This window comes from Citrus clementina, unplaced genomic scaffold (genome assembly GCF_000493195.1).
Source record: "Citrus clementina cultivar Clemenules unplaced genomic scaffold, Citrus_clementina_v1.0 scaffold_4, whole genome shotgun sequence".
NCBI lineage: Eukaryota > Viridiplantae > Streptophyta > Magnoliopsida > Sapindales > Rutaceae > Citrus > Citrus x clementina.
Genome location: NW_006262274.1, coordinates 16,494,306 through 16,631,298, shown reverse-complemented (window position 1 = coordinate 16,631,298; position 136,993 = coordinate 16,494,306). Strand labels below are relative to the sequence as shown.

Sequence of the window (136,993 nt, the reverse complement as noted above, 5' to 3'; positions counted from 1 at the left end):
TTTTAACTCTTCAGAGAAGAAACCCTCCCTAAATTCTCTATCTTCCATCACAAATCAATCTCCCGAAGTCTGTTGTTGATCGGCTTTATAAACTTAAAGTTTGTAATGCAAAAATCTTTTTTTCGTTCATTTGTTGCCCTCTCTTGCTCTTTCTAACCATTTTAACTAGCCATCAACTTGGTCAAATAATTCATATTTTTTATCAGTTTCATCAATTGCAAAGTAATAAAAAAAGATAATATTAATTTTTTTTAAAACCGCACGAAGTGCGGTTCTATTTCCTAGTTTATTATTAATGAGAGGGGCAGTGCTTTTTCCCCCCGTGTTTTATATAAAACCACCCATTGATTAACCCACCCCATAAAAAAAATAATAGGAATATATTTTATAAATCCATCCAATAAATACAAAAATGCCCCTGCTTATTTAATATTTATAATATCTTTTTTATTTCAATTTTTTCAGATTTTTTTGTTTTAATTTAAAAATAATTGTTTATTGAAAAATATCATAATCATCGAAACCTCCAATTTCGTGTTTTTCTTTTTCTATCTATTAGAGAGATGAATTTATTGAGAAATTACAATCATATTCCCAATATTTCATGATTTCAAAATAACATGGAATTTGCAGAATTTGAGACAACAACTTTAGGGCTAGTTTGGGATTGCGGAGGCTGATGAAATAAGTTGTTTGTGCTGTGCACATGAAATAAGCTGTTGATTAAAAAAGTAGCTTAGTGTTTGGTAAATTGTGTTGTTGCGGTTGCTGTGAGTTTGAAAAGTAGAGTACATGCATTTTGTAAATCTTATTACAAAAGTGTTGTTATATTATATAATGACCAAAATGGACATACATTTTTTTTTACTTTATGTTTAATAAATTGTTTAGACATACTTTTTTCTTAAATGTGTAAAATTAATTAAAAAAACTCAATTAAGAAAAATCTGAAGAACTTCATAATCTATTACATAAAATATGATAAAAATTTATACTTTTATATAATCTAAATAAAATAAAAAGTAATATGCACTACATTCACAATAATTTTTTACAATAAAATTGTGGCAGTAATATAATATCTAATGATTTATATATTAAGGTTTATGGGTAAGTATGATATAATTATCTTTTTATCAAAATACTAAGGTTATAATAGATATTTAAAAAGGCGTAGTAGCTTATTGAATAAGTTGCTTATAAAAAGCAACCCTCTACCTGCTTTTAAAAACTGTTGACGAAATAGAAAAAATTATGAAATAAGCTGTTTTTACAAAATTTACCAAACATTACTTTTATCAAAAATTATAAAATAAGTAGTTTATTGAGTTTCAACCTCAATTCCAAACGGGACCTTAATGTATCAACTTCTCTCAAAGCACAGCAACTGATATGGGCACATAATCTGTGACTAGAATTAAACCATGGAGCTTCTAAAACAATGTTCTGAATTGCATTGTCTTCATAGGATCTTAACGAGGGGTCCACGGAGTTGAGGGTTTTTCAGACTTGGGATTGAAGATCCGTTTTTGCTGGAAAATGGATTGCGGATCATTTTCTTTTTCTTCGCCTGGCATATCTTCTTCCTCAATCAATGCAGTATTTAGTACTTTTTTTTTCCCCATATTCTTCCCTTTGCATTTCTTCTTCCTCCATAATATTGGCTTTTTTTATGTGAACAGTTAGGAAATAGTTTAAGAACATAAAAGCTCCCCGGTTTATTCGGAATAATGAATTTAACTTCTAAATTATAATAAATAATAATTATTTAGTTACCTATTTTAGTCATTTCACGTATAGATAATATTTTAATTACAAAAAATCTAATAAGTGGAGTGGTTTTATATAAAAGATGGGGGAAATATCACCATCCTAATAAGAGCAGAATAAAACATACAGATTCGGTGCTGTGTATATCAATTTAAATTTAAATTAATTTACATTAAGAGTTCAATGGAGAGTAAAAATAATTTGTTTTATTAATTGACTTTCGGTTGCTCTACAGCTAACTTATATTTTGTCACTATTATTCCATTATTGGTTTTCCCATCATTTGCCAACAAATGATAAATTAGGAATAAAGACAAAAGTATACAGATGCATTTAACATCGCAAATATTAAATAAATAATATATATTTAAGTAAAGTACGAAATCATTATTTTGAGGGATAAAACTCATTTTCGTTCCAGTCATTATTTATTTATTTTACTTCAATATCAGGGCTCTTATAGAATGCAGTAAACGGTGCGTCTGCACACTATATGTCATTACAATTACTTTGGAATTTTAAGATTTAAAAAAAAAAAAAACTGGTGCTATTTTATCATTCACATTCTTTAGAATCACTTTTTCATTGAATGTTTTTTTATTCTAACTAAGAAGATGTGGGGAGTTGGCGCCCTTTTTTTCCCCAAAAAGTTTGAGTTCTTTTGCTGTTTTAACTGAGAGAAGTCAGAAGGAAAAGACAGATGATTTAATTAGCCAATAAAATATGGGCCCACAAGTTTAAAAAAAGCACGTGAATTTGGGCCCACAAGTTCGGCCTTTTTTGTTTTTTTTCCTTGGACAAGGGTTTTAACTTTTAACGTGAGGATCTAAAGTGACAGGCCGAACTCTATCTGCATCTGTCGGACTTTTTAGCTGCATTTCCAGCCAATGCATTTCCTTCTGTCTTCTCTCAGTTCAAATAGCTGCATTTCCAGCCCTGCATTTGGAAGAAGGGGGAAGTTAGATCTGTTCGATAGTTGAAAAAAAAGAGTGAAGCAAAACCAGTGGTAATAGATCTGCAAACAGAGGTAATTTGATAAAATTGTTATTGATTAATTAATAAGTTGGTCTCTCTTATTACATTCAAATAATGAAAACCGCATAGCACTCTCTTCAAATATAAGATGAGGTTGCTTTGATATCTTCTCTTCCTGATTTAGAGATAAGGTGGGGATTTCGTTTTCTTTTTTTATTAATATTTTAATATAATTGTGGGGCCAGCAAATGCGGAGAAAATGATAAGTGAACGAAACAACAGCGAGTGGCTGCAGTTTCTGTCTTCATTTTATCGTTCTGGTGTCCAACTATCATTTTTCAAAAAATTATGATACTTTAAGATAAAAAAAATTAAAATTAAAATTAAAAAAAAAATACAAAAAAAAGGAGACCTTAGTACATCATTGACTACACCAATTAAAAGGATCCTGTGACCAAAATTTTAGCCTATGCATCCACGTCATTATTTTCCTGTTATTATTATTTTCCTTTAAAATAAGTGATGCAGTTTTGTGATATAATAAAACAATAATTTCAAAATTAAAAAGGGACATAAATATTACATAATACCATAACTTAGGGTTTAAATGCACTTTGAAAAGCTTCCAAGTGCTGTTGCACCACCGTCCACGCCACCACTACGTGTCGTTTCTCTGTCAACGTAGCACCAGTGGCAAATCGTATGGCGTAGATTCCTCCCAAAACGGCATGTGTCATGTATGCTTTTCCAGATGCATTAATCGACTCCAGTAATTCTCGATTGAATTCGTTTATTTGTTCCTCCTCTGAGAGCAGACAATTTACGTATTTGGTTTTAAGTTTATCCATGAGTACTGGTGATGGCGAAACCCTAAAGCAGACCACGGCAAAATGACAGGGAAACACAATTTCAAACCTCTTATCACCGCTTACAAGCCTTTCAAAAAGCTTGGCCATGTTTACATGGCTGCGAAGGAAGTGCCTTAGATTTGCCACGCCATAGTTTCTTATCACAAACCATAGTTTCAGCGAACGAAATCTTCGACTCAGAGTTATTTGCCAATCTTTGTAATCCACCACTTGCATCGACTCGGTGGCTTTGTTCTTCAAGTACTCAGGATTTGTTGAGAGTGAGCTCACAAGAGCTCTTGGATCCTTCACCCAGAGGCAACAACAATCTAATGTTGCAAAGAACCATTTATGTGCATTGAGACTAAACGAATCCGCACCTTCAACTCCGTCAATAAAATGTCGAAACTCCGGGCAAATGCAGGCACTTCCAGCATATGCAGCATCAACGTGGACCCATATTCCGAATTGTTTTGCTACGTCGCAAAGTGGCTTTAAGGGATCAACAGCAGTTATTGCAGTCGTCCCGATTGTGGCACATAGAAATAATGGGATCAGTCCAACTTCTACATCCGAGTTGATTTGTGCCATCAGTGAGTCTGGCGACAGCCCATAGGATGAAGACTTTGTTGTCTTAATAGCTCGGAAATTCTTGACATCGATTCCGACAATCTGAGCAGCTTTCTGGAGGGCACAATGAGTTTGATCAGATCCATATACAATAAGCTTGGATATGTTTTCTCTTCCAATCTTGTTCAGAACTCGATCTCTCGCTGCCGTTAGTGTGCACAGAATGGCCTCACATGTAGTTCCTTGTATGACTCCACCACCATTGCCCGAGAAAAGGAAAGACTTGGGAAGCTTCAGCATTTGGCCAAGCCAATCCATAACTATATTCTCAAGCTCAGTTGCAGCCGGTGATGAGATCCAGTTGAATCCCACAATATTAAATCCAGAACTCAGCATTTCACCGAGAAATCCGGCGATGCTACCACTTGAGGGAAAGTAAGCGAAGTAGTTGGGACTTTGCCAGTGCGTTATACCTGGGACAATGTGTTGTTGTACGTCCTGGAGGATAGTCTCCATAGACTCAGGATTGTTAGGGGCGGATTCTGGCAACACTTTTTGGAGATAACCCGGTTCCACTTGGCTTCGAACCGGGTATTTCTCGACATTTTTGTAGTAATCAGCAATGAAGTCAATGATCATGTGGCCTTGCCTCCTGAATTCCTCTGAGTCCAGAGGGTTAGTAAATGAACCTGAATTGTATTTGAGTTCAGGATCGGATGTGAGGCTCCCCATTTGGACTGAAAAAAAAAATTAAAACTCAATTAAAAGAAAATGCGGGTATAGCTAAGAATCTTGGAACAGGACAGGGTTTGCTGAAGCTGGAGGCTCAAAACTGAGGGAGCTGATTGAATATTTGCGAGAGAGGTTTGTAAATGCTTTTCTTGGCTTGAGTTGAAATCAGAGACGAGCATCTCTATTTATACATTTAGGGCTACAGGGGAAAGTCTGTCGGTGAAAAGAGGTGAATTTAAAGTAGGTGTGAACGTCTAGAGAATTTACCCATGAGAGAGCTTATTTTACGGCTTTTTTTTTTTTTTAAACTAAGCTTTGGGCTTCATTGTTTAATTTGTGAGAGCTTGCACCTATTTAGACACTACTCCATGCACTTGGCAGACGCACGTAGACCACACAATGTACCTAACTCTCAGTTGGACCATACATTTTAACAACCTACTTATTCTCTACACATTTTAACACCCTAGTTATTCTCTTACTGCATATTAGAGCATCACCAAAATACTCTTCAAATAAGATTTTTTATCTTCAACTTATTTGAAAAGGCAATTTCAGTTTATCTAAATCATCCTTGCATAAAAGCATGTAAGGGATTTTTCTCCTTCTAAAATGCTCTCTTTCTCTCTGAAAGAGAACAACAGAATGGAGTAGGTTGGGGCTTTAATGGCTCAATTTGTTCACTCACGTATTTGAGTGGTTATAGTTCTGTTATTACCTAATTAAAGTCGAGAGTCTTAAATACAGGGTACTTAGGAGGGAAGCATTTACTGTGCCCACCATCAATGGACATAGAGGAGTTAATACGCAAGTGTAAAGCCATCTCTATCCAAGATGACAGCAAGCGTAAACTCTCTCTTAGAAGCAGAATGAAAGAAAAGGGAGGCCATATAGTGGGAAATTCGTTAGTGGGCAAGATTCTATTAGCTAGAAGTGCAAACACCGAAGGAATCCGGACAGCATTGGCGCAAGCATGGAGGACAAACAAGGAAGTGAAGATCGAAAACTTGGGAAACAATGTCTTTTTGTTCAAGTTCGATTCGGAAATTGACAAGAGAAAAGTGATGGCTGGAGGGCCATGGCATTTTGATAGGGCCTTGATTGTATTGATGGAACCCAGTGGAATCGGGAATATAAGAAGATAGAAGTTCACACACACAGCAATTTGGGTCTAATTTCATAATGTACCAATGGGGTGTATGGAACGAGAAAGCATTCAAAAGCTGGGAGAATTAATTGGAGAGGTCTTGGAAGTGGAAACCGACGATGAATGTGAATGTATAGGCTCATATGCGAGAGTCAGGATATCCATTGACATAACAAAATCGTTATAGAAAATGGTTTTCCTGGAGCTTGAGGATGAAGATGAGGTGGAGTTACCAGTGTTGTATGAACGACTCCCAGAATTTTGTTTTTGTTGTGGGCTTATCGGACACCAATTCAAGGAGTGTGAAGCATACAAGGGGCAATCAAAGGAAAAATTTCCCTATGGAACGTATATGAAGGCGTTGTCCAAAGCTGAAAAAACAAAGTTGAATCGGGGGAGGGAAATATGGAATAGGAGGTTTGAGCAGACCACCAATGGACACACAGATTCTGAAAATCATAGAAGAAATCGGGCAAGCCAAACGGGTAGGGACCAAGATGAAAATGGGTCAAGGCCAAATCAATCAAACCCGGGTGAGAATGAAGGGCAAACAACTAAGACTAGAGGACAATTAATGCTGATGACACTGGAACCAAGGGAGCAGCAAGTCTACAGTCAGAAGCAACCCAGTAGAAAAACAGCTGAAAACATAGATGGTAGAGCTAAGGTTCATGGAAATAATCAAGAAAAAGCGGGAACAGAAGAGTGGGAGGGAACAAATGGAAATTTGGCGCTCGATTTGGAGCTAAATCAAGTTTCAAACACAAGTCAAAGCCAAGACTAAGGCAACTCAAGCCCTGATGAAGTGATTGATGACGGGCTAAGAGAAAAAATGGTAAGGCCCAAGAGAAATAAATAGAAGACACAAGCTAGAAAGGCAAGCAATAAAGGGCCAATGAAAGATGGCCTAATTATAGGGAAAAGGCCAGGTGATAAAGTGTTAGGAGTAAGCCTAAATTATAAGAAGTCACGGGTTCAAAGTGCCTACAAAGTTGTTGCAGCAAAAACAACCTCTCACCAGCTATCTTCATGTAGCAAAGAACTAAACTGGGATGGCTCAAAGATAGAGGAACCAGCTAAAACTACTCAATTTACCACTCTATCGGCGGTGGTTGACAATCAGTCCCGCTGATAGCCATGATAATTTTAAGCTGGAACATCCGGGGGATGGGGAATGACCGGACGTTCAAAGCCCTGCAAAAGTTCCTCTATTTGTACAAGCCTCAACTGGTTTTTCTATGCGAAACCAAACTATCGACTGTGCAAATGAATAATGTTGGAAGGAAGCTAAATTTTGGAAATTGTTTTGCTGTTAACAGTAGGGGCAAGAGCGGAGGTATAACTATGTTATGGGCTCATGACATAAAGGTAGACATTACTTCCTATAGCAGCCACCACATTGATGCCGAGGTGGAAGTGGAGAACGGGAAACACATGAGATGTACGGGGGTGTATGGACACCAGGAAGTAAGTCAGAAAAGCACACATGGACTCTACTTCGCAAGCTTGCAGGTTTATCTCCATCTCCATGGCTTTACTTTGGTGATTTTAATAAAATACTGCATTTGGGAGAAAAAAATGGAGTGAATGATAGAGATGCCAACTGGATAAATGACTTTAGAGAGGCAATCAGGGACTGTAAGTTGAGGGATTTGGATTGTATAGGTTACCCTTTCACATGGTCGAACAGGAAATTTGGCCCGCAATTTATTAAAGAAAAGTTAGATATGTTTTTGTGTAGTGAAGATTGGACCCAAACCTTTCAAGACCGAGCTGCAAAGAACCTAATTCTGTGGTGTTCTGATCACAACCCAATGATGATGGAAATGGTAAGCAAAAATAAAGGAGCAGGCTACAGTAGAAGAACGCTGTCAAGATGTCACTGCGAGGATATGTGGAGTTCGTATGATGATTGTAAAGAGATTGTTAAGCATGAGTGGGTTGAAAAAAAGGAATGGTTAGGGAACAATCCAGTTCAAACTTTAAAGAAAACCCACAAAGCTACGTTAGCAGAGCTGAAATGTTGGAGCCAGGAAACTTTTAAGGGTAGAAAAGAAAAGTTGAATGAGCTGATGCAAAGAATTAAGGAGCTTCAAAAGCATAGTAGACAGTATAAATGTGGAGAGGAATTGAAAGATATCGAGAAACAGATTCATCATCTTCTGCTTGACGAAGAAATCTACTGGAAACAGAAGTCCATAGCATATTGGCTCAAAGAGGGTGATAAAAATACGAAATTCTTCCACATCAAAATCTCATCTAGGAAGAGAAAGAATATAATTTGGGGAATAGAGAATGCACAAGGAGAATGGACTGAGGAGCAGAAGACGTAGAGAAAGAATTTTGCGGGTATTTTGTGAAGCTGTTCACAACTTCCAGTCCCACCCAAGCTCAAATGGAGGAAGCTCTACGAGGAATGATGCCTAAAGTTTCACAAAAAATGAATGAGTTCCTGTGCCAACCATTCACAGAGGAGGATATCACAGAAGCGCTTGCTCAAATGTGCCCAACCAAAGCTCCAGGACCCGACGGATTGCCTGTTGCCTTCTATAAAAAACATTGGACAGCAGTCAAAGAATGAGTAATCACCACATGCCTCCACATACTCAACGAAGTAGGTACCATTACGCCCTTGAACCACACTTACATTGCTCTTATTCCTAAGTCAGCTAAGCCTAGGAAAGTCACGGAGTTTAGACCAATAAGTCTATGTAATGTCATCTATAGAATTGTTGCAAAAGCCTTGGCTAATAGACTGAAAACTATCCTTCAAACCATGATAGCCCCATCCTAAAGTGCTTTTATCCCCAATAGATTAATAACAGACAATATTATTGTTGGGTATGAATGTCTTCACAGAATTAGACATAGTAAGGGAAAACAAAATGGGTTGGTGGCGCTGAAGCTTGACATTAGCAAAGCTTACGATAGAGTGGAATGTGAATTCTTAAGGCTGACTATGAGCAAGCTAGGCTTTACGAAGAAATGGTTAAGGTTAATAATGGACTGCATTACTACCCCATCATTCTCAATTATCATCAACGAGACTCCCAAGGGCATGATCAGCCTTCAAAGGGGGCTGAGACAAGGATGCCCCTTGTCTCTATACCTGTTTATAATATATGCAGAAGCATTCTTTAATTTTTTGGTATAGGCTGAAAGGCAAAATCAAATACAGGGGCTGAGATTTAGACCACATATATCTATTTCATATCTCTTGTTTGCAGATGACAGTCTAATCTTTTCCAGAGCTTCACTCAAAGACTGTCAACACCTCAAGGACATATTTGATCGATATGCAGCGGCATCTGGACAAATCTTCAACTTTGACAAGTCTTGCATGTTTTTTAGTGGTAATGTCCAAGAGAATTGGATTTCAGTCATTAAGAGAATTTTCCAGCTTAATGTGGTCTCGAAGCATGAGAAGTATTTGGGGATGCCTTCTATGATCGGTAGAAAGAAGAAATATTTTTTCAATGAGGTGAAGCTCAAGGTTCAGAGTAAGATTTCTGGCTGGCAGCAGAAGTGTTTCTCTAGTGGAGGAAAAGAGATCTTAAATAAGGCAGTCGCGCAAGCCGTTCTAGCATATGCGATGAGTGTCTTTAAATAAAGTTTGTTGATTTTTTATGTTACATTTTATTAGATTTTTATGTTGAATTTTTATGTTAAATTATCTGTTATAATTTTATAGGATTTAGAAGAAGATGCACCATCATCTTATGAAGTGCCTAATGAATTCTCCACGTAGCAGAGCAACGTGGGCGTGGTAAGTTTGTGAATTTTTATGTTAAACTTTTCTTTTATTTTGAATATACATAACTAAAAATATTATTGAACATATATAGACATCATAGGAACAAAGTGTTGTTAATGTAAATCTCAACCAATACGGGGTTTTAGGCTACTATAATGTAAGAATGTAATTCGTGAAAAAAATTGAATTTTTAATTTTTAATGTCGATTTTACATATATAATTTTTTCATTTATGTAACTACCTATATACCCAACCCAAGGTAGTGTGCACAATATTTATCAATCATTTCCTTATAATTGGCACCAAGTAAGTTTTGATCTAAAAATCACAATTTGTTAGTGTATATTTATATTTTTTAATTTCTAAAATCTCATATCATGTTTTAAATTTTTATGTATTACAACAACCACTCCCACCGTATGCTTTGCAACCACATTATCATTCTCATTCGATGATGTACAAAGGATCTGGAAGTGGAAGTTTCCAACATTTGCTACATCAACAACGTAATAAAGACAACAATGCATGTGATTGATATTTGAATTTGACTAAATCGAACTAATTACAGTGATGAACATGTAATTGCACAATTGTTGTTTTTTTCTATAATTGTTATTGGTTTGGTAGCTTTTTTTATGGTATTTTTTTGACAATTTTCCATGACATAAATCAATACAATAACAACAATAAAAACACTTATAACAACAACTTGAATCTTATATTTAGAGGGACAGTACAATTATATATGCCTACAAATTTTTAATGAAATAATTGTACAAATTAAAACAACTTAAAAATAAAACTTTAATTATATTAAAAATATAACTAAATAATGTATTATTTAATTATACAATAATTAATTTATAAAATTGATCAATATTGAATAAATTAATATAAATAATAATAAGTATTTAAATAATATATAAAAATAAAAATATAACATAATATTACATTATTTAATTATATTACAGTAACTAATATATAAAAAATTGATTATTATTTAACAATTTAATATAACTAATAATAAATATTTATATATGAATAAATTTAAATAATATTAATTTAAAATTAATACCAATATTACAATTCATTTTATTAGTGTATATGTTACAAATATTATATCACTTTATTATTTAAATTAATAAAAAAATTAATACAGTAGAGTGTAGTATCAAACGTTGTACAATATTATTATAATATAGTGCTAATGCAATATAGTATAATACAAATATATTTGTATTGAAATAATGCAATATAAAATAATACAATACAGTGTGTCAAACACACCCTGAGGGAAATACGTGGTAATGTCTAAGAGAGAGAGAGAGAGAGAGAGAACACAGATGAGAGAGAACAAATGAAATTGAAAAAAAAAAGGTTTTTATCTTTTTTTCATAAGGGCAAATTTAAAATTAAGTGAAGTTAATTGAAAGTGAGGGCTGATGAGATAAATATCATTAGTTCAAAATCTTACGGGGCTCATTTTAATTATTTGTTTTAAATATATGGATTAAGGAAAAAAATTTCATAATTACTTATAGAAAAAGAATAGTATTACGTATTCCTGATTTTTTATCCCAAATAACTATTCGAAATAATGTGGCATTCATTAATTAGTAGTGAGATAATATAATTAATTTACTTAAATTTTATAAAAAATTATCAACCATTTAGCGAATGTCGCATCGAGCTACAAACTATAAGGTAGCAAATCAAGCCTGCAAAGGCCTAAAACACTCATTAATTATTTTGGGTGGAAGTTTGACTTCAGGAATTTTTTTTTTTAGCTTGCTAAAATTTCGCATTTGTATCACAATCTCTAAAATCTATTGAGATTCTATATAAATACGTTTGTTTAGTTCAAAAGTATGTTGAATATTAATTTAGAAATCTTTTTTTTTTTTATGAGTAATGAGAGACATCTCGATTTTTTTTCCCAAATAACTATCCTAAATGATGTGGCATTATTAATTGGTTGATAACTTTTTACAAAATTCAAAGTAAATTAATTGTATCATCTAATCAACCAATTGATAAATGTCGGATCATTTAAAATAGTTATTTGGGATAAAAAAATTTAGAATTTATAGCACTACTCTTTCATATATTAGTGCCGTTATCTTTCATTTCTTCAAATCTGGACCTAGAACAAAATTTTTGAAGGAATGAACCTATAACTCATGAATTTACTCTCTCAACATTACATTAATTAATTAAAAACTTTATGATTAAGTTCTTCTCAAACCGAATTTGTTTTTAAAGTCTGAGAATTTTGTAACCTCTACTAACAAAAATCCATCTAATAAACAACGCAACAATTATCCTTGAATCAGTAATTTTTGAAATCTTAAAGAATTTGATTTGGGTCAGGTTGGCTCAGAGTTATTGCTATTTGTGTGGAACCATGCAAAATTATAACAGTAAAAATAGGAGGAAGTTGGGTAAGACCAAAAATTAGAGGTACTATTGGTCATTGCTTCCTCTTTGTTTTGGGTTGTGAGGAAAGAAATATTTGAGATACCAAAACCATGTGGTGTTACTTAATACTGATCGATTTAATTAGTAGCTTAAATCAAAATTAGGTATAGTCAAAGTCAAAAAAATAATATTCTACCTTGCAATTACTTGGAAATTTTGGAGTTGCAAGTTGTAGTATTGGAAATTGAGATAAAACGTATCAGCAATTCAGCATTCACTAATCCTTTAAATTTGTTTACCAGAGGTCAAGAGTCACATGGCCTTAAATATTCACAAAGTTCAAAACTAAAAAAATATTCCCTCTAAATTAAAAATTAAAAACTTGCTAGCAATAGAGTATAACTTTGGGATCCACAAAGAAAAATGATAAAAGTACTTTTTTTTTTTTTTTTGGAAGAGTCAAATACAATAGATCCAAGACCATTTGGCCTTTATTAGGTGAGAAAGACCGAAAGAGTCAAATAAATCTCCCATATTGTATGAATTAATATATTAGCTTAAGACAAAACTAGATGCAGTAGAGAAACTCAACAAACATTTGTACTTGTTTAGAAAAGAAAAATATTTTTTTTAATCTCTCGTCAACTAGTCCGTATACATATTTCAAATATGACAAAAAAATTCCTATTGTATATCAGTTTCTGCTAAAATCTATTTAGTTTTATTATTTTCTAATTGTTACATGCCATATTTGTTTGAAAATTAAGTTGATAAAAATACTATTTACATGATTATTTTTAAGGTATTTTTTAAAATACAAGAACTAATAATAAGTAACTCAAATTAATGCAACTAAATAAGTATTTATTAAGGCTAAGGTCTAATTTCAATGATAAAGAACAATCTCCCTAATATTTAATTTTTGAACTCAAAACTCAGGTTTAAATTCGAATCTTACTAATGTGTGTGGGTTAATTACGTAAAGGGTAAATACATGTTTGGTATCTATATTTTAACTTAGTATCAATTTAATCATTATATTTAAAAAAAAATACTTCAAGATATTGCTACTATTAAATATGTTAAGCTCTTACCTTTACTTTTCTTTACTTTTACAATAATACCCTTACAATAATATTTTTAAAATTAATTATTTAATCTATAAAAAATTAATTAGCAAATTAACCAATAATCACCTTTTGACAAATTAAGATTAACCCAAAATTTTAAAATAAACATTTATATCAAAATATAAAAACTAAATAAGTATTAACCCAAGTTTTATCCACTTAAAAACTTACTAGTTGTCTTAAATTTAAGAGGTTGGAATCTTTTGGGTCAAAAAGCTCAGATAAAAAGCATTGTGTAATGCTAGTTTATATATTTATCAGTACACAAGAGTAGCTCCTCGCGCGGCCTTAATTAATTATTGATAGAGCCAGAGTGGACAATCTTTTTTCTTGAATATTGATATTGATAGAAGATTTCACAACTAAATTGATAGAAAGGACACACTTTTTATTTATTTATTTTTTTAGTTGACAGGGTTAATTATCTGGTTATTTTCAATCTCAAACTTCTTAGTCCACTTCAGGCGACTTATCACATGCATCAACTATCCTTTCGGCACCTCCAAAAGTTGAATAATTCTTTAATAATGTTATACTTAATTTAAGCACTTAATTAAGATATTCATTAATATGTTGTTAACCATTTCATATTTTGTATATAGTATTAATTGATTTTAATATTAATTATTAACCTATTATTTTTACATCACTTTCAGGGTGTGTTTACTTTCTGGAGTGGGAGTGAAGAGTATGGATTTCTCCCACTCCAGTGTTTACTTCACTTATTTAGTGAAGGAGTGAGAATCCCACTCCGTGGGCCCCACCCATTTTTGGAGTGGGGAGTGGGAGTGGGAATCCACTCCCACCTCTTCCTTTTTTATCCTTTTTTTATTTTATTTTAATTCAATTTAATATTTTATAATTAATAAAATAAAATAAATAATATTATATTTATTTGAATAATATTATTATATTTAACTAAATAATAATTTGAATTGATTCTAAGTTAAAATTATTTTAAAATAATATTATTATATTAATAGAGAATTAATAAATATAATATTATTGTATTTATTTTAAAAATAATAGTACTATATTTATTTAATATTAATAATAATAAATATTTTATTCTAAGAAAATATTAATTTTTTATTAAATAATATTATATTATTATTTTATATAATAATAAATTTAATATAATTATATTAAATAAAATAAAATAATGTTTCATTTTATATTAGAATTAAAATTAATAAAAAATGTGATGTTCATAATTAAGAATATTAATAATTATTATAAATTTACAAATATAATAAAATAAATATTTATTCATTAAATATATTTTTTATTAGCTTTGTAATTAAAAACTATAATTCTTTAAATAAGGATAAAATTGTAATTTGAAACTATTTACTCCCAATCCAAGACAAAGTAAACACATAAATTGGATTCTGATCTTCATTCCATACTTCCATTCCAGTGTAAGTAAACAACCTACTCTCACTCCCACTCCACACTCCCAATCCTAGGATTCCCACTCCTCAGGATTCCCACTTCAATCCAAAAAGTAAACGCTACCTCAATGGAGTATTATTCAAAATGAGTAATTATATCATTACTCATAATTCTTTAGTGAGGATATCATCACTTTAATAAATTGAAGATGTAACTAAAATTAAAAAAAAAATTTAACATATTAAAAATTGACTTTTTGTCTGCTAGTGTATTGATATATGTTTTTTTTAAAGGGAAATTATCACTGCACCACCTCTTTTTTACTTTATGTTCATCTAACCACCAAACAATTCTAACATGTTCTCTGCACCACTTTTTTTTTTTAAAATTTGTATCAACTAGACACTTTTTAACTAACATTGTTAAATAATTTAAATAAAATGATAATTTTACCCCTAAATAAATTAAAAGACCATTTTATTTTACAAAAATTTTGAAAAATAAGAAAATTATAATTATAAAAATACCCCTAAGTTTAATAAAAAATAAATCCTAAAATTAGAATTTTTATTTTTAATAAAAATTATAATTATAAAAATAATTACAAAATTTTGGGATTTAATAAAAATCCCCTAAATTATTAAAATAATTGAATTTATTTATTAAGGGTATCGGTTAATTTGGCTTCGATCTTATTTCCTTCTGGTATCAGAGCCAAGGAAAGGATAGTGTAATATAGTTCAGAGTTTTGTGTTTAAAGACTTGTGTTTTATTTTAATTTTGTTTGTGTGGTGAATTTCTTACTGGTAGTAAGTCCCGTTTTAGGATAAGAATTTCCGCTTAAGGCTGTAAAACCATACCTGTAGCCATTCCGACAAGACCATAGATAGACCATAAGTTCTTAATCCATGGATCCTCTGCTCTGTAGAGCATCGTCCTTTTCTAGCTCTTCTTCCGGGAAGATTAGTGATTCAAAGCATGTTGTGAGTTCAGAAGAATTCGTTATTGAGAACTTCGATAAAGCAATTGATTGTTGGGAACTTCCAAAAGTTTCTAAAGAAAAGATTTATAAAACAAAAAAGCTTGATTTTTTCAAAAATGATTATGTTATAAAGACTGAAGAACATGATATAACTCTTTCAAAGCCATTTGAAACAATTCAATTATTTTCAGAACATTCATTAAAGAAATTAAAAGAAAAGAATTTTAATTATGTTCATATAGGACTAATCCATGTAGGAATAAAACCCTTAACCAAAGAGAGCTTAGATACTTCCATCATCGCTGTCCTTAGAGATGGACGATTCATCTCTTTTGATGATTCTTTGCTAAGTAGCATTGAATCCAGTCAATGTAAAGGTCCAATTTCTTTTTATTGTTATCCAAACATAACAATTTCCCTTAAAGACAAAAATATTTTAAAAAGCATGATTTTGCAAATCAAGACCCACAATTATAATATGATTGAGGGATCTGTTCCAGTTGCACTAATCTTTAAGATTTCTTATAAAGCCATGATTTCTGCATTTAGCACGCAACATAAATTCCAGTAAAAAAGAGATGAGACTCTTCTCTTACAGACTGATTTGTCTAAAGCCAATACTGTTATTCCAAAACCAATCCAATGGAAAGATGTCAATCTTCCAGAAGAATGGGTTCTTGAAGGAGCCGCTCCACCAGCGATTCCAAAACAACTTGAGCCAAATACAGAGTTGTAAAATGTGACTCAGTATTCTGATGGTAGAGTCAAACTATCTTTCAAGAGGTCTAACTCAACCAGATTTTCTGATAAAGAGCCGTGCTCAAGCATCCCTTCATTAGAAAGGAAATTTACAAAAATCCCTTCTGTTATAAATCTCCCTTATCAGTCAGTAAAAAGTCAACCGAGATTTTCCACCTCAGATAAACCAAGTTCATCTATTAGCTCTGTTGACTATGGAACTAGAGTTCCTCACCCTATTTACATTAGCAGTCAACATGAGCAAAAGCAGGAAGAGAAGGATCCTTCTCCTCCAACTTCTCCTACATTTTCAGCAGTCACAGAAAACGTAATTAATGTCATTGAAAAAGAATTTGAATTGGATAAAAATCTTCTTCACAATGATTTTTACTCTGACATTAATAAAGACAAAAGACTTTGGTTTTTTAAGAATTTTTTAAACCAAAGAAAAGAAATCCAACAAATCTATTATGAATTTGTAAACCTACATCAAGTTCATATATTATTTTTTGATTGGTTCGAGATATATTCTTCTGAGAACAACATTTCTTATCCCTTCAAAAAATCAAACCCTATTACTGTTAGGAAGAAAATTCCTGAATGGAAACTTTCTGATAGTGATAGAACCATAGAATCTGAGCATCCACCTCTTCGAAGTTTAACCGTCGATCATGGTGAACCTCCTATCCAGATTAGAGCCTCACCTTACAAAATCCCAAAACCAAATGATTCCGATGCAAATTTAAGTAGTATTATTCAACAGAATAAGTTCTGTAATACTAACTTAAATACAATAGGAAAACAGTTGACTAGGATAGAAAACCAATTCCAAAAGTCAACCATTGCTATTTCTTCTATTTCTTCTGTTCCATCAAAATCGGATTCTGACAAAAAGCTTAAGGAACCTATTTTCAAACCCTTTCAGGTTTCGAAAACTAGTCAAAAGCTTGTTCAGGAGTCAAAATCAGATTTTGCTAAAGCCTTCATTAGATAGGATAGAAGCTGCTTCTTCCTCATCTAGCAAAATTCAAATAGCCCCTGATACTCCTCAATCTAGTAAGATTGGAGTATTAGAACAAGACCAAATGTCTACAACCTCTTCTGATCTAGTAAGATTGGGAACTAGCCATTCCCACTACCAAGTCTCCACCTGATTTGACCATAGACAACAGGCCTAGTGCATTAAATCAGTCTCGATACAATGCATCCTCTGTCTATGAGTGGAATATAGATAGAATGTCTGAGTATAACATCCTAGGATTGTTACAACAGATGACCATGGCAGCCAATGCCTATAAAACCCAATCAGAAACATCCGACAAAGCCATTGCAGAGATTCTTATTGCGGGTTTTACAGGTCAACTTAAAGGTTGGTGGGATCACCTTCTCACCAAACAGCAACAATTAGAAATCCTAAATGCTATCCAAATTGATGAGAATGGAGCCCCCATTCTTGACGAGTTTAATAACCCAATTCAGGATGCCGTAGCCACCCTGATCCTAACCATATCCCTCCATTTCATAGGTGACCCTTCTTACCTTAGAGATAAAAATGCTGAGTTACTACATAATTTGAGATGTAGGAAACTTAGTGAATTCTAAGATTACAAAACCACCTTCTTCACCAGACTCTTTCTCAGAGATGATGCAAATCATATAACCTGGAAATAGAAGTTCTTAGCAGGTTTACCTACTCTTCTAGGTGAAAAGGTTAGAAATTCCATTAAAGCCCTTTATGACAATCGTATTCCTTATGATGAGCTCACCTATGGTGAACTAGTCAGTTTCGTCAACAAAGAAGGTTTAAAGATCTGTCAAGATTTGAAATTACAGAAACGACTTAAATAGGAGCTTAGGAAATCTAAGCAAGAATTAGGCAGTTTCTATAAACAATTCAATTATGACCCCTTTAAAACTTCTACTTCCAAATATTGTAATGGTGAGTGTTCTTCCAGACCTCACAAGAGACATTACAAATCCAAAAGCTATAGAAAGTCATTCCAGAAATTTAGAGAATCTTCTTATAAGAAACCCCAGAGGCCTTACAAGAAGCCCAACTTCTCTAAGAAAAAAGAATTTAAACCCAAACACAAAGCCCCTTTCAACTACAAAGAAGCCATATGCCATAAGTGTGGTATAAAAGGTCATACGGCAAAGTATTGCAGAATGAATCGAAAGCTTCATGAACTTGGCCTTGATGAAGAAATCCTCTCTAAAGTTGCCCCCCTTCTTATAGAGTCTTCTGACTTTGAGTCTTCCATGTCGGGAGATAGTGACCCCCTCCAGGTCGATGAGCTTTTTGACTCAGATACCTCTGCATATAGCAGTAGTGATTTTGAAACAGATTCCTATTTAAAGAAAATCAATGTTTTGACTAAAGACCAAGAAACCTTTCTTGAGCTCGTAAAACATATTTCTGATCCAAATCTTCAAAAAGAATATCTTGATAAGCTTTTGAAAACCCTAGATTTTAATAAAGCAGAGACTTCCAAAGTTCCAATTGTTAAAAAGAGTTCTTATGATCTTATTGAGATTTTGGATAAGAAGAAAATAAAGAAAACTACCCGCAACATTCAAGACCTCCAAAAGGAGATCAAAGAAATCAAAACTGAGATTAGAGAATTAAAAGAAAAACAAAAAAGTGATTCTGAAACTATCCAACTTCTTTTACAAAAACAATTACAGGATAAATCGGATAATGAATCCAATTTTGATGATGGTGATAACAATGATCAAAGCTTAGAAAACATTGAATCTGTACCCAATGATTTTCTATTTGTTTTAAAACAAATCACCATGAGAAAATATTTGATTAAAATCACTTTAATTTTTTCTGATGATTTTGCAATTGACGCCATTGCCCTTTTTGACACTGGTGCCGATTTGAATTGCATAAGAGAGAACATTGTCCCCAAGAGATTTCATGAAAAAACAAAAGAAAGACTTTCTGCCGCCAACAATTCAAAACTAAATGTTAATTCTAAAGTTGAAGCTTCAATTCATAATGATGGTTTTGAATTTAAAACTTTTTTTGTTCTTACAAATGACATACACCATGCTGTCATTTTAGGAACTCCTTTTATAAATCTTATCACTCCTTATACTGTCAATTATGATAGTATATCTTTCAAAGCAAAAGATAAAAAGTTTGTTTTCCCGTTTATTGAAAAGCCAAAAACAAGAAATTTAAATATTGTTAAAGCATATTCTGTCCATCAGAATCAAATCAACAATCTTCTCAGATCAAGACAAAATGATTTAATGTTTTTACAAAAGGATTTAAGTTTAAAAAGAATTGAAAGCCAATTACAAAATGATTTCATCTAAAAGAAAATCTCTGATTTTAAAGATCTAATTGAGAAAGAAATTTGTGCCGATCTACCTTCAGCCTTTTGGAATAGGAAACAACATTTGGTAGAGTTGCCTTATGAGAATTCTTTTGATGAAAAACAGATACCTACTAAAGCGTGTCCAATCCAAATGAATATGGATTTGGAACAACATTGTAGAGCTGAAATAAAAGACTTGGAGTCTAAAGGACTCATTGTAAAATCTAAATCCTCATGGTCTTGTGCTGCTTTCTATGTAAACAAAAATTCTGAAATTGAAAGAGGAACACCAAGACTAGTCATAAATTATAAACCCCTTAATAAAGCATTGAAATGGATTAGGTACCCAATACCTAACAAAAAGGATTTGCTTCAAAAACTGCATTCTGCTTTCATATTTTCCAAATTTGACATGAAATCAGGTTTTTGGCAAATTCAAATTCATCCAAAAGACCGTTATAAAACCGCTTTTACTGTTCCTTTTGGACAGTATGAGCGGACTGTTATGCCATTTGGGTTGAAAAATGCACCTTCAGAATTTCAAAGAATTATGAATGATATTTATAACCCTTATTCTGAATTTTGGATTGTTTATATCGATGATGTTTTGATTTTTTCTCAAACCATCGACCAACATTTTAAACATCTAAAGACCTTTTACCTTGCTACTAGAAAAGCTGGTTTAGCAATCTCTAAGTCTAAAGTCTCTTTGTTTCAAACAAAGATCAGGTTCCTAGGTCACCATATTTCCAAAGGAACCATTACCCCTATTGAGCGTTCTCTTGTCTTTGCAGACAAGTTTCTTGATAAAATCCTTGATAAAACTCAATTGCAAAGATTTCTAGGAAGTCTAAATTATGTTCTTGATTTCTGTCCAAATATCAATAGGATGTCCAAACCTTTGCATGATAGGTTAAAGAAGAATCATGTTGCCTGGACCGATGAGCATACTAAAGTAGTTAGACTTATAAAGAATTCTGTAAAAAGCATCCCATGTTTATTTCTTGCAAATCATGCATTACCTAAAATTGTTGAAACTGATGCATCCGATTTAGGTTATGGAGGCATATTAAAGCAAAAAGATAATGATAAGGAACGGATAATTCAATATGTTTCTGCACATTGGAATGAATGCCAAAAGAATTATTCAACCATCAAAAAAGAAATTCTTTCCATTGTTTTATGCATTTCAAAATTCTAACATGATTTATTAAATCAAAAATTTTTACTTAGAATCGATTGCAAAGCTGCAAAACATGTTTTAGAAAAAAGATGTTCAAAACATTGCATCAAAACAAATTTTTACACGATGGCAAGCCATTTTAAGTGTTTTTGATTTTGATATTGAGTTTATTAAAGGTGATAAAAACTCTATCCCTGATTTTCTAACTAGGGAATTTCTTCAAAACAGATAAATGCCGCCCAAAAGACAAAATGACAAAGGGAAAGGGATCCTCAAAGACCCTGTGTCCCAGACACCTTCAAAAGCCTCCCAATCTTCCCCTCCTAAAGAAAAATTACTTTCATCAGCCATGCCGATAAAATCATGGATCGACATGATTGAAGATGATGAAGCCAAGTCTAAAGCCCTTTCTACTCATGAGCAAGTAAATGAATGGATGAAATCTATTTCTAAATCCACTGAGCTTATGCTCGCTTTACAAAGTTTTTCTCAAAGCAAAATTTCTCCAAAAGAAGAAATTGAAAAAGAAAAATCAGTCTCTAAAGAAATTACAAAACCTTCTTCTCAAATTGTTATTTTATCTGGTGAAAGTTCAACTTCTCAAATTGTTCTTTCTCAACCTACACTTTCAAAGAAAACTTCCGATTGGTATGATAAAACCTATTTCCAAAATATTTTAACTATGGAAGATGGTTTTTACCACACTGATCATTTTCAAGCACTTTCAAAGTTTTTCCCCAAAGGCTGGTTTTTCAAACCATGGGATTTGACAAAACCCCAGTCTTATTATCAAAACATTTTAGAAGCCACTGAGTCTGTAAAATTCAAACATTTTTTCCTCAGTGAAGCCCATACAGAGCCGGCCTATTCCACAGCCATTATCCTAAAAGTCATGAGCCCAAACCAATGGGGTGACCAACTCCACAAATTTAAATCTTTCCCTCCAAATTTTCAAATGCGTTTACCACACTGCTTGACCTTTTCCTATTGGGATTACCAGCAAGCTTGGTTTAACACATTCTTCATCCAAAATCCAAAGAAATCCCATTCATGGTTATTTTTCTTTAATTCAAAAATAACCGTCCAAAGCCTCCCAAATTGGTTTCAACATTGGTGGAACTATTTTGGTCCAATTCCACAAATCCTAACCCCAAATGCCTCCCATTGCTTGAGCCTCTTCAAAGCCCATTACATCCCATCTGAATCAGAAAAAAGATTTTCCCCTTTTCTCTGTTTCTGTACAAATTTCTTCCTTCCATGGGTATGCATGTGGAATCTCCGACTTCATGCCCAAGACACCCAACTCATTCTACAAAGGACATTTAAAGTAAAATGGTGGTCAAAATTTGATGAACAAGCCAAATTAACCGATACCCTTATAAGAAATTGGCTCAGTTCTAAAGGATTCTTACCCCAAACCATTAAAAGCTCTAAAGCCCAACAAACCTTTCTTACCCAAAAATCCAAAGCTCAATCTCTTTTGGCCAGCGCCAAAACTAAAGATGAGTATTTTAAAGTCATGGAACAGCTCCTCACTTCAAGATCAAAGTCTTCTGTTGCAAACTCCTCCGAAGACACGGATGATGATGAAGAGCCATTTATTTCTCTTGAAGACGAAAATGAAGACGACTGTTTTGGAATTTTCTCTCCGGTAAAGCATTGTAAATAATTATTTGATTATTTACTTAAAAATAATAATAATAATAATAATAAATATATATAAATAAATAAATTTGTATTTCGGGTGGTCCTCTGGACACAAGTGAGAGCGCACATGTCTCTTCACCATTATAGTATTTTCAACATTTGTACAAAGAACTTACTATTCAAAGATACGATCCAAAGGTTACTGTTTCCTCAAGCTCCGCTACAGTGAACAGTGTCGACTTCCAAAGATTACTGTATGCTACAGCTCCGCTACAGTCTACAGTTTAAAATTTTGAATTTGTATAAAAACCGAGAGGAAGACTAAGACTCCTCAGGTTTTTCATTTCTAAGTTTAGAGCTTCTCTCTCTCTTCTTTCTGCTCTTCTCTCTCTCTCTCTCTCTGGGAATCAGGAATCAGGAATCCGAAGGGTTCAAGGAAATTTTTCTGTTTACAGAATAGTTCCTTACCTTCACGATTAATTTCCCTTTCTTCTTTAGAAAGAAAAATCAATCAATGTAAGCATTTTATTTTCAGTTTATTTTAAAGCATTAAAGCATTTGTAATTTTATTTAAAGCCTTGCATGCATGTTTAAATTTCTGCACTTTAATTTCAGCAATTTACTTTAAAGCAATTTAACTTTATGCATCCTCTGCAGACTGATCTGTATCAGATCTGCTTTAAAACTGCTACGTTCCTCTGAGGCAACGAGACCAGATCTCAATCCTCAGTTGTAAATCTTCTTTTCTCCCTCCTTTCCCTCAGAGCACCATTTATGGGAACCAGATCTGGTACTGTGTATGCACCCAAGCCTTTTAGATGCATGATTGTTGCTAGGCTTGCTAAAGAATTTAATAAATAATTGGTAAAGAATCTTTAAAAATTGACCAACCTCGTTAAAAGAATCTAATAATTACTCGGTAAAGCAAAATTAAAGTGGTATATCGGCTGGAAAATCTGGACATGTGGATTATTGATCTGTTCTAAGTCAGATCTGGATCCTATAGGCTCGACTTTGATTCGAACATTGACCGGGGAACCGAACGCCACGTACCGTTTTAATTATTAAAATATTGACCAACCGCGATCCAAAGCAAATTTATTTAACTTAGATCTGGTAATATATTCTAAATTTTGATAAAGCCGACCCAATTCAAGCAATTGTTTATTTTGAGTTTTTAATAATCGAAATCCAACGACAGCACATTCATCCTTCGATCCTATTTCCTTCTGTGGTGATGTGGCATTAACGTGAAGGCGTTACCTGGTGATGGGCGGATTGCCTACTTAAGTATAAAGTAGCGCCATTCCTGACAGCTTAAGCTTTTGGGGCAATTGGTAAGCGCCTTAAGATGGTATCAGAGCCAGCCAGGGTTCGAGCCGCGGGGGAGGAATGAGCTTAATATATATCCCAGTCACTGTAACTGGGGCCCGCACCACCACGGTGGTGACTCTACCAACACCCATGTGGGTGATGTGGCATTAACGTGAAGGCGTTACCTGGTGATGGGCGGATTGCCTACTTAAGTATAAAGTAGCGCCATTCCTGACAGCTTAAGCTTTTGGGGCAATTGGTAAGCGCCTTAAGATGTATAAATAAATTCCAAAATTTTAATAAAATTTTGCAAAATTATAATTTTTAATAAATAAATTCAGTCATTTTTATTAAAATTTTGCAAAATTATAAATTTTTAATAAAAATAATTATTAAAATTTTACAAAATCTAAATTAAATAAAAATCAGCTGAGCACCTTTGTTTGAGATTTATTTTTTATTAGATTTAGGGGTATTTTTATAATTTTAATTTTCTTATTTTTCAAAGTTTTTGTAAAATAAAATAATCTTTTTAATTTATTTAGGGGTAAAATTATCATTTCATTTAAATTATTTAACGGTGTTAGTTAAAAAGTGGCTAGTTGATACAAATTTTAAAAAAAAAAGGTGGTGCAGAGAACATGTTAGAATTTTTTTGTGGTTGGATAAACATAAGGAAAAAAAGAGGTGGTGCAGTGATAATTTTCCTTTTTTTTAATGATAATCCTGCTTTGTTAAAATGATTTTGTCCTCATTAGAGAATTATTCTATATGTGAGACTTTAGTTTTTAACTGAAAATTTCGACATAAAATTTGAATCTTAACTTAATGCAATTCAAAGGTGAATGAATAAAAATTTCTAATATCCACCATTAAATTACTTGAAATCAGTTACTCAATTTATGTCAAATTTTAAACGAAAATATTTCTAATGTGAATTTGTCACTCTTTTAGAAGATTTTATTCAAACATTCATGTTTAAGCAATCCCTAAATTATATTTAGAGTAATTTAAAACTAGCAAAAACCCGACAAAAATGAGTAACAAACGAGTAGGTCAAATGGGGCTAAAATCCTATTTTTACTGGTTATAAATTACATTAAATGCATGGTGCTTTTATAAATATATATTAATTGTATACCATTGTAGAAAATAAACTACATTCAAACTCACTTTATTACTGTTAAATTTGTTGAACCCTATCATTAATTGAGAAAAATCTTAAATGTTCAAAAAAAACACTGTTCTTTTTTTCATTTATTACTTACCAGTATATGCTTCTAATTAATCATAATAGAGTGGGACTATTAGCACCCTATAACTTTCTTTTCAAACCCTTTTTCTATCAAAACCTACTTTAATTCCAAAAATATTTTTCCCATTTTTCAGCTTTTTTAATTAAAAAAATAATTCAGTTTCTTCCAAACAACACTAATTACAAATATTGTTTTTATAAAATTTTGAATTATTAAATCATACATATTTTACTAAAAAAAAATTAAATACATGTATGAATTAAGTAGAATTAAAGTGGACTCAAATAGCTATTATTTATTTTTTTAATTAAAAATAAGTTTAGAAGGTTTTGTAAATTAAAGTAGACTCAAATAACTATTATTATTTTTAAATTAAAAATAAGTTTTGTAAATTTCTCAAGAAAAAGTTGTTCGTGAGGTAATAAAAATTGGTGTAGTTGTATGGGTATAAAGGGTTAAAAAGAGAAATATAATGATAGACTATATTTATTTTATCCTTTAATGTAATTACAATAAAAAAAGAGTTTTACAAAAATTATAAAGGAGTGACAATAGTTCAACTTATTATAATAATGTTCATACGTACAGAACAAGCAATGAATTACGGAACAAAATGTTTTAAGGATACCCAGGAGCTTTCACCTTTGTCTCCATTAATCGAAGTAGCTCCCTCTAATTTATAATCAATTTCTGTGTCCTGACATTGATTAGTTATCACGTGGTAAGCAATTAAAACACATGAACATTGGGACCGGTTAGCTTTTCATGCATCCTCCACCACCAACCACGACAGCTGACTTTGAAAGAGAGAGAAAGAGACGTACTGCCAGCCTGCCATGTGCGACCATTCAACGTAATCTGAAAGGTAGTGAGCACATCTTGACAAATCACAAAACCCCAAATATATTACTAATTAATATCTTAGACAACACATTTAATTTTCCACATGTAGCTAGCGAGCAATGCGTCTGACATTTTTTTCCCCACATTTTTTCAGTTGTGTATATATATATATATATATAATATGCACAAGTCTCAATTAAGGGATACATTAATTTTCCATGCGTAGCTAGCGAGCAATGCGCGTGACAATTTTTTTCCCCATATTTTTTCAGTTGTATGAATATATATTATCATTTTACCATTAAACTGTTAAAATTAACATAATTTTTAACAGAAATTATAATAAAAATCTATTTTATTTTTAACTTGTGTAAGTTAATACTCTATATTAAAAAATATAAATTAATTATATACCTAAAATAATTAATTAATAAAATTAGAAATATTATGGGTTGTTAAATTTCTAAAATACTGATGCGATGAAATTCCTAAAATATCACTATGACATTAGCAATTTATTAATGGAGTTAAAATTTAGTTTTAAAATGATAAAAACTGAAATATTAAGTGGAAAAGAGCAATTGTCATAAAATTTGGTCGTAAAGTGTTATATCAAAAAATTATTAGATGGTAAAATGATAATATCGCTTTCAGTAATTAATTAATTCTACAAGATAAATGCAACTCAATTGAAATTTCAGATGAATCTTTTGAAATATCATTTGAGATATAATGCGTGTGTGTTGTGTGTGTCTCTCTCTATATGTCTGTGTGTGTGTAACCATTCTCAGGTTCGGGCATCCTCATTTTTTTAATGTGGATACTCTCTTAAGCCATGAGGCTTAATAGTATTGAAAGCTAACTCTCTTAAACTGTACGACTAAAAAGCATGACTGAATGAAAAAAAATGAGGGCGCTCGCTCTATAGAAGGATTATATATATTTATGTAGATGAAGTTAAAAGATAAATAAATACGAACTCTAGAACATTAAAGTCCGTATTTTTCTTATCTTTTAGCTCTGTTCACATTTTAATTTCATGCGGATGTTCGCATGCGAGCAGTACTACTGTGTACACACACACACACACGCACACCTCGTTCTAAAATTAATATCTAGCAATTTATAATATAATGATGTAAAAAATATTTGAAAACCATTTTAAAATCTCAAATCCACATTATTCAGCCATATGATTTAATAGAGTTAGGTGTGTATGTGTGTGTATATATACAAACACCAAAATTTTCTAACATATCAATTCATTATCAAGATATTCTAACAACTACATTTTACCACCCAAATCTTAACACTATTTCAAAATTGCTAAGGTCACAAGGTTATCTAAGGAATTTTAAAATGAAGTTATTTTCTTATTTTGGTAGTTATTTTTTAGATTTTTACCTTTTCTCTAGATATCTGATTTATAAGCTGTTTTTTTTTTTATCTCAAAAATCTTAATGGTGAATTGATATGTTAGAAAAAAATCTGGTGGGTATTTGATAATATCCCATAATTATAGTTCAGGTCCATATTTCACTAAATACACATATTTGAAACTTATACTCTTTATTTTATATGTGTTTACAATTTTACTCCTGTGCCTTTTATTCTTCTTCTTCTTTATTCAGTTTATTTTTTTGTAATCTGAATGAGTAAAAACTTCATTGCATTCCTTTATTTTCTTATTAAATGTAATGTCTGTGAAAACTATTCAAAGTCAATCTACAATTATCTACTAATTCTAGTTAGCATGTAATGTTCTAGTATAATATGTATTAATATGAATATACAATTGTGATTTATCTTCTTTTATGTTAACTCTTATTTAATAACCACCTATAATAATCTTAAAATTTACTGTGGGAAAACTTATGTCATGAAAGAATCATGATATAATAAAGGGATTTCAAGATAACAGAGGATATTTCCTTAGATAATAAGAACCATTCTGATTTCTGACTCTTAATTTCATGGAGCCTAGTTCCTAGACCAACAACATGGCTTATCTTAGCCCAGCTGTATGTCCTACTGCTTCACTTAAACCAGCTATAGGGATTATGACATGATAGAGGGGCTCCTTAAAATTAATAGTATAGAAGTTCTTTTTAAAAGATTAAAGTGGTCGACAATATAATTTAAAACCTAAAAGTGTCTATCACAATTGAAAAATACTGGATATCATTTTATATGTAGTTCCTATGTAATCCTTTTTGAATAAAAAAACAAATAGCATACGGACATTAATTCCTAACATCCGAGGATTCTTAGTTTTATTCTTTAATAAAATCCTAGAAATCAAATTAAAAAAATGAAACAAAATGCGAGTTTCCTAAAAAAGATAAAAAATAAAAATAAAACAAGTGGAAAACGATCTAACATACTCGAGGAATGAGAGGAGATTATAGAGCACCTCTATTATACTACATTTACTTAATACATGTATGACATATATGCATGAATTAAATATAACTACCAATTGCATGTCGATTATACATAATAAATGCACACATGTAGTCATCCATTATAAATGCGTGTTTAGATTGTATTTCAAATAGTGTTTTTGAGTTTGGTTTAGAAAACAAGGATTGTTAGCTTTTCTTAGTGAAAATAAAACATATTTTTTTACTTTGTCATGAAACTAATATTTGAAATGAAAAGAGTAAAATATAATTAATAGTTTGTTTGAAAAAATGAAAACAGTGAAAATGCATTTTACATAATTTTTATGAAAATTATTTTTCAATAGTTACATTATATGTACAACCTTTTAAAATTTGCATTTTAGATATTTTCAAAAAATTAAGTAAATAAATAAATAATCTAAGAATAAATACTATTACAAATCATTAATAGTTTTTTATATTTTTATATTTTATGTTATTAAAAATTTTATTAAATAAATAAAATATTGTAATTTATTATATATCTATAACTACTTGCAAATAAAATTGAATAATTATTTTATTTTAGTCATGCATTTTTTAAAAAAAATTAATGCATAAACGTAACGAAATTTATAGTCTATAATTTATATACAAAAAATATATATGTATGGAGATTCCGTTAAATTGAATCTAACATTTTTTTTTCCTCTTTTGGGCTGGGTGATAGATTGCCACCTAGATTTGATTGCTTGATTTTAATGAAAAATGTTAATTGTGATAGTTTTAATAGACAGAGTTTCACACACATACATACACACACATATATGGATATATGTATACTATATATCATTGCCTGTCGGGCACACCAATTTTTTGATCGCAAATAATCACATTTGCTGTCAAAGGAAAATTTGTAGAATGACATGCAGCCTTTAAGGTAGAATCCCACTATAGTTATTAGGTAGGGAAAAACCCCATGCCAAAACCGTTTTCCATTTTTTTTTTTTTCACAAAACGAAAAACGTAAAGTTAAAAGTCAAAATGACGCCATTGGGATCCCAAAGTTCACGAATGGAAGAACCACGCAATACAATCTCATAAGGACACGGCTATGATACAAAGTCCCTGTATCGTAGAGGGGGTCAACTTGCTTGGCTGCCATCTGGCAGCCAAACAACTTTTATGACTGGCAGCGACCGGTTTTCCAGTCGGTTGCTGCCATTAATATGTATTTTTTATTTAAATAAATTAAAATATAAAAAATAAATAAATTTATAATAATAATAATAAATAAAAAACGATAAGTAAAGTAAAAATAGAAAAAAAATATTTTTTTATTAAAAATAATTTAAAAAACAAAGTAAAATGTGTGTTAACATAAGGACAAAAGTTTAATTTATTTTTTATGAAATATGTCTCATATTTAACGTTTCACGTTTCATATTTTATATTTTATGTTTCATGTAATAATTTTTCAAATACCCCAAAATTTTTTTTTCTTGCCCCCGTTTCATGTTTACGTTCTACGTTTCATGTTTGTTGTTCTACGTTTCATGTTTAATGTTGTAAGTTTATTGTTACAGACGTAGTCATATTTTATGTTCGCGGTTGCAAAATTTAAGTAAGATGTTTCATGTTTGTTGTTCAATGTTTCATGTAATAATTTTTCAAATACCCCAAAATTTTTCTTTCTTGCCCCCATTTTATGTTTACGTTCTACGTTTCATGTTTGACGTTGTATGTTCACTGTTACCGAGGTACTCATATTTTATGTTCGCTGTTGCATATTTTAAGTAAGATGTTTCATGTTTATTGTTTAATGTTTCATGTAATAATTTTTCAAATACCCCAATTTTTTTCTTTTTTGCCCCCGTTTCATGTTTACGTTCCACGTTTCATGTTTGCTGTTCTAAGTTTCATGTTTGACGTTGTATGTTCACTGTTACTGAGGTACTCATATTTTGTGTTTGTTGTTGCATATTTTAAGTAAGATGTTTCATGTAATAATTTTTTAATTACCCCAAAATTTTTCTTTTTTTCCCCTGTTTCATGTTTACGTTCCACGTTTCATGTTTGCTGTTCTACGTTTCATGTTTGCTGTTCTACGTTTCATGTTTGACATTGTATGTTCACTGTTACTGAGGTACTCATATTTTATGTTCGCTGTTGCATATTTTAAGTAAGATGTTTCATGTTTGTTGTTTAATGTTACATGTATGTATTTTCGAAATGTACTAATTTTTTTCACCTACTCTATAGTATATTTATTATTGCATTTATAACTCACTAACTATTAAACCAATTAATGGCATTGTTCCTTCCTTCATAAATATACCTATGTATGTATATATATATATATATTTCCATTTTAAATGCCACCTACCTACCATAACTCACTCACCTTGGATCAACATTTTCTTTCGCCTGCATAGCTACTACAGGTGCAAATTTCAGCCATTGCAAAATCTTAGTGTTGTTTCTCAAGTAAGTGTTTATGACTTAAATATTTGTTTTATCTCAATTTTATTTTTATTTTTTAATATATGAATGACATTAAAATGATGTTGGATGAATGTGGATTGAGTTTTAAAAATAAACCCATTGTCATTGTATTTTGATTACTGTATTTTATTTGTTTTGTCAAATTTCGTGCTATTACCTTTCAAGATTTACATATGAGTAAATCATGTGATAATCTTAAGTTACCTTGGACCAATGTACTTGGAGCTCAGTTTGATTCAGTAGAAGATGCAGATGCATGGTACATGAACTATTCAAGATTGGTTGGTTTTAGTGTTAGAAAAAATGAGCTTCGTCGTTCCAAGTCTGGACAAACTATGATCCGTCGGTGGGTTTGTAATTTGGAAGGATATAGGGCTGAAACATATTTGGCAAATGATAATAGAGTGCGGGAACCACGACCAATAACGCGTACGGGTTGTAAAACATCGTTTCGAGTGAATTACGACAATTCTAGTGGCAAGTATACTGTGACAGAATTTAAAACTGAGCACAATCATCCGTTGACTTCTCCGAATGAAGTACATCTCCTTCGTTCACATCAGCATGTTAGTGAAGGAGATCTTGCTCAAGCTAAGGCATTGAGGCATGTTGGCGTGAAGACATGCTAAGTTGTGGATTACATGGGTGATCAAGTTGGGGGTTCACATAATCTCAGGTTCAGGCGTAAGAATTTGCAAAATAGATTAGATGCAGATAGACGTGCTGAAATTGGTGATACTGATTCCGTGGCAACTATAACATATTTCACGGCAAAATCTGATAATGATCCTGGTCTATATCATGAGTACACATTAAATGAAAATAGGTTAAGAAACTTGTTTTGGACCGACTACATGGCACGGTATGATTATGAATGCTTCGGTGATGTTTTGGCTTTTGATGCGACATACAAAACTAATGCATATCATAAACCACTTGTGACCCTTGTTGGCACTAACCATCATCGTAGGACTACAGTTTTTGGATTTGGCCTATTGGGCGACAAGACCATTGAATCATACACATGGTTACTCCAAACTTTTTTGTCTGCTATGGGTAATCGAAAGTCGAAGTTCGTGATTACTGATGGCGATAAAGCAATGTCAAAGGTAATTAAGACAGTTTTTGCTGGAGCTACTCACCTTCTTTGTTGCTGCATTTGGACAGAAATGCACAAGCAAGTATTAAAAATGAAGACTTCACTCGTAAATTCTGTGATCTTATGTTGACAGGCATGAGTGCAGGTGAATTTGACCAGCGGTGGTTTGCTTTAGTTGATGAGTTTAAGCTACACGAACATGGTTGGGTTAAACAAATGTATGCAAAGCGACATAAATGGGCCGAAGCTTTTCTTAAAGGAACATTTTTTGCTGGTATGCGAAGCACTCAACGGTGTGAAAGTATTCATTGTTATCTCAATCATTTTCTGCAGTACAGGTTAAAATTATATGAATTTGTGCTACAAATTGATCGCGCACTCCGCAACATTCGGACCACTGAAGTTCAAGACGAGTTTAAAACAAAATTTAGTACTTTTGTGTTGACCACACACTTACGCAGCCTAGAAAAGCATGCTACAAATGTTTTCCCAATTAGTATATTTCATTAGATTATGGAAGAAATTCGTCAAGAAGCCACTTTGATTCAGGTTGAAGCCTTGAACTGCACTGATACTAACTATTACACGCTGACACAATTTGGGAACGTAGACATAAAATGGACAGTGGTATATAATAAACCCACTAACAAAATCGATTGCTCTTGTCAACTGATGGATTCTGCTGGAATCCCATGTCGACACATGTTTCATGTCATGAAAGTGGAACAATTTAGAAACATTCCTGATAATATGATTCTTCATCGGTGGACAAAAAAGGCGAAGGATTATACATCGTGCAACTTAGCCCGATCACAAGTTGATAGTGAGATTTTCGATGTTGCTAGATTCAGTTCTTTGAGCACCGCAACTAACAAAATGTGTTTCTATGCGGCAAAAAACGAGCACTCATATAAAGAAGCTTTAGCTGCGATCAATCAATTGACATCAAAATTTCAAGAACTGTTTGGAGGACAGAGAACTTGCCCTCAAAGTTCTGTATACGGTCCACAAACAAAATCCATGATACTAGATCCAGTTGTGGTCGGGACAAAAGGTGCTGCGACAATATTAAAAAAATCCCCTTCAAACAACAGGAAGTGTAGTGTTTGTACACAGCCTGGCCATACAGTAAGAAGTTGTCCTATTGCCAGTAATAACACGAGGTATTTAATATGTTTTTTATGTTTGTCTTTGACTGTTTGATCCATTTATGGTCTTAGTATTAAGTTTTATTCACGATTAATTATTTACAGGAGTGGCGAAGCCAATGCTGCTAACAACAATAGTTGGGGTACATCTATATTAGCTGGCTCGAGTGAACATTTTTCATTCTACAACAGTGAAGCCTCATATGAAATTGAAACTCAAAATGAATGTGGGAGTAGTTCTCAACCGTGCTCTGAATCTACAGATCACTTGTGGAATAATTCATCAATGCCACCATCAATGGGAAGTAAATCCTTCACATTTCTTCCATATCCCACCATGCACTCTGATATGTGGCCTGGAGACAATTCTTTTCAATAATTGGAAAGCATGTAATGTATCTAATTGAAGCTTTTCACTATTCGAAAGACATGTATTTAATTGAAGTTTTTTTGAACCATCTATTTAATTGTAATGGAAAAATATTTTCCAAAGATAAACCGGTATACCGCTTGTAATCACATGCAAAATCGTTTATCATGTAGATTTATCAAACCGGATAGCCAGTTTCGAGCAAGAAAGCTCTGGAACGAAACCGGCTAGCCGGTTGGCGCGAACCGGCAGGCCGGATTCATTCTAGAGAGCTATGGAATGAAACCGGCTTGCCGGTTGGAGAGATCCGGCAGGCCGAATTCGTGCTAGAGAGATCTAGAACAAAACTGGCTTGCCGATCCGGCTAGCCGGTTTCGTTCCAGATCTCTCTGGCACGAATCCGACCTGCATTTCGGCAAATCGGATATCTCTCTATGTCTCAAACTGTTTCATCTTTTCTCTTTCTCAGTCCAAAAGCCATTATTTTCAATCGCTTTGACATCAAATGGGTTTATAAAAATCATTCCCATCATGCCTAATGTGTTTGGATAATTTTTAACCAATGTGCTTGTCTTGAGATGTTGATGATTATTAGGGCGAGGTTTTTAAATTTTTACAATTAGTTTTAAATCTTGCAATATTGAGGGGAATCAACCGTCACAATTGTAGTATGTGTTATGTCATCCTCAAAAATATATTATACAAATAGAGTGCGTGTCTTCGAAGTAGACAACGAGTCATTTACTAATTTGAATACACTAATTAGAACAATGTTAGTGGTAAAACTACAAAAATTAGTGCACTAAATGAACAATTATGATTCCACAGTTAAACCTACAACAAAATGTGGAATTTCACACGAACCCAATGAAGAAGACCTAACATTTACGACCGTAATCTTTTTGGATTTTTTTTCTGACTTTTCGCTGGAGCTTTCGCAGTTATTCTATATGTGTTTGCCTTCAGCGTAGACAGTATGACCCTTGCCTGGGCAGCATGCTCAACAAATGTGACGTTTGCTTAAGCAAGCAATCCAGCTCGTGCTTCATTAAAGGCCGAGTCGATAAGTTGAACTGCTAGTCTTCCACGAACATCTTGGGAATCATGCTACGCATGAAGAATATTTTGGAATAAGTTGTTTTACTTGATCAATACAATATATGATTTGTTAGGAATGAGCCCTGGAGTCTCCATGAATTTGATGACATAGATTCCACAATCAAATCCATTTGGTTGTTTCGGAACCCCCTCACCAGACCGAATAGGGAACCAAATGAATCGTGTTGATGGCTTGGCATTTGGAGGTAACTTAGAATGAAAAATGGAATCAAGAGAATGTGACTGCGAAGTTCAAATCAAAATGGCAAATTAGATTATTGAATAATAAAAACCTACACCAAATTGAGGAATGACATATACACATGTAACATACTATGCGTTCAGCTTGTTGCTCGCGTTTTCGATTACTTCGACCATTAGAAAGAGGGTCCCAAACCTCACCATAGCCTTCCTTGACATTCACGATGAACAGGAACCAACGAAAGGCATCATCGTTAATTGGAACATAAATCTAACCAAAAAAATCAGTCACCATCGATAATTGGAACATAAATCTAACAAACAAAAATAAGTATTTTTCTCATAGAAGATGTTTTACAAAAAGTAAAATTGTAATCAGTTGAGAGTGTAGAAGTAACCTTTTGGCACCTTTGAAAGTCTAGCATGAAAGGTTTTCCGACACTTGCTACTTGTGCAAAACCATCAACATCGGCTCCAACGGTAAGTGCTGATTGCTATAAAAGAACAATAAGTAAACAAGTGATATGTCAATAAATGCACAAGTATTGAAAAAAAATCTTATTGTACAGAGCAATGTTTGAAAATTATTATAGATAAACAACAACTTTAATTCACATAGAAATAATAGTGGTGGATACTTACTGCATATATTGTCGGTAAATACAAGTTTATTGGTGCATCACTGCGTTTAGCCCGTTCATATAGTGTGAGGTGATATGCTATCATGGTGAGAATCTAAAACAATGGTCAATAAGTGAGAACTTAGTATTCAATTTTGCAATAAGGCATCCAAACATATAGTACGATGATGTGAGTGCCAATGCACCACAAACCTCTCCACTCATAGCCGTGTTAGGCAAAAGGCTCATGAAATTATGCCCGGAGATAAATTGATCATCAGTAGAGACAACGATTTCGCTGAAAACACAAATAAGTAATAAAGTGTTAGCTAATCAATATATATGTACAGGGGAATAAAAAATACAAAGCCCTATAAACCACAAGTACTTTCTGTTACCATCTTTATCAAATGCATATTGAATGAGCTTCAATTGGTCAAGAGAAAGGGGGTTATTTACATAGAAATGACCAGCTTTAAACTTAGCCTTCGCTCCCTGAGACACTTTATCATAAGGAGAGAGTTGGTATCGTCTAGGCCTTCTGTTCCGTGCTGGTCGTGTTGCTGGTACGCTCATGCTAGTGGAGGTCTGGAAGTCTTGCTTAGTGTCAAGTGGTTCAGCTAAATTCTATATATGTCCAGGGTCAAAATTAATCCATTATCATTAAAACTAAATTACAACTAAAGATCGCTTAGACAAACCTCTCCCTCCTCTCGAGGTATTGGCGTTAAATGGAGATCATGTCCTATATCAAATTGAAATGAATTGAGCGGAGTTTCACTAGTATATGCAGTAGTCCCAATACAGCCCAACATAATATCAAAGGCTCGTAAACTTGCTTTCACTCTACGATCCACGGTGTCGTCATCACTGACCAAAATCATTTTCTCTTCAGTTTTTGACATTGTTTTTCCATCCGGAGATGTACGATTTTGACTGTTCAAATTTGAAGGTGGATCGGGAGCAACTGGTTGTTTGCTTGATCCTCCGTGATACTTTGATGTCAACTCTCCCAATATTTTCTCTATGTTTTCCAATCTCCGTTCAATGGTTTAGAACGACTCTTTGTTTTGTGCGACGAATGACCCAAACCTTTCTATTAGTAACTGAAAAGCATCATTATTCGCATTGGTCCACCCAGGAGGTTCTGCTTGTTCAGGCTTATGAAGCCGATCAGGGTCACGCATCGAAACCTAAAATAATTCATAAAATAATAACAATTTAGTCAAAAAATATGGTAATTGATTTCATTAAAATAGTATGCATGTATTCTATACCATATTGCTTTTGATGTCACCAAGCTTTTTTTGCCATTTCAAGAATCGTCGAATCTCATCATTATTCCATACACTGATAGGACACATTGTTCTATCAATAGAAGGTCGATCATATACAACGGAGGAAAAGTAGAACAACTGTCCATCAATGGCAAAGTATGTATGTTATACACTGAAATAACCAAAATATAAGAAACAAGAAACAATATATTTTTTCTTAATTAAATACGAACCTTTAAGAAAAGAACACAGTCGCTAACAGAGCTAACTTTATTATCTTTAAACTTTTGTACACCTTCCCATAAAAAGGTAAAGCACTAACTAGCCCAATTTTTTTCTCTAATTGAATTTGTATCTTTCAGTGCATGAAGATACAACGGATTAATGTATATTGCACTTGTGGGACATAATATGTTTCCCAACGCAAAAAAACTAAAAAGTATCTTAAATTCATCATCAGAAGTTGAAGTATTCATTAGCCTTTTTTTCACCTCCGCTATATGAATTCCTCTAGGTCCACTACTATACACTACAAGCAAATCAGTTATATCAACTGCTTGGTCATTTAAGTCCACACGTGTGCCTCCATCTCTAACCCCCATTATAGTTGCAAACACTGTAGGGCTTAAATTGTATTCTTTCCTATGTAGAATTATACTTTGCCTACCTACATCACATTGTTGAATTAGTGCTGCACATAACTCTTGTCTTAAGCGTCCACATTTTAGGTCAAGTAGACTTCCTAAGCCGGTTTCATTCACTGCTACTTGTTGGTCACTTGAAAAAGATGAAACCACATCGGAGAATGAGGCTACACGACATCGAGATAGAAGGTTGCCACCACCAGTCTTCTCCTCATCAGATTCCTTAATATTTTTACTCGTACCACTATTTTCACCACTATTTGAGCTAGATATCTCATTCATATTACTAACCATCCATTGATGCCTCTCCTGGGGGTTAGTTTCTTCCAATTTTGTGCAATATCAGCTCTAACCTACAACAATGATAATATATATACGATCAGTGGCATATCATTTTGGGCAAGAGAAAATTGAATATCCAGCAAGTCATTTTTTTTGCTACATACCGTTTTATCTACCTTTTCTACCCCTAATAGCCTTAGTCGTTTTGCTTCTGCCTTATTGTGATCAATATTTTAAGATACATTAATTAAAAAAATTGAACCTTTTAACATAATGGGTACATAAATGCATATAAATTATACTTACAAATAGTATATCCATGCTTTTTTTTTACTACTTGCTTTTCCTGCCATAATAATTTTTCTTTCGATTTTTTCCTCTTACCATCAACAGATTCCATGTGTTCTTGTAAAATCTACAAGAAAGTAGTTAATAAACAACAATTATTGCCTCTCGCACACGTGTTGGTGCGACGGTGCCTATCGCACCAAAACACACCTCACACGTGCGATGGGCATTAACCGAAATGCATCTTGCATCAAACAAATGCATACGCCAAACTATCACACAAAGCTACCACACTCGAATGGCCAAGTCTAATTTTTTTCATCATCGAATTATTATAAAAAAATTTGAAAACACGGCTACAGCATTTTATCAACAAAAAAAAAAAATTAACCTATTATCTTAAAAGATGACAAATAGTTCTATAGTTCTTTGTGGCATTTTGTCAAATATTATGTAAGCATTATATTTCTACACTATCATTAACAAATCGTTTTCCCCAAATATAACAAATTACAGATCTAAATCACTTTAACAAATACAAGGCTAAGTTTAAAGTTCAGTAACCTTGATAAGAAGAGTGAAAGTCGGAGCCGGGAGCTAGAGCGAAAGTGAGAGCAAGTTCGGGCGTGAGTGTGAGTTGGAAGAAAAGCCAAGACCAACAGCAACAACAACGGCAAGAATGGGAGCCTGAGTATGAGCAAGAGTGGGAGCGGGAGTGTGAGCCGGAGTAGGAGAGTGACCAAGAACGAGACCGTGACAGTGTGAGGAATGACAAAGATCTGCTCAATGTTCAGGGGGGAGAAAGGAGAAAAAGAGGGAGAAAGGGAGGGAGAAAGAGAGGAAGGGAGGGGAAAATGTTTTTGATTCAATCGGTTGCCTTATTTTTTTCCTGTTTTTGTTCATTTTCTCTTTTTTTTTTAAATTAAAACCACAATTGTTGGATTCAAACAAGCTGAATCTAACGGTTTAAGTTTGGCCCCTGCACCATACAAGGATTTTATGCCCTGCATGGTAGCCATGTCCATCTCATAAAATGGTGGAAGCTCCCACCAGACCCACAAACTTTGTATACTTTTAGGATGTATTTGACACACTGTATTGTATTATTTTAATATTGATATATTTGTATTGTAATGTATTATATTAGTATTGTATTATAATAATATTATATAATATTTGATGCTACACAATAGTATATTAATTTTTTATAATTAATTTAAATTATATATATTATATTAATATATTTAAATTGTATTAATTCAAATTTAAATATTTATTATTGGTTATAATAAATTAAAAATTTATTAATAAATTATAATGTAAAAATAAAAAAAATTATAAATAATTAAAAAGTTATATTTTTATTATTATTATTATTATTATTATAAAGCCAAAGTAAAAGCAAAAGAAAAAAAAAAAAGCAAGCTAGTAGCCGCATTAGCTAAACCCGACTCACATAGCACTACCATTAATTTAATGTGAACAATATTTTAATATTCCATAATGCAATGCACCAAACATACCCTTAGGGTGCGTTTGGCACCCTGTATTGTATTATACTGTATTGCATCATTTTAATGCCGATGTATTATATTATGTTGTATTGCATTAGCACTGTATTATAATAATATTGTACAATATTTGCCGTTACACTATACTGTATTAATTTTTAATTATACAATATTTGGTGTTGTACTGTCTTGTATTAATTTTTTGTGATTAATTTAAATTATATATTTAAAAAATAAATTTATTAGTACTTAGAAAAATATTAAATATAGAAATCTTAAATTTTAGAAATTTAATATTTTAAATATTTATTATTAGTTATATTGAATTATAAATTTGCTAATAAATTATAATGTAAACATAATAATGTAAAAATAAAAAATATAATAAAATATTATTGAATAATAAATAATAAATGTATATTAATAATTATAATGTAAAAATTAAAATTAACATAATATTTTATTATATTAAAAGTTAGATTTATTTATTATAATAATTAAAGTAAAAAAAAAAAAAAGCAAGCTAATGTGGTAGTTGCCGCATTAGATCACCCCTTTAATGCAATGTTGTGTGTGTTGGTTTTGGTGCCCGAGTGTGTATTAATTTAATACAAAACAATACCTTTATGCACCTTTACGCGGGCCACCAAACGCACCCTTATAATTGTATTTAATAAAATTACTACTTACATATTGATTTTTAAAATAAATAAATATATAACATAATATTATTTACTTGTTATACAATTAACATAGTGCCTTCGATGTATTTTAGAATTTCTTCGGAACATATGCTTGTTATTTATTGGTAAAATTCTATTTTACAATTTAGCATCAAGTTTCCGTGAAATATTACGTGATGATAATAGATCGGAAGAAATGCCTTTGCCTAATACCATAGCAAAAGAAGGAATCAATTCTCTGGGGACATATGCATGCATGGTGCATGCAGTAGTTGTAATAATAATAGAAGAGATTTGTTAAAAAATTAATACTCAATAACGCCGCAGAGCAGAAGCATCAGAAAAGTATATACAATTAGATCCCGCTGGTGGGGCTATTATATTATTGATCTCATAATTATGCCCGCACCTCATGCATCATGGTCTAGGATAGTTTATATCAGTAAAACTTGGACAGCTATACTTTGTTGCCGAAATTACAAAAATGCCCGTATCAACAGACTATATAAACTGAGATGCTCACCTCCAGTTTTTAGAACCAGCCAAGAGAAAAGGCTTTTACAGAGAAGCTTTCTCCGGCAATTTAATTTTCAATAGGCTCCCTCTCATTCTTAATTAACATCCCAATACTTTCAACCTTCAGCTTCAAGCCCGACAACCTTGTCCTGCTCCAGCATTCTCAACTAGAAAACCCTCATTTCCAATCCGATTTTATTCCCATTCTAAATGGGCAGCCTCACACCCGATCTTGAACTCAAATACAATTCAGGTTCATTTACTAACCCTCTGGACTCAGAGGAATTCAGGAGGCAAGGCCACATGATCATTGACTTCATTGCTGATTACTACAAAAATGTCGAGAAATACCCGGTTAGAAGCCAAGTTGAACCTGGTTATCTCAGAAAACGGTTGCCGGAATCGGCCCCATACAATCCTGAGTCTATGGAGACAATTCTACAGGACGTACAAGAACACATCGTCCCAGGTATAACGCACTGGCAAAGTCCCAACTACTTCGCTTACTTTCCCTCAAGTGGTAGCATCGCCGGATTTCTCGGTGAAATGCTGAGTTCCGGATTTAATGTTGTGGGATTCAACTGGATCTCATCACCGGCTGCAACTGAGCTTGAGAATGTAGTTATGGATTGGCTTGGCCAAATGCTGAAGCTTCCCAAGTCTTTCCTTTTCTCAGGCAATGGCGGTGGAGTTATACAAGGAACTACATGTGAGGCCATTCTGTGCACGCTAACTGCAGCGAGAGATCGAGTTCTGAACAAGATTGGAAGAGAAAACATATCCAAGCTTGTTGTATATGGATCTGATCAAACTCATTGTGCCCTCCAGAAAGCTGCTCAGATTGTCGGAATCGATGTCAAGAATTTCCGAGCTATTAAGACAACAAAATCTTCATCCTATGGGCTGTCGCCAGACTCACTGATGGCAAAAATCAACTCGGATGTTGAAGCTGGACTGATCCCATTATTTCTATGTGCCACAATCGGGACGACTGCAATAACTGCTGTTGATACCTTAAAGCCACTTTGCGACGTAGCAAAACAATTCGGAATATGGGTCCACGTTGATGCTGCATATGCTGGAAGTGCTTGCATTTGCCCCGAGTTTCGACATTTTATTGACGGAGTTGAAGGTGCGGACTCGTTTAGTCTAAATGCACATAAGTGGTTTTTTACAACATTAGATTGTTGTTGCCTCTGGGTGAAGGATCCAAGTGATCTTGTGAACTCACTCTCAACAAATCCTGAGTACTTGAAGAACAAAGCCACCGAGTCCAAGCAAGTGGTGGATTACAAAGATTGGCAAATAACTCTGAGTCGAAGATTTCGTTCGCTGAAACTATGGTTTGTGTTAAGAAACTATGGCGTCGCAAATCTAAGACACTTCCTGCGCAGCCATGTAAACATGGCCAAGCTCTTTGAAAGGCTCGTGGGAAGTGATAAGAGGTTTGAAGTTGTGTTTCCAAGACATTTTGCGGTGGTCTGTTTTAGGGTTTCGCCATCAGCAGTTATGGATAAGCTCAAAACCAAATACGAAAATAGTCTGCTCTCAGAGGAAGAACGAATAAATGAGTTCAATCGAGAATTACTGGAGTCGATTAATGCATCTGGAAAAGCGTACATGACACATGCCGTTTTGGGAGGAATATACGCTATAAGATTTGCTGCTGGTGCTACGTTGACAGAAGAACGACACGTGATGGTGGCTTGGACGGTGGTGCAAGAGCACTTGGAAGCACTTCTAAGTGCAAGTAAACCCTAGGTAATGGTATTATGTAGCGATATATATGTCCTTTTTGGCTTTCGAAATTATTGTCATTACATCATAAAATAGCATCACAGCATTTAAGGTACGAAAATAATGACGTTGAGGGTGCTTAGGCTAATTTTGCCACCTCTGGATTCCTTTAAATGGTGGGATGCTGTACTTTTGTAACTGTCAAGGATGTTAATAATCTTCTATTTATCGCTTAATATAGTTTTTTTTTTTAATTTTGTTATATGTAGTGCATTTCATTTTATACATTAGTCTCGTAACATCATCTCCTCGTGTATTTTTTTTTCTTATTAATTAACAACATTTTTCTTTACCGTTTTAAGGCTCGCCAATGAAAAAATTGTTCTTTTTAAACTTGCAATACAATGTAAATTTGTAATTTCAAGATATACTAAGATGAGACAGAACCTTATTATTGAATACAATTAAAATATTTTCACTTTCCTTCATTTTATTAAACTTAAAACTTCCAAACTAATCCTGTGGGGCAAATCGTGGAATGTAGGTATTAAAAATAAAAAATAAAATAAAATAAAAAAGGAAACCTCGCGGAATGTATTGATTTAGACTTCAGGTCCCAACAGAATTTGTTCTTCTATATGGATTCCATAATGGTTTGTCAACTGATGATAATCTTCGGAATCGTGGAATTCCAATTTTTTCGGCCTGTTTAAAAGGTAATTCCAATGAAAGTGACAGCAGGTCATATGCGCAGTCTTTGGGGTTGGATTGGCCTTCATTTTCGTCGCCTTTTTTTCCATCCGCGGAAGACGTTCATGTTCTTCGGAATTTAGTTTTTGAGACTAGCTTCACTGGCCATGTTTCTTGTTTATGGAAACTTTGTTGCCTTGTTTCCATTTATTATATTTGGAAGGCACGAAATTGCCTTAGATTTCAGAATCATTGGTGGCCATTTGAACATGCAACAACTCTTATAACTAGCCACCTTAGTTTTCTTGTATCCGTTAGTCCGCCGACCTGGTGATGCTTCTTTGTCAATTTATTCAACCTTGAATATATCACGTGGTAGGCGTCCATGCATCTTCTATCATCATTGTCTTTTGGCACTCCACTTATGGTGCTGTGCTTTGCGGATTCAATGGTGCTTTTCGAGTGCGACGCCTCTTTATCATCGAACATCCTTCTATGTTGAGATATATCTGATTGTTAAGGCTGTTGAGCTTGTAGCTTCAAAAGAATGAAACTTCTTTTTTTTTTGGTTTTTTGGGGTTAGACCGTGTCTAGGTTTCAGCTTTAGCTTGCCTTGAACTCCAACTTCAAGCTGCCATGGCGATTGGGCATATCAGATAATTGAATTGTTTGAGCCTAATTCATTGTATGCATTTTATTTTTTCACACATCTTCTGAGATGGCAATGAAGTCGCTGATAGCCGTGCAAGTTTGAAGTCAACGCCTAATGGTTATAAGTGGTGGGATGATCCTCTTGTTTCTATTCGTAAAGGGCTGCTTGAGGATGCCAAGGGTCTCCCCAAATATCGCTTCAAATGTGTGAATCCACTTTTCTCTTAATAAAATTTAAGTATCTTTCATATAAAAAATAATTTAAATGTCTTTTAGATTCTAAATTTTGTGTTTTGACACATTCACGCAATAAATTACATTTTATCAAGCGTTTTTGCACCCATTATAAATAAAATCATCAAAATTATATTCCTTATCTATTGCTAAGTCCTAGAACCCAGATTCAGTTTCCGGTAATCACCAGCAAGGTGAGGCCAGGCGTGGCTGCGCGAGGACCGGGCCGCCTACAACTAACATATTGGCAAATGATCAAAATTCTTTCATGATCTAATCATGTCTGAGTAAATAACTTAATTATTGATTAGTAATTAATAAATAAAAAAATAAAAGAAATTAAATCTTACCCATATACTATCATTAAGAGACACATGGAAGGAGAGGATCATTTTCCATTGGCAAAACAGTTGTTGTCCCTTCTTCTGACAGATTGTAATTATTAAGGAGGTAGAGGGAATTTGTGAATTATGAATGCGGTGCGAATCCTGAGGTTGCTTCTTCATTCACGTACTGCTTAAGGTTTTCTGAGAAGATGGCGATAAGGTACGAGTTAACGGCAGAAGAAAGTCTAACAATGCTAGGAGGGCCAAAAAATGTATTAAAGTGTTTTATATCATGTTAGATGATTGTTGTGTGATTTTTTCTCTTTTAAAATAAATATGGTATTACCTCTGAAAATATAATTTCAAAAATTAATTTTTTTTGTTAAATTTATTGGAATTTTTAAGTTATACAAGATAAGATGTGAATACTATTTTCTCCTTTAAAAATTTGATTTAATGGTGCTACAAGTAACAAAGGGACAAGTTAGGCAATATTTAAAATAGAAAGACAAATTAAGTAAAGGTGCGGTTATTTGAACCCACAAAATTATTCACTAAACTCATTTCTAAAAATGATAATAATAATAATTTGTTACACAAGTATCCTTAACTTAAATTGTTATTATAACCATTGTAGCTAAACATTATGACTTTATCATCTTTAATTTCTCTCTCTAAAGTTTATCTCTGCATGCATTTGTTTTTCAATACATATAAAAAAACTACTACTACTCTTCAACATTAACTAAACTATGGCCAATAAGAAAATGACTTTTTTACTTTGACATGCATTAAATTTTCTTGTAATTTAACGCGGAAAATTTGTGTTTTAATTGAGATCAGAGATTTTTATACTCTATCCTCTATTTCTAGTGTTTCATGATAAAACTTTGAGAGTTTTAATTATGGGAAAAAAATAAGAAAAAGAGCTATGCAACAAACCAAGAACAATGGAGGATTTTGTTATAAAACAAAAAACAAGATACTAAAAGGAAGTAGAGATACATGAGTCACAAAAAAGAAATTAAAAAATTGAATCAAAGAGATTTAAATAAGGGTATATTAAGTATAAAGTTGGATTTATTGAGTAAAAGACAGTGGGGAAGCTAGCTAGCGCATTTTTTCAGGGTGGACTAAATTTTTTTTTTAATTACAGTTCATAGTTAAAGTGCAAGGAAATTTTTGACGTTACACTATGAAATAAAAAGAAATTATAACAAAAACAAACCCTATTACTTTGCATTATAACATTAAAACAAAAAAGTAACAAAAACCTATTCATCCTCGTCTTCCTCTGCCTTTGCCTCTCTCTCATTAAGATCTTAAAATAAAATTCCTATTTCTCAAAAGCTAAAATTAGATAATTTCCTTTTTCTCAATCTCCCCCAAATTTACAAAACAAGCAACCCTTTTCTTCTCTAAACTCAGGAACGGCAAGTTAGTTTTACACTCACATCAAGTTCCTCACCTCACTTAACAGTCTATGGTTGTCATCCATCAGCGGATCCAATTCATGGAGCCATCAGTGCAGTTAATTACCAACGCTAAGCCGACGTCAATTTACAATTTGTTATGTTTAAAAATTTTTTAATATAATTTTTTTTTGTAATTAACTAAAAATTTTTCCGTAAAATCTCAGCCTCCTTTAGCTTCTCATTGGTAAAAGATAAATTTTTAAATTTAGATATTAGATTTATTTAATAAATGAGTTTATTAAGTATTATGGTAAGTCTAAATAGCCTCACGGTAAATAACTTAAACTACTTAAAAATTTGAGGACAAATTAAACACACTATTTGGGAGGGGTAAGGAGACTTAACTGTGACTACACTCAGAATCCGGATTAGTCGGGACCCAATACGGTAACTGGAAACTGGGTGGTTTAAACCAAAAACAATTGAGGACAAAGCTATGGTGCAGCACCTATTTTTTGACAACTCAAACTTTGAAATTGAAATCTATAACCCAATTCAAGAGGATTTGAAATCATGAACGAACTAATAAAAAAAATAAAAATGGGTCAACACTAAACACCCGACAAAATACATTGGAGTAGGAGGTCTTCAATGAATTAATAAAATTTTCTTCAAATAAATCCAATTTTGCCGGGGGGCAAGTCGCAGATCTCCCAGGGAAGGTAGTATCCCTTCGCCCATATAATAGTCCGCATCCGAACTTACAGATTCTCCGGTGAAAAATAAATAAAAGTGGGATTATTTAATTAAAAATAATAATGGCGTGGGCACATGGAGTTGTTGTTTCGGCAGAAAAATATTGTCCAGGATATTATTTAATTATTATACGGTGAGCTGATCTGGTTGTTGGGGGTGGGTGGGGTGCTTACCATATATTAATTTGACGCCAAAACATCACCCATGCCTTGTTGTATCATTTTTCTCGTGGCGACTAAATCATCTACTATTTTATTGATACTAATTTATACAATAATTGGTAATGGCGGCCAGTCGATCGTTTGTCTTCAGATGCATGACCCAATAGATCTCAAGCAATTATATTTAATTCATTACTTTGAATTTGGATTATGGGGAGGCTGGCGGTTAAAAATTTATCTATTGAGTTGAAGCTTTTGTGTTTTGAATCTGTGACTGTTTAAATATTTATTAGCGTTTTGTTAGTGTTTATTTCTAATTTTGAAGCTTTTAGTTGGCTAAAGATGCTGAACTCTAATTTGTTAACTGCACATATGTAAATTTTTTTTTTTTCAAAAGGCATCTAGTAAATTTATTTTACTCTTTTTTTTGGTACATTACTAATTTGGTATCCGAAGATCACATTGGGCTCCAACCAATTCGGATTCGAGCCTAATCTAAATTCGAACCAAATAGGACTATTAAGGCGATAAAGCTCTCCCAATAAATATTTAATACAGTTGCATTTCCAAACCTCAAACTGAAGACTTTGGTTAAACTAAAATAGTCCTACGCCAACTAATTTACGCGCTCGTTAGTACTTATTTTTTAAAATTTATATTCACCTCATATTATTAACTTTTATTTCATGTTACAATTTTTTTTTTTCACAACAGCTGTAACTCAAAAGTTATAGTACCTTAATTTCAAATAAGACCTAAGGATTTCAGAGGGGTATCAATAGCAACCCTCTAATGGTTAAATTTTTCCATCGATATAGTCCCGGACGTTAGAAGTAATTTTGCGGCTAGAAGGGTGTCATGAAATAAGACGTGGGGGCTGAATAGTTTACGAGAATAATCTCAGTCCAATAATCAGTCATGCTGAAAACGAGCTGACCCAAATTTTAATGTAGGTCCTGGCCCGATAAAACTGGGCTGGCGCCCACAAAGTGTTGAGTCATTTCACTTTGCAGTGGCAGAGACGCCACCAACCGCAAGCCCAGCGCCGAAACAACCTAATCATGGAGCAACTAAAATGATAAAAACTAGAGTATGCCTTTCATCATCTCTCAAATAAAAAATTCAATCAAACATTTAAATAAATTATTCTTTTAACAAACATTATATACCCAAAAATTTCATAATTTATATTTATATTATAATAAAAAATATTTTTTGAGAAAATTACAAGAACATACAGTTATGAAAATATAAACTATATAATAAGGATAAAATAATTAAGATTTTAGTATTTATATGTATTTTATAAATAAAAAATTTTAAATTATATATTTTTAGGGTAAAAAAATATTATGAAATAATCGTTAATTTTAGTATATAGATTTAAATTTTATAAATTAAAATGGAATTATTTTAGGAAATAAATTTAGAAGGATTGATAGGATTTTATAAGGGTGTTAAAAGCTCCAATCTAAAGGCTATGAGACCAACTGTTGGACGAAGGCCGTGACCTCAAATATGAAAGAGTAGAGCCTTTCTCATCCCTTTTTTTTTTAACTGATTAAACATCAAGTTACTATATTACATATATATTTACAATTACTATAAATATATTGATATTTACAATCAGATATATAACTAAGACTTACATTATTACATTTTTAATTATATGAAGTATATGCCCAGAAAAATAATCCTCACACTCTCACTGACTTACATTATTACATTTTTAATTATATGAAGTATATGCCCAGAAAAATAATCCTCACACTCTCACTGAGGAGAGGTGCCTCTCACTGGCATTTCGTAAAAGAGAAAGATTTTATAAATATCTCCACACAGTTAAGCTTAATTGAGGGAGATTTTTTTGAGTCCATAGCAACTCGAACTGTTGCCCTCAAAGTCATGCTTAACTTTAAGGGCAATGGTTCACCACTGGGCTAAAGCCCAAGTGGCGCCTTTCTCATCCCTTTAAAATACTTACAACGCCATACATTTGTAATCATAGTTCTATTGTTAAAGGAAATTGCATAAAAAGACAAATATAAATTTAACTAAATTATGATGCTTTTACATTTACAAATCATAACCCTCCCAACTTTAAATGATATACATTATATAATGATAAGATTTTTATTTTAAAAAGATTATGTTTAATTTTTCATTAAATTGTATCGTAACCTTTTATTCTTGTCTACTAAAATTAATGTTTTTCATTGAAATCAATCTGATATCGAGTGATGGACCATCTATTGGAGAGAAATCAGTTTTTAAAATTTTATAAAAACTTTTAGGATCGCTCTCATACAATATATAAGAATTTATAATCTAGAAATCGTACCTTGAAAATTCAATTTGCCTTTTTCCGCTAAATTGATTTAGGTTCCCAGATCACGATCCGTCACCAACACTCCTGTTAGATCACGATCCGTCACCAACACTCCTGTTAGATCACAATCCGCCACCAAATAATCTTCCAGGCTATGACTCAAGTTTGATCTGCACTTGACGTGTGGTCACCTTTATCACCACTAAAGCAACTAGCACGTGAAAATATTTCTCTTAACAATAGAGAGAAAAATCTTTTTCTCTGATCTGTATAAAGTTAATGTTCTCTTTCTTTTGGAAGAAAATAAACTCTTTTATATTTCTCTCTAGTGGAAACCATAGGCTCCATTTTTTATATTATTTAATTCTATTAAATCAAGTTTGATTTAAATTAAAAATAATAAACCAAAAGTAACGTTACTTCTTTCTTGTCATAGGAGCCCACCTTGTAAAATAACATAAGATCCCTTAGACACAAGTACATTACATGTAGCCTCCCACTAAATAATATATTTAGGCTTTTAACCCAAATACCTAGTTATCTTGTTTATTAATCCAGTAGTGGCGCAGTCAATTAAATGAGATAACCCGAGGATCATTTAGGAACATACAATAGTGGCTATAATAATTAGGTCTGTAATTAAACTAGCCCAATTATTTAATTCCAAATCTACTCCACTAAAAGATTGGAACTGACCTCCATAATTGTATGCTCGAATAATAATTCGTCCCAAACCACATCGATTTCTTTACTGCATAATCCTTTGTACCACATCGTTAATTAAATCGACATCTCAACTGTCCAATCGATTTAATTACATCTTATTCCTTGATACTTATTGGTTTTCTCTAATGATCGTTTTCAACATACTAAATATGTTGACACACTCCGGCCAGAGAATTCTATAATCAAGTGTCGAAAACTCATCAAGAGATGTGTTGTACAAATTCTATATTGTTAATCTATAACTCCAATACTCATAAATGCTCCCCCTAAGATACCGGATAATCTTGACCACAATTGTGTGTCGTGTCCATTGGTAACTCAAATGGAATAACAATTACAATAATGAAATCATAACTAACTCAAGATTAATATTACAGTAAAATCAATACCTATGAGATTTAATAAATCTGACAGTCATTTCAAGGTTAATTAAATCTCATATGTGATCATATTCAATGTAGTCGTACTACATCAATAAATTCATACATGATTAAGACAAATCATTCAATGAATTCATTATAGTCTATACCTAAATAAAGTGTCCAACTTTATTTATCAACTGCGAACTAAATTTATTTAATCATAAGATAACTTGTATGTATGTCTTCTGTGAATCCACATGGTGATCACATAAATACATATAATATGATTAAATGGACTTTAATCAAAATATTAATACAATTAAGATATTTGAATAAAATACCTCATTTATTTTATTAATCAGAAAAATTGTTTATTACAATTAAATAAACACATATGCTTTTAAAGAGCATATTTTCCCAATAATCTCCCACTAGCTCTCAAAGCATATTTGACATATCACGCATGCCCATGGATTCTAAGTGCAAGTTAAAAGGTTTCCCAGGTATGGCCTTAATAAAAGGATCTGCCAAGTTTTGTTGTGACGCAATCTGAGTAACCTCCACATCACCTCTCTGTACTATATCCCATATAAGATGATACTTCCTCTCAAAATGTTTTTGTTTCTTGTGGTTCCTTGGTTTCTTAGATTGAGCTACCGCACCACTATTATTGCAAAGTAGTTTAACGGGTGCAGTTACAGTAGGTACCACCTCAAGATCTTGTAGGAACTTGCGAAACCATACAGCTTCTTTTGCAGCTTCGGATGCAGCCACATATTCAGCTTCAGTTGTAGAGTCTGCGATACAAGATTGTTTCACGCCCCTCTAACTAATGGCTCTACTTCCCAATGTAAACACATAACCGGAAGTTGATTTTTTGGAATCCTTATCTGACATAAAGTCAGAATCAGTATAACCCACTGGAAAGAGTTCATCACCAAAATACACAAGCATATAATTTTTAGTTCTTTTCAGATACTTCATTATATGCTTGACCACAGTTCAGTGTTCAGGTCCAGGATTAGATTGATATCTACTAACCATCCCTACCGCAAAACAGATGCTTGACCGAGTGCAAAGCATGACATACATGAGACTTCTCACAACTTCTGCATAGGGAACTCGTCTCATTCTCTCTATTTCTTCATATGTTTTAGGTGATTGATCCTTATAGAATGTAATTCCATGTCTGAATGGTAATAAACCAGTCTTGGAATTTTCCATGCTAAATCTAGCCAATATCTTATCGATATAGACCGCTTGAGACAAGGCTAAAGTTTTATTCTTCTGGTCTCGTAGTAACTTGATACTAAGAATATAACTTGCCTCTTCCAGATCTTTCATATCAAATTGTTTTGCTAACTAAATCTTTATTATAGTCAATACTTCTATATCGTTTCCAATTAGGAGAATATCGTCTACATAAAGAACTAGGAAGACTATATATTTTCCTTGAATTTTCTTGTACACACATGGTTCATCAATATTTTGAATGAATCCAAACGATTTAATCGCTTGATCAAATCTGATGTTCCATGACCGGAATGCTTGCTTCAATCCATAAATGGATCTCTGCAACTTACATACCATGTGTTCTTAGCCTTTTTGTATGAATCCATCTGGTTGTTGCATGTAAATGTCTTCTTCAAGATGCTCATTAAGAAAGGTAGTCTTGACATCCATTTGCCAAATTTCATAATCTAGTACTGCAGCAATGGAGAGCAAAATCCTGATGGATTTAAGCATAGCAACCGAAGAAAATGTTTCCTCGTAATCGATTCACTTTTTCTGAGTAAACCATTTGGCTACTAATCTTGCTTTAAATGTTTCCACCCTTCCGTCTACTCCTCTTTTTCTCTTGTAGATCCACTTGCATTCTATAGGTTTTACCCCTTTTGGTGCCTCTACAAGTTCTCAGACTTTATTGGAATACATGGATTCCATTTCTTGATTCATGACATTTTTCCAAAATTCAACATCTCTATCTATTAGAGCTTCGTTGTAGCTAGTGGGATCTTGTACATGTTCATATGAGATAGCCGTATAAGTTTCTCTCAATAACATGTATCTCGCAGGTAATCTAGTTACCCTCCCACTACGACGAGGTTCTAAGGTAGCGTTTACATTTTAGATTGGAGTGAGAATCCTGAGAAGTGAGAATACTGAGATTAGGAGTGTGGAATGAGAGTGGGAGTAGGTTATTTACTTACACTGAAGTGAGAGTATGGAATTATCTTGGATTGGGGGGTAAATGGTATTAAATTACAGTTTTACCCTTATTTAAAGAATTATAATTTTTAATTACAAAATTAATAAAAAATACATTTGAAAAATAATTTTAATTATGTAGATCATAATTTTTTATTAATTTTAATTTGAATTATATAAATAAAAAATTATTAATAATAGCAATACAAATGAAACATTATCATTGATAATATAGTACAAAATTAATATTTCCTTAGAATAATATTTATTATTATAAATTAAATAAATATAATAATATTATATTTTCAAATAAAGATAGAATATAGTAATATTATTAATTCTCTATGAGTATAATAATATTATTTTTAAGTAATTTTAACTTAGAATCAATGTAAATTTTTATTTTTAACTAAATATAATAATATTATGTTTAAATATGTTTAATATTATTATTTTAATAAATTTAATTTATAAAATAACATACTAATATTATTTAAATAAATATAATATTATTTATTTTATTAAATTTAATAAAAATAAGTATGTTTATTATTTTTTTTAATAAATGTAATTTATAATATAATATTATTATTTAAATAAATATGATATTATTTATTTTATTTTAAATATAAGGGTAGAAAGGGAAAAGGGGGAGTGAATTCCCACTCCCACCTCCCCCCATGGGAGTGGGAATCCCACTCCCCACTCCAAAATTAGATGGGGCCCACGGAGTGGGATTTCCACTCCCCCCTTAAAAATTGCAAGTAAACATTGGAGTGGGAGGAATCCACACTCCTCACTCCCACTCCAGAAAGTAAACACTACATAAAAGTGATGGTTGTTCAAGGATAATCCTGTGTTGATCAGCTGGTTGTTGTTCTTCTTCCTGTTCTGTAATAGGTGTTGAAAGCTGAGCATCAACTTGATCACCTAATAGTTCTTCAAGTATTTCCTTACTCTTAGGTTTGAAGTTATTCATATAGTCTTCCTCGAGGGAAGTGAAATGTGTGCTCACGATCACTTTCCTATCTTGAGCACTATAAAATAAATCTCCCCTTGTTCCTTTGGGATACCCCACAAACATACAAACCTCAGAACGTGAATCCATTTTGCCTGCATTTGGTTTCAGCACATGTGCTGGTGATCCCCAAATACGGACATGTCGTAAACTTAGTCTGCGGCCTGACCATAATTCTATTAGGATTTTAGGCACTGACTTAGATGGAACTAAGTTCAAGACGTAAATTGCAATTTCCAGTGCTAGTCCCCAAAAAGAGATTGGTAATGATGAATAACTAAGCATATATCTCACCATATCCAAAAGAGTTCTATTTTTCCTTTCAGCTACCCCATTTTGTTGTAGTGTTCCTGGGGCAGTCAACTGAGATATAATCACATTTTCAACCAGATACTCTTTGAAATCTCCTAAGAGAAATTCACCACCTCAATCAGATCAAAGTTTCTTTATATTCTTATCCAATTGCTTTTCTGTCTCAGCCCTATACTCTTTGAATTTCTCAAGTGCTTCAGACTTATGACGCATCAAATAAACATAACCATATCTCGATTAATCATCAGTGAAAGTGATGAAATACTCATAACCTCCTCGAGCTTGTACATTGATTGGTCCACATACATCTATATGTACCAATTCAAGTGGTACTGTTGCACGTACTTCTTTGGCCGAGAATGACCTTTTGGTCATTTTTCATTCTAAACAGGATTCACAGAATGACAATGATTCATTTTCTAATGGACCCAAGAGCTCATCTTTGATCATTTTCTGTATCCTATTTTGGTTTATATGATCCAAGCGTAAATGCCAGAAGTAACATTAGTTGGAAAAAATATTTCTTTTCTTAGATAAATGTGTATACTCATCATTATTGATCACTGTGTCATGCATAGAATGGATCATTGGATGTAAATGATATAAATTATATTCCAATGTACTAGACCAAATAAGTCTCTTATTATAAAAAATAGAAACATAAGATCCAAAATTTACAGTGTACCCTTGTTTTGACAAACAAGCTACTGAAATTAAATTCCTCTTAATATCTAGAACATAAAGACAATTATTCAAAACTAAAGTCTCATTATTAAAAGATAATAAAACAAATCCAGTCTTCACTGCTGACACGAACTGTCATATCCCTAACTGCAGCTTGACGATTCCTTCACTTATTATCCTAGTTTCCTGAAACCAATAAAGTGAATTACAAATATGATTAGTTGCTCCTGAATCCAACACCCAAGTTTCAATAGGATTCTGAACTAAACATGCATCAATTACAAAAAGATTTCTCATACCTGATTTCACAATCTTAGAGCAATCCTTTTTCCAGTGACCTTTCTATCCACACTTGAAGCATTTGCCTTTTGGCTTGCCATCTTGCTTGGTAGACGGTCTCTTTTTCCCAGCTTTCTTTTTACTTTTGCCTTTCGGCTCAGGTCTAGAAGAGGAACCTTTTTCAACAATATTTTTGCTTCCTAGGGATTTCTCAGCATGATAGATCTCTTCAACAGAATGAAGTTCGTTCATCAATTCAGTTAAGGTCATTTTTTTTGTTCATGTTATAATTGACCTTAAACTCCTTGAATGTTTCTGGCAGAGATTCTAGCACCTTGTCAATCTTTGAGTTATCATCGATTTGTGCTCCTTGAATCTCAGCCTCATTCAAATAGTCCATCATTTTGAGGACATGATCACGAACTCTTGTGCCCTTCCCTATTTTACTGTTCATAATTCCTTTCAGCGCTGCTTGTCTCGCGGAGCAAGTACTCTGCCCGAATATTTGTTGGAGACTATCGATTATTTCAGTGGCAATCTCCAAGTTTTGATGTTTGGTCTGCAAAATATTAGAAATCGAGGCTAAAATATAGCATTTTGCCATTTCATTAGCCTTTTGCCATTTCTTATAAAGCCTCTTCTGATTTTTATGAGCATCTTCCGCTGGAACTGGAGGGCACGACTGGGTTAAAACATATTTTTAATTTTCAGCAGTGAGGACAATGAATAGATTTCTTTTCCAATCTATATAGTTATCTCCAGTGAGTTTGTTTTGACTTAGAATAATAGTAAGTGGGCTCAGGGAATACATTTTCTGAAAAATAAAACATTCATGCATGAATAATTTAAAATAATATTCACAATAAATGACAAAAATGTATAAAACCATAAATGCATTTTAATTTACTATAACGATAATCTAGTACCGTTTTGACAAGTTATCCGTTGGGAAAGTCATGTCTATACTTACTAGACCCAATTACCCATTAGATTATTTACTTTCAATCTACGTATTTTTCATATCAATAGTCACCGTTGAGGTGAACAATCGATTGAAAAATATTTTAATTTTATCTTTAAAGAAGTTCATTAAATAAAATATCTAATAGATATACCCTCCAAAGAGAGCATCACTATATTATGAAGTCAAGGTATATATATAATTTTATTTTTGAACTAACAATAGAGCTCATGGGAAAATTATCTTGAATTTTCCCTCTCCCACTCAATATTTTAAAATTGGTTTTTCCTTTTTAAAACATACATTAATTATATTGTTAATTGCATGCTTCCTATAATATTATCTAGATGATATCCAATATTATTAAGCATATGCAAATTTCAAACAATATAATTAGATTCATAATTAATGAATGACATGTATCATTATACATAGAGTAACACTACCTATTCTATATGACATGTTATCATCCATAACATAACATATAGAAAAATAATTAAATAATCTTAATTCATGGCTTTCCTAAAATGAAAAAAATACATTAACCCTAAGCCTAATCTTCATTGGGCTTCTTGTCAATGGCAATCTTCCATAGGCTTGTCTTTATTAATGGATTAGGAGAAATTGAGCTTTTAAATTTATTATTGGTCCCATTTTAATTTTGAAAGGAAATAAATAAATAATTTTTTTAAATAAAATTTTTTGACCAAAAAATAAATTTAATGTGTTCAATTTCATTTATGTATTTTAATCCATTAAGCCCAATTTCAATTGGGCCTAAAACTATGATTCATTAAGCCCAAAACTATTTTTGGACTTAAATACAACAAATTAAAAATGTGACTGCCCAAAGGAAGAAATTATGGAACTATAGGGATCTCAATGATAAAAACCATTGAAACCCTAAATCCATCTTTTTCTCCCATTTTCTTCTCCAACCGCCATCACCAGAAAGACAGCCACCGCTCAGAATTTCCAGCCATCTCCCGCGCCGATTTGATCCCCGCCACCTCACTGGAAAGCTCCCAAACTCGCGCACACAACTTGCTGGCCACGTTACTTGCCGCTGCAACTGCTGGCAGCGTTGCTTGCAGCACGCGGGCCGCGCATGCTGCTGCACGTGCAGCTCAGCGCGCTGCTGGCCACGCTGGCCGTGCGCGCTGGTTGGTTGCCACTGTAAATTTCCAGCGATTCCTTTGATCAGTCGTCCCATGATTATTCTTCAGCGATTTACAAATTTCCTAGGCCAATTTTGGCTTACAAATTTTCTATAACAGTAAAATAAATCAAGAGGGAAACATGGTGATAAAAGACCACCCCTCTTGTTACAAATTCAAAGAAAAAATACAGTAGAGAATCTAATCATAAATTAAGACAAACCATAAGTATGTTTTATTCATATATTAAACAAATAATATATATCTGAATAAAATGTGACACTCTAATACATAAATATCAAGATTGATTTCATACGAAATTCTTATATATTAATATGAGATGGCTCTGATACCAATTGTTGGAGAAAAATCAGTTTTTAAAATTTTATAAAAACTTTTAGGATCGCTCTCATACAATATATAAGAATTTGTAATCTAGAAATCATATCCTAAAAATCCAATTTGGCTTTTTCCGCTGAAGTGATTTAGACTCCCATATCACGATCTATCACCACCACTCCTGTTGGATCACGATCCATCACCATCACTCATGTTAGATCACAATCCGCCACCAAATAATCTTCCAGTCTATAACTCAAGTTTAATCTGCACTTGACGTGTGAGCGCCTTTGTCACCACTAAAACAACTAGCACGAGAACATTTTTCTCTCAACAATAGAGAGAAAATTCTTTTTCTCTAATCTGTATAAAGTTAATGTTCTCTTTCTTTTGGAAGAAAATAAACTCTTTTATATTTTTCTCTAGTGGAAACCATAGGCTCCATTTTTTATATTATTTAATTCTATTAAATCAAGTTTGATTTAAATTAAAAATAATAAACCAAAAGTAACGTTACTTCTTTCTTGTCATAGGGGCCCACCTTGTAAAATAATATAAGATCCCTTAGACACAAGTACATTACATGTAGCCTCCCACTAAATAATATATTTAGGCTTTTAACCCAAATACCTAGTTATCTTGTTTATTAATCCAGTAGTGGCGCAGTCAATTAAATGAGCTAACTCGGGGATCGTTTGAGAACATACAATAGTGGCTATAATAATTAGGCATGTAATTAAACTAGCTCAATTATTTAATTCCAAATCTACTTCACTAAAAAATTGGAACTTACCTCCATAATTGTATGCTCGAATAATAATTCATCACAAGCCACATCGATTTCTTTATTGCATAATCCTTTGTACCACATCGTTAATTAAATCAATATCTCAACTGTCCAATCGATTTAATTACATCTTATTCCTTGATACTTATTGGTTTTCTCTAATGATCATTTTCAACATACTAAATATGTTGACACACTCTGGCCAGAGAATTCTATGATCAAGTGCCGAAAACCCATCAATAGATATGTTGTATAAATTCTATATTGTTAATCTATATCTCCAATACTCATAAATGCTCCCCCCAAGATACCGAGTAATCTTAACCACAATTGTGTCGTGCCCTTGGTAACTCATATGGAATAACAATTACAATAATGAAATCATAACTTACTCAAGATTAAGATTAAAGTAAAATCAATGCCTATGAGATTTAATAAATCTGAAAGTCATTTCAAGGTTAATTAAATCTCATAGAGTCATATGTGATCATATTCAATGTAGTCGTACTACATCAATAAATTCATACATAATTAAGATAAATCATTCAATGAATTATTACAGTCTATACCTAAATAAAGTGCCCAACTTTATTTATCAACTGCGAACTAAATTTATTTAATCATAAGATAACTTGTATTTATGTCTTTTGTGAATCTACATGATGATAACATAAATACATATAATATGATTAAATCGACTTTAATCAAAATATTAATGTAATTAAGATATTTCAATAAAATACCTCATTTATTTTATTAATTAAAAAATTATTTATTACAATTAAATAAACACATATGCTTTTAAAGAGCATATTTTCCCAACACCATTACCCACCAAGTCTTTTTGCTGTCAAGATGGGTGATGGTCGGGCGATAGTTTACAGCTTAATCATCATCCATTAGAAAAAAAAAAGAAAAGAAATTTGTTAAATTCATTTTAATAGAACCTTATTAAAATGAATTAATCAGATTTTAATTATTATAGGTTTACTTTAAATGCACAAATATTGCCGTGATGAGGTCCGGTGAAAAATGAGCTTAACTAAGTTTTAATGTCTCGTAAAAAATGGGCCTGGACCCGATAAATTTGGGCAGGGGCCCATAAAGTCCTTCGCCGAAGTGAGTCGTGTTGAGTCGTTTCACACACTTTCAGTCTTTCACTTGCAGGCAGTAGCAGAGACCAGAGAAGCATCGAACAACAAACTGCGAAATATTGTTGCTCAAAGCGCATCGCTTCACCATTTACCTTTGTCGCCCTTGCCTGTGATAATGCCTGTCACCTTCCTTCGCCTTCTCACCACGGCTCTCAAAAACTCCAAATTCCCCTCTATCTCGCCTCTCACCTCTCTCCACGTACCCGCAATCCCCTCCACTCCCTCCGCCCACCCGTCACTCTACCAACCCCACCGCCTCAGCTCCAACCCACCCACTCCGAACCCAAACCCCCAAACCCGAACCCGAACCCCACTCGAAAAGCAATTCGAAACCTGGATCCAACACCTCAAACCCGGCTTCACCCCGTCCGACGTCGTTTCCGCCTTGCAGGCCCAATCAGACCCCGATCTCGCCCTCGACATCTTCCGATGGACGTCCCAGCAGCACGGATACAGGCACAACCACGAAAGTTACTGCGCCATAATCCACATTCTAATCAACGGCAGGCGCTACCGCAACGTGGAGACCCTCCTCGAAGAAGTCCTCGCCGGCAACTGTGAGATGTCTGTTCCTTTGTATAACTCGATAATTAAATTCTGCTGCGGCCGCAAGCTTCTGTTTAATCGCGCTTTTGATGCTTACAAAAAAATGCTGAAATCACACAACTGTAAGCCCACACTTGAGACATTCACTTTGTTATTAAATGCATTGCTTAGGAGATTCAACAAGTTGAATGTTTGTTATGTTTATTTACATTCGGTTAGGTCTCTAACGAAGCAAATGAAATCTTTAGGAGTTATACCCGATACATATGCCTTGAATATGATTATTAAGGCTTATTCTAAGTGTCTTCAGGTTGATGAAGCTATTAGGGTTTTTCGTGAAATGGGGTTGTATGGATGTGAGCCGAATGCTTTTACTTATAGTTATATTGCTAGAGGATTGTGTGAGAAGGGGAGAGTGGAGCAGGGTTTTGGGTTTTATAAGGAGATGAAGGAGAAGGGACTCGTGCCGAGTGGAAGTTGCTATATGATTTTGATATGTAGTCTTGCTCTGGAGAGCAGGTTTGAGGATGCTCTTGAGGTTCTGTTTGATATGTTGGGTAATTCAATGGGGCCGGATATGCTGACATATAAGACTTTGTTGGAAGGGTTGTGTAGGGAAGGGAGGGAGAGTGAGGCTTTCGACTTGCTTGAGGAGTTTCGAAAGAGGGATGTGGTGATGGGTGATAGAAACTACAAGACATTGTTGAATGGATTGCATTTTCAAAATCAAGAGTAGATTACACATGCAATTTTCCTTTCTTTGGAGTTATGTAATTTTGATGTCAATTTCAACAGCGAATCAAGTTTGCAACAGCCAGTAAACGACAGTAGGTTTCCAGTCTGGCCTGTTCGTAATGACTTACGAATTCTGGATATTAAGTCTTGATATGGCTCTATCTGGATTTTCCTAAGATTGATTCACATCTTGTTGTGATGTGAATTTCCATGATTATTCTATTCTAGACCATATCTCTACTTTGTGCTTTATAAAATTTTATGCATTTTGGTCTGGAGGCTTGAAGAGAAGAGAATCTTCGATGTGCTACTTGATGCAGGCTGTCAAGTTTATCGCTTGAAATTGCTAAATGGGTTTTCACTGTTGGTTATGAATGCTGGCACATATTGCAGGCAAAGGGTCCAACAGATTTGCCATATCTCATTCTTTATTCTGAAGAGTACAAGAGTGGAAGTGGTGTGCTTCGCTATATGAGGCATGTTGATTGTTGTGACTGTCTCACACAGTGAATGGAAGATGTTGACGGTAATGTAACCTGATAAATATGTTGAAGAATGTATTTCTAAACTAGCTTCTATCAATGAATGCACATCCTTTCTCTGTCTGATCTTAATATACGGACAATTCTTTGGGTTCCAGTTAAATCGTGGTAAACACAACAGTGTTTTTTTTTAACTTTATGTACGTATATGTACATACATAAATCTGCAAAGGCTCTCCTTTTCAATTTCTCAATTATACATACACAGTTGATGAAAAAGCAAGACTTCGGTGGAAACAGTGATGAAAACTAGCATTTACTTCCAGCTCGAATTGGATCACATATAGTAGTAATTAATTAAGTCAACAGAAACTTCATCTTAAGGGAAATCAGAGAACTGAATGCACATTAGTTTTAAAAAATTCCATGGGCCGTGGCGCGATGACGGCTATTTAAGTGGACCCTAGTTTTGAACCCACACATGTTTTATGACTTTAGCCCATTAGATCCAGATCCATATTGATAAAACTTTCTACACAGAGAAGAAAAAGACAGACGCTCAATTTGGAGACAAACAGAGAGAATTGTGAAGATGAGTTTCAACTCAGTATTGAATATCGCCGCTGCAATTTCGTTCCTTTTGGTTCTTTCGACGTTAGGTAATTCACTTATCTACTTTCCTATTCGATCAATATTATCGACACTTAAATGCCCTTCTTTTTAAGTTTTATTTGCTTTAACATTTGTAGATCTGATCACCCTGAGACATTTTTTTTTTTTTTGTAATTTTCATAAAATTTCAATTCTCAAAACGGGTTCTTTTTGTTTTCTTTTTCAGTTTCTGCTAACAAGTCAGGCGATGTAACAGAGTTACAGATTGGCGTAAAGGTGAATTCTTTTACAGTTTTGTATTTATTGCATTAACCTTGATCACGATTATTCTAGTGAGAAATTAAGGTGTCTCAGGTTTGTAGTGGTTATTTGATGATATTCTTGTGAAGGAATGGGTATTTAGGTTCTGTTGCTTTAGATTTTGTTTTTGGTTTTCGCGATGATGACGGCTTTCTTGCTCACTTATTATTTTTGCTTCTTTATACTTTTACAGTACAAGCCAAAAACCTGTGACATTCAGGCTCACAAAGGTGATAAAATCAAAGTACATTACCGGGTAAGTTGCTTGAATCTCCAATTTGCTTTTAGTTTCATGCTTAATCGCTTGATGGGGGAATTTATTGTTGCGTGAGGGAATAGCAATTTTCCAGCAATCATGGATGCTGTTACTATGTGTTTGTGATTTCAGGATTCTGATTGCTCAAGCTCATATGTATTTCGGTGCTCATGTTATATCTTTTATATAATTGTTCTGACTGAATAAAAAAATCCATTTTGGATTCAATTTCTTGGCTGATATTGTTTTTTAATTATCATTGCAGGGAAAACTGACTGATGGAACTGTTTTTGATTCCAGTTTTGAAAGAGGTGATCCCATTGAATTTGAGCTTGGCAGCGGTCATGTAATCAAAGGTGCGCGTGGATTAATAGTTTTACTTTTGTGAAGTCTTACCTGTTCCGCCTCCATCCTCCACGTTAACCAAAGTCGGCTTGTTTATGTTGCATTGACATTATTTATGATTGAATTACTCTTTGTAGGATGGGACCAAGGACTTTTGGGAATGTGCGTCGGTGAGAAGCGAAAGTTGAAAATTCCTGCAAAGCTTGGTTATGGGGCCCAGGGTTCTCCCCCTACCATCCCAGGTATCGTTTTTCCTTTGGCTTCTTCCTTCTGTGGTCTTACCAGTCACCGTAAATTTGTAAACATGCTGCCAAGCTATCTCTTCTAAGCTCATAATTAGATGATTGGAAACTTATAAACTTGGTCAAGCAGGGAGTGATGCTTTCATCTAAGATTATATGATTTTTGGCTTTAATTTAGAGAACTAGTGTACAGTTGCAATGGTTAGGTAGAACTAATGAGCTCTGATAATATAAAATCTGTAGCCACTTCAGTTGGTGATACCTAGTGACCAATCTGACTCTACTAGATTATTGCTCCTTGGAGTTTAGAATGATGGAATTTTTTTACTTTCCTGTCTCCGTAGATAGCTGAAACAGGATAATGCTGATTCTTTTAGACAGCTGATTATCTTTTACCATATTGGTTAATATTTTATAATGTCATTTTAATTTCACTTGAAAACTTTGACCGTAAAATGGGGTTGGGATGTAAACACCCAAGCATCTATGTATTCTAGTCAATGCTTATAGTTAGTTGCTGAGTTCATAATACCAAATGCTACTGTTTGACATCAATTAACTCCATTTCTTGAAGGTTCGGACTAGGATAGTTGAACTTTAAGAATTCCTACTGTTCTTATGTCAGAATTCCAAGTCACACTATCTCAATTTTGTTATGTATGCTGTAGTTATTAAATGGATATTTTAGAGAGATATTTCATTAGGTAAACTATAGTGTAGAATCACTTGGTTAAATGAGACATCAGAAAATATAGTTGACGAGACGTAATAATTGATTGTTTGAAAATTTCAGGTGGAGCAACATTGATCTTTGACACCGAGCTTGTAACAGTAAATGGGAAACCAGCAAGCGGAGAGAAAACTGAAGATGAGCTATGATTACCTCTCGATTGAGCAGATTTACCTAAGTCATTCCTGTTGCTTTTAATGTATCGGCATAAACCAGGTTTCATAGGCCAGAATAATTTATCTATTTAGTGACCTACAGCTGAACAATTTTTGTTGTTTGGATCAGAAGAAATCTTTTTAAGGGGACAAAATATTAATCTCTGAATATTCGGAAGGTTGGTTGCCTCACACATATATATGTGCGTCTCTTAAGTGATGTGAACATAGCATTATTAGATTTTTCGCAGATCTCCCACTACCCTGACATGTAGTATGGATCTTTCTGGTCTCTGATCATATCACCTTTAGTGTGACTGTGACATAGTAACATTTCCCCTTTTGAATGGACGGAATGTTATTGTTCGTTTGCCGGAGACTTTTGGTGTACTGTTTCTAGAGTTGTGCCTTTGGTTGATTCCATAATAAAAACTTTAAAAATAATGAATTCGAATATTTCGTTTATATAATCCATAAAGCATGCTAAAATTTTGTATATGCTATGATTTGTCGGATCATTCAAGAAAAAATTTGATGAATTATTTAAATTTTTATGATTTACGCATTACTCTTGTACGGAATTTCTCTTGTCAGCCTTACAATTCTTTTTTTTTGGTTTTCCTCAAAAATGTTAAAAAACTGTAATAAAGTACTTAAATAATAATAATAATGTAGAGAGATCTCTGTATCGTAAAATTTTATTAGAAATTATTTAAAATTTTGTAACATTTTTTCTCAAATTTTCCGAACAATTACGGTAATGAGAAATATTAAAAAGAAATTAAAAAATTAAGCTGTTGGTGCTGGTGAATTTTTCTCAAGTTTTCAAAAAGGGATATCAAGATCCCCTTTTGATCATAATATCCTATACTTCTATTATCCCAAAATTGATTCTAATGTTTTATAATAAATAGAAATATAACATTAAAATAAATTTAATAGTTTATACATTTTAAAACAATTTCAATATTTAAAAAATATTTTAATATTTTATTATATTAAAGTAAATTTTATACTAAATAGAATCATAATATTAAATTAAATATATTAACTTTAAATTATTTTAAATATTATGTTAAATAATAATTTTAACCTTATTAGTATGTGGGAATTTTTTTTAATTGTGAAATGTATTTAATGCAAATATTTATTTAAAATCCCACAATAAAAAAATATTATTAAAATAAATATAATAATTTACATATTTAAATTTATTGAAATATTTTAAAATTATTAGTCTACTACATAGATTACATTATTTATATAATATTATTATTTAAAAAATTAAAGTCAATTTTTTGGGGATAATAGAGGTAAATGATATAATGGTCAAAATGGGGTCTTGATACCCCTTTTTGAAAGCCTAAGAGTGTTGGTGATTATTTTACCAAACCCTGGAGGTGTGTATGTCTTTTTTTCTTATTTATCTTATCATTGTTAAAGAGAGTGAAATTTTGTGGAATAAAAAATTTAATTAAAATAATATAAATTTATTTATGTTTTATTTTTCCACCCTTCTATTTACTATATAAATAAATAAATAAATATTTAGAAAATAAAATTAGAAAAGTCTTTAGTAATGCTGCGCTAGTTACTAGCTTTTGCAATTATAAATTCTAAGTATTCTCAATCACTAACAGCTAAGCCTAGATTTTGGTGTCGAACACTTGCAACATATAGACTTACAACACAATAGTTTTAGTTCCAATTATAGTAAATCCAAAATAGTTAAAAAAATTTCATACATTACAAAAATTTCTAATGTAAATTCCCATTTTTCTAATTTTTCTTGGAGACTTAGGTCCTCTTTGATATTAAAGTAGGGATGGCAAATATCCAATTATACAAACATAAATCTATAATTATCCATAATAGATATATCTATATCCATATCCAGTATTTAATATTGGACATGAATATAGATTTTATCCATATAACTGTGGAGATCCATGGAGATCCATAGATATCCATGAATATTTTATTTTTATTATAAAAAAATAATAATATAAAATAATTAAAATTTCAATATCAAATTTAGCTATTAAACTATTTATATTAGTAATATATATATATATATATAATAAAATGGCGGTCCGGTGGTCGGTGGCGGCGGTCCGACGAATTCTGGTGGAGGTTCGGCAACCTTCCGGCAAAGCCGACGGTGGTCCGGTGACCTTCTGACAAGATCCGACGGTAATTCCGGCAACATTCCAGCGATATCTGACGGTGGTCCGGCGAGGTCTGGTGGTGGTCCAGCGACTTTCCGGTGGAGGTCCATTTATAATATTAAATTAATAAAATAAAATAATAATTATTAATAGTATTAAATAAGTTAAAAAATTAAAGGGTAATTTTGAAAACTTTAGTTTTTAATATAAGAAGAATTTAAATTTTTCACTAGTTAATATAATATTTTTACAATTATTTGTTTATAATATTTTTAAATTTTAATTTTATAAAATTAAAATTTTTTAAACTTATGTTGGATTAAACAGATATCTATTGAGTAAAAATAATTATTCATATCCATCCATATTCATCTAGATATAATTTTAAAATATTTATTTTAAAATCTAAAAATTTTTAAATAAATATTATCTAATTTAATTAAATAAATATTTTAAAAATTTATTATGGAGCGATCCAATTGTCATCCCTATCGGTGATCGCATATTAATCGTAAATTTAAATTCCCGAAAAAGGGTGAAGAAAAGTATCTGGAACCATCTGGGCTCGGCGTTTGGCATCGTATTTTTAAAAAGTACAAAAACCCTCGTAGAAGCCTCTAGAACCCAAGGCTTCACCTCGCTCCTACACACAACAATAAAAGAGAGAGCCCAACCCCCTTTGTCTCTCAGCCTATAGCGGATATCACTGTCGCACGCATTTAGCATTTCACATAATCAGCAGCTCTCTCTCTCTCTCTCTCTCTTTCTCTCGTTCGTTAGAAGAAGATGGATGAGGATTTTGATATTCCAGCTGCGAATGAGATGGACGCGGACATGGATCTTCCCGACGATGCTCCCATGATGAAGGTTGGGGAGGAGAAGGAGATCGGTAATCAAGGTTTGAAGAAGAAGCTTGTCAAGGAAGGCGAAGGCTGGGACACTCCTGAAAATGGCGACGAAGTTGAAGGTATCTCTATATTTTTTTCTTCTTTTTTTTTTAATTTCTAATGATTATTTGGCTTTTAAAGTTTTTTTTTCCTTATTTTGTATTGTTTTGTTGCAGTTCATTATACTGGAACGTTGCTGGATGGTACTCAGTTTGATTCCAGTCGTGATAGAAGCACTCCTTTTAAGTTCACGCTTGGTCAAGGTAATTCTTTTTTCTTTTTTTTTTTGAAATTTCTTATTGATGTGTGAATAATTTAGTATTAGGTTATCATAAGTAAGGTATCACTGTATAGGTGTAACTTGTAGCAATTGATGATGACGATGATGTTCTGCATTCTTATTGAACTAATGACATGGAAGATTAATTGTGGAAACTAAATTGTAAGGATTTTTTTTTTCCGAGGAGAAAGAAAGAAATTGTTGAAAATTATTGTATTTTCTGAGATTTTTTTTTACTGAAAACTACTGCTATAAATTTTTAATGGGGCCTCATTCTGTTGAAAGAATGAGACCTTCTTAATGCCAGCAAGGCATCAGTTAGAGACGTTATTGAGAAGATAATCTATGTACTGGCAGAGATGTGCTGTTAAAGTAAACATAGAGATGAATTGGAAAAAGTAATACCTCTACTGGATGTGCAGGGAATGTGATTAAAGGATGGGACATAGGTATTAAGACTATGAAGAAAGGTGAAAATGCTGTCTTCACCATTCCTCCTGAGCTTGCTTATGGTGAATCTGGTTCACCACCGACCATTCCTCCAAATGCCACTCTTCAGTTTGATGTTGAATTACTATCTTGGACTAGTGTCAAGGACATTTGCAAGGACGGTGGGATTATTAAGAAGATCCTCAAGGAAGGAGAAAAATGGGAGAATCCCAAGGACCTTGATGAAGTTCTCGGTACTATTATGATTCCTAATCTTATATGATTATTGATCACAGCTTTGTCGAAGAACTTGGTTGAGTAAATACATTTCATGCTTGATGTGACTGCAGTTAACTACGAAGCTAGACTTGAGGATGGTATGGTTGTTGGAAAAGCAGATGGTGTAGAATTCACTGTTAAAGATGGTTAGTATCTAAGTATTGATTGTCAAATTATCTTTGAATATTTGTGCCTCTTTGTTCTCCAGATCATTTCTGATTCTTACCCATGTATTTAGGTCATTTCTGTCCCACGTTAGCGAAGGCTGTAAAGACGATGAAGAAGGGAGAGAAGGTACTTCTTGCAGTGAAGCCACAATGTAAGATTTTAACTAGTGTACCTTGAGTTATTTGAAGTAACATGCTATAGTTACAAATTACTTATCTTTTTGCCTTCTGTTTGGTGGTAGATGGATTTGGGGAGAAAGGGAAGTCTGCCTCAGGCAACGAAGGTGCAGTCCCACCAAATGCAACACTTCAGATTGCTTTGGAGTTAGTTTCATGGAAGACTGTGTCCGAAATCACTGATGACAAGAAGGTTATCAAGAAGATTTTGAAAGAAGGGGATGGGTTTGAGCGCCCTAATGAAGGAGCTTTTGTCAAAGGTTTGTGTTAACTAGTTGGAGCTTATATATGATGTTCAACTGTTGTGTACAGAATTCTGATTATATTTTGTGGCAGTCAAATTGATTGGGAAGCTGCAAGATGGTACCGTGTTTGTGAAAAAGGGTCATAGTGAGGAAGAGCAGCTGTTTGAGTTTAAGACAGATGAAGGTAGTAATAGCCAGGGATATATAATTTCTCTTTACTAAAATTTTTTTCTAGTTGACAGTATCAAAATATGATTGATTTATTTTTTGGACAGAGCAAGTCATTGATGGGCTTGATAGAGCGGTGATTACAATGAAGAAAAATGAGGTTGCACTGCTGACAATAGCACCAGAGTATGCTTTTGGCTCGGCTGAGTCGCAGCAGGAGCTGGCTGTAGTACCTCCTAATTCAACTGTGCATTATGAGGTTGAGCTGGTGTCCTTTGAAAAGGTATGTTGATGGGCTTACCTGGGTTTTGTTGTAGCTTGATTAAAATTTTAGTAGTTGGACTAGGTATGAGAATGTTCGGACGGGCTTCATTTATAATTTTCTCCTCTCTCAGGAGAAGGAATCGTGGGACATGAATACTGAGGAAAAGATTGAAGCCGCGGGGAAGAAGAAGGAACAAGGGAATACATTGTTTAAGGCAGGCAAATATGCAAGAGCCTCAAAGAGATATGAGAAAGTATGTAACGTGTTGAATGTGTACGACACCATATTATATTATTATCTGATCCATTAATCCTAGGATTGATTGAATTTGTTTGATCTACTTGTACGCAGGCTGTCAAGTACATCGAGTATGATACTTCCTTTGGTGACGAAGAGAAAAAACAGGCAAAGGCATTGAAAGTTGCTTGCAATCTCAATAATGCTGCTTGCAAATTGAAACTCAAGGATTACAAGCAGGCAGAAAAATTATGCACCAAGGTCCAATAACAGAAGAAATTTTACTTCTTCCTATTTTTAATATTTATGCGAGGTTATAAACTATTTTAATTGTGCAGGTGCTTGACTTGGATAGTAGAAATGTGAAAGCTCTGTACAGAAGGGCTCAGGCATACATTCAGATGGCAGATTTAGATTTGGCAGAGTTTGATATCAAGAAAGCACTTGAGATTGATCCTGATAACAGGTACATGACCTGTTCTGTCCAGTCATAGCATTGGGCTGAAGAATTTTTGGCTTGGAATGGTTTTGGTTTTGGTTGTAGAAAAACTTGTGTTTGATTTTTCTCTTTTTGTGGAACTGTTTGATATTTAATGTGGACAATGAGATTTGGCTACATTGCTTCTTTCATGTTCTAATCATTCTTTTTTATGCTTTTGTGGTGACTCAGGGATGTCAAGTTGGAGTACAAAACTTTGAAGGAGAAGATGAAGGAATACAACAAGAAAGAGGCTAAGTTTTATGGCAACATGTTTGCGAAGATGAGTATGTTTGGATCTGCTGAATCCAATGTAAATCTCTGATTCTTTTGGAATTGAATGGTTGTAAAATCACAAGATGCTTTTCACATTTACAGATACAGGTTCTGACTTGGACTGTGGGGGTTGACCCCTTTGGTTCTTGTTAAGATATTAAGATTTGAAGCTAGACTAGGACCTTAGCTCGGTTGGGTATTCTCTTAACAGAAAAGTTTGATGAACACAAGTCTCTCTCTTTTTTTTTAATAGTGATTTTTTGGTTTTTTTTTTTTCCCGCCCAGTGCTTATTATTCTTTCTGCAATATTTTAATGTGATGTTTTGCGAATTTGCAGAAAGCAGAGCCCAAGGAGGCAGAGCCCATGAGCGTAGACAGCAAGGCATGACTGAAGTATAATCAATTTGATTTTTAGATATATATTAATTGCTGGTTTTTGTGTTCCAATTCCATGGATTGTAGGACTTGTTGGGTCGTTTGCCTTACAGAATGAGAAGTTGTAATGGACCTTTCTTTTATTTGATTACATTTTCTTGATGAACCGATGACGGTATAAGAAACTTCTTAATAACGTGTTTCTTTCTTTCTCCTCCTCTTCTTCCTTCCCTTCTCAAATAAATGTGACCAAATTTATAGTTTTACACGAGGTCTTCCCGAAATAAATGTGGGGTCCAGCTGTGGTACTACAGTGGTACCATACTACAGCTTCTAACCATTGGATTCAGCTTTGAGGACCACTGTAGGTTGGATCTAATGGCTAGATGTAGCTGTGGTATGGTACTATTATGGTACCATAGTTTTACCCATAAATGTGACCAGGTTTATAATTTTACACGGTGGTTCTATATGGTCGTCCGGTAGTGGAGTCTTTTTTGATAAATTTTTGCAAGTGCATCAGACCTGTTAGATGGCTAGATACTTTCATGATGCTAGTGCTTCAGTCTGCAGCTGAGCTTGACTGTCAACAGTTGAATCTTTGCTGTCAATATACAAGACTAGAAGTAATAGCATGTTAAGCGTGAAACTATTTGACGTGGGATTGTCTATGTGCGCCGAAACTTTAGATATTGAGGTAGAATTACCGAGTGGAATGAGCATCAACTCCAATAAATGAGGTGGCTGTTCTGTTCGTAATTATCTTAGCTTTCGCACAAATTATGTTCAAAACGTTGTATTTTGAACCAATTCAACTCACATGTATAATATATGGGTTTTGCTAAGCTGATTCATAAATCATAATATCTATGTAGTTACTGTACTTATGAGTTAAATTATTGAGATAAATGGAGAAGCCTTAATGCACTTTTTAAGGAATTGGCCGCAGTTGTAGCGTAGTAGTGGTGCAAGCTCCTCCATTTTTGCGAAGAGCACTGTTACATTTTTAAAGTCGGATGTTGCGTAACACGGTGTCCTCGTGTGCGTTGCTCTCAAATGTTTGACTTGAGCTAGGGAAGGGAATAACATCGATTAGCCATTACTTGAACTAACGGGCTCAATAATGTGTCCCTAAATTTCCTATTAATGCATATGAACTGGTCCCTAAATTTCCTATTAATGCATATGAACTGTCAAAAAAGAGAACACCATAGTCTTACTTGAGACTCACTTATGCCCCAAAACCTGCTAAAACAATTCCGAATTATTCTTTTGTTAATGGAGTTGAATTAGTTTGAATGAAGCTAAATGTTTAAGTTCAAATGTTTTTTTTTTTTCCAATTGCTAGAAGCAAATATTCAGCAGTTTTTTTTTTTCAATTGTTGGAAGCAAATATTAAGCAGCTTTAATATTTGTTTTGGCAAGATATTGTGCTTTGTGTAAGATATCGTCTAATAGAGAAGGGTGATGATGGGTTTTGGCAAGATGTCGTCGTAGAGGGTGTTCCATTATATTGTGCTTTGTGTAAGCATCTTGATCACTCCGCTGATGCTTGTTTTGTCACCAATCCTGGGTTCCAGAAGCCCCAGCAGTCTATTGGTCAGGTGCAGGATACAGTTGCTTGTGATAAATGTAAGATGCTTATGCCTGATGTTGTTGTGCAGCATACAGTGGATCGTGCTACGTATGTGGTTGTTGCGGAACAATCTACCACAGGGGCCTACTCTGGCCTAGGTTCAATCATCAAGCTTGGATTTGCAGCCCAATTCTAACAAGAGTACTTGTTTGGATGCTCGATCGCTTGTTCTTGTTGCACAAGATAGTGCAAATGTCGTGTCTGATTCAGTTTTTACTCTGCAAGTTGAGGATGATGATACTTTGTCGGATACTATTTCTCGGAGAGATGTTGTTGGCTGTGTTAAGGTCACTAATTCTCTTGTTTCGGATGATCCGAGTGTTCAGAGGGGTTCTACTTTTTTTTGGACTCGAGTGGATGATATTCGCACCATGGTTGTGGGTTTTCCTTCTCATTCTACAAATATTTCTTTTCAATCAGATGAATAGTTTAGCTACAATGGGAATCTTATGGTTTGTCGCGTCTAAGCCTGAGGGTACTTGGGGGAGGTGTGATCTTGACCCTAACTTCAGTGTCGTTGGTCTAAATGCTTCTGGTTTTAAGAAATTAGAAAGGTTTCAAATTAATCATTGGGCGCAAGTATCGTAAACGGTTCTCTAGGCGTTTGCTCTTATTAGTTATCGATAATTTATTATTTGTTATTTTTATTGCTTGTTATTTTTTCATTTGTTGTTGTGTTTCCCTTATTTAGAGGATTTGATCTATGTTCCCCTTTATATGTAATGTTTTCTAATTTATTAATCTTTTTATTTTTTATTTATAAACAAAGGGCTCTAAAAGAGAAGAGCTAGAGGGGCACAAAACGGGGGTGTGCCACCCCATACATATCCGAATACAAAATAGATCTCAAACCTGAAGGTACAGAGTGAAAAAAGTGCACTCTAAGAGGCAAACTCAAAGCATGCGTAGAAAGAAAATCAGCCGTCGAATTTGCTTCGCGGTAGATGTGATCAATTTGAATCCTCTAATCCCTCCTTATGAGTTCCTTAATCATCTCGATTATATTCGAAAATTCGGTGACATTAGCATTGTTCTCCTTGATAAGCTGTACCACACTACAGTTGTCTGTTCCAACTTGGATACGTCTATATCCAAGGTCCCATGCCATTCTTAACCCATGCAAGACACCCCAAAGTTCAGCCTTTATAACCGAACAAACTCCAAGATTTGCGCTGAAACCATGAATAAAATTACCATGGAAGTCCCGCAACAGGCCACCTGCACTCGCCTCTCAATTTCCTTTCCTTGCACCATCCGTATTCAAGCATAAGAAAGGCCATGGGGGAGGATCCCAACGAATCCATTTCTGAATCCTTGCATTTCTTCGATAGCCTACGCTGGATAAGGTAGAACAAATACTCTCAGTCCTTGCCTTAATATCCCGGACGATCAAGTCACCATTCCAGCTCTTGTTGTTGAACATCACCTGATTCCTCCAATACCAAATTCTCCAAGCGGCAATACCAAACATAACCGGCCAAAATAAGCTCCCCATATCACAGGCTCTTCTCCTAAGATTTGTCATGATCCATTGTCGAAGAGGATAACTAAAGAAATCATGTTGTCTAGGCGCGGGAACAAGCTTCCTCCAAATACCTCTCGAATAAACACAATCTCGGATTGCATGCAAAAAACTCTCAACATCTGCATGGCATCTCCCACATAAAGGATCAATATCCAAATGCCTTCTAGCAAGCTCTTATGCTTTGAGGCCCCTTCCATTGCCACAAATGCCACCAGTCTTGACAGTCTTCAGCGGGGCCGAAATTCGTAAGCACTCGATAAGCGGAATGAACTGTAAAAATGCCAGTATTTGATGCACCCCAATACACCCTATCATCGCCTTGCATTGCCGACGGAGGAGCCATGGAAGCAATCCTTAAAACAACATGGTTATTCAAGCAAAAGCTGAATTTGTTCCACAACCAATTCCCATTTTGATCCACACAATCTGCTACCAACATATTTCGCATGCTATTAGGAATTGAAGTCACCGTATAGTTGGTTAAGGGATCGCCATTCGTAGCCCAAATATCATCCCAAAACTTCACCCGTTGGCCATTTCCAATACTCCATTGCAAACCCCTCTGGAAGTCTTTCCAAATCTAACCCACAGAACGCCATAAATAGGAGCCATTTTTAGATGGAACATCAGTAATAGGCATATCACAAGGCGCAACATATTTAGAGATTAAAACCTGGGAGCACAACTTGCTAGGATTTATGAATAAATCCCAGGCCACTTTCATTAATAGTGCTTTGTTCATAAGATCCATGTCCTTAAACCCAAGCCCTCCATTACTCTTAGGCCTATAAATGTTGTCCCAGCTAACCAGACTTAACTTGCGTTGGGAACCAGCCCCACTCCAAATGAATCTTCTACATAGTTGATCAATTTTAATTCTAACACTAGACGGGAGATACGTGGTCTGCATAGCGTAAATCAGGATTGCCTGAAGCACCGATTGAGCAAGAGTAACTCTCCCTACTAGAGACAAATGCTTTGCTGCCCATCCTGAAAGCCACTGATCAATGTTGTCAATAATACTTTGATACGTTTTCTTAGAAACCCGATCATGTAGAAGAGGCATGCCAAGATATCTTCCCAAATTATTTGTAACCGATAAGCCTAAAGCCTTGCCAATTCCACTAGTTAAAGTGACCGGGACAATTTTGGAGAAGAAAACTTGGGTCTTTTGATTACTAACTTTAGCGTCTGAGCTCCTACAGAAATTCTCCACTACGTCATTTAATACAGCAACTTGGCCGTAACTTGCTTCCAAAAAGAGAAGCAGATCATCCGCAAAAAATAAATGGCTTAGAGGAGTGCCAATTCTAGTCAGCCGAATGGGCTTCCATCTACCTTGATTAACCGCCTGAATAATCCCATGGCTTAATCTTTCAATACAAAGTACAAAAATATAAGGCGAAAGGGGGTCTCTTTGTCGAATTCCTCTCCCTGGCCGAAAAACTTCAGTCATTTCTCCGTTCCACAAAACATTCATTTGGGCTGTGGACAAACACCCCATTATGAGCTGAATAAATTGCTTCGGGAGCCCAACTTCTTGTAAAGTTTCCTGAACAAAACGCCAACTCAACCGGTCATAAGCCTTTTCCAAATCCACTTTAACCACCATCATTCTTTTACCCCTACATTTTTCTTCATTGTATGGATTACCTCTTGAGCGATGACAATATTCTCTGTAATATGCCGACCCGGTACAAAACTGGTTTGTTGGGGTCCAATGAGATTTGGAAGAAAAGCCTGTAGCCGATTTGTAATAATTTTTGTCACCGTCTTGTACGGAACCATGCAAAGGCTGATCGGCCGAAACATCTTGAGGCTTGTTGGATGATCAACTTTAGGGATAAGCACCAGCAAGGTTCTGTTGATCTCTGCAGGGATATGATTAGAAGTAAAAATATTTTTAATGGAAGAACTCAACGACATACCAACTGTATTCCATTGCGCTTGGTAAAAACCAGCATGAAAGCCATCTACTCCGGGAGCTTTGAAAGGACTCATACTGAAAACAGTCCGTCTGATTTCCTCATCTGTTACCGGAGACATCAAGCTTAAACAAAAATCATCCGACATCACAGGGAAATACCCCCTGACATTATAAGTGTTATGCACCCCTTGTTCAGGAGTGTATAGATCCGAAAAAAATCTGACTGCAAGTTGCTTAATGATCTCGACGTCGTGTATCCACTGCCCGTCATCATTTTGAATCACAGTAATCCGATTCTGATGACGCCTAGTTAGAGTTTTTTTTTTTTATAGAAATAGGCAGTGTTGCGGTCCCCATACAAAGTCCAATCTCTCCTAGATTTCTGAAGCCACAATAATTCTTCCTGAGTGAGAACCTCTTCGAGCTCCTTCTGAAGTTTAACTTCAAGTCTAGTAAGGCTATGATTAGGCTTAGTTTCCAAAATTCGTTGGATCCCACCTATTCTAGCCAACAATTTCCGCTTCCGATAAATAATATTTTCAAAAATGTCCTTGTTCCACCGCCTAGTTTGTTGAGTAAAATCAGCCACAGCCTCAAGAAAATTCCAGCTTCCATTCACAAAACTCCCAAACCTCTCATCCGTGAGCCATGCAGCCAAAAATTGAAACGGCCTCGGGCCCCCATGCCTGGAATCCATGTTCTGGAGCTTGACTAGAATAGGCCGATGATCTGAATCAATTTTTGGAAGATGCATGACACTACTATTTGCATGTTTTATTAGCCATCCATCATTGCAGACCGCTTTGTCCAGTCGTTTAGAAAGGTTTCCCCTAGACCAAGTGAAATGAGGGCCTGAAAAATTTAGATCAAGCATCCTGCAAGAATGAAACCAATGATTAAATAAATTACAAATGCCACTTGTTCGGTTAGAGCCACCTTTCTTCTCATGTGCGTATAATATAGCATTGAAATCCCCGCCCACCAACCACAGATCCGACATTTGAGAAGCAATGCTTGCAAGGTGATACCATAATTCACGCCGGATTGTTGGAATAGGGCTAGCATACACGGCAGTAACCCAACTCTCTAATCCATTGCTAGAAACAATCTTGAAGTGGACAAATTGCCTATGGTTTAAGGCTACCTTTACTGTGATAAAATCCTTCCATAAAATCCAAATGCCTCCAAAAAACCCACCGCCTCTATCTTGTGGGATCTCTCAAAGCCACAACCCCGAATGAAATTGTCAGCTTTTTTACCACTAATTCTTGGTTCAAAAATCACCACCATAGACGGATTATAGCATTGAATAATTGTAGCAAAAGAAAGTCAAAAGTCTGAGGCTCTCGCCCCTTGAACGTTCCAAAACATAACTGAAATCGACATAACCATAAATAAAAACCAAAAAGGTAGAGCTTTCTTACTGGCTGGATCCATGGATCCTATCCTCCGTATTCATCTGCGTATCCTTCACAAAGGAATCCTCACCAGCTGTTGTCTTTGCATCATCCTCATCCTCCACATAATTCGAATCAGCCTCCATTTCAAGATTCGTATCACCACCATGTAAATCTGGAGGGTCTCCCAAAAAAGGTAAGGAACGACCCTTAATCTCCCGGCTCATTTGTATTGTGTCACCATCCAGCTCATGTGTATCTATAAGTTTATTATTTGGGTTATGGACGCTAATTGTTGTATGCATGAGAGGGTCAAGGGTTGTAGGTGCATGATGAGGAATCATCATGGGGCTAGGTTGGGTATCGAGTGGCATGGCTGACGTTGTAGCCACGTTAGGATTCACCACATGGTTTTGTGTATTGGTTTTGGGATGCATGGCTATCTTACTATTTCTGGTGTCTTTGGCTGCAATAAGAGACTTTCCCTTATCTGTAAACTTTGATGGAAATCTTGTAGAGTGTCTACGTTTGAATTCAGATGCATGAGGTTGCAAGACATAATTTTTATGTGGCTGTTTTGGGTCTGCATGGCTGGTCTCTTTTCCCTGAGTGTCAGTAGCCACATATTCATGTTCATTGTCCCCTGGATCTTGCGATGCAAGCACAACAAAACGAGAGTTACTTGGCTGCCCATTCGGGTGCTCCTCGACGGTGCCATGTGAAAAATTCTTGCCAGCATAATTTCTTGTTTTGCCTTTGCGCGATACAACCATCCAAGGGCCAAACTTGTTTCCTCCCATTTCAGCTGCTCTAATATTCTTCTCGTTGGCTACCACTGGTGCGTTATTTGCCACTGACTTAACTATACCAGTCCCCATCATATCCTTCTCCCCACAATCCTCCGTAAAATGTCCATATTTTCCACAGGAGAAACATATCATGGGCAGCCCTTCATACTCCACCAGTTGGATTTGCCCATTTACCTTAATTTACGAGACTAACGGTTTCACAAGTGAAATCCTTACTGCTAACCATGCAAATTTCCCTCTCTTAGAGTCCTCTGTATTATAGTCAATCTTAATAATGTCTCCAATTTTATTGCCAAGTCTTCGCAGGCTGCGTTTGTCATAATATTGGATTGCCATGCCGGGCAATCGTACCCACACCATAGTCGATGTGAGTTCATTAGAGAAGCAATCAAAATTCGGCGTCCAAGGTTGAACAAAAAGGTTTCTACCCATAACAGTCCATGGTCCTTCAGTTAGGGCATGTTCTGCATCAACTGCAGTTTGAAACTTGACTAAAAAATAATTATTTTCTAGATCAATGATGGAGAAACCAGCTACCATCGACCGCCATAGGATCTCCAATCTATTGCATAAAACCCAATAGCCTATCTGCCTTCCCAACAATTTGACTATGACAGAGTAACGCCATGGCTGCTGCAGTTTCTCTTGCACCTTGTTGGAGAAGTATATCGCAGGAATCCCTTCCTCTATTCTCTCAACCACATCTTCATCTTCAATATCCCAATCTTCTTCTTCACTTCCTGTCTGACCTGCCATCACCGTGACTGCCTTCATAGCCTTATCTCTCCAAGAGGGTTTCTGAGGATTATCAGCATCAGTTCCCTCAGCCCGAAACCGGGCCTTCTTAGTCGTCATGTCCTCTTGCAGTGGTGGCGGGTTAGGGTTCTCAAAACCCTAGCCCTAGTTTTCGTCGCTTCCAAAATTTTCGGAGCTCATAATTAACTAATTTATTAATCTTTATGCAAGGAAGTACCTTCTAACCGCCTCCAACCCTTAGGTAATTTTTAATTAAAAAGATATATTAAGCTATTTTTTAATTAAAAGAATTTAAAATGTTGTATTTTTTTTATTTGTGTCTTTACACATTATAAATGTTAAATAAATGATAAACATCTTAAAGAAATTAAATAAGTAACATATTTTTATAATATAAAATATGTTTAATTAAATACAACCTTTTATATTCTAAATTAGTATATATTAATCAATTTATTGAAATTCATGATGTTTTATACGAAAAATATCCATAAAAAATTATGAAGATGAATAATACTACTTTGAAGAAAAAAGAAGATAAAAATAATAATAGTCTACCCCATATTATCATAATTTATAAGAATGGATAATAATGCTAATTATTACATTTTTATTTAGCTAAAACATAATTAATTAGATAGGGATATTTTGGAGTTTTTTTTATATCATTTAGATTTAGATTAAGCAAAAAGGTAAACAAATTAGCTTAATAACTTAATGACTTAATTGATTGAAATTAAGTCAATTAAGTCATTGAGTAAAAAAAAAAAAAAAGCCCTTATGTTTTCTTAAACCTTAATATTAATCCTTTGTTTGGGATTGCTTTTGAGAGATTTAAAAGTGATTTTGAAAAGTTGAAAGCAATTGATAAATTTTTGTAGGAATCACTTTTTGCAAAATTACCCCATTTTATGCAAATTTTGAAAAGTAGTGAGTAGTAGTTTTTCAAAATATAATTTTGAGAATTATTTTTTATACTTAACACAATTTCTCAGACATCCTCATATATATTATAAAAATAAAAAATATCCTTATTAATTAGGAAATAAAATCATTAACTTTAAAGAAATTGTTATTATTTATTATATTAAGATAACAAAATAAAAACATAAAATTAATAATGTAAAATATTTATTTTAGTTATCAATTATTCTATATACTCAATTAAAAATATTTTATATACATTTTTATAAATGTGTTAATAAATTTTATTCAATATTATGTCTAATTCGATCATTTACATTCTTATTGCGGTTAATTAGTAAAATTTACCAAAATACACACAACTGTTTTTAATAGGGTTGGCAATTTAAGGGCTTGGGCCTGAGCTAGTAAAAATGTAAGGACTGGGCTTGGGGCGAGCTTGGGCTTTTGCTTATTTTTTTTCAATTTTTTTAAAATTGTTGTAAAGTTGAAAGGGAAATTATCATTCATATACCTTATATTTGCTCTGTTATTAAAAATACTACAACACTTTGAGGGTGTATCAATCATCCACCCTTAATTGACAAAATGTATCAGCCGACCACCAAACCGTTAGTTTCCGTTTGAAAGTTAACAGAGTTACAATGAATTGACGATTTTACCCTTAAAAATTATCACGTGTATACCCTTAAATTCTTTTTTTTATCACTTGTATACCTTTAAATTATCACTTGTATCATATGAAAAGACCAAATTACCATTCTGACGTCATCATACTTAAACGGCAACTAACGGTTTGGTGGTCAGCTGATACATTTTGTCAACTTAGGGTGGACGATTGATACACCCTCAAAGTGTTGTAGTATTTTTGATAATAGAGTAAACTAAGGGTATACAAATGATAATTTCCCAAGTTAAAATGAGTTAATAATAATCAAGTTGTTATAATCAATAATGAATTAAAGAAAATAAATATTTCAAAAATTAAATAATAAATAAAGAAAATGAAGCAAATAAAAGTTTAGATATTTGTTTTTTTTGTACTGGATTTTCTAATTCACAGACTCTCTTAATTAATTAATACTTCAAAGAGAGTTTAATATTATAATTTTAAGTATTTTGATTCATTATTGATATATAAATTAGGAATTCAAGGTTTTTTCTATTATTTTTTTAAATTTAAATTTATTATTCTAATTTATAAATTTATTTTAAAAAAAATAGAGGGCTTGGACCTGGTCTAGGCCTTTTTTCATGAGCCCTTGTCCAAGCTCTCCTCGAGAGGCCTAGGCCAAAGCTCGTAGGAATGGACAGGGCCGGCCCATATTTTTTTGCCATTCATAGTTTTTAAAACTCATACTACTTTTAAAAATATATTTTATCAAATGTTTAATTAATTCTCTTTATAATTGATTATTTTTACAATACAACTAACATAAATTATTTTAAAAGTTATAGTATCACCAAACTAGCTCTTAATATCAAAATGGGCATATGCAACTTATTGTTGGTGCTCATTTCACCTAATAGTTCTCATTGTGTGTGTAATTTAGGAAATATCTATGTGTTGACTTGCTACCTCGACAAGAGATAGGTGTTGACAACATAGGTTATACGGTGTTTTCATTCAATCATACTATTAAGTCGCATTCATTTGAACAAAATAATTTGTAGAATAAATTTTTAGATCCAATATTATTATTAATTAAAAAATGAATTACTTACGAGAAAGAACAAATATGATTAGGGATATTATCATTTTCCCACCAAAGTTATTATGACACATCATGTCAGTATTACAGTTTGGTAAAACCATCATTTTCCCATCATTCCATTAACTGAATAAAAATTATGCTGACGTCATAAGGGCATTTTGGACATCTCACGTGAAGCCAAAACGTTGCGTTTTGCAATGGTAAAGAAAATAAGCAATTTGGACATAGGAGCCCTAGAAATCGAAATCAACCCCCTCCCTCTCGTTTCTTGTTCCATCTCCGCCCTCTCTCGCTCATTGTAATTGACCCAAATCTCTCTCACTCTCGCAGCAGTGTTGTTGCCATCTCTACTGTCTTCTACTCTATCCATTGTAAGTTGTTGACTTCTTTTTTCTTTTTATTTTTTGCTTATTGTTCAATAGATTAGGATTACTACTTGCTTATTGTTAATGAATTTTTGCCATTTTATTTGTAATCATCATGCTTACATACATTTGCCATTTTGCTGTAATTTTGGTTATTGGGCATAATTTTGGTTATTGTTCGTTACTTTTTACCTAATTAAATTGCTTTGAATTGTGGTTAGCACTTTAATTTAATAGATTAGGATTATTAGTTCCCTACTGTTAATTAATTTTTTATTTGTAACCGTCAAGCTTACATGCATTTGTTGTTTTGCTGTAATTTTGGTTATTGGCCATAATTTTGGTTATTGTTCATTATTTTTTACCTAATTAAATTGCTTTGAGTTATGCTATAATTTTGGTTATTCATATTTTTTCCTCTTTTTTAATCTTGTAGATGATGTTACCATTACAACTACATTTACTGTACAAAGGTGAAAGACATCGTATAGGGTTGATTGAACCTGATGAATATACCCTACAGTAGATGAAGAATGAAGCATTGAAGATTACCAGCGAGCATGGGTTGACGACTTCTGAAAGTGTGCAGTTATCGGTTACCAACCCAAGGAACAAGCTTTCGATTATTATAGATTCTAAGGTAGCCTTGTAGGTTCAGTTCGTTGCACGTGATTCAATGGAAGTGGCAGTGTTTGAAGCTATAGTTTTGCCGACCCTACGTTCTGATTTACCACTTTGTGGAGTGTTACAAGCTATGCTACATAATTTTGGAGTGCAGTTATCTGCAGAGCAAATTACATGGGTGAATGATGGTGGAAATGAACCACCACCTAGGACTGGAGGCATACAAAGGCCTCCAACAGAGCTAAATAAGAATGATGGGCATGAGACTGATGATGATGATGATGTAGTATATTCAACTGATGGGAGTCGTATAGATGATGTTGTGCAAATTTTAATGTACTCACAAGCACACGAATCTATTGTAGTATAGACTAATGGTGACGAGTGTCGATCCCACGAGGAGGTGGATTTTAATTGTGTGTAGAATTAATTTTGTAAATGGTTGATTGGATTTGTGGTGGAAATGATTTGGAATATGCTAAAACTTAAATGAAAATGGCGAGAATAAATTCTAAAGTTGGAATTGAAATGGCGAGAATAAATTGAAGAGAATTCTATTAAAATGACGTACTTGGGTATCTGAATTCGTATCAACATGCATCATGGGCTAAATAATCCTTATTAATGCCAATTAAATCATGAGGGGGGAATCCACACCTCATGAACCACGCTCTAATCAATATGGTGCTAAGGGCTCATCGTGCCAAATAATAATAACCTTATACTAGAGAGCCGGTGTAACCAAGGCGGTATCTAGACAAGATTATTATTATTTGTCGACGAGAAATCAAAACATCTACAAAAACTAGAGGGGAAGAGAAAATAAATTTACCAAATTAAGCCCATAACACATGTTGAGACTTCACCTTCAACCCAAGCTTGAAAGAAAATTAGCCACTCATAATTGAACTAGGGGCAAAATGGGAATTTATTAAAATACGAAGAAAATACAAGATGGAGAAGGAATTACAGAAAATGGATCCCAAAAATGGATTCAGAGATATCAAATTAGGGGGGGAGACCCCCTTTTTATAGATACATTGAGTAAATTGTGGCCATCAGATTAAAAACAGTTTGGACGCTCAGGATTTCGCCACGTCATCAGTCAACAGTACGCGTGAACAGTACGCGGTTTGACCACGCGGATGAACAGTAACACGGTTTGACCCGGGTGAACAGTGACGCGGTTTGGTTGAAAATAATCATGTGTGATGCATGTACCGTACGCGAGATTTTTGGTCCACTGATATGCTGCCACGTCACCATCAACAGTACATAAGAATTTTAGTCCAACAGGATCGTGACACCTCATCAGTCAATGCCACATCATCGGTCAATGCCACGTCATCAATCCGTCTATGTGAACAGTACCATGAACAGTAACGTATACAGTACCGTACATGTGAATAGTACCGTACATGTGAACAGTGCCATTTTTCCTTTTATGCTCCTCCTAAGGTTTTCGACCGTCCTGAGTTCAAAAGTGATATCCGTTTTGCCATCTGATCTCTCGTTTATTGTGAAATGACTACGATGCCCCTAAAATGCATAAAATACTTAATTAAAATAAAACACACAGAATTAAATCAAAAGAAGGTGAAATTTATAAAAGTAAAGGTGTTAGTAAAACTTGTAGTGTAAAATGATGATTTTCTCCTTTATAAATATACATTTTCTAGCACTCAACACACCCTCCAACCAGCTTATTGCTAGTCCCTAGCAAATAAAGCAAAAACAAAATTCAAAACCAAAATGATTTTTTTTTTATTTAGAAACACTCATGTTTATTCAATCAGATTAATGATAGCAATCAAATAAAAGTATAAGCATTATCTCCAGTCTAAAGCAACATCACACCCACATCAACCATTCACATGAATCAGCCCAGTAGACTTTGTTATAGCTACTTTCAAGAATGACATGTTAAACCCCAAAATCTCACTGAAAGTAGTGACACTCTCACAAAGAAATTAAACCCAATAAAAATAGTCACTCCAATGAATGGTAATTGAGAGAAAATAATAAAGAAGTGATATCACATGCTCTCACCAAGATGAAATAAATATGCCCTCAGCTTAGAAATAATACAATCTCAAGTCAAACAAAAATGCTAGTCAACCCAATTTATTTATCTTTTTTTTCTTTTTCTTTTATTTATTTATTTATTTTTTCTTATGCACCACTACATCTTTTTAGCCCATATAACTAGCTTCTACTTCAGAATATAGTTCCCTAAAATCAAGGACTTTTATTATGACGTAACGTAGGCTAGGGACATAGCTAACAAAGAAGGGAAATAAGGAAAACAAAGTGTATGTTTGAGAAAAATGCAGAGAATTTTTTTTTTTTTTGGAAGTTGCAAGGTGGATTTCACCTATTATTTTTATTTTTATTCTTTTGAAACAACTTTTTTTTTCTCTTTTTTTTTTGGCATAACTTCACTGAACAAAATAATTATTTACATTTTGCTCAAACATAAATAGGTGATGGAACTTATAAGACATCGGGTAATACTCCAAATCGGAGTGGGTCAAGATGATAAGTTGACAAAGAAAAGGTTTTTTTTTTTTAAAGGCTCAAAAGGGTTAACTATGGATATTTAATAAAAGAAATGGCTAGAAAGGATCAAACGGATCAAAGATGGCCTTTCCATCGTCTTTTAGGGCTCTAAATAATCATCCATATCTACTAGTTAGATGGGCCTCCCAATGTAACAACACACATTTTTTTCTTTCTTTTTTTTTATATTTTATTTTACAATTTTTTTTTAAGGGTTAACTCAAAAGCAATTTAGAGATCGTGTGTAAAATAATAAACTGCTTAGCTGTATAAAGAGTGGGCAAAAGGGTTATTCTCCAAGAAAAATAATAGGCTTAAAAACTCACTTGGTACTTATTATGACATGTTCATTCCTTCAAGCAACTGACATTTGTCTCCGACATCAACATGTAAAGTAGCAAACATAGCATAACATCACTTAAGACCAAAGATAATACAAATACTAAAATTTGAAATTAATCATGTCATCCAATATGAAAACAAATCACACAATTTTTTTTTAAAACAACATTCTACCCCCCAACCTATTCTAAACATGAAAGGAAAATATGCATGCAGAAATGTGAAAATGATGCATAAAAACTAATTAGAAAAGTTACACGTAAAATGATAGAAAACGAAAATGATTTTATTTTTTTAAAAAGATGTGTTTCTAGAGGCACTACACTCCATATTCAGCCATCTTCGACTTATTTTTTTTATTTTTAAATTTTTTTTTTAAACGATGAAGATGCGTTTCTAGAGTCACTACCCTCCATATTTAGCCATCTTCAACACAAAAAGTCAGCAACAGTTAGTTTCTACAACAAAAAATTAGTAAAAACTTAACCAAAATTCCACAATTATCGACTATCCCTCCCCCCAACCAGAACGAAACATTGTCCTCAATGTTTGAAAGGAAAAAAGTAGAGTTTAGAAGACATCACCTGGATGGTGCAACACAGAAGAAAATATTTACAAGCGGAGAGTTAAATCTAATTTGTACTTTTTACTGCGGCCACTGTTACCATCATTATTTGGGCGCTCCAACACAAAAGTCCAAGGGTCTAGCTCCGGTTTATAAGCTTGTAACAGATCAAGTAACTCATTAGCAGTGTGAGCACAAATAAAAAGTTTTTTCACATTAGAAGGAATGAAATAGTTTTTTATTGCATGGTTAAGAAATGCGATAAAGCCATCATAAAAGTTATTGACATTTAACAAACCGATGAGTTTCTGGTGGATATGCAGATGGGCCCAAAATGCTGAATAAGCATTTCAGTTATTCTTTCTTGCATACCTGAGACGACTAACTCTTCTCCAGTTGATGAGTCAGACGAACTGCCCAAAGGTTTTAGGGCTCTTGGGATGATGCCTAACACTTGGCTGCCTCTGATAAAAGCTGCTTCTGAGACCATTTTGGATAACCCTCGATTACCTCCTCCATACACCAAGTGTAATTTTCTCGCTGCTATGCTTCGACCAAGATCGATGGCTGCCTCAACGAACTCTTTATGTTTGCCATAGGTAAATCCAGAAAGCACACAAATGTTCTTGAATTGTCTATTTGGAGTAGCTGCCATTGTGATACTTCTCAAAAAATAATTTGTGAGTGCTTGACAAAAAAAAAAATTACATTTAAGAGTCTTGGTGACAGTGAGGCACAGTTGTGTATGAGGTAACATGTCAGTGTCAAATAACGCGTAAAGCACGTGGCTCGCGAGTCAAAAAGGAAACAGTAAAAAGAAAAAAACAAACAGTAATAAAATTATTAAAGACAATAATGCACACAATAAAACAATAGTGAAATAAAATAACAGTAAAGTAAAAGGATATTTACAGGTAGTTGCGACTGTGGCTCACGTCTTCCTCTGGTTTTACGTCCAGAAAAGGCTTGAACGCCCTCTATGGGTCGAGGATAGGCTTCCTATCCAGTTTTCTTATAAACTGGCAAACAGGGTCGTTTATAGTCAGATTCCCGAGACTATATCGTGCATGCTCTTTCTGGAATAATGATCATAACTGGAGAATCGCTCATTGCACATATCCACTGGGATGCGTTTCAAGAGACAAAAGGATATCATCCAATGACTCCTTATTCAAGTCATCCCTAATGAATTGAATCTTATCTTCCCTGTTATCAGACACCATTCCTAAAGAACATGGGTTTTTATTGCAACTCATTCTGGCACACTTATGACAAGCAACAGAAATTTGTCGAGCTCGTCGTTTTTTTGCATAATTTCCTTTACCACAACCAGGCATGTATGCAATAAATTTTGGAGGTAACTCACCTGCCGATCGTACTTTAGCCTTGATTAACCAACGGATGTCAGCAGGTATGTTATTTCTCATGAGCAATCGCATGCGTTCGGACCGAGCTTTATAGATCGTAAGAAGGGCATTCTGAGGAAGTAAAGGAAATCGCTTGTGAAGCTTCGCTAGAGTCTCGTTTATGTCCATATCTTCGCTTCAGAATATCAGTTATTATGGAAAACTGAAGTAACCGACTTGATTGTCACGGAGTACCGTTATCCGCCACTTCACCGGGGTAACAAACTAAAGCACACAAATAGAAAAACAAATTAAAACACACAAAGAAAATTAAAATCGTCCTCTTATTGAATTTACCTCAAGCTCCAATTGGATGTCGTAAACACTTCTCTTAATGTCTCGGAGTTGGCGTTCTAAACCCTCAACATAGGCTACTAACTCTGGTGGTTGTAGAGCCCAAATGTGATGTGTTTTACAAAATTGAATCTGCCTTTTGAGATGAGTTTTGACACGTTGAAGTGGTTTAAGAATGTTCAGGAAGAACGGTCTAAGTAATGTACTCATGATTAAAAATGATAAAAGAAAACTTAATAGTTAAACAAACACACTTATGCAAAAATAATTTCAATTAGCAAAAGAATAATATAAAGAAAAAAAAAATCAAATCACCGAAAAGAAAAAAGAAAAAAAAATCAATTAAAATCTGGTGGGTCACTCAAATTTATTTCGATGTCTTCTTCATGTGGTTGGTACTCTAGATATGGCTTTAATCTTTAACCATTAACTTTAAACGTGACACCATTTTTTGGGTCCTTAATTTCAATTGCTCTATGTGGAAAAACAGTATGAACAATAAAGGGACCAGACCATCGAGAGCGTAACTTACCTGGGAATAAGTGCAAGCGAGAATTGAATAAAAGCACTTTCTGACCTGGAGTGAACGATTTTCTCATAATTTGCTTATCATGGAAGACTTTCATTCGTTGCTTGTAAATCTTGGCATTTTCGTATGCGTCATTGCGAATTTCTTCAAGTTCTGCCAGTTGTAATCTTCTTTCTGAGCTGGCTTGCTGCATGTCAAAGTTGAATTTCTTGATGGCCCAATACGCATGATGCTCGAGTTCCACAGGTAGGTGGCAAGCTTTTCCATACACTAGCCTATAGGGTGACGTCCCAATCGGGGTCTTGAAAGCCGTTCTATATGCCCATAATGCATCATCAAGTCTTAATGACCAATATTTTATGTCTGGCCTCACCGTCTTTTCTAATATGTGCTTTATTTCTCGATTGGAGATTTCAACTTGGCCACTGGTTTGCGGATGATACGGGGTCGCCACTTTGTGTGTGATTGAATACTTTGTCAAAAGAGCTTTGAATGCTTTGTTACAAAAGTGGACACCACCATCACTAATTATTGCTTGAGGGAATCCAAATCGTGAAACAATGTTGTTTTTCAAAAATCCTATCACCACCTTGTGATCATTGGTTCTACATGGAATTGCTTCTATCCATTTCGATACATAGTCAACAACAACCAATATGTATTGATGGCCAAAAGATGGGGGAAAGGGTCCCATGAAGTCGATACCTCATACGTCAAAAATCTCAACCACTAAAATTGGATTTAGTGGCATCATGTTCCTTCTTGTAATACTTCACATTCGTTGACACCTATCACATGAAGAACAGAAAGTGTAAGCATCTCGAAATATAGATGGCCAATAGAAACCACATTGTAAAACTTTAGTCGCTGTTTTCTTAGCATTGAAATGGCCTCCACAAGCTTGTTCATGGCAAAATGAAAGGATATTCTGAATTTCACTTTCTGGGACACATCGTCTAACAATTTGGTCTGCACAATACTTAAACAAATACAGGTCATCCCAAAAGAAATTTTTTATCTCTGTAAAGAATTTAGCCTTGTCTTGCTTGGTCCAATGCTCTAGAAGTTTACATGTAACAAGATAATTAACTATATCAGCATACCAAGGTAATACTTCCACATTCATTAATTGTTCATCTGGAAATGACTCATTCAATGGTAATGATTCTGTAATTGTGTCAAAATGGAGACGAGAGAGGTGGTCCGCCACAACATTCTCTGTGCCTTTCTTATCTTTGAATTCCAAGTCAAACTCCTGCAAAAGTAACACCCAACGAATTAGTCTAGCTTTTGCATTTTTCTTTGTGAGAAGATATTTAAGAGCAGCATGATCTGTGAATATAATTATTTTACAACCAATGAGATAAGATCGAAATTTTTTCAATGCAAACACTACTGCTAGCATTTCTTTTTCAGTAGCTGAATAGTTCAACTGTGCATCATTTAATGTCATACTAGCATAATAAATAACATGGGGAATTCGATCAACTCTTTGTCCTAATACTGCTTCTACTGCATAATCAGATGCATCGCACATGAGTTCAAATGGTAAGCTCCAGTTTGAGGGCTGAATGATGGGTGATGATGTCAACAACTGCTTTAGTTTTTCAAATGCCACAAGACATGAATCATCAAAGATAAAAGGTACATCCTTAGCAAGTAAATTACATAAGGGTCTAGAAACTTTGCTAAAATCTTTAATGAAACGTCTATAAAAACCAGCATGCCCAAGGAAAGATTTTACTTCTCTGACTGTTTTAGGTGGAGGAAGATTAGAAATAAGATCCACTTTGGCTTTGTCAACCTCAATACCTTTGCTCGAAATGATGTGACCGAGAACAATACCTTATTTTACCATAAAATGGCACTTCTCCCAATTTAAGACCAAGTTCTTCTCTATACATCTCTGCAGAACTAGTGTTAGATGATGTAAACTTTGATCAAACGAGTCACCAAAAACAGAAAAATCATCCATAAAGACTTCAAGGAATCGTTCAACCATATTAGAAAAAATGCTCAACATGCATCGTTGAAATGTCGCAGGTGCATTACATAATCCAAATGGCATTCTCCTATATGCAAATGTGCCAAAAGGGCAAGTGAAAGTAGTTTTCTCCTGATCTTTTGGTGCTATGGGGATCTGATTGTGTCCTGAGTAGCCATCTAGAAAGCAATAAAATTCATGGCCTGCTAATCTATCAAGCATTTGATCGATAAATGGTAAAGGAAAATGGTCTTTACGTGTGACAGAATTCAACTTTCTATAATCAATGCATACACGCCATTCTATAGTTACTCTAGTGGGTATCAATTCATTATCAGCATTAGTAACTACTGTGACTCCTGACTTTTTGGGGACAACTTGTATAGGACTGACCCATGAACTATCAGAAATTGGATAAATGATACATGCATCTAATAGCTTAAGGACTTCAGTTCTAACAACTTCTTTCATATTAGGATTTAACCGACGTTGCATTTCCCTAGTAGATTTAGCATTTTCATCAAGGTGAATGTAATGCATGCAGTCTACTAAGTTTATACCTTTTATGTCCGCTATGGTCCATCCTAATGCTCATTTGTGCTCTTTTAAAACATCCAACAACTTACCTTTTTGTTCGTCATTTAGGGATGATGAGATGATTACCGGCAGAGTGCTTTCTTCTCCTAAAAACGCATATTCCAATGTGTTGGGTAATGGTTTGAGCTCGAGTTTCGGTGGTGATTCTGATGATGGGATGAGTTTCTTCTCTGATGGTGCTAGTTGTTCAACTCTTGACTTCCATTTATTAGTGTCCATGGATGGTGCTGAGTCAAGTAGGGCGTTGACCTCATCGACTGATCTGTCAATATCAAAATCCAAACCAAAGTGAGTTAAACATGTTTGTAAATGATCATCACTAAGGTTTGAAATAAAAGTATCATCAATTAATGCTTCAATTAAATCCACATCAACAATTCCATCATCTGCATTATGAGGTTGTTCGGCAATGTTGAAGATGTTAAGCTCCATAGTCATGTTGCCGAAGGACAACTGCATATTTCCAGTCCTGCATTGAATGTGAGCATCCGCAGTTGCCAAGAAAGGTCGGCCTAGAATAATGGGGATGTGCTTCATTGAATCATGTATTGGTTGAGTGTCAATTACAATGAAATCAACAGGAAAATAAAACTTGTCTACCTGGATAAGCACGTCCTCTACAATGCCACGAGGTATTTTCATGGACCGATCTGCAAGCTGTAACACCATTGGAGTTGGGTGTAATTCTCCAAGTCCAAGTTTCACAAATACTGAATAAGGCAACAAATTTACACTAGCTCCTAAATCCAACAAAGCATTTTCAATTGTGTGGTTCCCTATGCTACATGAAATAGTGGGGGAGCCTGGGTCTTTGCATTTTAGAGGAATTTTATGTTGGAGGATAGAACTAACGTTTTCTGTTAAAAATGACTTCTTTTGAACATGCATATTTCTCTTTTTAGTACAAAGGTCTTTAAGAAACTTAGCATAAGATGGAACTTGCTTTATAGTATCAAGTAAAGGGATGTTAACACTTACCTGTTTGAAGATTTCAAGAATCTCACCTGTGGATTTTCCCTTTTTTCCTTTAGCTAACCTCTGAGGAAATGGAGCTTGCGGAACATATTCTCGTGGGTTAGTTTCTTCTTTCTCCTCCGGTGATGAGTCCTCAACACTCACAGGTACAATTTGATTTTCTTTTGTCACCGGCATCTCCACTTTATTGTCGACTTCTTTTCCTTTTCGCAAGGTCATGACTGCTTTGACCTCTCCATGCTGCTGTGGTGAACTAGTACTTGCTTCATGTACTCCTTTAGGATTAGGCACTGATTGACTTGGAAATTTACCTTTCTCAACAATCATTGCCAAGTTCTAGACTGAAGAAGCAAGCTGTCCCACCATCTTCTCGAGGCTTGAAACTGATTGGGCTTGTGAGTTGAAGCCTGCTCTCAACTCATTTCGTAGTCCATCAATGGTGCGGTTCTATTGCTCAATCGTGGAGTGAGTAACATTCTTGAAATTCTGGAATGCATCCTCCCATGGTCTGGGTTGAGAGTAGTTCTGGTTCTGATTGTATGGTCTAAATGGGGGCTGAGAGGCTTGAGGATTTTGAGGAATTGGTGGAGCTGGAGCTGCTGGTCTATTCTATTGGAATCCTTGAGACCATGAAAAATTGGGGTGGTCTCTCCATCCAGGGTTATATGTGTTGGAGTATGGGTTGTAATTCGATGGCTTTCTCATTACACCTATGGTATTGGCTTGATCTGAGTATGAGTCATGGTCATGTGCCTCTGTTGATTTAGCAGTCGATAACGATGCTATTTGTCGAGCAAGACCTTCAACCATCTCCTTGACTTCTTTGATTCCCGAAGTTGACTCGCCAATTTGAACCTCATTTACTCCCTTAATTCTTCTAGTATTCCTGAGTGATCGACTCCGTTGTTGGGAATTATCCGCTTGTCGCTGGAAGAATTCTCAAATCTCTGATGCACTTTTTGACATTAGCTCTCCTACACTTGTTGCCATTAGCCATTCTTGCACATTTGGTAGTAATCCCTCCAAAAAGTATTGGCATTGGTGTCATTTCTCGTACCCATGATGTGGACACTTCAAGAGTAGCCCATTGAATTGCTCCCAAGTTTCAAAAAATTGCTCGTCTTCTCTCTGAGTAAACTCTGAGATTTCCCTGCGAATAGCATTGGTTTTATGCACTGGGAAATATTTATTCAAAAATTTCGTTACCATTTGTTCCCATGATAAAATGCTATTAGCAGGTAAAGTATTTAACCATGAACGAGCTCTATCCTTTAAAGAAAATGGGAATAATCTGAGTTTTACATCATCATCTGAAAAATTCTCATATTTAAAAGTTTGACAAATGGCATGAAAATCATTCAGATGATTATATGGGTCCTCATTTTCTAGGCCATAAAATGTGGGGAGACAATTTAGCACACTAGGTTTTAATTCAAAGCTCCTAGCAGCTACATTTGGGTATCTTATACATGATGTGCTCAAATTTGCTAAAGGACTGAAATAATCCTTAAATGACCTCTCTTGTGGTTGCAAATCCATTTTATTTTTTACTTGTTTGTGTGTGCGAAGTGTTTTCTCAAGTTCAAGGTCTATAGGTTCAAAATTGGGTAATAATGACCTTCGACCATGCATGCAAAACAAATAAAATAAAAAATAAAGATGGGAACAAAATAAATAAAAATAAAGAAGAGGGAGAAATTACAATACTAACCTTATTGCGCTATTACAAACTTTCTATAAAAATACACAAAAATAAATACGTGAAATAAATTAACTAAAAAGAATTAGTAAGATAAACAAAAATTACAAAGAAAAAAAATAACTTGAAAATTAAATTACAGAAATTTAAAGAAGAGAAAAAGAAAAGAAATTACTAACCTCTAAATGCGGATTCACTTTTTTTTTAATAAAAAATACAAGAAAATAAATAAAAGAAATTATTCACAAAAATTAATTTTACGAATTAAAATTACTTACCTCCCCGGCAACGGCGCCAAAAACTTGTTGTGCAAATTTTAATGTACTCGCAAGCACACGAATCTATTGTAGTATAGACTAATGGTGACGAGTGTCGATCCCACGAGGAGGTGGATTTTAATTGTGTGTAGAATTAATTTTGTAAATGGGTGATTGGATTTGTGGTGGAAATGATTTGGAATATGCTAAAACTTAAATTAAAATGGCGAGAATAAATTCTAAAGTTGGAATTGAAATGGCGAGAATAAATTGAAGAGAATTCTATTAAAATGACGTACTTGGGTATCTGGATCTGTATCAACATGCATCATGGGCTAAATAATCCTTATTAATTCCAATTAAATCATGAGGGGGGAATCCACACCTCATGAACCACGCTCTAATCAATATGGTGTTAAAGGCTTATCGTGCCAAATAATAATAACCTTATATTAGAGAGCCGATGTAACCAAGACGGTATATAGACAAGATTATTATTATTTGTCGACGAGAAGTCAAAACATCCACAAAAACTAGAGGGGAAGAGAAAATAAATTTACCAAATTAAGCCCATGACACATGTTGAGACTTCACCTTCAACTCAAGCTTGAAAGAAAATTAACCACTCATAATTGAACTAGGGGCAAAATGGGAATTTATTAAAATACGAAGAAAATACAATATGGAGAAGGAATTACAGAAAATGGATCCCAAAAATGGATTCAGAGATATCAAATTAGGGGGGAGGCCCCCTTTTTATAGATACATTGAGTAAATTGTGGCCATCGGATTAAAAACAGTTTGGACGCTTAGGATTTCGCCACGTCATCAGTCAACAGTACGCGTAAATAGTACGCGGTTTGACCACGCGGATGAACAGTAACACGGTTTGACTCGGGTGAACAGTGACGCGGTTTGGTTGAAAATAATCATGTGTGATGCATGTACCGTACGCGAGATTTTTGGTCCACTGATATATTGCCACGTCACCATCAACAGTACACAAGAATTTTAGTCCAACAGGATCGTGACACCTCATCAGTCAATGCCACATCATCGGTCAATGCCACGTCATCAATCCGTCTATGTGAACAGTACCGTGAACAGTAATGTATACAGTACCGTACATGTGAACAGTGTCATTTTTCCTTTTATGCTCCTCCTAAGGTTTTCGACCGTCCTGAGTTCAAAAGTGATATCCGTTTTGCCATCTGATCTCTCGTTTATTGTGAAATGACTACGATGCCCCTAAAATTCATAAAATACTTAATTAAAATAAAACACACAGAATTAAATCAAAAGAAGGTTAAATTCATAAAAGTAAAGGTGTTAGTAAAACTTGTAGTGTAAAATGACGATTTTCTCCTTTATAAATATACATTTTCTAGCACTCAACAGATGACACTGATGATGATGATGACAATGACCAAAATGTAGCTAAGGGTGCATATATTATGGATGATGCTAAGGGTTCTAGTTCTGACGATGAAACAGCTGAAGTAGATCCTGAGCTATTAGCAGACACATCCAATTCAGATAATGATTTGGGTACCACTCAGCTAAAAGATTATATTGAAGTGCATGCATATAAGCCAAGGTGTAATGGTAAATATAGGCTGAGGTTAGGAGATGTATTTGATGATGTGGAGCATTTTAGATATGTGTTAGGTGAAGTGATGGTGGATAAAGGCTTTGAAATTACAAAGGTGTACAATGAGCCTAGGAGATTTTACAGGAAATGCAAGATTAATGATTGTCCATGGTATGTGATGAGAGGTAAAATAAGGGGTAAGAGTGGATCTGCAATCAAAGGGTTGCAAAAGAAACATGAATGTAGACAAATTGGAAAGTTAGTGGCTGTGAGCAGTAAATAGATAGCAAAGAAAATTAAGAGTAAAGTTGTTCTAGATCCTCGTGTGAAGATTTCCGTTCTTCACGAGTTTATACAGGAGACTTATAGTGTGTGGATAAGGGATTTAAAACTATATAGGGCTAGAGAGAGGGCAAGAAAAGACATTAATGGAGACCATGTGAGGGGATATGAAGATTTGTTTCAATATGCTGCAGTGATTCACAAGTATGATCCTGGTGCAATTTGTAAAGTGTTTTGTGATGTTGTAACTAGGCCTGAGAAAGTGCTCTTTCAGAGATTCTTTATGGCATTTCCAGCTCAAAAAAATGCCCTTAGCAATGGTTGTAGGCCATATATCGAGTTGGATGGGTGTCACTTGAAATCAAAATATGGTGGAGTTCTATTAGCTGCTGTAAGTATGGATGGTACAAGAGGTATTGTTATTATTTCAAATTAATGTTTGATGTCTGCAAATAGCTATTGCTGGTCTTAGATAATGAGGTAATATTTTTTTTTCTAGGCCAATATGAAGCTGATAATGTTTCCCAGAATCCAACTCAAGGCTCACAAGCTTCATAGATATTAAATGCTTTATGAAATATTACCATTAGAGTGCTGTTATGTATTTTGGATGCACAAACTTTATATTAGTGCATTAAGTTGCTGTTATGTTTTTGGAATCCACAAACTATTTTTATTGTATTCACTGCTGTTATATTATGTATTTTAAATGCACAAACTGTTTTGATTACTTTCGATTTTCATTACATCTTAAACTATAATGCTTCATTACATCTTCAACTACAATTATTGATTGCTACAATATTTTTTCATGTTTATTACATTACTTCCTCATAAATAAGCCTATCACAAGGCCACAAATAAAAACTATGACCAATTTCAGTTTTGCTTCAATACATCGTAACCGTTCACTTATCTTCATCACATCTTCATTTAGGTTCATGCCATGACCGGATGTAGTTTTACGCATTTCCATATCTTCTTTTGCTGCCCATTGCCAAAAATTATACGTTTTAAACCTACATGTCCAAAAGAGCTTATTAGGATTTTCCTAGGTAGTAGATACCATCGCACATGCCTGCACTCCACAATTGCAGTATTTAAGGTAGCAGATAACTTCAACATGTTTCTTAACTCGAACCTTGGTATTAACACTTAAGTTACTATTGGAGGCCATTGTTTTGTTTGAATTTATGTGTACGAAGGCTGAAACTATGTTTGGTTTTGAATGAAGATTGAGAAGAACTGGATTTTTTGAGCTTGGATGAAATGTAGTGTTTACAGTGGCTTATTGTTGTTGTCTTTGAATGATAAAGTATGTTTGGTTTTGCTGTCTTTGAGCTGGGCATGTCATTTTCTAACTTTTGAAATGGGGTTGCCACTGTTGAAATGGTCTGATTGTTAGTATTAAAATGAGCTTGCTGGTGTTTAAAAATGGATTGGGCTTGCTGGTGCAGTGGTGGCTTGTAGTTGTGGGTTAAAATTTGAGTTGCTGGGTTGCCATTTTCTTTCTTTTTCAGCTGGGTTGTTGGTGCTCAAATGGGGTTACTAATCTTTAAATTAGGGTTGTTGGTTGCTAGTTGAAATGGCTTAAGCCAATAGCAGCTCTTATAAGCATAAAAGTAGCCGTTATTTGAATGTAACAGCTACTTGTGGGGGTAATTTTGTAATTAAATCATCTTTCGATGTTCTTCCTTTTTAAAGGGTAAAATCGTCTTTTATGTTTCAGGGGTAAAATTGACTTTTTATGAATTTTTCGTTACATATTAACTGAGTTTTAACGGAATGGTGGGAAAATACTAATAGTTTAAATATTTGGTGGTAAAATAATGGTTTTACCAAACCGTGGTACTGACATGATGTGTCAAAATAATTTTGGTGGAAAAATGATAATATCCTATATGATTATTTCCGCTAAGGATAAAAGGTAGAGTCATGACAAATAATAATATGTAAATATTATATTAATGAAATATAAGAAATATTAAATTTTCCTATTCATGTTTTTCATTTTTTTAAGTTAAATAATTATATTAAAAATATAAACATATTGCAATTGAAAATAGAATATATTAGTCAATATAAATATGGGTTACCCTAATATAAATTTAGAGTGAGACTATTGGCACCCCTTTAAATATCTCTCAACACCTATTTTCTTTATTTACCTCATTAAAATATTTTAAAATATTATAAAAAAATTTTTAACACCCTTTTAATGACAAAAATATCCTTAATTTAAATTTATTAATATAAACCCCTTATTTAATTTTTGACCCCTTAATTGTGGATTTTGAGACAATTAATCATCTATTAAAAAAGAGAGAGAAGGAAAAAAATAAAAAGGAAAAGGGAACTTACTCCACCAAACTTCTATCTTATTGTGGCAAATCATTGAAACACCACATGATCAGCACTTTAATACATGAAAACTCATTGTAATTGATAATGACACCTCGCAAACACTTGGCTACCATGAGTGTAATTCTAAGGCCAAGTGCTAATTTGGTTTACTGATGAAAATGTTGAGCACAAGCTTCTAAAATGCAGAATTACATATTCTTCGAAAGACTGCGTGCCTTTGTGGAGAAAGACAACTGAGGCACTGGAAAATATGTCGGTGGGAAAATAATTCTGATGATCGTTCAGCTCGTCCTTTGCTTCATAATTACCGTCTTCTTTCTTAATTTCCCTCGTGGATCTCGGTTTCTTCTTTGAAGCTTGTTGATAATGAGTTGCTGATGCCGATAATTCCTCACCAAAAAATAAGATAAAAAGGTAACTTTTTTAATTTTTAAAATGCTAAATTTCAATTTCAGGTACTATTCATTTTGTCTCTTAATCAAGTTATTTTTCATTTTTCTGCTGATATTTTAATATTTACAGTCACTTATAGCATTACTTAAATTTATAATATGTATATCATAATTCATAAATTAGTTTGCAGTTGGAGTAAACTCGGAAATGTTAAAAAAATAAAATAAAAACAAGGAGTTTATATTAATTTAAGTAAGGGGTTTATAATTGTCTTATTATGTAATTTTAATAAAAATTAAAATTATAAAATAACTAATGAGATTTTAAAAGGTATTTTGAGGAGTGTCAATTATCTCACTCATAAATTTATCGTGCCCGTGGCCCGCGGCCCGCTGCCTACTTTAAGGTTGATGCGGAAAAGGCAGAATGACTATTATACCCTCAGGCCTGTTAGGTTATTAAAACTCTCTGGTAAATAATAGAGACTGCTAGGGTTTTAGAGCGGGAGCAAGGCGAGAGTACGTTACAGTCAGCAGCGCCGCAGCAGCAGCTACAGCTCAGCCAAGATGGGTACGTATTACCCTTTCAATCAAACAGATCTCAATTTTATTTTCCTCCATTTTCTAAGAATCGAATGAGAGCACAACACAATCATAGTGTTCCTAACATGGAATTTCGTTTGATATTTCAGGTATTTCCAGAGATTCAATGCATAAGAGGCGCGCCACTGGTGGCAAGAAGAAAGCTTGGAGGAAGAAGCGCAAGTAAAAGTTTCTCTCATCTTTAGTTGATTTTCGTTGTAGCATTCTGTTTAGTTGTTTTGATGAGCGGGACTCATTGTTCGCGTTTGGGTTTGTTAATTTTTGGTATGACTATGAGCTATGTAGCAGATAAGATCATGTAAAGATGCACCAACTTTGATTAGTGTTGCTCAAAAAGTTGTCCTATGTATTTAAGCAATCCAAAAACTAATGTTACTGAAATAATTTTTCCTTATAGATTGGTAGTTATATGTTCTTGGAGGAGAGCTCTTTTAGGCCATCAAGTTGCCCTATCTCGCGCAATTTTAAGGGTCATACAGTCTTTAGCTAATCTTGCAACTATCTGTTTTTTGGTATTCCCTCACTGTATTGTTACTGATAAGAGCCCAATAATATGATTGTTGTCTAGTTCTGAATGTGCTGTATGACTATGTTTTGTCATATTGGAAGGTTTTCGTTCTATTTGTTTATAGGTTGATTTTATAGTAATCATGAATACTTAGGCTAGTTATTCTGGCCCTGGGACGAGCTGTCTTTGAACTTGGGCTGAGAAGAAAAAGAAAGCCTAATAGAGATTCTCCTCTTCGGATGGAGTAAGAGGCTCCTACTACAATATTACATATTGCCTACTTTACGGGTACTTTACGGGTTACAGGTGAAGTGAGAGTTGTTGGTACTGATCCATGTAAGACATTTCTCAATTAGAATAATTCTATGTATGAATATTCAAAACATACCCTTCTGTATTACTGACACCAAAAAGGGATTGTATGCCTGATATTTTGGAATGTATGGTGTATACAAGTGGCCTTTCCAGGGAATTGACTGATCTTTCCTTGTGGCCTTTGTTCATTGTTGATAGATACAATTTGCACTGTTGGTGCTTGCTTTATAATCTCATTTTTTTATTGTCTATTAAGGTACGAACTTGGTCGTCAGCCTGCAAATACCAAGCTCTCTAGCAACAAGACTGTACGGAGAATTCGTGTCAGAGGAGGCAATGTGAAGTGGAGGGCCCTGAGACTGGACACTGGGAACTATTCCTGGGGTAGCGAGGCTGTCACCCGCAAGACTCGTATCCTGGATGTTGTTTACAATGCCTCTAATAATGAGCTCGTCAGGACTCAAACTCTGGTGAAGAGTGCTATTGTGCAGGTGGATGCAGCGCCTTTTAAGCAATGGTACCTTCAGCACTATGGCGTTGACATTGGTAGGAAGAAGAAGGCAGTTACCAAGAAGGAAACCACAGAGGTGAATGACTTTCATTTTCTTTTTACGAAGCCAATTCTTAAGCTAGATTTCTGGATGTACTGGCTTGTGTTATCGGCAATTCATTTTTGTAATGGGTGGTTATATCTGCTCATCTCACATATAAAAAGTGAAAGATACACATGGTTGTTTTTACTGATTATTTATTGCATAGTTTGAGTGCCTATTTAACCTCAGTGGGACATGCATAAAGAATGGGAGGGCAGTATTTTTTATTTTCTTATTTTTTAAATATTCAGAATTATTGAACTTCTTCAAGTTTAGAATCAGAACTTGTGTCTAAGTCCCTCAAACTTGTTAGAAATTCTCATTTTGGACTTTGAAATTAACTGTGGCACTTCTGTCGGTTAAAAATGCCAGGAGGGAGAAAGTGCAGCAGCAGCAGCAGAAGAAACTAAGAAGAGCAACCATGTTGTTAGGAAGCTTGAAAAGCGCCAGAAGGACCGCACACTCGATCCTCACATTGAAGAGCAATTTGGTGCTGGTAGGTTGTTGGCCTGCATTTCTTCACGCCCAGGTCAATGTGGCAGAGCTGATGGGTAAGCTTGCTTTGATAAGAAAGTTTTTACTGCCTGCCATTGTCATACGAGTTTGTTTTGCCTGACGATTACATGTATGCATGTGTATAGGTACATACTAGAAGGTAAGGAGCTGGAATTTTACATGAAGAAGCTCCAGAGAAAGAAGGGCAAGGGTGCGGGAGCCGCTGCTTAGAATCATTATTGCCCATGCATCTGTTTTGATCTTTAGTTGATTTTGTTTGTTTTATGTATGGGACCTTGACGGGCTACAATTAAAGAGCACAAGGGTGATATGTTTAGTGTTTTTTTTTTTTTTAATAAGAACATTCTTTACCATTGTTATGTTTTCTATATGATAACCGGCAATTTGACAATTTCTTGTTCAACCTATGAAGGACAATTTGAAGTTAAATGTGTGGGATTGATGAGAAATTGACTCTCTATATGAAGACAGGACTACAGGCCCGTTTTACTTGCTGGCATTCGGCTTATGAACTGCTAAAGTGATTTTTTCCATTTAACCTTGAACACTCGTTGATTAGTGGAACCTTGGAGATTATGAAAGTATATAGCCCTTCCCAGCATTCGGTTTCTGTAATATTGAAAAATCACCTGGATGTCAATGGATAACTCAATGACCAACTCAAGAATTGTACATTCGATGGGGTAAAACAGACGGGGATTCTTTCTAGTTTTTTTTCTCTCCTAATCTTTCTTAGTGAAATAAGTGGCTAAGATTGAATTTTAAAATTTAATGTTGATAATTAAATCAGTTTTATTTTATTTTATTTATAATTAAACTAATTTTTTCTAATAAATTTGAAAATTTTGGAGAGACTATGAGAAAAAAACATTCGGAGAGGATTCTAATAAAAAAAAGCGAATGAAATTAACATTGATATTTAATCCGTTAAGTATTCAGTAGTGCAATGCACTCGATCTGTCTAACAAAAATAACAAAGAATGAAAAATGTTATAATTTGACAAGAAATTGCCTCAATTCACATTGGCAAACAAGTTTACATTTGTGATATTTGCCTGCACGAACTGGCTGCACAGAAGAGAATCGAGTCTTTGGCATTAAAGTCTGAACGTAATTTCCTAATCTTCAGCATTTCTGAATTTTGAGTCGGCTTGACCTAACCACAGGCCAACAAAAATGATACGACAGTCGACAAAGTAAGTAAAACCAATACACTAAACATACAAGCCAAGCACAGGTGAATAGATTGCTTTGAGTAAGAGCCAAGAACTTCAATGGCTTAATTGTGTTGGAGGCCATCGAAGGACATTGCCAGCGGTCACCGTTCCAGTTTCCAGAAAAGAGCTCTAAGAACTCGTCGTATTCACCTGTTCTCCAATCAAATCGAGACCAACAAGAAGGAAAGAGATTCCCTGAAATAACAGGAAGTAGAAGTGCATCCCCTGTGCGGACAACAAACTTCTCACTGAGGCAGTTAACAAGATAAAAGCAAGAGCAAGTTCCTTTCTATACAGTTTGTTTCTTCTTTCGGTTTTTCTGGTTACACCTAGTCTATTCATCTGAGCGATGCCTGACTCTGAGGTAGACCTAGGAAAAGTAGAGTCCGATTCCTTTTCAGCAAAAGCAACAAGATCTGCTTCTGATGATCTTCCCAACTTTTTTGTAACTATCCACTCATAGGAACTTCCAAAACGGAACAATCCCGATATCATGGCATTAAACTTGGTCACTGACATGGTGTTTTCAAACAGAAGGTAAGGGACGATGAAAGGGAATGACCGTGGTGCTGGAAGAATATTCAAGATAGACATGAATCCAGGGACATATGAAACAACCCAAGCTGGTAATTCAGCTTCTGGGATGAACATGGTCAGAGGAAGAATGATGCAGAAGAGAGTAAATGAGTAGAAGGGCAAGACAAGCTTCCTTAGGAGAAAGAAAAGAAAGATCAGATTGGCTTTCTTGGCCCAACTCACCTGCAAGTGGTAAAAGTATCATTATCAGAATCCCATGCGTCAAACTTAAAACTACAGAGTGAAGGGCCACACAAAACATGTTAATAGTTTTATTACGACTTTAAATAATTTCAAACAGTTGCAACAAAATGTCAAGTTTCAGTATCAATGACCACAGGTAAACACAATTTGAAACATTGAAAAAAGAGCAAGTCCTATTGACCAGCATTCATATACCCATATGAGCTGGGAACTCAAATTCCTTGGTTCTCATATAGTGCTGTCACTGAGAATTGTTTACTGTTTTATTAATTCAAAAACAGACAAGCAGAAAAAGATTTAGAATTTTTTTGAAGTACTAAAGTTATGCAAGTAGAAATCAGGTTTTGAAAAGCACAAAATTCTTTCTCTAAATTAAAAAAAGAAAAACCTATTTCTCATATGAACTTATAAAAAATCTCTCAGAAACGATTTGCAAAATCAGACCCTGAACCGAACTTTAAAAATTGTACTTGATTTTTCCTTTTCGTTTTAGGAAAGTTCAAAACTTTTGCTTCACTTCTCTTAGCCAATGGAGGATCAAATATTCTCAGTTTCTTTCTCACAGAGAAAACAGTAAATCCTTGCCTACCTGTTTGTTCCATAAACGTTTTTCATTTTCAGGTCATCAAGGTTTCCTAGACTGCGGTGAATTGATTAACTCTCACATGTCTAAAATTATATTCAACTTCTTACCTTTGAACGGATAATGTCTATAAAGCACATTCGGAACAACTGCATGGGACCAGAATGCCAGCGATGCTGCTGTTTCTTGTATGCCTCGTATGATTCCGGAAGTTCACAAAGGCACTGCAAGGGGAAAAAAAAAGTCAAGGTAATTTTACCATCTAGTTTCACATAGAACTCCCCAAATGGTGATAAATTGCATACCTTTACATCATTCACATATACAAACTTCCATCCACAAAGGTGAGCACGGACAGCAATATCCATGTCCTCCACAGTTGTCCTATCCAACCAGCCACCACATTCCTCCAGGGCTTTAATTCTCCACACTCCAGCAGTCCCATTGAAACCAAAGAAATTGATGAATACTCCATTGACCTGTTGTTCAACCTCAAAGTGGAACGATAAGTTTATGTTCTGCAACCTTGTAAGCAAGTTCTCGTCCTTGTTTACAAAAGACCACCTTGTTTGGACCAATGCTAGATCATCATTCCCCTTCAATAAAGAAAAGGGAAAATATAAGATTCAGAAAGGTAAAACAGCGACAAATAAATCAACTTGTAAACTATTCAGTTTAGATAAAAGCAAAAATGAAACCAGGACAAATAGCTGATAGCTAAATAAACCTGAATTCTACAATACACAACTTGAATCTAGGACCATATTTTATACAGCTGGTGAAGTTAGTCAACTACTGGAACCAAAAACCTTCCATGACCAGAAGAATCATCAAGTTAATATATGAAATATAGTGGCCAAAGAACACAATAAGCATTGCGACAAGAACCAAGTCACAAACTGGCACCCTTGTCTGAATGCAATGTCTAAAACCAACATTAAATAACTAAACTTTGAACAAATTTTCATAAATTACCACAAAACCGCAATTTGATTGCCTTCCTGAAACACAGCATCAGCAGAGTCAAATTGGCAAACAAAGCTTTTGGAGTATTAGGCCTAATATTAGATGCACCAAGAAGTCAAAAAGACATTTATAAACACAATTAAAAAACTGCGAGCCTACCAACAAAATCACATGAATAAAGCGTAATCAGCACAAAGTGCCATCTAGCAGAGTATGTTAATTATAACTCAAAAACATTTAACAAGTTCCAAGTCATAAAATATACATGAACCCTCAAAGTCCAAATGTTAAAACATTAATTAGTAAATAAACAGCAACATAGACATGGATTATAGAGTTACCTTGAAGTACGGAATTGTTTTCTTCAAGAAATCTGGTGTTGGCTGAAAATCTGCATCAAAGATTGCCACAAACTCGTAATCCTTCACATAATCACAGCCCATTGCAGAATTGAGATTCCCTGCCTTATAGCCTGATCGTATAAGACGATGCCTGTATATTATGTGAACCCCTCTTTGTTGCCATTTTAGAACTTCTGCCTTGATTAGGAGCTGCACATCTAAATCATCGGAATCATCAAGAATCTGTACAAGCATTCTCTCCTTTGGCCAGTCCTGTATACAAACAGCTGCAATAGATTGTCCATAAACCTGTGCGGCACCAATGAGCGCCACCATTGAGAGTTAGCAAAGGGAAAAATAAGAATTCATAAGAAAAGTATTCCTCACGTAGAAGAATTGCAAAATCTATGTACTATTACTCGAACGAGAAGCAGGCACGAAGCACATTCACGGCTAATCGAGCTACACTGGATCCAAGATAGCTTTCTATTCGGAAGAACTTAAGTTAGCAAAAAATTAAAGCATTAAACAACTGCACATGGGTTCCTATTTCTCCGATTGAGGCTCACACAATTAAAAAGAATCCCATGAGCATGCATTATATTATATTAATTAGTGCAGTGATATTCATATTAAAAAAAAAAAAAAGGCAAAGCTCTAACGGAAACAATTGTTAATCACTTAATACGTTGTTCTGTCTCAGTAGTATTTTTCTATATATAATTAAATGGAGAATTATATTATAATATCAATTTAATTTTGACTAACTTAATCTAATTTACTCTCACGCTAAGGATTTGAAACCTACGTCTGCTTACCTCCCTCTCATTGCACATAGGGATCTGCACCAATACCATGGGATAATCCTCTAGATCTTCGTCATCCCCCTTTCCAACGGGATACGCCATCGCAGCCTTTGGTTTCACTTTCTTAAATTTGATCCACGCGCATCCGATCACCAACACCAGTCGATCCAGCGACTGTATCAGGAACAACACGATGCACGTGTGCCCCAAACTCTTCAACGGTGGGGCCAAGTAATCGGCCCTAACCTGCAACCACGTCGCGTACACGAACTCCACCATCAGCTCCGCGGTCTCCGCCGTCGGCGGGCTGAAATGCCATCCCTTGAAATATGCCGCCAGCTCGAAGCACAACAGCGAAATCACCAGAATCAGCATCCATTTTATGGCGCGGTAAAATCTCGAGTGCGACGAATCGGACGCCGACCGCGACTGGATTGTACGGACGACGTAGATTACTGCGTACACGACAGAATATGCTATTTGCTGTAATTTGAGCAGATAGATCCCGGAGAGTTGCCTCACGCTCCGTGCCCGCATTTCCTTGTCGACCGCTGGATCCGAACTCGGGTTCCGGATCTCAACGGTCAGGAAGGGGCTGTTTGGATGATGATGATTACTATTATTATTATTATTGTTATTTATATTGTCACTATTGGTGGTACATTCGTATTTCTCGGGAACGACGTCGTGGCCATTCTCTCTTTGTTTGTTCCACCAGTCCTGAAATTCATAGTTTGGTGGTCGCGGCATAGAAGTCAGAAGAAGAAATTGCGCTTCGAATTTGAGAATTGCTGTTATTGTTTATTCTGGCGCAACACAAGCGAAACAAGAAAATTCTTTTTATTTTAATGGAAAAAGATTTGATTTCATTTGGATTATTCTTTTTTTTTTTTTTTTGTTCTGTTTTATTTGTTTGTTTTTTTAGGTTTTGTGTTGTGAGGTCTTCGTTTGTGAGTATGAGAGAGTGATCCGGAGGACGAGAGGCTCCGCTAAATTTAGAAAGAGAGCAACCAAATTTAGCGGAGCCATGCTACGCTTCAATTCGCGCGCTTTTTGTTTTTGTTGCGAGTGTTTTATTTTGTTGTCGTCATGGCAAGCAGGCCATTTGGCGCCTGATTTGGCATGAAGTAGTTAATACAGTTAATTATTTTTTTGGTTTGCTCTGTGGATAGGTCGTTGACGCTGAAACTGGGCCATTTTGTTTTAAATAAAGACTAACTGGGGTCACATTCTAATAAATCATATTTTAACTGTTAAATTTGTAAATAATTTTTGGATGTACGTAATCAAATCGTGAAGGTGCACTGCTCTTAAGCGAACAAGTCACACGAATATATGTGCAATTATGGACAGGATATCGTATAGCACAGTGCCACAGTCATGCAACGTTGGGAGATTGATGGGCAATTGGGCATAATGGTTAAGGATGCATTTGATATTGATATTGAACAGTTGTAATTTAAAAGTTATAATATTAAAGTGTTTGATAAACACTAACTACTGTAACTTGAAAGTTATGTTGATATGATTTTTCACTTGTATAATAAAAAATCTGTTATTTTCTAATAAGTTTGTCAAAGTTATTATTTAAATTTTATATTTATTACATATTATTAATTTTTATTTTATATTTACAATTTTTTCCACAGCAGCTGTAACTTAAAAATTAGAGTACCTCAATTCCAAACATGACCTAAGTAGTTTTTAGTTTAAAATTGGGTTATACAATATAGTATAAATTTACAGATGAATACGTGAGAAAAAGCCTATACAAAATTTATATTACAGTTCAAAGGTTAATCGCATTGACTTACCTTGATGTATTAAAATTAAAATCCAACCTCAACTTCCAATAAAAGAAAAATTATGTTTTCATGAATTAATATAAAATTCTCAAATCCTCAACCTAAAAATAAAGTGTTAGGCATCCACAATTCAATTAAACAACTTTATTTATATTGTTCAACAATGTTCTGTGGGTACCAACTAATTTAATTGGTAAGATCTCGTACTTTGGTACTTTGAAATTAAGAGGTTTGATGTTCGAAACTTATAAGGATAGGAAGAGATTGAATTGCATTGGATATAAATAGCGAAAAATAAACTTTAGTATATGAGGCTTTATTGGATCATTTGTAGTTGACGCTCTGGACCAATATATGCTTGACCAATATGTATACTGAGGGGTGCAATCAGATTACAGGTGGTGGTACACAGACTATAACCCATTTGTGATTTGTTCCGTTTCTGGTCATCTCATTGGCACTTGTCATTTATCAATTTTAGACTTTTCCCGTCAAAAAGATCTGTTGACAATTTCTAGACCATGTTCAATCGAACGGTGAGATCGCCATTCGAATACATCAAATTGATTACAAACAGCCAGATTCAAGCAAATATTTGATTAAAATCACTTTTCACAGAATTAGTTATTTTTCAAGATGATTTGATACAGCGGGATACACTGCTTATCTAAAGTCTGATTTTCATAATCAATACAAGAGAGAATTCTTTGAGGGCTATAAAGTCATTTAACTTCACTTTTCGTGAACATTTTTTTAGGCAGCTGCCAATTCACTAGCAGCAAACGTAATAGCTGTATGCTTTTTAGACCGTTTATAAAAATGAATGAGAGTGAGACTTTAGAACACAATTGCCCACGGTTTGATGTGATTCGGTGCACTAGTTAGACCATGGGCAATTAATTGAGTTTTGAAAAAATAAAATATAAATTAATTTGCCCACAGAAAACCTCTGTGCATTTCACACATAAAATTAAATTCGCAAATATCTTTGCTAGAAACCCAAGTGATGAAAGAAAATCTAGACATGATGGTGACATAAATAATAAAAAATAATAATAAAGAAAAATCATGACAAATTTTTATTGGAATTAGATGTGGAGAGAAGCTTTGAAATGCAGAAGATCACAAAACACGCTTACAGTTGGAGAGCATGAAATTAATAATGCATGGTTGGTGAAACAAATGATGGTTTTTTCTTTCTCAATTGCAAAGGAAAACACCAACCAAAGTTAAAAATTGGGACAAAAAGAAAGGTTACTAAGGGTGAAAGAAAGACAGACGCCCCCCCACAAGAAACGAAAAAGGGTGTGTTAGTAGAAATGGGAGACCTTTGTTGATAGGACACCTACCCTAATCATCATCGCCTATAATAACCCTGAAGATAATCATAGTTGTTAAGATCTATGATCCTAACCGTTCTTTCTTTCCTTTCATTTTTTAATTTTTGAAAGGGAGCCTTGTTTTTGTGTCGTTTTGGTGGCATGATCTTGCTGCTGATTCGCGGAGACTCGAAGCTTTTCATTCCATGAAGGACGTGGATTTCAGGATTTGATAATGACAACTTAACCACAAAATTCCCTACCATAAGTAGTTTCTTCGAAGCATCATGCTAGCTTGATACATCATGTATTGTTGTAGTGTTCATATTTCTTCACTAAAAGTTGATACTAGAGCAGTGCAAAAGATTTTCTTGGTGTAGTTTAATAAATCTATTTTAAATTGCTATTGATTACGATGTTTACATTTCATTTATCTTATTTTTTTGTCCAATTCGAATAAAATTTCAACAAAAATTAGAGAATGACTATAATACAATCATTATATAATACACAATTCTCTGTTGTATAATACGACAGTTATATAATGCACAACTGTTAAGTTTTTAGTTGACCTCTCAAATTTTTGTTCTCGATTCTTAATTTATGATATATTATATAAGATATATGAAAACACGAAAATAATCAATAAAATTCTTACAGAATTATAAGGAAAAACTTAAAATTTTTAATAAGAATAAAGAATATTGTGACTACTATATATACCCTAAAAATAAATATACAATGAATTAACTTTGTATTCAAATGGAAGAATTTTTTTAACATTTTATATCACTAAATTATTTCTATTCATGTGAATGAGTTTTGGACCACACCACACACACACACACACATACATACATACATATATATATATATATATATAATAAGATTATAAGCACTACAAATCACTATACAATATAATGGGAAAAGTTTTTCCCAAAAACCAATCCAATAATAAATCATTAAACAGAAATAAAGACACCCTAAACCGTCATGGATAAGTTAAAAAAGAAAAAAAAAACAAGGGGAAAGCTTAAAAAATCAATCCCTAGACACGTCGCAAAATGATTGGGCCTTTTTAAACTTTCTCTACGACGGGACTGTCACATGAACATTTTCAATTCCACTAGTATTTAATTATATGTTAATGTATGTAACTACTCTAAATACAACTCCCACATTCAAAGAATCTTTCTGATGATTAAACTAACAATAATTTGCAGAGCAATAATACACAAACCAGAATTAAAAAATAACTAAGGCTGCAATGCAGAAATCTTTTTTTGAACCCCAGAAACTGGATTTTTTTACCAACCACCTCTCATATCATGAAAAAGATTAATTTTTTAATTTTTTTTAAAGGGGTATCTTTCCATACCTGAACTCCACTACAATAACCCTTTTTTTTTTTAACAATTGAAAAATGTATTTAAAAAGTAATGATAAAGCTCAATGATTCATTGGGTCTAGTCAGAATCTCACCACTGCCAACCTGGGATTCTTTTGTTGCTGCTTAATATATTTTGTAGTGCAAAAAAGAAAATTAAAAAAAAAAATTGTTTAAAAGTAGTAGTTACAACTTCTAACTTATGATTGATTGATTTTTAATCCTGTACAGTGAAAAGGAACAGAAGGTTCTGTTTCTGGTTAAATTTTATCAAAATTACAGGAAGCCAAGATCTGGCAGAAATCATTTTGTTGACCCCAGCTGAAGATAATCTATGTCTGAATCACCCAAAACCAATGTCATAATCACTCAAAATTACTGACTTTTGACATATCTGAAAGGTCCAGCAAATACAGCTGGTTAACACTAGTAAGAATCAAATCCGCTAGATTACGCGATCTAACAATGCTTAATTGATGTGACACATACAAAAAGATTAGCAAGAAAAATATTGTTGTGAAATTTGTAATTGATTTGATGATGATAATGTTGTTGCTGAACATTGAAGTGAAATATATCCAACAAAGTGGAAAGCAGAAGATAGTGAAAGCTTTGTTTCTAATTAGCATTATATCTTACATTCAGTAGTAGAAGCGGAGCTATAAGAATTTGCAGTGAAAGTTACAGAATTTCTTTTCTAGGATTTGACAGTGGATACTTGTAAGAAAATACTCCACAAAAAAAGTGGGAAAAAAATTAGAATACAAAGTCATTGCAGAAACTAAAAGCTGAAAGAAATGACCAAAAAATGAAACATAAAAAATGCCCTCTTCATTAGACCTAGAGATAAATTGGTTCCGTGGTTCTTGTGCTGGTCCAAATTAGATATCTTGTATATACAGCTGCCTTTTTTAATTCCTTATGGACCCAAAAGAATTGTGATTAAAGCTCAGCTTTCATGTGGGGCGCTTGATTTGAACCTGCACTTAAAATAAGCGCTTATCATCAATCAAATCTGATGCTTGAAAAGAACTATCAAGGATTTGATTTTCTAGTGAATAGTCCCTTACCATGAAAGCTCTGCGACTGTAATGACGTTTCGCTGTTCGGATTTTGTCCAAAACCCATCTGAACAATGCTTTGCAGATCATCCTCACCGAAATTTTGGAACTGTAGAAAGAAAAATTCGGTCAAAAATTTGTTACTTCTAATGACATTTTTCCTATTTTCTGGTTGGTGTGAACACTAATTTACCTGAGGAATAGTTTCGGTAAATTGTTCGAGTTGAGGTAATTGCATGCTAAGGTTTCGGCATAGTGCATTATCTAATGGGTCCACTGGGCATTGGGTCATTGTCCCATTAGAAATATTGCCATGTAGTGCTGGATTTTGCTGGGGCTGGTGGCTGAAAAAGGCTGACGCCGAGGAATCTATTTGGAATATTGAATGTGGCAAAGGTTTGTTTGGCTGGTATATCTAAAAAAATACAAACAAAAATTCAACCATTGGAAGAAATAAAATAAATGTTAGAAAAGAAAGCTACTGCCGCAAGATAATAAACTTACATCCTTTGACATTAAAGCATCCACATTTAATTCCAGCCTGGTATTCACGGAAGCCAACTTCATAGACAGAAACTGCCGTTGAAAAAACTAAACTTACTAAGCAAGGTGGCTTAAATTTGAATACAAGATCATTAAAAAAAAAAGAAAAGATAAAAGCTTAATTACCTCAACTTGTCGTTGCAATGACTGGACATAGTTAATAATCTCGTCAAGCATAAGGGCTTTTCCGGTCACCTGAATTAAAAAAATCCGATGTCAAATTAGTGACAAAAAAAATCTCACATGCTGTTAAAATTCTTAAAGTTCAAATTTACAATTTTTTTTTTCCTTTTACACTCACCTTATTGCAACCGGGCACGAGGTCTTGGAGAAGCTTCATTCTTTCGCTAATCTTCTCTCTTCGGACCTGACAATTAGTGACATGATATATGCAACATCAATATCAATTAATGCAAAGGCCTTTAACGGGCAGGCTAATTAAATGTTGTGTTGAGAGAGAATTGGCATTTTGTGATTCTCACTCTTTCAGCTAGGCTGTGACTGTCAGTAGCTTGACCTCTTCTTGCTCTAACATGAATGTAATCCTTCGGAGGCTCCGGTGGCTTTGCGTTATTAGCCTTGGCTTGTTTGTCATCCCCCTCATCCTCTGCTTTAACGGCGCCGTTTTCATTTGCCTTCCCTTCATTCGGCTTACATCTCTTGTTCTTTGAACTTTCACTAGCATTAGCTTCAGCCACCTGGAAATTAAGACAAAGTTCCCAGTTATACACATGAAACAAGACAACGGAAATTGGGATGATTTTGACTTTTTGTGGTACCACTAATTAGCACTTGCCTTTGTTGTATTATTGACTGATGGAGATGCTGCAGTTTCTTTTCCTTTTCCTTTGGAGACAGCTTTTCTTTTCCTGGAATTGAAGTCATTTGGAACTTGTTCAGAAACAGAGGATTCTTCCTGAGAATTGGCCAATTCAGATCTGTCCTGAGGACTCTTGTTCCCAGTAGCTTGAGCTTGAGATCCAAGTACCTTGAGAGAAGGGCTACTCGAAACACGCGGCAGCTTCTCATTGGCCGTCATTGGATTTGGATTATTGTTAGATCTACTGAGACCAAACTGATCAGGGTTGTGATTTGGAACGAACTGGCCGGTGCTTCTGCCGTTGAAACTCCTGCTGCCAAACCGAGAAAACCTGGCTGCCCTTTCAGCAAATCCGGGATCAGCTGAGAATTCAGCCACGCTGGAATTCAAAGGCATTGAATTTCCCAAACTCATTGGCAAATTTAGCTTAGGTGGGGAATTCAAAGGAGTCGTGTAACATGAAGCGTTGGTGCTGCTACTGCCATTATTGTTGTTACTATTGTTGTTAATATAAGGAGCCAAAGAATTTGGTGTGATCTCACCGGCGCCGGAGTTATTACCAATGTTACCCAACTTCCCTATCAGTTCCCTGATCACAGAGCTCTCATTAGAAATGTTTGAATTTGATGCCGCCGGTGAAGATACTATTGAACTCAGAGCTGAGTCAAATTGGAGACTGTGATCCGTTGACTTTTCCCAGTTGTTTGGATTGAAAAAGCAATCCGAGGACTGCTCTGATGAGCAATTCATCATCTCATTTGTTGCTTGAATTTGAATTTCCATGGCAGCTGAAGGCCAAATGGGCATTGCTACCGGCGCAGGGATTCCTGCATTTAGAAAGAACTCGTTCTCCATGAAACAAGAAAAAAAACGAACAGATAAACAATTGCTTCAAAATGAGGTTTTAGCTTAGCTTAGATTATAGAAAAGATATAGGACTCAATTTAATGATAATGATTTATATAGTGAAATGAATAAGAAGCAAAGAAAGTGAAGGGGGTGATTGATGTTTTGGGTGAATTGTGCGATCAATATGATTGCATTTGATTGAAAAAAAAAAAAAAAAAGGAAAATGAAAATAAGTTTGGTGAAGAAAAAATGCTACGCAAAAGCAAAGAGAAAGAGGGAAAGGGGAAAGAGTTGGGAGTTGTGATGGAGTTAAATAGAAGAGAAAACACAAAAGAAAAGGTGTTGTTTGACCTTTTTTTATTTTATTAAAAAGAAAAAAAAATTAGTAATTTCGTTCTCTTCTCATCTCTGTCTTTCTCCGTAAAAAGCGGAGAGAGAGCTGTTAATGTTGCCGGCACGTTAAAGCACCTACTAATATCTATATCTCATTTCCGTCTCTTGAAATACTCAAGTCTCTTCTCTTCGTCACCATCAAACCTTTGAAAAAATTATTGTAGTGGTTAAAGATCCAATGAGAAAATTTTTTAAATGTAAAGTAATTGGTCATATTAGTCTCATTCGGAACATAACTAGTAACTTTAGAGACACAATCTCTTTTGCATATATTTGATAATTTTACGAAATAAGAGTTATAATAATATTTTTAAACTTAAATTAGTAATATTTAGAGAGTAAATAATATGCTTCTATTATATTTTAGTTATATTTTGTATGAACATCCATTTTAATTTATTTTTAATAAATTGATTTGTTTTAGAATTATTTGTGATTAGATTATATGCATAATTGTAGGTGATCGAAAACTCAAGTTTTAAGAAAAGAATGTTGTTGCAACAAATTTGCAGAGACTGGTCAATAAGAATTGTTACTCCTGCTACACTTCCAATAGGATAAATGGCACTTGCTGTAAAAAACTCCAGGGCCTCCCTTACTTCTGTCTATCATATCGGGTACTCGAGCCGTTAACAATCCATAGGTCAATTTCGGGCATTGAGCTCACTTATCATAAGTATAGAGTTGGGAGAGCAAGATAGAGACAAATACCCAATGGGCGGTGAAAAAGCCTACCTAACTAAGTTGATGTATTTGCAGAGTTCTAATTGAAACAAGTCTGGATCAGTGAAAATGTTGTAGCCCTTGCTTTAGCAATCATGGAGTGATGACAAACTAGATTTTGCACAAGATAAATAACATATTACGATCTAAAGTTTCCTAAAATGGAGGAGACGCGTCACATACTTTTGGTTGCCCTAATTCTAAGTTATAAAAGAAACACACATTAAAAGAAAGAAAGAGAGTCGTCACTCAAAAGGATAAAACCGCAAAGAAACAACAAGAAAACAGAAATCAAGAGATAGATTGGAAGCTGTAATAGGGGAGAAATTGCATAGGTCAATCGAAAATCAGTTCTTCTTCTTATCTTCTTGTTTTCTATTTATTTATGGAGATGTATTTGATGATTGAACTAATTTTATTTACTATTTTTATCACAAAGTATGAACTAAATTATATTATGGTTGAGTGATAAATGATCTTAATGGATACTTGACTTACATATGAGTGTTGCTCTGTATTTGCTATAGCATTTTGTCTTAATTGTATTTATTTTAATTTCCTATTTCGGCTGACCATCCATTTAGTGGATACTAATTAAGAAAGAGCCTCAGAAAAGTCTAATTTAGTGGATCTCATTAAGACAATACTTGGTTTTATATTGAGTTTCCCAAGTTGAGTAAATCTCAATTTGAATAGGGTCATATTTGATCTAAAATTAGTGATGAACTAAACATAAAAATTCACCTTGTAGGGTAAATGAAACTTAGATCATGTAATGTTATACTTAATGTTGGCGTAACAATTGGTCACTGTTATGTTGCATTAGATATAAGATATCTAACATGTGACAGCTGATGATGCATGATGGATTCTGCCCAGTGTTGCAGTAGATGTTGTAGCAACGATACTATAATTGAAAAATAGTCAATGCCATTAAGTGAGTTTATTTACTCAAATACTTCATTCCCATTGGTTACATCCTTATGTTTGACGTGAGAATTTTTTTATTGCATTTTTATTTTAATTAATTTATTAGTTTCATAAATTGTCTTATTTAATTTATAACAAATTGCATTGTTAAGGTTGTTGTTGTAAATCTGATAAAATCAATCCAAGTGGAGACGATCTGAACATTTATTAATATATTACTTGTTGTGTACACTTGCATATTATATCGATGTTGATTGGATCAAATACTACATGAAGAATTTATTCGATGTCTATTTATCAATGTGTCTAATTCCCAACCATTTATTTGTAAATCACTTATAAGATAAGATGGGAGCTAAGGACCTAGTTAAGTGATTTTTTAACAGTTTTATTTAACTGACAACCGAATTTAAATCTAGAAGAAGGTAAGGGCTTAAAAAATTGATTTGTGCTTTGCCATCCTTTTGACATATAAGATAATTATCTTATAGTAATGCTACAACTCAAAAACTTCGTGGGGAATTTCTCGCTAGTTTTTAAAATTTAACATTATAAAGTATTTTCATCAGGAGACAAATTGGACTTGCTACAGACACCTGAGAGACCTCTACAAGGCAGGCTAAAAGAGTAAGAGGACAAGAAGCAAAGAGTCATACTTTCGTTTCTTTGTTGATATTCGTTCCCCATAAATTACCTTCAATTATCAGAATTAAAACAATTAAGGACAAAAAAAAAAAAGACTATACTTGTTTGCCCCGAGAGATTTTGAATAAGAATTTGTAATCTTCAAAGAATTCCACAAATCGAATCCAAATGTGTACCTACAAAAGGTACTTCGATTCTCAAACTAGTGTTTGTTAAGGAGAATTTATGATTTGAAAATTTACGGTGATTATTCATGAAATTAGTTAAAGAACCCCTCTCGATTCTTTAGGCCTCTATTTATAGATCGAGGTACGCTAAGTTGGCAGAAGATTTCGTTTTGGATCTAAATCTCCATCATTCGTCTCTTTCGTTTAATGTGCACAATTAGATCTAATAATTGTTTTTATCTGTATATGAGTTTCTCACGTGTGATTTTTTTTTTCGACATTCTTTCATTTGTTTTATTTTTAAAAAAAATTCAATGACGGTGGTGACTCCTACATATCCAAGTCAATTTTTTTAGCTTGAAAGCTTTGGTCTAATTTCTAAGTCCAACGTGTGCAGAAAGAACCATACCGGCATCGGCAGAAGCAAGCAGCTGCAGGGTAAATTGAATTGTATGAGCACAAATTTCATCTCTTCGGGCTTCGGCATTGGCTTCAGAATAAAGATCTGGGTACCACTGAAATTGCTTCGGGGTCATTCGCTAAGGGACCAACATTATTTAACCTCATATATATATATATATATATTTGTATTTGTATTTATTTTATTTTGAATACATGGATTTTGTTCATTTTTGGCAATGGCCATTTTTCCCATTCCTTGGCACAATCAAATGATCAGCTTACAAATTCAACCCACTTCTCTGTTCCTTGCTCTTTAGGCAACATTTACTAGCCATTTGCCAGCCGCTATCTCGGGCTTTGTACTCTTGTCTTATTGGCCTTCAATAAAGATTGGTAGTCCCTCTTAATTTTTATTGTTATTTTTAATAGGTTTATACAAGACGGTTATTATATTATTTTCTTATGCACTTTTTTTTTTCAAAAGCATCCTAAAATGTTTGTTTGATTCCCAAAGCCAATGTATATTTTTATCTCAATTCTGGACAAAATTAACTAAGCAAATATGCACATTACAATAAGATATTTTTAACCATCAGAAAATGATATAGTGGGCCATTTGCCACACCATTTGAGAGCGTCGAGTCCAACAAATGTTTGAACTCGTTTTTTTTCTCTAAATTTATCGGGTAGGAGTACATATTCCACCTACTGATGTGAGTAAAATAAGATATCCCCTAATATTAGAATTAGAATATAAATCTAAACTGTGAAATAAAAGACTTGATCTAAAATAGTCTAAGGTGACGTTTGTTTTTTAGTTTAAATACATTTGAATTAGTCTGAATTATTAATATAAATAAAATTTTGAATATGAATTATGTGTCCTTTTTTGGCCTGAATTACTAAAAATAAATATTAAGCTGTTTTTTAACTTAAAAATCTGAAAATTAATACTTTTACATTTGTGCCCTTACAAATTATAAATGTTAAAAAAATAATAAATATCTCAAAGAACTTAAATAATAAATTATATAATATATTATCATAATATATAATAGAACCCTTTATATTCTACAATAGTATGTTAATCAATTTTATTGTATTTGATGTTGTTTCTAGATGAAAAATATTCATAAAAAATTATGAAAATAGATAATGCTAATTTGAAGATGATGATGATGATGATAATAATAATAATAATAATAATAATAATAATAATAATAATCTACCACTATATTATCACAAGTTTTAGAGATAGGTAATAATGCTAATTATTAAATTTTATTTAGGTAAAGATGAAAATTAATTAATTAGACAAGGATATTTTGGAAGATTTCTTTTAATGGCATTATTTAGACTTCTTAGATTAAGTAAAAAGCTAAAAAAAATTGGTTTAATAACTTGATAACTATAATGATTGAAAATTTTTATTATGTTGACAAAACAAATGGATTTGATGACTTCATTGATTAAAATTAAGTTAATTAAGTCATCAAGTAAAAAAAAACCCTCAATAAATTTCTAATTGTGAATATCAATACATTTATGATTGTAATATAAGTATAACAAAAACAAAAACAAAAAAACCATTAGAAAACAAGTTTGATGACATCAAAATGGTCTCAAAAAAACAAATTTAATCTTAAAAGCTATCATAACACCTTATTATTAGTCGGGTCTTCCTAATTATGTTTAATTTAATTTACGTACATCCATCCACTGACCCACCTGATTTTACTGTTTTGATACTTATTTTTGTAAAAAAAAAATATTCTAATTGTAAGTTACAATAAGTATATTTTAGAAAACCCCATTAACTCCAACTTGAATTTTGATAGGAATATTAACTACATTGGTCCTACAAAGCTACCCTAATCTATTAGTCAAGGTAAAATCTACCAAGAATATCACGTAGGGTTTTTGTTCCTTCTTTCTGTTTTTTTCTTACTAGATTTAAAAAAAAAAAAAGTTTCACAAGATTCGATGTAATGTAGCAAAGTTAGCATCCAAGTGGGATGGGTGGTTAATTCCATTGTAAAAATTCATTCTCCCCCTTCTACTTACATTATCTTATCTTTTAATCTCCCCATATTCGGATAATTAATAATCAAGAAAGGCCTAATTAATTTAAATTAAATGTGGCAATCACTGGAGTCAACAATTGACGTTGCTTGGTTACAAGTCAAAGTAAAAATAAATACAAAGTTGTATGATCTTTGATTGGTCGGTTAATTTTTTATCTGATTCTTAACCAAAAAAAAAATTAATTTAAAATTAATTAATTAATTAATGATATTCTTGAACGTGTTTGGGCTCAGTCAATCATTGCATTAAATTCCCATCTCGCCAGTTTGCTCGGGTTTGGTCGGGTTCACACACCAGGCCGACTTAATTTTTTTAAAAAACTTAAAAATTAAAATTGTCTTGGCTCACTTTCTCATAAGCTCCAAAGACTATTGCCAATTCATAGCAGTATTTACAATTGCAGCGGGCTAAGTTACAGATGTAACTTACAGATCCAGCTTTAGCCAACCCCCATTACTTGCATTTGCATGGTTTTTCTCACTCCTCAGGACACTTGTGCTCTTCCCATTGGGGTGTATGTTAAGTAACATAGCAACCTCCCAATTGTATTTTACACGATGTTCAGCATGCACGAATCAAAGGTGCAAAAGAGTCGAATAAATAAGTTGTCTAATCATGACTAGCTTCCAAATTTTAAATACTCTTCCAAATTTATTTAATTCCTCATTAGCAATGATTATATATACAATCTTTATCAAATGCATATGTTTGTATTTCTAAAATTCGAGATAGAACAGACTACTTGTTAGCGACTAATTATACAAAAGTAATTGCAGGTAGGAGCAGAAGCTAGAAACTCTAGTTGCAAGGGCTGCAAGAAAAATGTAAAATAATAATAATAATAATAATAATAACAATTTATTAACATAATTTAAAAATAATATATTTCAAAAAAAGAAATTATGTTAATATGTTCATCTTTCAATCAACTTATTCATATCCTATGAAAGTATTTAGTCAAATAAGATTTAGAAATATAAAAAAAAAACAACAAAAAATCTATAAAACTTCATTTGGATGTTCTTTTAAGAAAAAAAATTATTCATTATTGACTTCTTAAAGGATAAAATAAAATATTACTTGCCTCTTTGGTGTTGTTTAGTGTTGAGTGTTAGAAAATGTATATTTATAAAGGAGAAAATCGTCATTTTACATTACAAGTCTTACTAACACCCTTATTTTTATGTATTTAAGTCTCTTGTGATTTAATTATGTGTGTTTTATTTTAATTAAGTATTTTATATATTTTAGGGGCATCAAGGTCATTTCATAATAAACGAGAGATCAGACAGCAAAACGGACATCACTTTTGAACTCAGGACAATCGAAAACCTTAGGAGGAGCATAAAAGGAAAAATGACACTGTTCACATGTACGGTACTGTCTCATGTTACTGCTCACGACATTATTCACATACACGAAACGATGACATGGCATTAACCGGTGATGTGGCATTGACTGATGAGGTGTCACGATTCTATTGGACTAAAACTCTTATGTACTGTTGATTGGTGATGTGTCAGCATGTTAGTGGACTAAAAATTGTGCGTACGGTACATGCATATACACAGAATTATTTTCAACCAAACCGCGTCACTATTCAAGCCCCCTCATTGTTCATACCGCGTCACTATTCAAGCCGCCTCATTGTTCATACTGTGTCACTATTCAAACCGCGTGGTTAAACCGCATACTATTGACTGATGACGTGGCGAAATCCTGAGCGTCTAAATTATTTTTAATCCGATGGCCATGATTTACTCAATGTATCTATAAAAAGGGGGCTCCCCCCCTTAATTTGATATTCCTGAATTCATTTTTTAGTTTCAATTTTCTGTAATTCCTTTTACATTTTGTATTTTCTATGTATTTTAATAAATTCTCATTTTGCCTTTAGTTCAATTATGAGTGGCTAATTTTTTTTTAAACTTGGGCTGAAGGTGAAGTCTCAACATGTGCCATGTGCTTTATTTGGTAAATTTATTTTCTCTTCCCCTCTAATTATTGTGGATGTTTTGACTTTTCGTCGATAAATTGTAATAATGTTGTCTAGATACTGCACTGGTTTAGCCAGCTCCCTAGTACAAGCTTATTATTATTTAGCACGATAAGCCCTGAGCACCATATTGATTAGAGTGTGGTTCATGAGTAGTGAAAATCCCCTCATGATTTAATTGACATTAATAAAGAATATTTAGTCCATGATGCATGTTGATACAGATACCCAAGTGCTTATTTCAATAGATTTCGCTTTAATTTATTCCTGCCATTTTAATTTAAATTTTTGGATAATCTAAATCATTTCCACTACAAATCCAATCACCCACTTAGAAATTTAATTCTACACTTAATTAAAATTCACCTCATCGTGGGATCGACACTAGTCACCTTTAATCTATTCTATAATAGATTCGTGCACTTGCGAGTTCAATAAAATTTGCACAACATTTAGCTTACTCTGAATATGCATTTTACCCACTAGTTTAAATTAGAATATTAGCAAATGTTGGTGTCTAATGGATGAGGTTTCTCATCCCATCCAAACCATATATATATAATATTAGTTGGAAAATTAAAGAAAAAAAACTAGATAATAAGTTAACATTGTCAAAGATTGAAAGTTTGAAACAACAACAAATTAAGAAACGGGTTGAAAAATATATGTTTGAAATGAATATTAAACTAAAGAAGAGAATTCTGATTCATTACTGCCTATAAGTAAAGATAAGTTGTAATAAAATTATAATAAATTTGTAGAATTTTAGAGGTATTAGTGATTAAACCGTCTCCAATAAAAGCTTGGATAGAAAAGACTAAAGATATTAAGAATAATTTAAGGATATATTTCAACTTCAATTGTAACTTACTATATAACATTTGCATAATATATATATTTCAATTTCTTACAGGTGCCACGGCCCCTATCTGTCTTCATAGTAATCCGCCCTTGAGTGCGGGAGCTTTTGTTGGTCACATGAAAAAAATTTGATGTCTTATCAGTAATTATGTGAGTGTAGTTCAAATCTCAAACCTTTTTATTTCACCACAAGAGATTTCATCAGTTGACGAAAAACGTGTCAAAATAGATAATCTTAGTCCAAATCTGTGAAACACAAAACCGCCAACAAATCCAGGAGAAGAAATTCTTCATAGAAGAAAGCCTCTGAGCCAACCTATCTGCAGAATGAGTGAAAGGATAAAAAGATAATGGTTTTTTTTTTTTTTTTTTTTTTGTCCGAAAAATTGAAGGCAGGGTAGGTATTTTTGGGACAGAGAAATTGAAAAACGAGTGCTAAAGGCAGAAGAATGAGAGAAAATAGAGAGAATAAGCTGATTGAGTGTTTTCATCAATTTTTATTTTAAATTCATGGAATTAAATATATCCTGATTTAAAATTAGACTTTTACCCATGATCGGTCAGTTGGATTTGTCAACATTATTTTACCAAATCACTGCTTAATACATGTGAAGTAAGTACATATGATTGGAATTAGACAAAGACACAGACAAAAGCCAGCATTGACGACACCACAACTTGAATAACCAACACAGTCCAAAACCAACAACCTTATATTATTATATGGGAAAGGCATGCAAATTATTAACATTTTCAAAGTAATGTAGATTAAAAGTAGCATGAATTGTAAAGCATTCCTAAGCTGATAATTAACTCATCAGTGTGCTAAAAGATTTTGATAAACTATCATGGAGTAAATAATTAATATCTATCCAATAACGTTTGAAATCTTATTAACCACTTCTCTTAATTATTCTATTGTCTTCTATCAAGCACTTTCCGTTTATAAAAATATTTACGAGTCTATAATTGACAATAATTGGGAAGTCAATATATTTTTTTTAATTGGGACGGAAAATATAATTATGATTATCTATGTCAAGTAAAGATTTTTTAATTTTCTTATTAGTTTTTTTAAAAATAAATATCATTAGGTTTTGATTAGAGACTCACTCTAATCAAACCCACTAAATTCTTTTTAACACCTCTTTTCTTAACATACCCTACGATATCTCAAAATTAACCCTCTATATCTTTATTGTTTCATACTGTTTTTACTCTTTACACCCACCTTCCAAGCAAGCAATCTCCATTTTTTCTTGTTTTCCTTCCTCTTTGATAGTTTTTTCTGTTTTTAAAATTCAGATTAGATTCTGAATTCCGATTTAGAAGCCTATACGTTTAGAAATTGATTTTTCTTTATGGTTTAGCATAATAATTAATAAATATATAACAAATTGCACTAGTTTTTATGAGGGGAACCAATTTGTTGGTTAATCGAGGCACAAATCTCAGTCACAAGGCAAAGATAATTATACTCATTAATTAAAACCTTATAATACGAGCGTGATTGTTAAGTAATTCATACCTTCACAATGCATTTTAATGAATGTCTCAGAAGTCTTCTCTCCAGAACCGTACCATTTATTACTCATAATAACAATAATTTATAAGAATAAATAAACAAGCTATGTTGCTTAGATATCCCTCATTTAATTATGGCAGGTAATAAAATAAAATTGTCTTATAAAAAAATAAAATTACCACTGAAAACGTCAATACAATCCAAACTAAATGATTTATGTGAATTTGTAACTCGTAAGAATTCTATTTAAGTGAATTTATAACTCGTAAGAATTTTAACAGATCGAATGAATTAACTTTTATAAGAATCAATTTAGTCTTATTATTGTTGTTGTTGCTTTTTGTTTTTTAAGTTATCACACATCTTCCATCATTCTTTCATGTCTATAAACACAAATTATACATAATTTAACAAATCACATCACCTCAATAGGAGGGAAAAAAACAAAAACACTAATAGTGTTTGGTTGGTGGATTACAGCATTTAATGCATTGTTTTATAACAAAGTAATCACAAATTAAACATTTTATGATCATTCTCATCACTTGAGTTGTACATTGAACACACTCCTGGATAGAATTTTTGAGGGCTACATCAGAGAAGAATATTCTAGCTCTCAGACTAAAATTGACTAGTTTGGGTCAAATTTTAGTAAAGACTACTTATTATTTTTTTTTCTTTTTTTCTTTTTAAGGGTTTGGCTACTTTGGATAAGCTCTAAGGTAGACCACCCACCACAGTCATTGGATGCATGTACTTGAACTTGAAACAATTGTGAAAGAGTGCATCCAATAGATGTGGTGAGTGGTCTACCTTGGAGCTAATCCAAGGTAGCCACTGCCTCTTTTTAAATATAGTGCATGGATATACGTACTATATCTACAATTTTGTGAGAGACATATCAATTTCTACTCAATTATACATAAGAGTAAAAAGTCTATGTCACATCAAAAATAATACAATTAACTATAACCAATGTAACATGTGTATTTAAATTTAATATAACTATTATTTGCACGTTGATTTATCAAAATAAATTACCTCATAATGTGACATTATTTACTTCTTATATAACTAATGTGGTATCTCCGTATTTTAGAATTTCTTATACTTGGAAGGGAAAATTTAAGTCTTAGAATAGAAGTTGAGACTCAAACTTATCCCCTCAAATTAGTTCTTATTACCACCAGGCCAAAGGCCAAAGGCCAAAGCCAGGTGGCTAAATACTTATCAATTTTGAATCCTATTTAAAGTATGTCTGGGATTGATGTTAGGCAGTTGTAACTTAAAAGTTATAGTATTAAAATATTTAATGAACATTAATTGATGTAGTTTGGAAGATGAGTCGATTTAATTTTATACTTTTATAATGAAAAATCTATTATATCTTTACTAATTTTGTTAAAATTATTTTTTAAAATTTATATTTACTACATAATATTAACTTTTATTTCATAATTATACTTTTTTTTAAACAGCTGTAACTTAAAAGTTATAGCAACTCAATTCCGAATAAGATCTTAATAGTGTTTGGTTGGTGGATTACAACATTTAATGCATTGTTTTATAACAAATTAATCACAAATTAAACGTTTTATGACCATTCTCATCACTTGAGTCGTACATTGAACACATGGCTGGATAGAATTTTTTAGGGCTGGATCAGAGAAGAATATTCTAGCTCTCAGACTAAAATGGACTAGTTTGGGTAAAATTTTAGACTACTTTTTGCTTTTTTCTTTTTTCTTTTTAAGGGTTTGGCTACCTTGGATCAGCTCCAAAGTAGACCACCCACCACAGCCATTGGATGCATGTACTTGAACTTGAAACAATTGTGACAGAGTGCATCCAATGGTTGTGGTGGGTGGTCTACCTTGGAGTTGATCCAAGATAGTCACTGCCTCTTTTTAAATATAGTGCATGGATATACGTACTATATCTACAATTTTGTGAGAGATATATCAACTTCTACTCCATTATACATCAAAGTAAAAAGTCTATGCCACATCAAAAATAATACAATTAACTATTACAAATGTAACATGTATATTTAAATTTAATATAACTATTATTTGTACGTTGATTTATCAAAATAAATTACCTCATAACGTAACATTATTTACTTTTTATATAACTAATGTGGCATCTCCGTATTTTAGAATTTCTTATACTTGGAAGGGAAAATTTAAGTCTTAGAATAGAAGTTGAGACTCGAACTTATCCCCTCAAATTAGTTCTTATTACCACCAGGCCAAAGGCCAAAGCCAAGTGGCTAAATACTTATCGATTTTGAATCCAGTTTAAGGCATGTCTGAGATTGAGGTTAGACAGTTGTAAATTAGAAGTTACAGTATTAAAATATTTGGTAAACACTAATTGCTGTAGTTTGAAAGATAAGTCGATTTAATTTTACACTTTTATAATGAAAAATATATTATATCTTTACTAATTTTGTTAAAATTATTTTTTAAAATTTATATTTACTACATAATATTAACTTTTATTTCATAATTATAATTTTTTTAAAACAACTGGAACTTAAAAGTTACAGCAATTCAATTCCAAATAAGACCTTAATCATCACAATTTACAACTAAATACTTTTTTTTTTTTTTACACTAAAAAATATTTAACAAAGATGTTTGCACTCATGTAAAATCAAAATGCAATATATTTCGGTGATGGCTAGTGGCTACCGGCCAAATTAAATGAAATATATCTTAGTACAGTTGGTTGCAGATTCATCACCTCTAGCCGGTTACTTGTTTTGCAGTGTAGACATATTAAAAGAACAAAGCATCTAATTGTATTCAAGTCTATTAGGGGGAAAAAGGAAACAAAAACTGAAGTGAGTTGTAGCCAGTTGTTAGGCATACAAATTGTAAACTCGACATATTAAAAAGGAGATTTTATACATATCCATTTTTGTCACGTACCTTTGCAATTGAACCAGAGCAAGAATCTCATATCATCTATGACCTCTTTACCGCATGCATTTATGTGATCAGCAAATTAAATAGAAAGCCTGCTCGCTTCTAAATTGATAATCCAGGTTCCAAATAAAAGAAACCCTATTCAAAAGGAAACACCGTCGCTCACCACGTGGCACATTATTATTGGTTGGTAAAGCAACCAATTACAAGCTTATTAATCGATCTATCGATTTAATTTGCCAACCCTCATGAACCACATTTTGCAGAAAATTAATGCTTGTCATTTTGTTCAAACTCGATCACGATGACAACATTTTTGATTCACACGTGGGTTTTAAAATGAATTCTAGTTTTTTTGTAGTAGGAAATTTACATGCATGCATGTAAAGGATCTGAACTTCAATTAATTAGGTCAAAATATCCAGCTGCCAGCAAATTCTTGCATGCGTGCCATTCTGCCAACCAGATAATTACTTGTATGGCATGGCAACTCAACTCAAACCGTCAAAAATAGTATGTTGCTGATTCAATATTTCTTCTTTGACAAGATTTTTCTTATTGAATTTCATTAATTATTATCTGTCAGTTTCTCTCTCTCAAAACTGTGAGTCGAATCTGTGTGTCAGCTGACACATATCTATACGTGCAGCCATTTCCAAGAAAACATGTACAAAATGTTAACTCACAATCATTTATAAAGTGCATAGATATAAGTGATATACATACATACATATATATATATAATAGACAGATTCTGTACCTAACATCTCCCGTCATCCCACCGTCCCATTTTCTATGGTTTAATTTCTCACTCCACATCCAACGGCTGATGCTGCAGTCTGTAGCTTACAGATTCTGTAAGCTAGTCGAGTCCTATATAATAAGTTGCATTAACCATCAAAGATGAAACTTCTGAACTGTAATCAACCGTTTTCTTAAGGTAGTAATTGTAATTAATATTAAATTGAAAGCATATCATTGCATATGGGCGCGAGAGGTTCAGCTAATTTACTTGCACGCTTTTTATCAGGGTCCATCATTGACACAAAAGAAAAGTTACATTTTGTTAATTTAATTATCCACTTTTTTAAATAAACTTTTCTACTTAAAATGTCGTATTGAAGCAGCCTCCCCTGTAAAGACAATAAAAGCCATATTTTCCAGGGAATCAGGCAGTGGAGGCCAGCTTTGTTGGATACACAATTAGTTTTTGCTATAAATTTTTAATTTTTATACATATAAATACACATCAAAACATAATTTACAAATACTGAATAAGTTTCCCTTCCTGCTCGGTCTGTGCATTGTCTTGTACTTTGCACTACACAATAAAAATTGTACTAATTACTAATTAAGTTTATGAAATTGGGACAAACAAAGATAAATAATTTATTTATTAAGAATGACTGTAGTTTAAGACAAATGAGAGAGATTTTTTTTTAAAAAAAAAAAATCTAAAAAAGACTTGGTTTAAAGGTGATGCTGGGGTAGTTCTTTTCTTGATTACTAATTTTAAATTAGTGCCATCAATTTTGTTATAAATATAATATTATCTTTGTTTGTGTGTGGGTTGGTTATTGAATAAATTATTACAGAATAATATTATGAAATAGTATTTAAAGAATGTGGTCGGTGCTTTGTCCAAAACCAGAAGTATGTAAAACAAGCGGCGTAAGCTTCTAGGAAAGGCGGGAACTCGAATAATTAATTATTATAAACATTTGTTAAATTCCACTGCCCAATCACGTCTCGGATTTGTTTGGAATTTCTTGGTCTTTACTCTCTTGATTTAAAAAAACAAATTGACTAAATCATTTGGACAATTATTTTTATCCGTTCGTCTGGCACCAAAGGATTTTTATAAATGAATCAAAGATAATACAACTAATGAATGCATGTATAATATTTATCATTAAATTTAATATAATAACCATTTGTTTGGTAATTTTTTGAAGTAAATATACATATATTATACTATTACTTATTTATTGTATAGCTGACATAGCATCTCTCATAAATTTTAAATTTTCTTTTCATACTGTCAGCGTCTTTTTTAATAAATTTTTTTATTTAAATTGTATAAAGTAGTTTAACTAGAATAGTTAATTTTTACTCAAACGGACTTTATTGTTACGATGGAAAGGAGTAAAGTGGAAGATATTTTTAATGCGTAGGGCTGGACTATGGTGCTACAGCTATATTGTATCCTACTGTTTACGTATTGTTATATGATAAAAAAAAACTTCTAACCGCGTCCAGAGGGTATAATAATGTAATGTTTTCAAGAGAGTAGTCTAGTAAAGTAATGTGCAAAAAGCATTCAACTGTAAACTAAAAAATGTGATGTGTTGACAGCACGTCCTCTAAATAAAAGAAATAGGAGCAATACTCTCATGCTGCGTTTATTTATCAGTAATCGAAATGGATTGAAATTAAAATGAGCTAGAATGAGAATGAAAAATAGGAATCATAATAAGTTATTTACTTTAACTGCAAGAATCGAAATATGAATGAGCTAGAATCCTATTGATGTGTATATTTTATCTTGAAATCTGAATCAAAATAAGTTGAATTATTTTAAGTTATTGAAATGCCCTATTCAATAATAATAATAATATTTATTATTATTATTATAATAAAAATGATTAATAATAATAATATTAAAAATAATATCATTAATAATTTATTAAAATACTCTTTGTTAATTATTTCCATTTAATAATAATAATAATAATTAATAAATTAATAACAATAACAATAACAATAACAATAACAACAACAACAACAATAATAAATTTTTTTATGCATTTACCGGTCAGGACTCAAGAGTTCAGCTATTTTAGTTGGATGCAAATAAACCATGTGGACCCATTATTATCTTTTCAAACCCACGACACAACAATTTTGCTCAGAATGGGGTGGTGCAAGATAAAATGTGGGGGGCAAACTAGTGCTTTCGCAGAAAAGAGCTTAAATGTTGAGCACATTTACCGGTCAATATTCAATAGTCTAGATATTTCAGTTGGGTGCAAATAATCACCACGTACACCCCATCATTATCTCTTCAAACCCGGTATACAAAAATTATGCTCAGAATGGAGTGGCGTAAGATAAAGTGCGAGTGCAAACAGTGCTATGCTCTCATTTGGCCCAGTTCTTATACTTTCAGGCCCCTTTTTTTTCACTCAAGCATTTTAGATATAGACTTTTGTGTCTCGTAAGAAATTTTTGACGGGGTAAAGAGTACTTCCTTCACTTTCGAACAGATCCATTTACAAGAGGATTTTCAAAATTAAGTTAAAAAAACCGGCTTTAAATCAAAAACCAAACAAATTTTAGAAAACACCAATAATAATAATAATAAATCATCATGTATAAATTTTATTAACAACCAACAATACAAGCAACAAAAATGATCAAAAGATTATAATATACTTTTTTTCCCTCTTTTGAAACTAAACATACTTTAATTTTATTAACTTCTAATTTACTGAAGAAAATTTAGAAAATTAATGAAATAATATAATATCTTCAAGAGTATCTCAGATTAATTAAAAATCATGTTTTATGAATCTAGATAAATGAAAAGTAAACATCCCATTTTCCTTTTCCCTTTGCTGAAACTTTATAACTCTACCTTCCACTCTTTATTTCTAATTTTCCCACTTCACTGACTAAATTCTAAGGCTTCTATTTTCTAACGTAAATGTTTACATGAGGATATGTCTCTAATCCATTCATACACATTTGGATTTAATGAGTGGACCAAAGAAAATGCACTGTACTGCAGTACTGCTCTTTAATTATCTTCATGTATAGATAGCCCACAATAACAAATTCATGGGGACACGAAATTATTGATCACATCTTCTTTATTTTATTTGCTTACGATCTATTTTCACATCATTAGGGCACGCCCTTAATTATTTAAAATCTTAAACATAAATAAATATATGTGAACGATCCTTATCACATTCTTCATCAAACGCAGTACTTTGGTTTGAGATCACATTGTTAAATCATAATCCAATAGCTGTCTGCATAATGCATGATCACATGGCCCATTTCCTAGACTTGTGTGCATGCATGCTGAAGCATAGCTGTTATCAAGCTATAATATACTTGGTCATGGCCAATGGATCAAGTAGCAGTTAAAGAGTAATGTTAGGGTTCTTTATATTTGAGTCTGAGTGGATGTAGCTGTACTCATAATAGATTAGTTATTAATATTTTATATAATGTGACGATTATAAATAATTTCACCCATTATCAACTGAGACTAAATTCAGGCCCGAATGATTGATCGGAACGAAATCTATACCCTTTTCTCTTAAAAAGCAATCATTCAAAAGCAACCCAACTTTCGGCGCCCTGCGCAAATCACGCACGCACAGCTCAAGATTATGTCATCATCAAATCAAACACGAGTCAACACTAAACAAGAATACGATCTTAAACAAATTCATAAAGCTTATTGTCAAAAATAACAATCCAAACCAATCCCCAATTACACTAATATCAAGATCAAGAAAGTTTGCAGGTAGCTAGCAACTAGTATTTACGTGTAAGTGCCTTGCTTGTACTTGCGAAAGAGGTCTTCAGTTTTGTCATTCCTGAAGGCACAGCATCCAATCAAATAAACCAATATCAAAGCAACAAGAGTGACGATCAATATGATATCTACTCTTCTCCATTCCTTTTTCAGATTAGCAAGTAATCCTGCTTTGCATGAATTACAGTTGTAGCAAAGCTGCATCTGGTCATTGCTCCACTGCAAGCAATCCATGTCCGCAGCATTGTTAATGGGACTTATCCAATATGTAGGGTTTACAAATGTGTACCCACACTCTGTCGGAGGTTTACAGCACCCCGACTGTAAAGAGAGAGAGAAAAATTGTTAGAGAAACCACTTAACCAAACGATTAAGTTGATGGATAAGAGTCCAACAACATATTATCTAGGACATCACGTGAAGCGTGTATAATACATAAGGCAGAAAGAAAATTGAAGAAATTATTGGACTTAAGATAAGGGATAACGGTTTAGTAATAATATTTAAGCCAAATCTTAATTAATTTGTTTATAAGAAAAATATGAACTGAAAATTAACTTAGTTAATTTACCTGTAGAGGGGTAATATCATGTGCATTGAAGAAATCCTGAGCCATTGTATAACTCTGGTTCAACTCAGCACACATCTGGGTAGAGCTAAGACAGCTTTTGATCCGATCCCATTTGTAAGAGCTTCGAACTCTTCTTCTTAACCAGCCAGAATAATCATCGAGGCGATATTCGAAGTAAGCTCTACTGGGTGGAAGGTGGCCTGAGCCCTTACTGGTAACCATGTAAATGAAAACAACCAAACAAGCCAGCAATATTATGAGAATTAGCATGGCAACGAGGTAGAGTATAAGGAGCCAGGGGATGCGCCAAAATCCTCCTATAAAGCCTGCTAGAGAAATAACCAAAATCAAGACGCCCAAAACAATGACTGGCCATTGCAGAAGCTTGACACAAGAATTGTCTGGCTCGGTTGCAAGCCAGACTCCGGCACCGATGACTGGGATTGAGAGAAGAATGGCTACGAAATTGATGGCTCCCATGACATTGCTGCTTAGTGCCATATTTTTGTATATAGATCTTCCAGTGTTTTGTTTCGGTTATTATAGAAATATTGATTATGAAATGAAATTTACTTGAGAGTAGAAAAATGTGCTACATAATAAGAAAGAAATACTACTGCTTTCACTTTAGGATCCGCCACATGACAAAACACCACTGATCCGTAGTCACACAAGTTTCACTTTTGTCATAAAGCCCACCGAGTTTTGTTCATTCTCTTGCATCTACATGAAAGCTACTAAAAACAAAGTAAAAATAAATTTTAAGTTGTGTTTTGGTCTCCCAAGTCTAATCACTTGAGTGCAACTTTTTGAAAAGGTACTTATTCCAATTTGAAATAATGAAAATTTTGACAAATTTCTTTTAAGTCAGTGCTGTTGTTGCAGGAATATTGAAAAGGAAAATGCTTGGTATCTAGAAGGGCGAGAGAAACATGACATGCTGCCGTTTCTCTCCCAAAATCTCTCGCCCTTTTTTAATTAAAAAAATTAAAATATTAATAAAAAATAATAAAGAAAACATAATCTTATCTGCTCCTTACTCCATTTTTGTAAGTCTCTCACCATCTCTGTCAAGTATCTCTCTCTCTCACTGTCTCTCACTATTTCACGATCTCTCTCTCACTCACACACTCCTTTTCATGATCTGAAATTCTCTGGCCTTCTGCAACTCTTACAAGAAATTAACGCTTTGGTTCTCACAAGGGCAAATTGGTTTTTTTGGGAAGCTATTAATTAGAACCATTAATTACTTTAATTTCCATAAATTGTAATGACAGTGCAAATGCATCTGGTTGTGACAGCAAAGGGCCAGCTTGAAGTATTAAATTTCATCAGCTATTACTGGAAAATGCTTGGAAGATAACTTGCTTCTTCCTTTGCTCGACTACAAATTCAAAATTCTTAGGAGTTTTCCATTGTTGTCACAAACCAAGAAATTGTAAAATACACGGCCCGATTCTTTGGCGATGACCATCTCATCGTCGGCGGTCGTGTCGTCATTGTCACTGGTCTTGCTCGACCGAGATAGTGAGAGAGAGGTCTGTTAGTGAGAGAGAGTTGTAAAGATGGAATGACATAAATGATTTTATTTTCTTTATTGTTTTTTATTAATATTTTAATTTTTAAAATTAAAAAAGGCGAGAGATTGTGGGAGCGAAACGGCAACATGTGTTACCGTTTTTCTCGTGCTTCTCTCGTCTTTCTCGATGCCTAGCAGCACACTATTGAAAATGTTAAATATCACTGTTCACTGGCCATCTTTTTTTGGCCTAATTCTTATCTATTAGGCTGGCGTTTTATGTATTTTAGTTATAGTTGGATTATTGGCAGGTGGGTATTTTGGCTTTTGTTTCAGTTTTTTTATGGTTTTATGGCTTTGGTTAAAAAATAATTTCGATTCGATTTAGTTTGAGTTTGTATTTCAATTCGATTTTAGGTTGTTAATTTGGGTTTGAATATAGTTTAGGTTACTTAATCGGGTCGGTGTTAATTCGGGTTAGATTATTAATTCAGGTTACATCTTCTTATTGTGTCTATTAGAAAAATACTTGCCTTTGTACTTGAAATAGAAAATGACTCTCTTAGATGTGGCTATGGCTAAGCAACGGGTTGTTTCCCTAGGATTTTTATTTAGATATGACAAAATCATACACACTTTACAAAAATATGATAACTTTTATTTAATTAAGTGTCCGTGACATTTTGACGGGCTGTAGTCTAAAATACCATTATCATCTCCAACAAAAGCATGGGCTCAACACTTTAAAGTATTATCAAACACTTACTAAAATCACCATCTTCTCTAAGTAAAATTCAACTCGTTTTAAAAAATTCTTCAACAAAATCTTTATACACTATTCTTATTGTTCTAAGAAGCTACATTGTCTTCAACATTTATTATAAGGGTTAGTTTTTATGTTTACTTAAAATTAAAAGTATTGAGTGCTGTTATTTAGGCTTTTTTAAAGGTAAAATGTGATCGATTATAGTTAAATGTACATGTTATTTATCATTTTTTTAAAAGAAATTTATTGTGTTTGATCTATAATAGTTGAGTTTGTTACATTCATGGTTCTAGATCGCGTTCTTGACTTCTCTACTTCTAGACTTTTAGACCTCTAGGAAAGGTTATAAGTTTGGAAGTCTAGAACTTAATCCTAAAAGTCTAGAAGTTTTAACAGATTATTTTTGTTAATATTACTATGTTTCACATGATTTTTAGGTAAATGGATTTGGTACGTATTATTGTCTTGCACAATGTTGAATGGATTAATCAAATCAATAAACACAAGTTCAATCCCTTAGCCACAAAAGGAATAATGGTGCACCTTCTTCAACATATTCACAATTGCTTGAAAACATAACTCAGACTATTGAAATTGGTATTTCAAAATATGAAATTATTATGAAGTTCAAATGCAATTCAACAAATTTGGTGCCACTTGTGGAAATTATCTTAGATGATGACGTCCATGAAAATCTTAATGGTATTGCATATAGAAAACCTTCTTGAGGCACATATCAACGTAGGTTCACTACTCCTATACTGCGAACAAATTTGAGTGGAGAGGATAATCAACATTTTAATAGTTTGTAGGAGGAGAGTCAGACCTATCCAATATTTAAACCATCAACATTTTCTAAAGAAAGTGTAAAAACTAATCGAAAGGATGTTATCAGTCCCAAACATTTCTCTACTATATCTCATTTACCATAGGAAAATGTGCCCACTATTGAGCCCATAGATGAGTATGAGATCGATCCAAACATCAACAATATTTATATGCTTAGAAACATAATCAGTTTTCTTGCAAGTAGTAACACTATGAGTACTAATGATGCATATCATTGTATTGACAATATTATAAGTAATGAATTTATAAGTGACAGTGATGGTTTTATGAAAAATGAGGTGTGCACATCAAAAGAGAAGTTGCAAGTGAGACTTTGTAAGCTTGCTTTGCAAAACTATTTTCAATTTAAAATAGTTAAGTCTGGAAAGAATATTTTGATTGTTACTTGTATAGATAATAATTGTCATTGGGGTATTCGTGCTACAAAAATAACGGATTCAAGTTATTTTTAAATTCAAAAGTATCGTAATAGGCATAAATGTTCTTTTAGTGAATAAAAGAGATCGTCGATAAGCATATGCAAAATTGATTGCGCCATACAGTTAAACACAAATTTAAAGGTACTTTATCAACATACAAAACAAAGTAGATTAGACGAGACTTTCAAAAAAATTTCAGCTATGATATTAGTTACCATGAAGCATGTAGGCAATAATGCATGCAGTGACACTTGTCAGGGGTTCACTAGCAACATTGTACAAGTTGCTCTTGACATACTTGAAAATGGTTGAAAATTAAAATGTTGGTTCTTATACTCTCATTGAATCTGTTGGTTCAAATCACTTCAAGTATTTATTTATGGTTATTGGTAGTTGTCTGAAAAGGTTCAGTTGGCTATTAGACCAGTAATTGCAATCGATGGCACATTTCTGAAAGGAAAATATAAAGGAACCATGTTTGTGACTTTATGCATGGATGATAACAATCAAATATATCTACTTGCATTTGGTATTAGTGATAGCGAGGATGATGCATCATGGGAAGCAAAACTAAGGGATTTAATTAGCAATGTTAAAGATTTAGTTTTCATTTCAAATCCTAAAGGAAGCATAAAAAAAGGGTGTTGCCATGATATTTTCAGATGCAAGCCTCTGTATGTATCATCTCGACCAAAATCTAAGGTCAAATTTCAAGGATACACAAAATCTTCATATATGTTGCAAAGTTATACATTGTTTCTCAATTTGACATTGTCATGACTAAGATAAAAAGGATTAATGCAGACATTACTCAATACCTATTTGAAGCTGGTGGTTTTGCTTAATTGGTAGTGGACACAACTATAAAACTCAAAAAGTGGGCTAAAAACAAACTTCTTTTGTAGCAAGTTAACTCTCACATGTACTAGATTTTGTCTCTAAACTTGCATGAATTATTGTGAAAGGTGGTCAATTTGAGGGCCACGCTAATATGCTTGCAAAAACTTGTAGTTGTCGAGCATTCTAACTCAACCATATGTTATGTGAATATGCTATTGCAGTGTGCAAGCATCTATCTTTTGAATGTCATTTATTTTTTTCTTCTACTACACTGTCTATGCATGAATTATAATATACACAGAGATAATCTATCACGTTGGTCTAATAGAAGAATATGATGTTCCTATTGAATTACTTACCACTAATATGCAACTTCTAGTATTAAAGCCAAAGAAAAGGCATCATAAAACAAATAAGATTCTATCAGTGGGTGAGAAAAATGTTACTAAAAAATGTGGGCGTTGCGGAAAAGTAGGTCAGGATCGATTGACTTGCACAACATTGACACCATTGTATGAGCAAAACTCAACAATTGCCAACAATTTGATTTGAGGTGAGATCTTTAAGTTTATGCATTGTCTTTCCATTACAAACTTATTACTTGCATACCTTGTACTAATGTGTACTACTAATGATACTTGTAGACATTGCTGGGTGATGAACATTAAAACTTGTAGTAGTTTAGTGTTTACTTTTTACTAATGAGAAATTTCTAAATAATGAAGATGTATTATAATGAATATATCTTCATGAAGCAATTGTTGAACATGTCATTTTATAATCAGAGGTTGTACTTTAATGAGCTGTTATGAAATTTTTATGTTATATGTTTGGTTCTATTTTATTGTTATTACAATTAAAATTAGCATTCTGCAAATATATCTCGATTACTAGATTTGTCATAGGTCAATAACTTAATTTCTAAAAAAGTCTGTTAGTTTAAAATATTAATAAGTTTATGCGAAGTACGTATATATAATCTCAATTTGTTAAGAAATTGTATATTTTAAACACATTTCTTTATTGTAATTCAGGTACTACATTTTTCTTGATTCTATTAAATTATCTACTACAAGATTGGTCTATCAGTCAAGAACTTAACATATACACTAGTCTATTAGTTTAGAATATTAATAAGTTTGTGTGAAGTACATATATCTAATCTCAATTTCTTTAGATTTGTATATTTTAAAGACACTTCATTATTATATTTTAGGTACCATGTGTTCTTGATTCTATTAAAATATAGACCACAAGACTGGTGTATCGGTCAAGAACTTAACATCTACATTAGTCTATTGGTCTAGAAATTTGACAAGTTATAAACAATTAATTGACAATGGAACTACAAAAGCTATAGTTTGTATTGTTATCAAGCAATCAAATCCTGCTATAGTTTACATCCACATTACTAAACAATACATTCACAACAATTTTCAACTTCTATCTTTAAACAAGTCCAATATAATATGCTTCTTACAATAATTGATATCCTTTTGGTTGTACTGAGCTTGAATATCTTGTCCGTGCACTAAGATCTCCAAGAATCGTTAAACGAATACACTACAATCACCCTTATAATGATAGTTAAATAAGTATTTCGCAAATAAAACAAATAAAAATGACTTTAAGGTTATAAAAAATACCTAATAATCTATTGCGATGCATTAGATATCTGGTGTACAGGCCAAGGATTTACCTATTCAAATGTAACGGAGGATCCATTGAGTCCTATATTGGCATCTTATTAAGAATTAAAGGTAACATCACAACATATGGTTTCATTTTATTACTAAACTCACTCTCAGAAGTAAAACATATGGATGAGCCATAACATGAATTTTCCTACTCAATATGTTGACGACCACAAGAGCTTAAAGCTCTCCATACAAGTTTATTGGAATGTAAACACAAGAAATAACAACATTAAAATTTGATAATGTAAATGCTTATGTAAAAGATATATTAAAACCCTACCTTAAGTGACTCAAACCATGGTATTACAAGGGTAATTTTATTTCCACTCGCATATTGGACAAGTGAGTCATTTTTAAGCAAAAAATTATTTGGATTTTTTAAAGCTTTTAATCTCTATTTGATTAGTTGCTATGCAATAACAATAATAATATTTGTTAGAAAAAAAAGTTAAAGAAACAAAATAAATCATATTATATGTATTATTTTTTCATTCACTACTTGAAAATGAGAGTTCATAACAGCACAAGGTTACATATGGGAGTTATGTATTTACTCATAGCCAATCTCAACTTATAACAAAGTACATCCATGTGCTATTTACCATATATGAAGAAAAATAAAAATCAAGTGATAAATGGCTAATTTCATTAGTTTTTTATTATGTTTTTGAAAGAAAATTCTAAAAAATACCAAATTGCTCAGCCACTTGCTTGAATTGTAGAGATCTCAGAAGAAACTTCTATCACCATTGCCAATAGGCTATTTTACAAAATTTCTACGTCAATCATCATATGATATTAGTTTATAATTTGTAT

At 33.6% G+C, this 136,993-nt stretch overlaps 13 protein-coding genes and 1 non-coding gene across 15 annotated transcripts; 8 read left to right on the top strand and 6 right to left on the bottom strand.

The window, feature by feature from the left end:
- Positions 1–2,506: 2,506 nt before the first annotated feature.
- LOC18043348 (tyrosine/DOPA decarboxylase 5) lies at positions 2,507–5,207 on the bottom strand. The gene is made up of 2 exons (XM_006437186.2): positions 3,336–5,207; positions 2,507–2,706 (listed from the first exon to the last, which is right to left on the bottom strand). The coding sequence occupies exon 1, from the start codon at positions 4,893–4,895 to the stop codon at positions 3,342–3,344; it is 1,554 nt and encodes a 517-aa protein (XP_006437249.1). The 5' UTR covers positions 4,896–5,207; the 3' UTR covers positions 2,507–2,706; positions 3,336–3,341.
- Positions 5,208–31,094: 25,887 nt separating this feature from the next.
- LOC112099144 (protein FAR1-RELATED SEQUENCE 5-like) lies at positions 31,095–31,550 on the top strand. The gene has a single exon (XM_024186252.1). It carries the CDS (start codon positions 31,095–31,097, stop codon positions 31,548–31,550), a length of 456 nt encoding a protein of 151 aa, XP_024042020.1.
- A 9,303-nt stretch (positions 31,551–40,853) lies between these two features.
- On the top strand, positions 40,854–42,419 carry LOC18043347 (tyrosine/DOPA decarboxylase 1). The gene has a single exon (XM_006437185.2). It carries the CDS (start codon positions 40,869–40,871, stop codon positions 42,417–42,419), a length of 1,551 nt encoding a protein of 516 aa, XP_006437248.2. The 5' UTR covers positions 40,854–40,868.
- Positions 42,420–58,938: 16,519 nt separating this feature from the next.
- Positions 58,939–60,855, top strand: LOC18043346 (pentatricopeptide repeat-containing protein At3g25210, mitochondrial). The gene has a single exon (XM_006437184.2). The coding sequence runs from the start codon at positions 59,060–59,062 to the stop codon at positions 60,224–60,226; it is 1,167 nt and encodes a 388-aa protein (XP_006437247.1). The 5' UTR covers positions 58,939–59,059; the 3' UTR covers positions 60,227–60,855.
- A 364-nt stretch (positions 60,856–61,219) lies between these two features.
- Positions 61,220–63,713, top strand: LOC18043345 (peptidyl-prolyl cis-trans isomerase FKBP15-1). Its single transcript, XM_006437183.2, has 6 exons — positions 61,220–61,366; positions 61,546–61,595; positions 61,813–61,875; positions 62,141–62,231; positions 62,358–62,462; positions 63,256–63,713. The coding sequence occupies exons 1-6, from the start codon at positions 61,300–61,302 to the stop codon at positions 63,339–63,341; spliced, it is 462 nt and encodes a 153-aa protein (XP_006437246.1). The 5' UTR covers positions 61,220–61,299; the 3' UTR covers positions 63,342–63,713.
- Positions 63,714–66,092: 2,379 nt separating this feature from the next.
- On the top strand, positions 66,093–69,990 carry LOC18043344 (peptidyl-prolyl cis-trans isomerase FKBP62). 2 transcript variants are annotated; one of them, XR_002906003.1, is made up of 14 exons: positions 66,093–66,482; positions 66,579–66,665; positions 67,105–67,365; positions 67,462–67,536; positions 67,629–67,709; positions 67,800–67,994; positions 68,071–68,163; positions 68,255–68,430; positions 68,543–68,665; positions 68,764–68,910; positions 68,988–69,115; positions 69,320–69,414; positions 69,506–69,633; positions 69,741–69,990. XR_002906003.1 is itself a non-coding variant. In XM_006437182.2 (13 exons), exons 1-13 carry the CDS (start codon positions 66,302–66,304, stop codon positions 69,789–69,791), a joined length of 1,719 nt encoding a protein of 572 aa, XP_006437245.1. In that variant the 5' UTR covers positions 66,095–66,301; the 3' UTR covers positions 69,792–69,986. The 2 variants fall into 2 exon arrangements, 1 of the variants encoding a protein (XP_006437245.1); XM_006437182.2 differs by lacking the exon at positions 69,506–69,633 and having other exon boundaries at positions 66,095–66,482; positions 69,320–69,440; positions 69,741–69,986.
- A 2,388-nt stretch (positions 69,991–72,378) lies between these two features.
- On the bottom strand, positions 72,379–77,141 carry LOC112099143. The gene is made up of 9 exons (XM_024186251.1): positions 76,291–77,141; positions 75,853–75,963; positions 75,282–75,741; positions 74,593–75,126; positions 73,613–74,491; positions 73,162–73,519; positions 72,841–73,058; positions 72,633–72,751; positions 72,379–72,586 (listed from the first exon to the last, which is right to left on the bottom strand). The coding sequence occupies exons 1-9, from the start codon at positions 77,139–77,141 to the stop codon at positions 72,379–72,381; spliced, it is 3,738 nt and encodes a 1,245-aa protein (XP_024042019.1).
- A 111-nt stretch (positions 77,142–77,252) lies between these two features.
- Positions 77,253–77,927, bottom strand: LOC112099142. Its single transcript, XM_024186250.1, has one exon. The coding sequence runs from the start codon at positions 77,925–77,927 to the stop codon at positions 77,253–77,255; it is 675 nt and encodes a 224-aa protein (XP_024042018.1).
- A 3,431-nt stretch (positions 77,928–81,358) lies between these two features.
- Positions 81,359–95,094, top strand: LOC112099141. The gene is made up of 5 exons (XM_024186249.1): positions 81,359–81,472; positions 81,611–81,778; positions 94,052–94,522; positions 94,613–94,949; positions 95,036–95,094. Exons 1-5 carry the CDS (start codon positions 81,359–81,361, stop codon positions 95,092–95,094), a joined length of 1,149 nt encoding a protein of 382 aa, XP_024042017.1.
- Positions 91,762–91,865, top strand: LOC112099381. The gene has a single exon (XR_002906185.1). It is a non-coding gene; the product is annotated as a small nucleolar RNA R71 (small nucleolar RNA).
- A 2,655-nt stretch (positions 95,095–97,749) lies between the features above and the next one.
- Positions 97,750–100,326, top strand: LOC18043343 (40S ribosomal protein S8). Its single transcript, XM_006437180.2, has 5 exons — positions 97,750–97,863; positions 97,985–98,057; positions 98,975–99,305; positions 99,684–99,862; positions 99,953–100,326. Exons 1-5 carry the CDS (start codon positions 97,860–97,862, stop codon positions 100,035–100,037), a joined length of 672 nt encoding a protein of 223 aa, XP_006437243.1. The 5' UTR covers positions 97,750–97,859; the 3' UTR covers positions 100,038–100,326.
- Positions 100,327–100,886: 560 nt separating this feature from the next.
- On the bottom strand, positions 100,887–105,349 carry LOC18044061 (probable xyloglucan glycosyltransferase 6). The gene is made up of 5 exons (XM_006437179.2): positions 104,533–105,349; positions 103,715–104,023; positions 102,713–103,003; positions 102,518–102,631; positions 100,887–101,803 (listed from the first exon to the last, which is right to left on the bottom strand). The coding sequence occupies exons 1-5, from the start codon at positions 105,268–105,270 to the stop codon at positions 101,174–101,176; spliced, it is 2,082 nt and encodes a 693-aa protein (XP_006437242.1). The 5' UTR covers positions 105,271–105,349; the 3' UTR covers positions 100,887–101,173.
- Positions 105,350–109,632: 4,283 nt separating this feature from the next.
- On the bottom strand, positions 109,633–112,605 carry LOC18044060 (transcription factor bHLH62). The gene is made up of 8 exons (XM_006437178.2): positions 111,432–112,605; positions 111,118–111,333; positions 110,937–111,002; positions 110,762–110,830; positions 110,597–110,668; positions 110,286–110,507; positions 110,102–110,201; positions 109,633–110,011 (listed from the first exon to the last, which is right to left on the bottom strand). Exons 1-8 carry the CDS (start codon positions 112,308–112,310, stop codon positions 109,974–109,976), a joined length of 1,662 nt encoding a protein of 553 aa, XP_006437241.1. The 5' UTR covers positions 112,311–112,605; the 3' UTR covers positions 109,633–109,973.
- A 16,902-nt stretch (positions 112,606–129,507) lies between these two features.
- LOC18044059 (protein TORNADO 2) lies at positions 129,508–130,589 on the bottom strand. The gene is made up of 2 exons (XM_006437176.2): positions 130,088–130,589; positions 129,508–129,837 (listed from the first exon to the last, which is right to left on the bottom strand). Exons 1-2 carry the CDS (start codon positions 130,586–130,588, stop codon positions 129,523–129,525), a joined length of 816 nt encoding a protein of 271 aa, XP_006437239.1. The 5' UTR covers position 130,589; the 3' UTR covers positions 129,508–129,522.
- Positions 130,590–136,993: the final 6,404 nt, after the last annotated feature.

Coding starts and splice junctions, on each gene's coding strand:
- LOC18043348 (XM_006437186.2), bottom strand. CDS start 4,895: ATGGGGAGCCTCACATCCGATCCTGAACTCAAATACAATTCAGGTTCA.
- LOC112099144 (XM_024186252.1), top strand. CDS start 31,095: ATGAGTAAATCATGTGATAATCTTAAGTTACCTTGGACCAATGTACTT.
- LOC18043347 (XM_006437185.2), top strand. CDS start 40,869: ATGGGCAGCCTCACACCCGATCTTGAACTCAAATACAATTCAGGTTCA.
- LOC18043346 (XM_006437184.2), top strand. CDS start 59,060: ATGCCTGTCACCTTCCTTCGCCTTCTCACCACGGCTCTCAAAAACTCC.
- LOC18043345 (XM_006437183.2), top strand. CDS start 61,300: ATGAGTTTCAACTCAGTATTGAATATCGCCGCTGCAATTTCGTTCCTT. Junction 61,367..61,545: donor TTTGGTTCTTTCGACGTTAG/GTAATTCACTTA, acceptor TTTCTTTTTCAG/TTTCTGCTAACAAGTCAGGC. Junction 61,596..61,812: donor AGTTACAGATTGGCGTAAAG/GTGAATTCTTTT, acceptor ATACTTTTACAG/TACAAGCCAAAAACCTGTGA.
- LOC18043344 (XM_006437182.2), top strand. CDS start 66,302: ATGGATGAGGATTTTGATATTCCAGCTGCGAATGAGATGGACGCGGAC. Junction 67,366..67,461: donor GGACCTTGATGAAGTTCTCG/GTACTATTATGA, acceptor ATGTGACTGCAG/TTAACTACGAAGCTAGACTT. Junction 67,995..68,070: donor TGAAGGAGCTTTTGTCAAAG/GTTTGTGTTAAC, acceptor ATTTTGTGGCAG/TCAAATTGATTGGGAAGCTG.
- LOC112099143 (XM_024186251.1), bottom strand. CDS start 77,141: ATGGGGACTGGTATAGTTAAGTCAGTGGCAAATAACGCACCAGTGGTA. Junction 73,520..73,612: donor CTAGCAAGTTGTGCTCCCAG/GTTTTAATCTCT, acceptor TCTGTGGGTTAG/ATTTGGAAAGACTTCCAGAG. Junction 72,752..72,840: donor TTTGGTATTGGAGGAATCAG/GTGATGTTCAAC, acceptor TACCTTATCCAG/CGTAGGCTATCGAAGAAATG.
- LOC112099142 (XM_024186250.1), bottom strand. CDS start 77,927: ATGACGACTAAGAAGGCCCGGTTTCGGGCTGAGGGAACTGATGCTGAT.
- LOC112099141 (XM_024186249.1), top strand. CDS start 81,359: ATGAAGAATGAAGCATTGAAGATTACCAGCGAGCATGGGTTGACGACT. Junction 94,523..94,612: donor AAATTGGAAAGTTAGTGGCT/GTGAGCAGTAAA, acceptor GAGTTTATACAG/GAGACTTATAGTGTGTGGAT. Junction 94,950..95,035: donor AAGTATGGATGGTACAAGAG/GTATTGTTATTA, acceptor TTTTTTTTCTAG/GCCAATATGAAGCTGATAAT.
- LOC18043343 (XM_006437180.2), top strand. Junction 98,058..98,974: donor GCTTGGAGGAAGAAGCGCAA/GTAAAAGTTTCT, acceptor TTGTCTATTAAG/GTACGAACTTGGTCGTCAGC. Junction 99,863..99,952: donor CAATGTGGCAGAGCTGATGG/GTAAGCTTGCTT, acceptor GCATGTGTATAG/GTACATACTAGAAGGTAAGG.
- LOC18044061 (XM_006437179.2), bottom strand. CDS start 105,270: ATGCCGCGACCACCAAACTATGAATTTCAGGACTGGTGGAACAAACAA. Junction 104,024..104,532: donor CTATGTGCAATGAGAGGGAG/GTAAGCAGACGT, acceptor GGTGCCGCACAG/GTTTATGGACAATCTATTGC. Junction 101,804..102,517: donor TAGACATTATCCGTTCAAAG/GTAAGAAGTTGA, acceptor TACCACTTGCAG/GTGAGTTGGGCCAAGAAAGC.
- LOC18044060 (XM_006437178.2), bottom strand. CDS start 112,310: ATGGAGAACGAGTTCTTTCTAAATGCAGGAATCCCTGCGCCGGTAGCA. Junction 110,669..110,761: donor CATTGCAACGACAAGTTGAG/GTAATTAAGCTT, acceptor TTTCAACGGCAG/TTTCTGTCTATGAAGTTGGC. Junction 110,508..110,596: donor ATGCTTTAATGTCAAAGGAT/GTAAGTTTATTA, acceptor GTATTTTTTTAG/ATATACCAGCCAAACAAACC.
- LOC18044059 (XM_006437176.2), bottom strand. CDS start 130,588: ATGGCACTAAGCAGCAATGTCATGGGAGCCATCAATTTCGTAGCCATT. Junction 129,838..130,087: donor ATGATATTACCCCTCTACAG/GTAAATTAACTA, acceptor CTCTCTTTACAG/TCGGGGTGCTGTAAACCTCC.